We start from the raw sequence: 144,179 nt of genomic DNA on the forward strand, positions 1-144,179 counted from the left end.
TCTTCTGTTTTCCACAGGATCGGCTTCCTCATGATTTTTACCTTATACCCCCAACCCGGCCACCCAGATTACAGATTATCCCTCAGGGTATTCTAGATCTCATGCCCTCATTCCCCACAGTGTGTTGCCTTCTGTGGTTCTGTATGACTTGCAAGGCCATACCAGATCCTGGGAGTAAGAAGTGAGAATCAACTAAGTGGCTTATATGTTCAAGGTCTATGTCAAGCTCAGCGGTTCTCAGCTGAGGGTGACTTAGTCTCCGGGGAATGTTTACCTTTGCATGGGGACATTTTTGATTTTTGCACAGGAAGAGTTTGCTCTTGGCCTTGAGTGGGTGGTGGCCAGGAGCACTGCTGAACTTCCTCCGATGCTGGGTGACTGGGACCTCCTTCTCCCTCCCCACCCTTACACACCAGAAAGTTCTTTGTCCCAAAGGTGCAGAACTTTATATCTATCCACAACTCTGTGAACGTACCACGGTTGAGGAGCAGGACTGAAAAGCTGACAGTCAGAGACAACCATAGCATGGAGTAGGGAAAAGAAAAAGTCGCTGAAATATCAATCACAACACACAGGGAGAAGGTTGAAATACCACACGTCAAACTATTATGATTTGTAGGGGGAATAGCATTCAAGATTTTTGTGAACTCTGATTTTCTTATCTAGAACGAATAAGAAATGTTTATGAAATTTTAAAGAAAAAGAAAAGCAGAAAAAATCATCTTCATTAAACAGTGCTAATCTTTTTGAAAATTCCATGCCTTGGAATATTTCAGTTTCACAGTGCCTGCTGTTCCATGTTTTGTTGTTATGTATTAACTATTTTGTTTGCTTTTTCCTCCTTGGCATTCTTTTATGTATATTACTCCAGCAACGCAGATAGTCTTCATATTTGTCATTTTAATGGCTGCATAATGTTTCATCATATTACTGTCAAGATTTACTTTGCCATTTCCTGTCTGCTAATGGTTTTATATTCACATGTCATTATGAAAAACATAGCTGCAAACATTTGCATAGTGTTTGCTTTGCTATTGAGTTCTTTCCCTAAACAGACTTGCCTGTCATGTGATATAATGAGTGTCAGGGTCTGGTTTCTTTCCAAAATAATTATACCATTATGGTACAGAGCAGATTTCTTTCCAGAAGAAAATATCTCACTGTTTCTACAGACAAGGCATGAGTGTACCCGTGTCCTCAAGGCTTCTCACAATTTTGATTTCTAAAACAAAAAAATCTACTAATTTAATATGCATGAGGTAAAATGTTGGGCTAGTTTAATTTACAATTCTTTGTTATGAAAGTGAAGCATGAGGGAATCATGACTGGGTATGAACTGTGCTACTGCAACAATGTGGAGGAATCCAACATAGGGGGAGGGCTTGGGGAGGGCTTGGGGGAATCCCAGAGCCTATGAAACTGTGACACAAAATGAAATTAAAAAAAAAAAGAAAGTGAAGCATTTTTCATGTATTTGTTCACTATTTGTATTCTTCCTGTGCACACCATCTGCTCAAGTCCTTTAGCTACTTGTCTAGTCACACTTGAGTACTGCCATCTTCTGTTGCCCTCCCAAGCACATTAGCAGGGGCCTGGATGTGAAATGCCAAAACGGGAACCAAGCAGGTTATAGAGTATAGAATTCTAAGGTCCCAGGCAAAGGCTTAAGGGCTGTGTCACAGGCCAGCCCCCGTGGAGCATTACTTTACTTCATATGTACACGTACAGTGAAACTTTAAAAAATTCACCAAAAATGAAACTGAAAGAAATTTATTTTGGTGCAAAAAATTATAAAATCCATGGAAAATGCTTACTAAAGGTTATATGGATTCAAGAAGTTTTTGTAACACAATAAGCCTATTTTTAATTCCATGTTCTATATATTCTTTGAAACAAGTGTATGCACATACACATTTCATTTAATTCAGAAACTAATTATTTTGGTTAAAATAATTTGTTAATCTTACAGTCTATCTTAGATTCTAAGGCTATTTTCTTTATCTTGATACTTTTATCCCAAATAGATATTAAATAACTTTAAAATATGTATATGATCAATTAAATATTTATTAATTTAAGCAATCTATATTTTATCTATTTGACCTGTCTTTCAGTTATGCCAATCAACAGATCCGTTTGATAACCCCAATTGTTTGAGAAGGCAACTTAATATTTCATAAGGATGCTTTCCCATTATTGCCTTTATTATTAAAAGGTGCCTTTGTTCATATTTACTTTGTTGATTTCTATAAATGTAATCCACTGGAATTACAAATGATAGCACATAAACCTATGAATTAATCTATATTATTTTTAACATTCACTTTTGCTTTCTGGCCAATAGAAGAAGCTGTCTTTCCATTTCCTTGCAAAAGTTACATAATTTTGTGTTTGGATTTGGCAATTTTATTTTACTTATTTACTTTATGATAAAGTTACATAATTTGATACAATAGCATTTTGGTATGTTTTGAATTCTAATACTAGGTCCCCTTCTTTGCTTAGATTAAGCCAAGGTTCAGATATTGATTTATTAATGTGCTTTGGGAAATAGCTAAAAAATAGAAACTAGAGTTCTTTCCCTTGCTATGCATTTGCTATCAGCAACATATGTTCAAGTTTTCATTCATTGTCATTAAAGGTTCTACCTTGTTTTTGTTCATTTGATATATCTTAGTTGGCTAGTTTCTGGGAAATTTGCAGGTTGTGATAGAATAGTAATGAACATTGATGTTGAACTTTGAGCAGATGGTAGCAAATGAGGTTCCTTTGATGAGAATTTGTGCAAAGTTTCTTGCAAGACATTTTTCAAATGGTTTATCAGTAGAGGAGAGCACCTTAATGTTTCTACTGAAGCCTCATTTTTCTTTCTCATTAGGGATTTTTTTATAAATATTTTTTCTGATAATGTGCTTATCTTTTGCGGGAAGGTATGTTACATATGCAGTGACCCAACATTACTCAAAATTTCAGACATGTACTGTATCAACTGCATGAAACCACAGAAATATGCATCTATTTGTCTTTTTTGTAATGGGAAATTTAAAGGTAGGCAAGCCTGAGCCAGAGTATCATCTTCTACAGTATCATCTGAAATCCAGCCTTTAGCATCAGGTTCTAGCTTCATCTTCCTGTCTACCAGAAAATTGATAATGTTCCAGTCACACAACTACTTTCCAGACATGAAGAAAAGAAAGAACAAAATGCCAGTACTGAGTCAGCTCATCTGTAACTGTTGTTACCCAGAACCGTGACAGGTGACTACCGGTAGAGTTACTGAGCCACATCCAAATGGCTTTGATGTAGAGACTTTGTCAGATGCTGCATCTGTTCCACAACCTGCTGCTTCTTCCATCTTGACTGTGGTGCTTAGTTTTCCAAAGAGTAACTCAGTAGGGGGATGGTACCGGTTTGGTTTGACTTTGTAGGAATCTGAATGGTGGATCTCAGCATTTAGTTCTCACCCATAAAGACCACCCTGATACCAGGCTTGAGTTGTTTTTCAAGAACTTCAAGCCTTGCTCAAATACAGAACCAGTCTTGCCCTGAATCTCAGACCAGAACCTGCTTGCCAACACAGCATCCTTGACAGAACGTGCCAGCCTCTTGTCACTAGCCATTCAAAGGCAGGCACAAATTTTATGGGCCAATAAGAGATCCATACATAAGCTAATCATGCATTACTGAACTCCAGCTTTATACGTTTCATGCCTTTAATCCTTCAGGGTGTTCATGAATTGAGCACCTGGTCCTGTGCATTGCAAATAAAGTCCTGCTTTGTTCCAACATCCTGGTTCCCATTATTTGTCCCACTGCAAGCCAGGTAAATGGACCCAGTTTTTGAACTTTTAAACACTTCTCCCAACATGTCATAGGGAATTCCAAAGCACTAACTCCAGGAGGGCTGGCCAGTGTATCATTTTTATTAGACAGTAAAATCAAAGGCTTGTATGTAAAGAGAGAAGAGAGTGAATACTAGCAATGTCTACCCATCAGTGTATAGAATAAAAGGTGAAACGTAAAGTGCTGTTTTCTTCAGGCTGAGACCATGTAGCTCAGATGTGAAGTTAGTGCATGGTCTTGATTGTTAAGCAGGATTTAGATGAATGCAGGAGGCTAGAGGGGACATTTCAGCATCAGAGAGATGAAGCAAGAGTGGGACAGGGTCAAGGGAGAAGGGTGGTAGGGAAGAAGAGAATTCCTCTGTATTTAGAATATGTTTCTGGGAGCATGGGGATGTGCAAGGAAAAAAGTGTGATTGTATCAGTAGCTTTAGAAAACCATTTGGCAACAATCCAACATTCTCTCGTGGCAAAAAATTGCACCGACTAAAAATACATGGAAAATTTCCTCAATCCAATATACAATCTCTATAAAAAAAATTATGACTAATGTTACTTGAAAAATCACAATCTGGTTGAAAAACCAAAGAGGAAGTCAAGTAAACTAGTGAAACTGAGTATTTAAACTTGGAAGCTACCAATGAGTTGCCTGAGTTAAATGACCCACAAACCTGGGTTACAGGTTTTATGCTTTTCTTATGGAGGGATGCTTGTATTGAATCAGGTTTAGAACAATACAGATTTATGCGTTGTTATCAATGTATAAGAATGAAGGAGCACCTCACTGAAAATCCAAGTAATAGCTAACAGACTTTGATCCTCGATCCTCCACCTTCCATCTAGTTCCCTGATTGTGGTCTGGGAAAGCAGTAGAGGATGGCCCAAAGCCTTTGGACCCTGCACCTGCATGGCAGACACATAAGAAACTCCTGGCTCCTGGTTTGGATGGGGTCAGACCTGGCTGTTGTGGCCACTAGGGGAGTGAACCAGTGGATGGAAGACCTTTCTCTCTGTACCTCCTTTTCTATATATATATATATCTGCCTTTCCAACTTAAAAAAAAAAAAACCTTAAAAATCTTTTAAAAAAAAATAAATGAGAAAAGAAAGAGCCACCCTGTTATTACTGATCAAAAGAAAGGAAGAGTAGTTTGATGAATTACATCAAGGCAGGCTTCAGAGCAAGGACAGTATCAGGAATAAAGAGGTGCATTATGCAATGAATGATAAAAAGGGCCAATTACCCAAAAAGATGCAGCAATCCTTAATATGTATGCAAGCAACAATAGATCACTAGACCACATGAAGCAAAAACTGAAAGAATCACAAGGAGGTATAGGTCATAATTGGAGACTTCAACATGCTCTGTCAGAAATGGACAGATTCAACAAGCAGAAAATCAGTAATGACATAGCCAAAGTCAGCAGTATCATCAATCAAGTAGCTATAATTGACATCTATCTACTACTTCATGTAACAATAACAGACTGTACACTCTGCCCAGTTCACATGTAACATTCAATAAGACAGACCACATTCTGGGCCATAAACTGAGACCAGAATGAGGACTAGCAATAAGGAAAATAAGTGGCAAAGGAAGGGAACAAGATGAAAATGCCAGGGCTCACATCGAGTGGTTGGGGCAGTAAGGAGTAAATTAGAAGTGACCTGGATAAAAGAAGGGACTACAAAGAGGAATCTTGTGTAGCTAGGTGGAAGTTAATCATGGCCTGATCCAAGGTGGTAGCTGAGCAGATCCTGGAGTTATTTTGGAAATTGAGTCAACAGGAGAGAATGAAAGGGAACAGTCCTGAATGATGGCCTTGGTTTTATGGCTTGAAATATGGTTGATGAGCCAGAGAACTGAGAGGAGGAGCAGACTGGGGTTGGAGAGGAGAGATGTAAGCCTTTGCTTGTGTGGACATCCAAATGGAGATGCCCATAAGAACAGCAGCAAGAGGATAGAGGATAAGACTGATTTGGGAGCCTTCATCCGACAAGGATGGTACTTTAAGCTACTAAGTGAATGAAATCACCCAGGGAGCAGCTATGATGGAAGAAAGTCTAGGGCAGGTAGACTTCTCTGAAAAACAACTGGCTTTGAAGGCATGATTAGACAAAGGCGAGTAGAAAATGCATACGGAAAGTGAGTAGCTAGAAGAGGCCGGAGAATCTGATGTCATGGAAGACACACCACTAGATAATATGAAGGAGAATTTTAACTGTGTCACATACTGTCAAAGAAGGGACCATAGGTTTTCCTGAGAGTTGCTGACAAGCCTCTGAGCACAGATGCAAGGCAGTGGTGGGGTAGGAGCTGATGCTTTGGAGGAATGCTGAAAAGAGTCATGAAGTGTAAATAGCCTGCCAGGAATCCTCCTCTTGGAAGCTGGCCTTGTGACACAGTGAGTACTGTCACTGCTTGTGAGGCCAGCGTCCCATATCAGAGTGCCAGTTCAAGTCCTGGCTGCTCTGCATCTGCTTCAGCACCCTGCTCATGCATCTGAGAAAGAAGAGGAAAATAGCCCAGGTAATTGGGTCCCTGGCACCCATGGGGGTAACCTGGCTGGAGTTCCTGGCTCCTGGCTTCAGCCTGATCCAGCACTGACTTTGGTGACCAGTTAAGGGGTAAATGAGCAACTCTCTCTTGTTTACTCTCTCTATGTTACTCTACCTTTCAAATGAATAATGTAAATATTAGAGAAAGGGAGCATTGCGTGAAAGGCCCAAGGAAAAGAGAACAGTAACTGGAGGGAAACGGCTCTGTGTGGAAGGAGGGTTTGTGTTACTCCTCTGAGAGATTCAGTGTGTCTCCATGTAGATGGTAAAGAGTCACAGGGAGAGAGAACTTGATCCCCAAGGAGGAAGCCCTCCCGTAGATGCAAGTTCCCAACAAGGCAAAAAGAAATGAGGATGTGGAATGCAGGTGACAAAAACCACACAGACGAGAGGAGGCAGCCACTTGTGCCCTTGCAACAAGGTAGAAGAAGGAAGGGTATGGGCATGAGCAGATGTGATGGTTTGACGGCTGCCTAAGGAAATGTAATCATCACCTTGATTCTGTGGGACCCCGTGACCTCGTGAACTTTAATACTACAGTGATAGTCATGTCTCCAGGCAGGAGATTTTCTCCTGTAATGATTAATGATACAGGTGGAAGCATGGGGAAATAAATTTTTAAATAAGCTTTTAAAAAAAAATCTGGAATAATTTTAGGTCAACTGGTAGATTGTAAAGATAGGCAGAGTTCTCAACACAACCTAACGAGTTTCTCCCCTCATCAACTTCTTACCTTGATCAAAACTAAGGAACTGGCACTGGCAGATTATTATCAAGAGTGTCTTGGGCACTCCAGCTCACAGTTTTCCCATCAAAGTCCCTTTTCTATTCCCACCCTCATGCCTGGGTCGCACCTTGAATTCACTCTTCATGTCTCCTCATGCACCTCTGCTTCCTGACAACTGCTCCTCCGTCTTACCCTGCTGTTCATGACCCTGATGTGGCTGCAGAGAACTGGCCAGCTACTTTCTAAAGCATCCCTCAGGAGCCTGAGTTCATGTAACCGTTCTCTCCAGAATTGCTCTGGGGTTATGAGCTATCAGGAAGAGAGCCCCAAAGATGAAGTTCCCTCCTAGATTTCTACACTCTGTGCCCAGTCTCTCCTCCCATCCCCTCTCCATGCACATGTTTATGCACACTTGGTTGTATGCTTATCTTGCTGAACCATTTGAAAATTAATTGCACATGTCATGACACTGGGCTCCTATCACCCATATAGAACAGCCTAATGAAGTCCCTGGCTCCTAACTATAGCCTGGTGCATCTCAAGCTGCTGCAAGCATTTGAGGAATGAGCCAACAGATGGAAGGTCTCTGTCTCTGCCTCCCTCTCGGCCTTTCAAACAAATAATCATAATTTTTGGTAGGAAAATTTGCTGGTAATGTATCCTTCCCAGTGTGCCCTATGGGAGGCATATAATGCCACTTATTTCACCATTAGCAATGCTGACTTTCTTGCTGGACCAAGGTAGTAACTTTTAGATTTCTCTATTGTGAAACTACGTTTTCTTCTTTATAACTAATAACCTTTGGAGTTTTGAGACTATATACCTATCCACTTCCCCAGTGTTCTCTCACCTGGAGATTTTGGAGTTCCCTAATGATTTTTACCTAAATCAACTATTATTTGAAATTAAGTGAAAAATGGTAAGTTTAATTTTTTAAATTCCTTCTTTGTTCATTGTTTAGAAAACTAGTGAATAGTAACACTTGTCACATAAGGAAATTTTGTTTTGCTCCCAGTAAGCTGTATTTCCAAAAGATTGTGTTTACCAAAGTATAGTGTATTTTATAGGAAAATTTCAGATACCTATTTGAATAGTTAAAAAGAAATCCCTGCAATTTGACAAAAGTATATTTAAGAAGTTAACATCGTGAATCACTAAGCCCTTGCTTGGAAGGTCTGCATCCTGACTCAGAGTGCTTGGGTTCAAATCCTGGCTTCCTCCCTGATTCCAGTATCGTACTCATGTGCTTCCTGGAAGCAGTGGTGACAGCTCACATGGGGGCTCCCTGTCACCCACAGGAGAGTCCTTGGGCTGAGTTCCCGGCCTCTGGGTACAGGCTAAACAAGACCCAGCTGTTACTAGCATCTGGGGAGGGAACCAGCCAGTGGGAAATCTGCTTTCTTCCTGTCTTCTTGCCTTCCAAATAAGTATAAAGAAAACATCCGAATATACTCGAGTCATCCTTTACAAATGTAAATAATCATAAGCAATTACTGATACATAATACTGAAAATATGTGATACTGCTAAGTATAATTCTAATGATGAATTTTCTTCTAGTGTATTTTTAACCTAAACATTTTTTCAAAAACTTTTTTGGTAACCAAAAATGAATGTCAAGTATACATTAGTGACATGCTTGGTATAGGAATGCTAATATAGGATTTCAACATTCAACCTCAAAGCCCAGGTGTCAGGGTTGAGAGGATGGTGTAGGCAAAGGGCCGAGAGCCAGCAACTTTAGCCATTGCTGCAGAAAGCACAAGGGATCCATACATGACATCTCTGTGAGGCGATGGAGCATTCCCAGAACATTCTAAGCCAGGCCTCATTCTCTGGTTCACAGGTAAGGCTTGGCGTAGACACAGAGTCTGGGAATGAATGACAGATGTTTAAGAGAACAAATCTGGGGGCTTCTATAACAGATGTTGCCATACACTCTGTCTATGACCATTTTATAAAGTGAGTGTCATGTTCTAAATCCCTCTCAGTGACTCACTCCCTTTTACACTTAATTTTTTAGAATATGCCAGAATTGGAATCCTGAGCTTCATTAGGCCAAGGGAAGAGAAATTTTAAAAAGAAACCTATCTAATGATGCCAAACTCTGTTCTGTTAATTTGAGAGCTGCCTTTGGCCCAGACAGACTTTGAGATCCCAGGGGAATACCTTAAATGGCCTTCTTTGCCTGCCCCTCCCTGCACACCCAGCGGCTGCCCTTGGGCACTAGGTCAGAATGTGAGCAGTCCAGCATCATTTGATCTGGCATCTTGCTGTTCCAGCCTGCTCTTCATTCTCCACCTTCCCCTCTCTGTCACACAGGTCTTACCCAAGCAGTTCTGCCTGTTCTCCATTGGATTAACTCTTAGTCATCTTTAACTTGGTCATTTTTATTGATTAAGAATTTTTCATTTGAAAGAGGGAGAGGGAGAAAGATAGAGTTAAAGATTGAGACTATTTTTATCCACAGATTTCCTCCCAGATGGAAACAACAATCAGGGCTAATCAAAGCCTAAGCGAGGAGCCAGCTCTGCAACGTGGTGGCAGGAGCCCAAGCATTCGGCCGTCTTCTGCTGCTTTCCCCAGGCTGTTATCAGGGAGCTGAGTCACCAATATGGGATGCCAGTACTGTAAGTAGCAGCTTTACCTGATATTCCACAATAACTATCCTCAGCTTGGTGGGTCTTGGGGAAAAAAAAAATTACTTGAGAGACAGATAAGAGGAGAGAGAGTTCCCATCTGCTGATTGACTCTGCATATGCCCCAAAACTACGAGCAGGGCATTCCTTCGGGTCTCCCACGAGAGAACCTGAGTCCTTGAGCCATCATGTTTGCCCCACAGGGAGGGCCCACACTGGCAGGAAGCTGTAGTCAAGAGCCAGAGCAGAACCTGTGTCTTTGCTATCAGGTCAGGGGTCTACCCACCGCTGAGCATTTTGGGGTTTTTCTTTATTCACATTTTTTCTGTAATAAACATCAAGCAGTTTTGTAACTCAAAATAGCAAAGGCTAAAAACATAACAAACAAAAAAATACCTCCCACATCTGATGGCAGAGAAAATGTAGAACAAGAGGCCTTTATGGAAATGCCCCTTGCAGGGAAGGTGCTGTGTTCCCCAAGCTCCACAGTAATCCCTGTGTCTCAAGGTCAGCCCACACGTAACTCTCAGCCCACGTGTGAGCCTCTTGGCAGCTAGGGAGCAAGTTCCTCAGCACTGATTATTAAGTATATGCAACAATGGCCTAACAAGATCACAGCTGAGCTGGACCCTCAATGAAGGACAGGACTTGTATAAAGCAGGAAAGGGAGGAATACAGCAGGAAGCCAGGCAAGGAGGCAGCAAGTAGATGCCATTTCATAAAATACACCTGCTGTGATTTCCCTTCCATTGGATCACTGATTTTTCATTTTCTGTATTACTGTGGTAGCAGCTCCCTCTTTGTTTCTCCATCCAATTGCAGAGAATGAAATTATATTTTGGATCTTATCAGGCTGTCAGGCTCCTCTGAATAGGCTCCTGCAGCTCAGCCTTGGGACGGGCAGGCGTGTGTCAAGTCCAGGTGAGGTGAGTACAAGGCGCCATGACCCATTCCACTTAGTGCCTGCGTTGAGAGCAGGCCTTCCAAGGGATGGACCACAAAATGCGAGCTCACCACTGCTTGGGTTTCTGTAGCTATGTATAGGGTTTTGATGAGGGAAAGTGGCCAAGTGTGTCCAGATGGTAAGCTCAATGGGTTAATTTGAAATTGTATGTTATGCATCTTACTGGAAATGCACTGTTAATGTCACCACGAAGGAGAGGTAAGTTTGACAGGTGGATTTGGGAGTGGGAAAATCTGGAGAAGGCAGAAGAATACAGCTTACTTCCTAAGTCAGCCTTGTCACTTGGGGGACAAGGGAGAGAGAAGCTAGTCTGGGCATTGAATTCTCCAACCTAGAAAATGGGGCAGCATTTGCCACCAGTCACACAGTGCTATCAGACTTTCCTAGTTAGCACATTTTGGTAGGAGAAATTTGATTCGTTTCATGTACAAAAACCTCAGCAGGGCACATGTTGTGGCAATTTCCCAATTTTTGCCTCCTCCAAATCTGTATACCCCAGATTTGTCAGGCAGGACACCAGCAGGTCTCATCATAGGTGTCACTGGTCCTGGTGGCCTTCACCAGCTTTGCCAAAGTGCCTTTGTCTTCTGAGTTCACCTGTGTGAAGGTGACAGTGGCAGGTCTTTTTGCGGGCCAGAGGCCCCAGCCTGGCCTTATCCCTGGTAGTGGAGAAGGGGTCCTGTGTTTGAGGACACAGCAGACAGGCAGATGTAGAGCTTGAGCAGACTAGCGTCTGGCATCATCATCACAAACTAACCCCGCTCTCCGCTTCTCCACCTTGAGGGATGGATGACAATGTTGACCCTTGCTCGAAGGACAGATGGTCTTGCAGGCATTCTTTGAGAGCCAGCTGCCTTCTCCACCCAGCTGTTTCTCTTGCTCTTCTTTGGTCTGTCTGTGTGGGCCAGCTTCAGCAGCTGAGTGGCCACATGGTGACCCATGGACTGGGCAAACCAGTTAATCTAATGACACAGTCCATCTGCAGCTGCTCCCGGAGGACAACCCTTTGCTGCTGCAGCTGAATATAGCAAGGCTGTTAGACAGCGGTGATTCCCTTCGGGGCCAGATGTCCTGCCCAATGCCTACATTCCTAGGCCTTTTTTCACCCATAGAGAACTTACCACCTTCTTGGCTTCCTCATGACAACAGGCAAGGGACGTGTCCTCCTGATTTCCCATGGCTTGTGTCCTTTCTGCATTGTGAGCGGTTGGAGGACAGATATCAGAGTCAGCATTGCAAGTTGCTTTTAATTTTTTTTTTGATGGTGGAGATGACCAAAGGAAATGGGAGCATAAGTGGTCTTTAAAAAACTTTGTGATGCTATAGGCTAAGCTGCCACCTACAATGTGCACATCCCGTGTCAGAGCATGGGTTTGAGCCTCAGCTGCACTGCTTTGATCCAGCTCCCTGCTGATGGCACCTGTAAAGGCAGTGGAGGATGGCCCATGTGCTTGGGCCCCTGCCCACTCGCATGGCAAACCTGGCAAACTATGGCAAACTCCTGGCTTTGTCCTGGCCCAGTCCTGGCTGTTGTGGCTGCAAATCAGTAGCTGAAGGGTCTGTTTCTCTCTCTGACCCTCCCTCTCTTTGTCACTCTGTGTTTCAAATAAGTAAACTAAATCTTTGGGAAAATCAAATATGAGATTCAGTCTGCACAATAACACTTAATAACCATCTGCCTGCCTCACTCATTGCTTTATATCTTCTTCTTTGCCTCTTAGAATGCCTTCGAGAATATGTTAGCCCTCTAGCCAGCACAAATGCAATGATCTCATCTCAGGAGCAGCTTAGGGAGTTGAACTTATTGCGCATTTATTAAATATGCAGGCTATCGAAGGCATGAGCCCTGGTCTCACTGGACTGCGCTTTCTTCCTAGCATTTTGTCTTTCGTTGGAGACATCAGTGCATTGTAGGCAGTGGCCCAGAGTCCTGTTGTATTAGCCCCTTTGAAATGGAAACCTACATCCAGCACCATCACAGGGGACTTTTCTATGGATTTTGATGTTGTAGGTGGAAGGTGCCAGGGACACACCAAGTATCATGAATATCACAATTTGGGAAGATACCACGACAAAAGCAGGAGGGTGCCTGAGGCCACTTCACAGAATTTGCAACAGTTTCCCTCTAGTGGTAGTCTGCTGCTCCTTCAAGTTGACACAAGAACACTGGTTCTGAGGACTAAAGATGGACTGATATCTGCCATCGCATCTCCTGCTATGAAAAGAGAAACCTTATCAGGACGCTTCTCATTAACTTACAAGGTGCCATCAGTGTGACCCCTCTGAGGAGCGCAAGGGTGGGCTGCATCTCTGGGTGGACTCAGAAAGCTCTGGAAAGGTCAGGGGAGGAGAAGAACCAGGAGCTCTCAAAGCAGACGGGTCCAACCCACAACCATGTCTCGTTCAAGATCAGGACCCAGGATTACCTGTGTGGGGGTCACTTGGCTGTGTGGCTATAAGGAACTCTTCACCGTGGGTGCTTGCCCGTCTTGGCCTTGTGCTGGCACAAAGATCCAAGTTAACAAGGCTTCTTTTGGTGTTCTTTCTTGTAGCACTGAGATATGGCATGCTCAGAAAACCTGGGAAGTGCCTTGTGATAAAGCATTTAGAATTTTTTTTTAAGAGGGAACATGTTTAAAGAAATCTAACCACTAGTAGTGTTTGCTTGGCCACATGATTTAAAAAAAAAAAGAAATGGACTTATAATTCAATTTAAGAACTGTAGAGTTTTAGGCAGATTTCCCACAGTGGTTGATAGGGATGAGTATTGTGGCCCCTTCTACATAGCTCAAAGTACATTTAATTGTTCCTTGATTCAAAGCCTCTTTTAAGTCTGTCAGCATCTAAAAATCTCTCAACAAAGACCTTTTTTTGTTGTTGTTTTGTTTAAATATGCAGAGTGGAGTCCAAAAAAGTAGATCCTATGAAGAAGAAAGGAAAGCATCTTTGAAATCCCATTTTTCAGAACTTCAAAGATGTTTTCCCTTCTTTTGCAGTCACAGTAAATTGGTTCAGAATAAAAAATAGGAATCGGGCTGGTTCCTGAACCCTTCTGGTAGGCAGAGTTTCCATGAGTCCTTTGAGCACCCTGGCCACTGGCTGCTACTGCACGCTGCGTTAGGGAACCCAGGCTCTGCCTGCCAGACTAAAGAGTGACAAAGGCCGATCTTGCTTCGTGCACATGGCTCCATTCTAGGTGTCAGTAGCTGGTGAGGAGATTCTTAGAGAACAGTGAGCAAGGATGCCATGGGGAAAAGCAGAGGGAGGCTGATTTTACCCTGAGACATGTAAGGCTCATATGTCTGAGATACTAATTGGCCCTGGATGGTTGGTTCTGCTCAAGGGAAGTAGGACTTGAGATGGCCAACTGGCCTCCGTTGTGTACTAAATGTGAAAGACCAAGTGGCTCCTACCTAATCGCCAGGTCGATGTTGTGCACGTGCCTTGGATTGTGATAATGAAAGATGGGAGGCTACCGGCTGCTGGGAGCACCTAGGCCAGGTCGGACTCCATGCTTGGGGCCCTGGCTCCAGCCACTGCCACCATGCAGTGAGCTGGGCCCAGACCTGCCTGGGCTCAAGAGGCTTCTACCTTCTTGGTGAGTACACTGGGAGAGGATCTCTTGGGAACAAGGCAGGCCTGGGCTCCACCCGCCACCGACATTGTGGATGGGTAGGACCAGGGGAGTGCAACCTTGGGGTCTGCTTACACAGATCTCCCAGCAGCCACCAGCTGCTGGGAGCCCCCCAGGCTGGATCGGACTCCATGTTTGAGGCCCTGGCTCCAACGACCATGACCATGTGGTGAGCTGGGCCTGGATCTGCTGGCCACCCACTGGTGAGCTCTACGGTCTTAGATGTGTGAAAGTGCTGCCTAGGTATGTCTATGTTGAAGCCACTGTGCATGTGGGTGAGGAATCATTCCTGAGAGACTCCCAATAACAGGGTAACTTTTCCTTAGAGGTAAGCTAGAGTACTGAGACCTGGTGGTTTGGAGGAGAGAGACTGGACGATCTGTATGGGTCAGACTGATACAACAGCCCACTTGGAAGTCTTGTGTAGAATTTGTATCACTGAACAATGCTGACCACCACACAACAGTCCATGTGAAAGTTAAGGCTGGGGGCTTGTCTAGCAGGGCTAAATCCTACTACCTGACAGAATGTTGGATCAGGGGACTGGTCACATTAGGCAGGGCCATGACACTGACCAACACATGAGAGAACCATGTCTGGGTGTGAATTCTGTGGGGGATGTGTGGGCCAAATACTGTGGAAATACTAGTCATGCTGGGTAGCTCAAGAGTTGGGGTGGTGATGAGCTGAGCTAGGTGTGACCATGGAGTCTGCCATCAGTCACAAGTAAAGAGACCAACAGCAGTCTGGGCTGGTCAAGGCAGCAGCACCCGAATATGCATCCTAAAACAGGGTGGGGGTTGGGTCGGGCTGCAACATTTGCCAATTCATACAAGGCCAAAATGGAAGGGCAGACTATGCAGGGCACTGACCTAACACCCACTGGCATGTATGAGATCTGGGTCTGGGATTAGATCAAGTGGTTGAACTTGGGAAACTCCCCTGGTGGGTCACACTTTCACTGATGATCACATGGTCCAGGCCTGGGGGTCGGGCAAGCTGGGCAAAGTAGCTCCAGTTGCTGCCTAATGTGTGGGTTGGTTGTGGAAGGGGATGGACTGGGCAGAACCAAGCAAACCTTAGCTCACAAGCAAGAACAGAAATTAGGATGAAGCACAGGTCATGCCAAGGTAGGCTCTTATACGTACTGGTCTGCATGAGCCAGGGATGCTAGGTCACAGCATCAAAGGCAAAGGCCAAGACAGGTTAGGGGCTATGCCAAGATGGGTCAGAGCAACCACTGGGACATGTGCGATCTGTGGCTGGGAGCAGACCTGGTTGGGGACACCCTAGCTGGGTTGGGATTCCCACTGGTGAGTGTGGGGGCCAGAGTGGGTGCTGCATTCCGGTCTGGATATAGCTGCAGTTTCCCTTGGTGCCTAGCTTGTCATAGCCCCTAACTTGTGGGTCTCTCTGACTAGGCTGCAGCTCCCACCAATTTGTGTGAGGGCCAAGTGTGTGCTGGGCAGAATCAGGCTTGACTGCAACACCCCTTGGTTCGTGTGGAAGACAGGGCTGGAACTGACCTAGAAATTGCAACCACCAGCATATGCATAAGCAGATTTGGGCGATGGACTATGCCGGACCCTGTATTGGCATGCACATGCAAGAATCAGGTCTGGGATCACCTCAGACAAAGTTTCTTTGGGGATCCCTCCAAATGAACTGCTGATCTCAGAACCCTAACCATGAAGAGAAGTGCAGGTTCCATGGTCTGATCATGGAGTGCCTGTGTCAAAGCTGAACCTCCTCAGAGGCTCAGATGGAACAGTGACAACACATCCAGGTGCACATGGAGGATATGGCAGACCACAGGAATCTGCAGAGGATACCCAGTACCACAACAAAGGACGGAGAATAGAACAAATCGATCATCTACCCCAGCCATCTGTTGGCAGTGAAAATCTGGGCAAATGGAGACTCTAATGTGAACTATGTCAGCCAGTAGGGTCTGCAGAGATTTCATTGCACTAGGAATGGTGAGATTGACAGCAATTCAGAACAATTGTACTATCGAAACCACTTGAGCAGGACCCTCGGAGCATGCCCCACAGTGGGGACCTGGGATGGCTGGGAGGCTAGGTGGGGCTTTTCCCTTTATCTCTTCCCTTACCCCAGATACAGAAAAAATAATAATGTGGAAACAGTAGTTTTACCCACTTTCCTGTAGCCCTTGACCCTCTGTGCCTAAATCAACTATGTGTTAATTTAATCAGCTAGTTTGGATGGAGCTATCCATTTCATTTCTATCCTATTCCAGCACTTTGAAAAGTCATCTGTTCTGCTCTTCTGACTGTGGAGAGTGAAGAGAGGGACCGTGCGTGGGAGCCATGTGTGAACGTATCTTCTTGGATGGGAAAAAGGCTCATTTATACTCTCCGAGGCATTAGAATATGTTTTCCAGAGTTCCACAGGATCAGATAACATTCACGCAGGTAGTCCTAAGAAGGACTTGCCTTTAAGAAGAGGTCGTTGCTGACATGCGCTCAGTGTTTGGCACACGTCACAGAGTAGCTTCGGTGTTTTTACAAGCCACAATGTGCAATCCAGATCATCTTCCCACAACCTTATGAATTAGGTCCTATTAAAGTGTTTTACAACTGGAAACTGAAGGACAAGGGTTAGTCCCACACAGATGGAATCAAGTATTCCTTTACTGCTCTACTATACCGCCTCTCCTGTGAATGACGCCATATACAAGAAGAATCTGTTATGGAATATGCATGATTCTTATGAATATATTTTTATGTTTAGTCTTAGCTGCAGCAATGAACGAATGGAACAGAAACAAGTTCACAAGTCCTTAAAATTATCCATCTAAACTTAAATTTAGTCCAACTAAAATAATCAAAAACAAACAACTTTTGGGCCCAGTGTTATAGCCTAGTGGCTAAATCATTGCCTTGTACATGCCAGGATCCCGTATGGGTGCAGACTTGTATCCCAGCTGCTCTATTTCCCATCCAGCTCCCTGCTTGTGGCCTGAGAAAGCAGTCGAGGACAGCCTGAAGACTTGGGACCCTGCATCCATGTGGGAGACCCAGAAGAAGCCCCTGGCTCCTGGCTTCAGAATGGCTCGGTTCCAGCTACTGCAGCCATTTGGGGAGTGAACCAGTGGACAGGAGATCTCTCTTTGTAATTCTGTCTTTCAATAAAAATAAATGAATCTAAAGGAAAAAATTTTCACGTTGGTGAATGAGTAGGGCTGCGGAAGATTAGCGAATGCCTGTAGAAGCATGGCCTCCCATCTTTCTTTTCTTTTGGTAATTATTTTATTTTGATAATCCTTTCATAGTTGATTTAGGCACAGAGGGTCAAGGGCTACAGGAAAGTGGGTAAAACTATTGTTTCCACATTATTATTTTTTCTGTATCTGGGGTAAAGGAAGAGATAAAGGGAAAAGCCCCACCTAGCCTCCCAGCCATCCCAGGTCCCCACTGTGGGGCATGCTCCGAGGGTCCTGCTCAAGTGATTTCGATAGTGCAATTGTTCTGAATTGCTGTCAATCTCACCATTCCTAGTGCAATGAAATCTCTGCAAACCCCACTGGCTGACATAGTTCACTTTAGAGTCTCCATTTGCCCAGATTTTCACTGCCAACAGATGGCTGGGGTAGATGATCCACTAGTTCCTTTCCCAGATGCCTGCCACAGCAGAAGCAAGAGTGGACTGAAGCTGATGGTTAGGATTGCCAACCAGTCTCTCCGACACAGGTGGCAGGAACCCAGTCATTTCAGCATCACCCCTGCCTCCTGGGGGCCGCATTAGCAGGAAGCAGGAGTTGGAACCCAGAATTGAACCCAGGTACCCTGAAAAGAGACATAGGTAACCTGAGCAGGACTAAGTCTTCATTGGGGGGTTGGGGAATAGCAAGCCGGGGAAAGCCATGATCATTTCATCTGGCTCTGCCAAGGCAACCACAGGTGGGACTTGAAATGCCAATCAGTAGCTAATTCAGAAGCTGATCGTGTGATGAGTAATATGAATGGCATTGTAAATACTCAGTGGCCCCTAGTAAAATAAAAGGTTCCCCACTGCTGCAGGCCCAGGACCCACCCCCTCGCACCAGCTGAACACCTAGAGAGCAGGACTGGTGAGCAGGTCCCCTGGTTGCTCTGCTCCTCCACTGGCCAGCTCCTCAGCCTGCTGCAGTGGTCAGTCTCCCTGGTCCCTGGGAGACTCTCCTTGAGGGCCGAGTGCAGGAGCGGTCACCCACAGCACTTGCCACATGCCCAGCATGGTGCTAAGCTCAACACCATGCTCTGTAGGCTGCACCTGGAGCCTTCAGAACGCCTCTGTACAGTTGGCAGTACTTTTTGGATTTTACAGGTGAGAAGACTGAGGCCTTGAGAGGGTCAGTAACTTGCCTAACTTCCCACAGCCAGCAAGAGGAGGACACAGCTCTTCTTCCCCACCACCACCACCCTATTTTTTTTTAAGGATGTATTTATTTTTATTTGAAAGGCAGAGTGAGAGACACAGAGAGATCTCTCATCCACTGCTTCACTCCACCACATGGTTGCAACAGCCAAACCTGGGCCCATCTGAAGCCAGAAGCCAGGAGCTTCTTTTGGGTCTCCCATAAGGCTGTAAGGGCCCGAGCACTTGGGGCATCCTTTGCTGCTTACCCATATCATTAGCTGGAGCTGGATCACAAGTGGAGCAGCCAGGGTTCGAACCAGTGTGTTCTGGGATGCTGGCACTTGCAGGTAGACCCCTATCCCGTTATACTACAGTATCATGCCCAGGAAGTAGCTTTTGAATTCCCACAGACAGGCTTCTGAGTTTAGAGAACATGAAATTACCGTTGCTAAAAATGGCAATTTCATGAGATCTGAAGCTTCTCTTTTGTGCCAAGATCATGAAGATTTCCTTCAGCTACTGTTATTTCCTTTTGATTCTCACCTTTTTTTTTCTTCCTTTTTTAATCTGGGACATGGCTGGGACCTATGATTCCTCATAAGCAACACGACTCACAAAAGCTCTGGTGTTCCTAGGTCCTTGAGATCAGACACTGGGAAAGAAACCTCCAGCATCAAAGGAACAAGAAGTGCTTTCACTGCCGTGAGACCTCTGTGCTGGGAAGGTGCAGTGGGAACGCAGCCCTGGGAACCAACTGTCTGCACAGCTGAGCTGGGACCTGGCAGGGGAGGGCAGGAATGAGCGCTCACTAGAAAAGGCAGTTGGGCATAAAACGGGCTTGGTTGGTTGCAGCAGGGCCCCGGGCAGCTGCGGAGTCATGAATGTCCGCCAGTGTTCTGCCGCTGGCCCTGCAGGGCCTTCATTCTCTGAGGCTCACAGGATGCCTGGCTCTGATGGGAGCCTCCCTGAGATGGGAGCCAAGGCAGCGCCTGAAGGGAAGAGGTTGGGGTTGACCTCCTTCTGCCTCTCCCTCACCCCCCCCCCCGTTCTCTGTCACTTGTCACTGACAGGCAGAGCAGTAGTGCAGGCACTTGCACAGCTCAGTACTTGTGCATGAGCCTTGTAGGGGAGAGTGGCTGAAGTCCAGACTGTAAGTTGATTTTGAAGTTCAGATTTCCCATAATTGCTGAAGTGCCAGGGAGTTTGCTCCGTGATTCATATAGTTCAAGGATCCACCAGCCATGTGGGCAGGCTAAATTTGGGGACCCTCTTTCTGGCTTTTTCCCTTGTCAGATTCTCCCACTTTTTCCAGTATTCATAGTTCCCTGGCTTCTCTCTGGGGTTCTCTTTGTCACCAGGGCGCTCTGCTGCCCTTGTGTGCCCCACACAGCCATCCCTTAGCCTTGGGCAAACACCCGGACAGGTGAGAACCACCTTGTATCCCCCCACTGCTCTGCTGCAAGCCGGCTGTGCTCTGTTCTGTCTGTGCTGTAGGACTGCCAGGGAGTGGCAGTTTGTGCCACACCCAGGCTCTGCTGTTGTTTCCTGCAGGAGCACAGTCATCAGGAAATGTTTTCATCATTACTCCCGGAAACAGAAATGTAGGACCCTTGTTGGCCAGTACACATACTCACTCCCCAGATGCCCACTGTGTATGCGGAAAATATCATGAAGTCAAAACTGAACCTGCTCGCTGCCCTTGTCAAACCTCATCCTTAGCTGTAGACAGTGATGGGGAACCCTTCAGTATCAGGACAGACTGTGCCCTATCACACTGGCCTGGGAAAGCATCTAGATACAAGGAAAAGACCAACACTCAAAATTCAAAGGACAGTTTCTGCTGAACATGTATTGTTCTCACAGCATCGTAAAGCTGGACAATTGCGAAGTCAAGTCATTGTAAATCAGGCTACCTGTACTTTCTTTCAATGCCATATCTTTATTTTTGTGATCTAATTGATTTGAAATCACACTATGAATATTTTTAAGATTTATTTTATTTTTATTGGAAAGTCAGATATGCAGAGAGGAGAGACAGAGAGGAGGATCTTCTGTCTGCTGATTCAGTGGCTGCAACAACAGAGCTACACCAATTCTAAGCCAGGATCCTGGAGCCTCTTCCTGGTCTGCCACACGGGTGCAGGGTCCCAAGGCTTTGGGCCATCCTCAATTGCTTTCCCAGGTTACAAGCAGGAAGCTGAATGGGAAACAGGCCTTCCGGGATTAGGACTGGCATCCATATGGGTTCCTGGGGCACATGCAAAGTAAAGACTTGAGCTGCTAGGCTACTGTGCCAGGCCCCACATACTTTGAATTTTTTATAGCTTGTTTGTCTTGTGAAGCTCACCAGGAAGGTACAGGTTAACAAAATGTGAATGAAGTTTCCCAGATTTGTTACTGAGCAGTTTTTTGGAAGACGAAGTCCTAGGCCATTTTAAAAATAAATTCTTGGAGCTGGTGTAGTGATACAGTGGAGTAAGCCACCATTTGTAGCACCAGCGTTCATGCTGCAATACTGGTTCAAGTTCTGGCTGCTCAGCTTTTGATCCAGTTCCCTGCTAATGTGTCTTGGAAGGCAGCAGTTGCTTCAGGTTTGTAGGACCAACTGCCCTGCTGCTACACGGGAGACCTGGATGTAGGTCCTGAATCCTGGCCTTGGCCTGGCCCAGTCCTGGAGGTTTGGGGCATTTGAGAAAGGAAGCAATGAATTGGAAGAGCTCATTCTCTCTCCCTCTCTCTCTCTCTCTCTCTATATATATATGTATATATATATATGGTTTTCCATCATTTTGGTTTTCAAATAAATAAGCTTTTGTAAAAAATAGCTTTAAGCTGTATCAACCTGCCTTTCAAAATAAGTAAATAAATCCTTTTAAAAAAACACTTCTTTAAAAATAAATTATTTTTCGTGTTACAAATCTTGTGACTATGACCCTTGGCGTCATTTCCTGTTCTGAGATGCTTTAATGGAATCAAGAGAATTTAGGATCCCTCAGAATGGAAGGGAAAAAATGTATCACTTGTCTTTTAAGAAAGAGGTTTTATAACTGTTGTCAGATTTTCAAAGGGGTCCTTTGCCTAAAACTCATCAAAAACTCCAAAGGTTTGCAAGTGGGATTAGGGGCCTGGGGTCTAGGTGAGCAAGAATCTTATTCTCATTCTTCAAATCTTTAGTTGAATGGCGAGTGCCAAGCTTAGATGTTGTCTTGTTACCTTTTCCAGTGTGCGTCTCCCAGCCTTAACCAGGAGCATGCAAGGACGTGGCCAGCAGGCCCCTCCTGAGCTTCGGGAAGCCGCTGCAGCTCCATCCGTGCTTCCTAGTCTCAGTGTGTGCAGGACTTGTCTTGGTGAGAATGTTCTTACGTTTCAGTCCACAGCGGTGCCGACAGAAACCCGAGCAGCGCTGTAGGCTTCCTGCTTGGCCGTGGTCACGGAAGGGCACTGGTTTTTAACAATGACCATTCCCTTGATGCACACACAGAATCACCTTTCTTGTTGGTTTTTGTTGCTTTCTGAAAGGCCTGGGGAGCACAGCAGGTGCTTGTCCTTGTCCCCTTGGAGTTTGTTCTTTGGCTGAGTCACTGGGAGGTGGCAGCTGTGCCAGAGGCCTTCCTCCTGCGATGTCTGAGAGGTCAGGACACTTTGCTGGATGCTGGTAATGAATATCAGTCGTGTGCTGCATTCGGCCTTCCAAACGTTAGTGGGCTTTAAAGTCTGTTTGTGATATTCTGGCCGGTTCAGATCATGGCACACATTGTAGAAATCACCGTGAACCAGCCATTGTCATATTATATAAAAAAAACAAAGCAGTATTAGAGTCAAAAATTCAAATATTCCATTTGCTGCCTGTTTGGCAATCAATCAGTAAATCTCCTGGTGTGACTCTCAGCATACTCAGCTGAGTTCTAATATTTTATTTTAAGCTCTGTGGAATAGTTTAAAGAAATGTATTCTAGGGCCTAGCGGCTAAAGTCCTCACCTTGAACGCGCCGGGATCCCATAGGGGCACCGATTCTAATCCTGGCAGCTCCACTTCCCATCCAGCTCCATGCTGGTAGCCTGGGAAAGCGGTCAAGGACGGTCCAAAGCTTTGGGACCCTGCACCCGTGTGGGAGACCCAGAAGAGGCTTCTGGTTCCTGGCTTCGGATTGGCACAGTGCCGGTCGTTGCAATCACTTGGGGAGTGAATCATCGGAGGGAAGATCTTCCTCTCTGTCTCTCCTCCTCTCTGTATATCTGACTTTGTAATAAAAATAAATAAATCTTTAAAAAAAATGTATTCTAGAAAAGAAAAAGATCTTGAAAAGATAGTTTTTTATTTATGATTGTCCTTTTCCCTACATCTTATGTGTTCATAAGTCAGCCTGTCTGTTCTCTTTCCTTCATAAGAAATGGAAGTCTGACTCATTTCCACATATAACTCATCTTGTGGAGGCTCTTGGAGTGTCTTCAGTGCAATTCTGTTGGCCAAGATGGGGTAAGAGGAGGCCCGGCCAGAAAACGCTGACTAAACAAAATCTCCTTGGTCCCATTCAGTGCTTGCTTCTGTAGTACTTTTCCCCGGGGAAGGTCTGCTTGATTTCTGCAATGTTTGCCATGATGCCTATAAGTTTACATTCTGTTTTCTTTTTTAAATGCCCTTCCCTTTCCTAAGAAGAGATGCAGTTAGTGTTGTTCTTTTTTTTTTTTTTTAAGATTTATTTGTATTGGATAGTCAGATATACAGAAAGAAGGAGAGACAGAGAGGAGGCTCTTCTGTCTGATGATTCAGTTCCCATGTACCCTCAGTGGCCAGAGCTAAGGCAATCCAAAGTCAGGAGCCAAGAGCCTTTTCCACGTCTCCACACAGGTGCGGGGTCCCAAGGGCTTTGGGCTGTCCTTGACTGCTCTCCCAGGCCATAAGCATGTTGCTGGATGGGAAGCGGGGCTGCTGCGATTAGAACCAGTGCCCATATGGGATCCCAGTGCATGCAAGGTGAGGACTTTAGCCACTAGGCTATTACGCTGGGCCCCAGTGTTGTCCTTGTGTATGTTGGCCTCTGTACTTGGAGGAGGAATGGTAGCACTTTAATAGGATATTGCTGTCATCTCCTCCAGAGGCATTATTGTCTTGGACCACAATAGACTGTTAATCACCATTCATTAGAATAGCATCTTTATAGATTAGTTTCATATCTAAGAAATGTCACACCTACTCTCATTACCAAATTAGCATGCCACCATTGTATAATAACATGTCATCAAAAGAAGTTGAAACCAGTGACTTGACTTGAATAGCTCCAGAGAATTCTTGGCTACAGATTGGCTACAGAATCCTACGAGAGGATCACAGGATGGTGTGTTGGTTATACTTCTGCTCTTTGTTAACAACAAAAAATCAAAACTAAACAGCCTACAAGTTCCCTCTTAATGTGCACAGGGTGTATCGCATTGCTAAATGGGATGGTTCATTACATGGTACCAACTCGACTGGACTGAGGAACACCTGGAAACCTTGCAAGAGCACTATTTTGTGTGTGTGTGTTTGATGGGATTTCCAAAGATTAGCATGTGAGTCTGAGGAGACTAGATGGGAATCTTGGCCTTGCTCTGTGTGGGTACCATCAGTTGACTGGGGTCTAGAGACGACAGATGCAAAAGACCAATGATCTTCTCTGATTGCTGGGATATGCCTGACTCCTTGCACAGCAGGGGCTGTCCTTTGGACCTGATGACTTATATACCTGCAGCTCACTTGCCGTTACTCAGGTTTTCAGCCTTCAGCTGAGAATTGCACCCTTAGCTTCACCAGTTCTAAGACCCTCAATTCTGTACGAGGCTGTGCCACCACTGTCTTATGATCTGCAAAACACCTGGCATGAGACTTCTCAAGCTGCACAATCATGTGAGTCAAGTAGAGGGACCTGTCTGGTAACAATATCCTGGGCCTCAAGGCTGCCGCCCCCTGAGCAGGGCATTACCAGTGCCCATCATGATTTATCTGCTCAGCATAAACTCCAGCACAGTCCTGGGCAATTCTGAAAGCTCAGACATTCTAGGAACCCAAGACAAGAACAAACGTTTATTATATTTTTCTTTTAAATATACATATTTATATTTTATATATGTGTTTGAAAAAATGGAGCAAGAGGCAAAGATAAAGACATCTTGCATCCTCTGATTCATTCTTGCTACAGCCAGGACAAGGGCAGGCTGAAGGCATGAGCCTGGAACTCCATCCGGGTCACCCGTGTGGGTGGCAGGGACCCAGGTACTTGGCTCATCTGCTGCTTCCTTCCCAGGCACATTAGCAGGAGGCTGGATTGGAAGCAGAGCAGGTGGGATTCAAACTAGTGTTCCAGTATGGGATGCCGGCATCTCAGGTGATGGCTTAACCTGTTGTGCCACAGTCCTGGCTTCCCAAAATCTTAATTACTTTTAGAAAATAACTGTAGGGTACCATTAATATTAGATTCATTACTGTAAAAATTTTTCTTATTTATAAAAGAAAGTGATTAAGTACAATGACATGAGCCCAAGAATAAGGTAATCCTAAGGTGAGCAGAATTACGAAATGATATAGAGCTATTCACAAACTAACCATATGGCAAATTAAAACATCACAGAATTAAGTCTGAAAAACAATAAAACACATTTTAATCATTGTAAGCAGGAAGAAAAGAATACTTACCTGTACTAAAACTAGAAACAAAATGTGGAACATAAAAGCAGTATAATAAGTTTTAAAATTAACACAATCTGTAAAACCCAGTGGGAAAAAAATGTGAATGAGATGCATGAGTTCATTGCAGAAAATATTAATTATATCAAAGTTGCTGTAATATTTGAGCACAGTGATATGCATCAGAGAAAGATCCAGAAATTATTACAGCTGCCTCCCCAAAAGGATCCTCATATCCAAGATTTTCTGGGTGCATTCTCCCAAACCGGTAACAGTCCCTGTGCCCCACATATAGTTACTGCGGGGGGGAAATTCAACATTTGGAAAAATACCTTCCCAATAACCTGACATTAATAATAGCAACATTAACCCTGTCAGTTGGCAGACAGTAACACAAAAGGGGCTCTGCGAAACACTTTAATCCAAGCAATTGATATTAAAAATAACAAAATGATTTCAAAAGAATCCTAAAATAATAATCAGCTTTCCCTTTGATTGGCGTGATGAATCCAATCACTACAAGGATCCTCTGGTTCACAGCAAAGCAAAAATGGAGCCCACCTAAAACATCCAGGAGCACGCCAAAAACACGTGTGGGAAAATGGAATTTAAAATGGGCCCCGTGCGGTAGTCTAGTTGCTAAAGTCCTCACCTTGTATGGACCAGAATCCCAGATGGGCGCCAGAAGTCTGTCACAGACACTAGGGGAGTGAATCACTGGACAAAAGAACTTTCTCTGTCTCTCCTTTTGCCTTTCCAATAAAAATAATATATCATTTTTTTAAGGCACACTTATTTTGGTGGGAAAATAATTTGTAAACCATGTATATGAGAGATCTATTTTTCTTAAAAGATTTATTTATTTTTATTGCAAAGTCAGATATATAGAGAAGAGGAGAGACAGAGAGGAAGATCCTCCATCCACTGGTTTATTCCCCAAGTGGCCACAATGGCCAGAGCTGAGCCGATCTGAAGCCAGGAGTCAGGAGCTTCTTTGTGATCTCCCGTGCGGGTGCAGGGTCCCAAGGCTTTGGGACTGCTTTCCCAGTCCACAGACAGGGAGCTGGATGGGAAGCGGGGCTGCCAGGATCAGAACTGGTGCCCATATGGTATTCCGACGTGTTCAAGGCGAGGACTTTAGCCAGTAGGCCATGGCACTGGACCCGAGAGATCTTTAAGAAGTTCATTGAAAATGTGTATTATGAAAAAGCTATGCATGGAGTTCATATTTTGCATACCAAAATGAGTTTATCTTTTTAATTTTTCATGAACTGTTTGCAACACCCTTATGGTGATGGTTATTTTTTGTTTGTTTGTTTTTAAGCTTTATTTACTTTTATTGGAAAGGGAGATTATCAGAGAAGGCGAGACAGAGAAAAAGCTTCCATCCAGTGTCTGGGTACCGGTGGCCATGTGGGATCCCAGCACATACAAGGCGAGGATTTAGCCACTGGGCCACTACAGCAGGCCCGTTTGATTTTGTTTTGTTTTGTTTCTAATTCCTCGTTGGGCCTTCAGGAAATAAGGGACCTGTTGAAGCTAGGAAGGGTCACGGTGAACTTGGAAGTGACAACACTAGGCATTCACAAAAGGCTGAATGGCTGAGGGCATTGTGCAGCACACATCATCCAATCAGCAGGTATTAGCAGAGCACGTGTCAGCTGCTGTGGGAAGACTGGAGAACAACACAGCAGAAGCTGGGTTCCTGCTCTTACCTGGAGCTCACCTTCCAGGAGGAGAGATGGGGAGTAAAACATACCGATGTGGGATCTAGCACGGTAGCCTAGTGGCTAAGATCCTGGCCCATACGGGTGCCAGTTCGTATTCTGGCTGCTCCACTTCCCATCCGGCTCCCTGCTTGTGGCTTTGGAAAACAGTAGGACATCCCAAAGCTTGGGATCCTGCACCTATGCAAGGAGACCCAGAAGATGCTCCTGACTCCTGGCTTCGGATTGGCTCAGCTCTGACCATTGTGGCCACTTGGGGAGTGAACCAGTGGATGGAGGATCTTCCTCTCTGTCTCTCCTACTCTCTGTATATCTGACTTTTCAATTTAAATAAACAAATCTTTTTTTAAGAAAAGAGTTTGTATGACAAGATATCAATGATACTAAGTGCTATGGAGAAAAACTGAACACAGAAGGGGGGCTAACCTGTGTGGGGTGCGGCATAGGCTTAGATACGGCAACTGGGGGGCCGCGGGGAGGAGGGATGCTTCACTGAGCAGGTACCAGGAAGAGACTTGGAGATGTGGAACAGCTATGCAGGTAGGTGAGGGAAGAGCAGCCCAGCTGGTGGGAACCGCACACTGTAAAGTGTGTGCAGGGTAGTCGCGCAGTGTTGTGGGAGCTCTGAGAGTGTAAATGTGGTACACGATATGTGAGGGGAAGAATAATTGTTAGATCAGTGAGTTCTCTACTGCTCCAAAATGACAAGTTAACTGCAGACATGAAGGAACGAATCTTCAAGGAAGATGCTGATGACCCCTCCAGGACCACTTCCAAAGGGATCTTCAGGAATTCATTAGAGTAACTACACCGAGGAGAGAAAAAGCACGTTTTTATTTTTAGGGCTCAGCTTCTTGCTGACCTTGTTTTTCAAAACAAAGACCGCAACCATGTTGTTAGCACACTCTCCCGCTCCTTCTGCATCCCCGGGGACTTTCTGCTAGAACAGGTCGGCCGCCCCCAAGGCTTCAGCTTAGACTCCTGCTGCTGCCACTGCCCAGAACCACGGAAAACCAGCCAAAGGAGCCAGCTGCCTTGATGAGGGGCCCCGGTGTTACAGTCCGTGACAGTCGCCTGGCCATGGTGCAGGATGAGGGCAGAGCAGATGGCCCAGAGGGTCACGGTGTGACACTGGTCCCTGGGTGGGTGAGGGGCTCACTGCAGTGCTGCTCCGTCTCCCTTGGAGGTACTGAGCACCACGGGGGTGGGATGGCAGGCATACATTCATTTTCAACTCCAGGTTCTTGTCTTACTCAAGGATAAGCTTACAGAACACAGATGTACCTACAAGGCACAAAGTGACCGTGGGATTCCAAATGTGAGGAAGCAAGCACCGTGCCCACATGAGCATGGGTTGCCCCCACGGAGAATTACCCACCCTGAGTGGGTAGTGGGCCAGAGGACTGACTCAGTGGAGGAGAGGGGAGAAAAACACCTGTGTGGCACTCCTAGCCTTGACCTTGAAGTAAGGAGAGACGCTCTCCTCTGAGCTTGGTCCCTTGTATGTGGCAGAGGGTAGGTGTGGGGCATGGATACGTGGGGCCAACTGGCAATCTTACGATACTTAGGCTTTGGATATTTTCATGGTTTCCTCCTGTTCTTAAGGTTCTGATGGAGCAGGTGCATCCTGTGAGCGGAGTCATTTTAAGTAAATACTAGGAGGCAAGGGGCTGGCAAGAGGCAGTGCAGGGGGCTCTCGTAGAAGGTGGGCAGGGATAGAGCTGATTAGTCACTGTTTACAGACTGCTTTCTTTCTACTGGGCACCCCTTGAAATCATTCTCTTTTGTTAAGTGTTAAAAGCCATATAACAAACACAACAGCACCCATGATTAGTGTTCTTTGTGTTTCAATCAGCAGCTGAAGAAAGGGGGATTCCTTCCCGGTGCCAATGGAGAAGAACTTGTAGGCCACATTCGAAAATGTATATATCTTGGTGGGGGGTCTCTAGAACAATTAGCAATTACAACAATTGGTTTCTCACACTTGACTCTGTCAGCAGCGCTGCAGGGTGCATTGCACAGTGCCAGGGTGGGGCAGGGCATGTGCACGGTTCTGCTCTGGAGCTCCGTTGGTTGGGAATTCCACAATTCTCACACTCCCTGGGCACGTGGGAAGTGCTCTGGGGGCCACCTGAGGGCCTCCTTAGCGTGACAATGGAACTGGAGCTTTCTCTAGATAATGCGCGCCAGGACTCTGTTCCTAGTGGTGTCTTACCCAGAAGCTACAGAAGCCACCAGGTCAAGGTGAATGCCAGCAGGAGACCCGGTGTGCCCACCCCACAGGATTATTGTGTGGGCCTTCCCGCGACACTTTGGGGCGGCTACTAAGATGAACGTGGCCACTGTCGAGGTCTCCGGGCTGACAGACTACAGTCCGTTCTCCAAACACAAGGGTTTGTGTGTGAGGGCGGCGAATGAGCAATTCTGTAACGTCCCACCAGAGGGCGCCAGATTACTGCTTTAGAACCATGCCCGGTCCCTGTGCTTTTTCTGTTTGAGAAGCCCCTGGGCAAAATCAATGGAGCTGCACCAGTCCTGCAGAGGTAATCATAGCACATGCTGTACTTTCTTTTTTAAATATTATTTTATTTAAGTGAGAGAGAGAGAGAAAACAGCCAGGAGCCTGGAATGCCATGTGACTCTCCCATGTGGGTGCAGGGGCCCAAGCACTTGGTTCATCTTTCACTGCTTTCCCAGGCACGTTAGCAGGGAGCTGGATGGTAATTGGGACCAGTGGGACTTGGACAGCTCTCTGAAATGGAATGCCAGCATTGCAAGGAGGAGGGTGGGAGATGTACTTGTAGTTATAAACAACTTACTGCCTGAGCTGAACACGTTGCCTAAGTTTTCAATGAACAGTTAAGAAGACTTGATATGAATGTACCCACCCATGCTGCAGGCCAGCAGCTTGGCCTCAGGGCTGCCTGCTTCCCACTACTATACCACCTGCAGACAGCCACCCAATCACCCACCCAGTCACCCAGCCACCCACCCTGCCACCTAGTCACCCACCCAGTCACCCAGCCACCCACCCAGTCACCCAGCCACCCACCCTGCCACCCAGCCTTCCAGATCATAGCTGCCATGTTAGCACTGGCTGTGGTCAGATGTTCTGTCAGGAACCATGACTAGAATGGTGTCTGAATTTCAGCCATGTTCCTCGCATGTCACCCATTTCATGTCACACACCTAGAAAACCTCAGGCTCAGGGGTGTCCCTCTTCCAAGATGCCACGTACTCTGGCATGGGTTTTGACTCCAGTGCTATTGTATATTTCCAATGCGACTTCCTCATCAAACCATCAGCTTCTAGAGGAAGGAGTTCCAAACAAGAAAATAAGGCTGAAATTCCATTTCATTTGGAGGCCAATGTTGGGGTTTTGTGGGTTAAACCACCACCTTGACACTGGCATCCCATATGGATGCTGGTTCAATGCCCAGTTCCCCACTTCCCATGCAGCTCCCTGCTGATGCTCCTAGGAAAGCAGTGGGAGACGGCTGACATACCTGGGCCCCTGCACCCATGTGGGAGACCAGGTGATGCTCCTGGCTTCTGCTTGGCCCAGTCCTTGCCACTGTTTCCATTGGGGAGGGAGCCAGCAGATGGAAGATTGATCTCTCCACCTCAGTATGACTCTGTCTTTCTTTCTCCCCATAACTCTGCCTTTCATATAAATAAATAAGTCTTTTTTTTTTTTAAAAAGCAGCAGGATCTTCATTGAGAGCGAGCACACCTGAAGTAATTGGAAATGTGAAACCACAGATACAAATCCCAGCAGGGTAATGGCCCGGTGCCTTCACCGAGTTGGAGGGGAGACCTCAGTGAGGCACAGCCGTAGACAGAGGGGTTGGAACAAGGGTCTGAACACCCCATCTCCAGAGGGACTCAGAAAGAGGGGTGAGGATGAGGACTGTACCCCTACAGGCAGAGCTGTTCCTGGGCACACCTGGGACAGCCAATGCCCCACCCAAACAAAAGGGATTGAGAATAGGAAAGGGCTAAGTGCCTTGGCTGTCCCAGCCCGCTGTCCTTCTCATCCTCACTGGGACCAGGCGGCACCTCAGCCCCCGGAAGTGTTAAATGTACTCGGGGGGGGAAAGGGTGTGATGACGTCTAGCTTCCATTCACCAGGCTGTCACATAGCCAGATGTGCTCAGCGTGGCTTGACCGGAGCTGAGCAGGCACAGGTGAAGGAGAGCTCGCACCGAGCAGAAAGCATTGGCTGGGAAAGAGGGGGTGCTGGCTGTTGTTCCCAGCCTTCTGTGTTGGGTTACGAATGCAGGATGGCGACAGTGCGGGACACAGACTGTGCCTCTGTTTCCCACACATCACAGTAGCTAAGCAGGATCTGCTTTTGCAGAGAAAGGATGACGCAGATAAAGCACGTAGGCCGCAGACCAGGCATTTTCAAGTCCAGTGTCCGCTCATGACCCTCGTGATGTCTGGTGTCTCAATCCCAGCACCGGGTTGTCAGGTTCTGTCAGCCCCTCCTTTGCCTAGGGCAGCACCTGCACATCTTGCCTCCAGAGAGGTGGGAGGGAAAAATGCATTGTGAGGACACACTCCGGGCGTTGTCTCAGGAGTGAGTTAAGCAGGTGCCTGACAGTGCCTGGAAAGATGTCACCTCCAGCTACATCCTTCACAGGGGCTGTTGTTGTCCTTTGCATCCTGCCTCTCTATGAGAAAGCTGGGAGGGAGCAAGGAGGAAGAGACAGGCCTTTCATCCCCAGACATTCAGCCTTCCAGACCTCCCCACTTCCTCTTGGGGCCTCCCCCGGCCCCTGTCATCTCATGGCACAGCCCTCAGCCACTCTGTAGATGTCTGTATCCCAAACTTGCCCTCCCCAATGTCTGCAGCATGCGCAGCTGCTAGGCTCCATCGCCAAGGGAAATTGACGGTACAGATAAAATCTAGTTTGCTAACTAGCTGACTTAAATTCGGGAAGACGGTCCTGGGTGACCCCAGGGACTCTAAGAAGCCACAGGATTTCTAACAGTGGAAGAGGAAGTCACGTGGGGCTGTGGTTCATGACAACCTAGTCAGAGGGCGCAGAGTAGTTAGCTGTGGAGGAAGGGGACCTGTGGCTAGCCTGTTCCTGCTGCTGTAACTCAAATCCATACCTTAGGAATGCTGCTCAGGCCACAGTGAGTCTCCACGCATTTCACAAGTACGATGGATCAAACTCCGTATGTGTTGGGAGCGCACAGACGGGAGACCAGTTCACTTTTATCATACACTGGGAACCACAACATTTGCCGTGTTTCCTCATTGAACTGAATGTCAGAAAGGTTAAAGCCAAAGCTTTAGAACATCTTTAGCAAGTGGGCAGAACTGAAGTTCCATTACATCCTATTTTTTCTTTTAGCCTAAATATTCTCTTTTACTTATTTTTTTAAAGTATACATGTTTGCACAATCACTTGATATGTATTTTGAGGAAATGATCTAAAGGTAAATATTAACCACTGGCTATGATGTTGACATAGAAAAGAGAGCTTAAATATTGGTTCTTGGCCTTTGGCTTATGCATCAGCTCAAGGGAAATGTCCCCACCAATTGACACGCAGAACTCTTCATCACTGGGTTTCACCCAAGTTCTGAATTCCCGCAGAGATTAATTCATTCAGACCACACACACATATCCAAGATCACTGCGTTTCAGTACCCATTTCTCTCGAGACGGAACAACCCTGTAATAGCCCCAGAAAGAATGAAGAACCTTTAAGGGGGTGGAACAAACAACTCTTGCCTTCGATGGATTTGCTCTTTGTCCAGAGTACAACAGTGTTGAAGGCAAATGGTGAAAGGGAGGTTAGAAAGAATTCAGACCTCTTGAAGACATGGTGAGACTATTATTTGGTAAGCGGTTCCCATGTTGAGATTTAATAAATTAGTTCCAAGGGATTGAGACAAAACAGCCATTGCACCAACAAAAACTGGACACTGGAAGTGAGAGGCACATTTCCTTCCTGTGGCATTCCCCAGGTGCCTATACCTGCACCAGGAAACAAGCACCCACCTGGACCAGGAGGTCTTAAGGAGTGATCAGATTTCCTTGAAGAGATCCATAGCCCATGGGTTGGGACAGGCACAGCCTTACACAAACGCCTGCAGGTGCAAAACACACATGTTGTTGCGGCATGGGCAGTATGTTGGCTGGGTTCTCTGATCGCCCCGCAGTGGCCGGTCCCATCAAGGAGTGATTCCTTTGTAATGACAAAGGGGGATGGGGGAAGAAGGCATGGGAGAAACATGTCTCGGGACTCTGGTTGGCTGAACCCTGGCCTTCTAAAAGAACCTTGCATCCCTGAGACTTGAAGGCTAACAACTGTTCATCAAAAACACTGCGGTTCCCAACTAAAATCGCACAGATCTTATGAGGAAAGCAGAAGGGAGTTTGGTTCCTGTCTCACAGAGGAGAAGCTGATCCCAGGAAGTGAAGCTCCAGCTGCTCGGAGGGTCGCCAGTTGCAGAGCCTGGGTGCCGCGGTGCCCGCGGGTGCCACAAGCACGAGGCGCCCGCTCCTCCCCTCTGCATGTTCCCCATGCAGAACCTGCTAAGTCGGTCGCTAACAAAGGGGACACGAATATCCAGCACCGAGTCTTGCCAGAGTGGTTTCTGGACTCCCAGCGTAGGCTTTCAGGCTGGCTTATTTTAAGTGGGCGAATGCCCACTGGAGGTTATAAGCGCCCGCAGGTGGCTACGCAGCTAGCTGGCTTAGCCTGGCAACCTGCAGCGCACGTCTCACGACTCTTGTTGCCCACGGACTCTCACGGGCTCGGGGTGGGGCGGCGCTTCCTGGGGCTTGTTGGGTTTCCAGCAGGCCGCGCTCGCAGGTGTTGCCTTTTGAAAGCGCCGCCCTCAGCGCACAGGCGTTTTGTAGAAGAGGCGTCTGGGAGGAATGATTCCCGCGCCGCAGACTACACCCCAGTCTACCCAAGGGTTTGCTCGGCCAGAAGAGGCGTGTAACTAGCTGCGGAGCCTCGGAGAGCCAGCACGGCCAACAATACTTCACATCCTAGGTAACCCTGTCCCCGTGGTCCCGGGAGAGGCGCGCGTCGCGGGGGCGCTGGGTTTGGACTGCGCCCTCCGACTTTCACGCGGGTCCCTGCGCTGGTTGTGGATGGGTGTTGGCCGTGACCACCACCAACATCGGACCTCGGACGAGGCCAGCTCTTGGGCATTTCACCTCTTTCCTGCTTCTCGGTTCCCAAAGTTGGCCGGGCAGGGCCATAGAAGCTGGGTTGGCCAAGGTTGTGGCCATGGCTGTCGGGCGCGGGCTTGCGCTCGCAGCTCCCGGTTATCCTCTCCCGTTGGTTGGTGTTCCGTTTCACCGTGTCTGTGCTCGCGTTTTCTACACCGCCTTCTGGGAGTTCAGGGCGCCCAGCTGGTTCTGGGAAGGTGCACAAAGTCACTTCAACGCCGAACCGAAGAAGAACGCTCCCTACTCAACGGTAGCTTTGGGACAGGTTTCTTGGGGGTTAGCACCCGCAGGGGAGCCTCAGTGGATCCGTTTTACCTCCTTGATAGCTGCACTTACAGTCACTGGCCTCTCGCAAGCCTAAATGCATCTCAGCTTTGTGCTCAAGGGCGCTTTCAGGGCCGGACCCAGACGCCCACCTGTGTGTTCCGCGCACTCTGCTCTGTGACCAAGAGGCAGGGCAGGCCAGGTGTGGCCAGTCAGATGGCCACGCAGCTTCTCAGATGGCGCTCAGGTGTGGGGTTCGCAAGGGCGGCCTCCAGGGAGGCTGGAGGCATCTTAAAGGAGCCTTATGTGGTGCACTCCTAGCCGGGGTGCCAGTGTCAGCGTCTTTTGTCGGGGATCCCGGTGGCAGCCATTTCTAGAGGCGACTCCCAGCTTTTTCACCTTCTACCCCTTTCACTTCCCACCCCTGCAAAACTGTAATTAAAAAGACAGGGTACAAATTCAAAACCCCGCACACAGCCTAAATGCTGTGAGAAATAATTTTTAGCAACTCTTCATAAAGTTAATTTCAGAATTGCCATAACATCCAACAATTTACAATCTAGGCATACACTTCATATACGTGTGTGTGTGTGTGTGTGTGTGTGTGTGTGTATGTCCACCCATTGAGTACAGATGTTCCCATCAGCATTATTAAGAGCCCCAAAGTGGAAACAACCCAGGTGAGTGGTGGTCGCGCGATGAGGAGATAAACAGAATGTAGTGGATGCACACGGTGCAGTCCCTATCATTTGTTCAGTGCTGTGACCTGTTAAACTGTGCGTGAAGCTGGCTGAAGGAAGGCGGTGCAGGTCCTCAGGACAGGAAGGGTAGCAGTGGTGGCCTAAGGCAGGGTAGGTGTGCAGGGAGAGGCTGGTCGCTCCAACATGAGGAACTCGGCGTGCCACACATTGTTACAACTTGTACATTAGAATTTTAAAAGATGAAATGACTGCCAAGGTAACACGGCTCAGGGGATAAACAATGAAGGAAATACCTTGCTAAGGCACCTCTCTTTGATAAGCTTGGGCAGACATGCAAGCAGCTTTCTCAGGAAAAAAGAAAGAGAGATTTTGACATGGGCCACCACTGCTGCTGTGGGACCTGTAAGCAGCTTGCGTCCTTTGAGCTTTTGAGGTCTCAGATGAAAAGTTTCCTTGGATTGGTTGGTAACATGTTTCTAAGAGAATGAAGTCATGAATTTTCTGAGTTCTGCTTTTAGAAAAATCTTCTTACAGTCCTTCTAAATTCCATTTTCACCTCAGCTGCACTTTCTTCCGCATTGCGTATGCAAAGCGTCCTTGCTTGGTTTACATTCTGAAAGCTTCTGCCTTTTCCCGAGTTTGATGTTAGCGGTTGGTGTTATATGTGGGTTTTACTGTGCTGAGTTGTGTGCCTTCCATCTTTAATTTTTTCATACTTGTTATCAGAAAGCAGTATGGAATTTTAGCAAATGCCTTTTCCGGATCTATTGAAATGGTATTTTTTGCTCTTTATTCCATTGGTGTGGCTTGTCACAATTATTGCGTATGTTGAACCAACCTGGCACCTTTGGGATGAATCTTGCATGATTATAATGAATAATCTTTTAAATGTGCTGTTAGGTTTTGTTATATAGTGTTTTACTGAGGGTTTTTATGTTGATACTTACCTAGGATATTAGCCTGTAATATCTTTATTTTTTTTTTTTTGTTGCATCATTTTATTTTGGTGTCAAGATACTCCTAGCCTCAAAGAACGTATTTGAAAAAACTCACTCTAACTAGCATTTGACGTTACTTAAGAATGTTTGGGGTTAATTCCTTAAGTCCTTGATAGAATTCAGGATTGAAACACCTGGGTTTAGAGTGTTCTTTGGTGAGATGCATTTTAGTACTGATTTAATCCTCTGGTTTTTATTGGTCTGTTATTGGTCTATTTCTGAATGATTTAGTTTTCCTAAGGTGTTCATGCCCAAGAGTTTCTTCATTTTGTGGAGGTGATCAGATGTGTCACTAAACAGTTATTTGTAATAATCTCTAACAATCTTTTGTAGTTTCATTTTGTCAGACATATCGTTTCCATTGCCATCCCTGGTTCGGTGACTTTAACTCTTTTCCCCCCTGGGTTGGACTATCTAAGCATTTATCAATTAAGTCTTTCCAAAGAACCATTCTTTGTTTCATTGATATTTTGTACTTTTTAAAGTTTTTTACTTTATGCAAATTATGTTTACACTGAATTTTATTATTTTCTTCCTTCCACCAAATTTGTATTTATTTTTTTCTAGTTTCTTGGGGTGCAGTTGTTTATTTTAGATAATTCTAACATTTTTTTGCATGCAGGTATTTCATACTATACATTTCCCTCTTGGTACTGTTTTTGTTACATCCTATAGATTTGCTATGTTGTATATCCATTTGCATTCATTTTCAAAAAATATTTACATTTCTTGATTTCTTCTTGGTTACATTGGTTGTTCAGAGGTAAGTGTGTTTAATTTCCAAGCACTTGCCATATTTCCAATGTTTTTCTTGGGACTGATTTCTAGTTTTATATCATTGTGACCAGAGAAGATATTGATGATTTACAATCCTTTAAATTTGTTGAACTTGCTTTAGGACATGCTAGCCATCTGTCCTGGATGTCTATGTTTTGTTAAGAATGTGCATTCTGTACCTGCTAAGTGGAAAATTCCGTACATGTCTGCCAGGTTCAGTTCATTTAAGATACAAAAGGGTAAAATCCACAGGTAAAATACTTAGATTTGACATCATATTACTGTAAATTGAAAAAGGAATGCAGTTTAACTGTTGTTTCTTTGTTAATTTTTATCTAGATGATTTGTCCATTTGTGAAAGTGGAGTTCTAAAATCCCTTACTATTGTTGTGTTGGAATCTCTCTCTTTATGTCTGTCAATATTTTCTTTTACAATGTGGATGCATATGTAAGCATAATTTCTTCTTGCTTGCCTGAGTCTCTTATAATTATATGGTGATCTTCCTGCTTTCCTTTTAGTGCTTTTATTTTTTAAAGATTTTCCAATAAAAATTTTTAAAAATCAAATATACAGAGAAGAGGAGAGACAAAGAGGAAGATCTTCTATCTGATGATTCACTCCCCAAGCAGCCACAGTGGCTGGAGCTGAGCCAATCCGAAGCCAGGAGCCAGGAGCTTTTTCTGGGTCTCTACATGGATGTAGGGTCCCAAAGCTTCGGCCATCCTCCACTGCTTTCCCAGGCCACAAGCAGGGAGCTGGATGGGAAGTGGGGCCACTGGGATTAGAACCAGTGCCCATGTTGGATCCCAGCATGTGCAAGGAAAGGACTTTAGCCTCTAGGTTACTATGCCAGGCCCAGCTCTTTTACCTAAAATCTCTCTCATTTGATACAAGTATGGCTAGTTGTGCTTTCATTTGGGTTCTATTTGCATAGGATATCTTGTTCCATCCTTTCACTTCCAGTTGATGCATGCCCTTAGTAAAGTGGAGTAAGTTTCTTTTAAGCAAGATATAGTTTTTTTTTTTTATCTTTTGGTCACATTGGTTTTTTTTTTTTTTTTTAAATGTATGGGTTGACAACTGACATTGCGATGTAGTAGGTTAAGCTGATACTTTTTTTTTTAAAAGATTTTATTTATTTATTGCAAAGTCAGATATACAGAGAGGAGGAGAGACAGAGGAAGATCTTCCGTCTGATGATTCACTCTCCAAGTGAGCGCAACGGCCGATCCTATGCCGATCCAAAGTGCTGAGCCAGGAACTTCTTCCAGGTATCCCACACGGGTGCAGGGTCCCAAGACTTTGGGCCGTCCTCGACTGCTTTCCCAGGCCACAAGCAGGGAGCTGGATGGGAAGTGGAGCTGCCGGGATTAGAGCCGGCAGCCATATGGGATCCCGGAGTGTTCAAGGCGAGGACTTTAGCCAGTAGGCCACGCCGCCGGGCCCGGTCACATTGTTTTAGTTGGTGATTAGCCATTGACATTTAAAGTAATTATTCCTAGATATTATAACAACTTACTTCAATCATGAAGAAGAAAAGAGACAAACAAAAATTATAGTGATAAGAGGTCCAGAAAATAGGCTGGCATTGTGGTGCAGCAGAGTAAGCCACTGCCTGTCATACCAGCATCCCATACTGGAGTAGTGGTGTGTACCACATCTGGTCCAGTTCCCTGCTAATGTGCCTAGGAGTCGGTGAAAGATGCCCCAAGTACTTGGACTCTGCCATTCATGTGGGAGATCCAGCTGGAGTTCCAAGCTCCTGGCTTCAGCCCTGGCGGCTGCAGTGTTGTACAGTGAGTTAAACTAAACTTGAGATACCAGCATCCCTTACTGGAGTGCTGGTTCAAGTCCCAGTTACTCCACTTCTAATTCAGCCTCTTTTTTAATATACCTGGGAAGGCATCAGAAAATTATCCCAGTACTTGGACACCAGGATGGGGTTCCTGGCTTCTGCATTCAGCCTAGCCCAGGCCTGGTTGCTATGCCATCTGGGGAGTAAACAAGCCAATGGCAGTTACCTCTGTCTCCTGGGTGTCATGCTGCCATCCAAATTAATAAAACCACAAGAAATCACTACAGTGGTAGTTGCCTCTCTTCTAAAGTCCTTTTCATTCCCAAATGCTAGAAGTTCCATGATCTGTAGGTGGGATCCGGCATTGCCTCCTCTGTGACTCGCTGGGATAGCTGCACCGGAGTCGCTGGCAGGCAGTGTCCTGGTCAGACTCAGATCATCTGACTATAGGATTCCGCTTGCCCCCGTCTCCATCCTAACTCTAACCCTCTCCATGTTCTAACCCCGGTGCTCTCTGCTGTCTGTATGAAGTACTGTGACTTACAGGTGATTGGTATCTGAATCAGCACCAGCTTGTTGTGCTCCAGATCACGGCAGCAGCTGCTCCATAACACCAGTGCTTAGCAGGCACAGTGCGGCGTTGCCACTCCGCAGTGGAAATTATTCAAAGTCAAAACATGGGAAATCTCATCAGGAAGGTCTCCAGTGCCAAACTGCTCTACTCCTACAGGAAATTTCCAGTAACAGTGCTGAATCTGAACGTGTCCCATGTCATGAGTCAGACATTCATGCCCCTGCACCCACGAGGGACACTTGTGTTGAGGTTCTGGCTTTCTGGCTCCTGGCTCCCGGCTTTGGGTGATGTGGGTGGCCCAGTCATATCTTTATTTAATTTATATATATATATATAAATTATATACATACATATATTTTTATGTATATGTATGTATTTTTATGTATTTTTATATATATACATATATTTTTATGCCAAAAGTCTGACTCCTGAACATGTTTTTCCTAAAGATTTTATTGAAAAAAAGTAAAGTTTATTAAATTAAAAATTATATTGAGTAAAATCATGTATCATTTTCTCCCAAGACTCCACAGCAAGTGACAGGCCAGCATACTAACATGCTGTGACTTACAAGTTTCTGCTCCCACAGTGTAGCAGGTTTTAACCCCCTGGGTCTTTCCTGTCTCATTCCACAGATGACATCATACTTAAGTAACTAGAAGCTTGGCTACAATGGCAGGCAGTGCATTTTATTTTCAAAACAGTTACTAAGGATCAAAACACCACTGAGACAAACAAGTCTCACATATTGAATGCTCCCCATTCTTTTCCTTCTCTTGACATGTTCTTTGCAGATCTCATAGTACAAATTTAATAATGTTATCAGGACCCGTGTATTTTGTTGTCATGTCCCAGCTTGCCAAAGAGGAAAGTGAAACTGTTTCTAAGTCTCGTTGGCATTACTAGGCTTCCCTAGATGCTGTGGGGCCACACGTTAGCATAGGATCAACTAGAATAACTCCTTGTAAAAAGATGTATTTCTTTATTTGAAGGAAGAATTACAGAGAATGAGAGACAGAGGTGTTCCATCTGCTGGTTCACTCCCCTGATGGCCACCCTGGCTGGGGTTGGACCAGGCTGGAGCCAGGAATCGGGAGCCTCTTCCAGATCTCCCATGTGGCTGGCAGGTGCCCAAACGATGGGGTCATCTGCTGCTGCTTTTCCCAGGCCACTGGCTGGGAGCTGGAAGGGAAGGGGAGCAGCCGGAACTGGAGCGGGCACCCCTACAGGATGCCAGTGTCACAGGTGGTGGTTTTACCTGCTACAGTCACATCAACAGCCCTTAGAATAGCTTTACTTTCCGAACCCAACTGATTCCTTATTTCCTTGAGCCCTGTGTGTGTGTTTGTGTTAATATTACATCAGCTTCATTAAGGAAGCCATGCAGGTTTGTAGAACTGCACTAATATGACAACACAATGCTTTCTGTGCAGTGTATTGCTAACAAGGAACATGTAAGAGCCTGGCGCGATAGCCTAATGGCCACAGCCCTCACCTTAAACGAGACAGGATCCTATATGGATGCTTGTTCTAATCCCACCTGCCCTGCCTCCTATCCAGCTCCCTGCTTGTGGCCTGGGAAAGCAGTTGAGGATGGCCCAAAGCCTTGGGACACTGCATCCATGTGTGAGACCTGGAAGAAGCTTCTGGCTTCGGATTGGCTCAGCTCCAGCTGTTGCGGTCATTTGGGGAGTGAATCATCAGACGAAAGATCTTTCTCTCTCCCTCTCTCTCCTCTCTCTATATATCTGACTTTGCAATAAAAATAAGTCTTTAAAAAAAAGAAAATGTAAGTAAATAATTAGTAGGCTTACACAGAGGTGATAAAGAAAAGCCAGACCACCCCCTTCACAGGGATTCTTCCATGATGTGCAGCACATCTGCATTTAATACGAGCACGCCCAGGTCCCACCCCCGCTCCAGATGCTGGCAACCAGCTTCCTGGTAATGCAAATCCATGTGGGCCACAGCGGATGGCAGCACTTGTTTTTTTTGTTTTTTGTTTTTTGTTTTTTTTTTTTTAAGATTTATTTATTGGAAAGGCAGATCTACAGAGAGAAGGAGACACAGAGAAAAGGATCCTTCATCTGCTGGTTCATTCCCTAAAGTGGCTACAATGGCCAGAGCTGAGCTGATCTGAAGCCAGGAGTCAGAAGCCTCTTCTGGGGATCCCATATGGGTGAAGGGTCCCAAGGCTTTGGGCCGTCCTTGACTGCTTTCCCAGGCCACAAGCAGGGAGCTGGAAGGGAAGTGGAGCAGCCGGGAATATAACCTAGAGCCCATATGGGACCACAGAGCATGTAAGGTGAGGATTTGGTCACTGAACCATTGTGCTGGGCCAAGCACTTGTGTTTCTGTCTGCCTTGCATAATTGAGTCCTGGATTGCATGTCTGGCTTCTGGCTCCTTTCTTTGGTGTGGCCCTTTGGTGTGGTAATAGGCTCACTTAGGCAGCAATGGATCATGGGACCTCTGTGTAGTTATGCATCTATGTTTCTGCATATTGTATATCTTCTCTCTGTGCTGCCTTGCCTGTCAAATATTTTTTAAAAGAACAAGAAAGAAGTAGCTCTTCCTGTGTGTTTTAATATAGCTGAATGCTTATATGTAAAAATTATTGCAAGGCATAATATTTCAGAATCCCAGAATGAATTGAAAATTGCCTCACTGATCTTAAGGTAAACACCAAATCTATAAAATGTAGTGACAGTTCCACTAATGCGAACTGTGAATATAAAATATGTTTATGTATATGGATATCCCCATTATTAACATTTTAATAAAAACTAAAGCAACAGAAAAAATTCCAGAAGGTTGGAGAGGTCTCAGGAGAAGTTAGTAATATGAAGAGAGATAGCAAAAGAGAAATACCAAAAAGAAGTTGGCTTCATATTTGGATCTGCATGCTTAATAAGGATGCTAAATGCTCTTTTATATTTACCAAATACAAAGTGAAGGATTGGACATATTAAAATTCAGTGCCAAAAGTGACTTTATATGAACAGGAACTTTAATCCTGATAGAATATATCACACTGACAGAAATGATGTTACCAGCAGAATCAGTATTGGAGCTGGTGGTACCAGACATAAATAACATGATTATTTTTTCAGTTTTCTTTTTCTTTACATTAGCAGCAATTAGAAGAGAGTATACTTCTTTGCTTGTGACAGAGTTCAGCTTTTCTAGCCTTTCAGGCTGAAATCCTGTACTTCAGCAAAGCTAGGTCGTCTGTCGTCATTGCACCTTGCAGCACTGCAGAGCGCAGAAACAGACAAGGATTCTCGCACCTTCCAGCTGGCCGTGGAGAAGAGCTCAGGAGAGATGAGCGTAGAGACGCTTACCAGTCTGGGAAGACAGTTTGAGCTCTTTACCTTTCCAAGCAAGGGTCGATCGATCTACTGTTATAGCCTCCTTTAGAAAGAGAACTCTGTTAAAAGTATACAATACTGAACAAAACCCCATGCTGTGAGAAAGGCTGAGGAAGAAAAATCGAGGGAACGGTGAATTCTCACGTAGAACTATGTCTTCAGAATGTATACCAGTGTAGACCCACTCTGGGTCAGAGTGCTCGGGGTGAATCCATGTACTATTACACTTGTGATCCAGCTCTGGCTTTAGCCTGTCCTCAAGGAGCTGGATGTAGGTGGGGGCTCCAGCACTTGAGGGAGGTTTAGGTTGAGTTCCTACCCCCCTGGCTTTAGCCTGGCCCAGCCCTGGGTGTTGCAGGCTGTTGGGGCTGGTGGGATGACTCAACTAGCTAATCCTCTGACTACAAGAGCCAGCATCACGTATGGGTGCTGGTTTGTATCCTGGCTGCTCCACTTCCCATCCAGCTCCCTGCCTGTGGTCTAGGAAAGCAGCAGAGGATGGCACCAAGTCTTGGGACCCTGCATTCACATAGGATACCCGGAGGGGGCTCCTGGATCAGTTCACTCTTGCCATTGCAGCCATTTGGGGAGTAAATCAGCAGATGGAAGATCTTTCTTTGCATCTATCCTTTTCTGTAAAATCTGCCTTTACAATAAAAAAATTCTTTCCTGAAAGCTACACCCCCACCACTTTGTCAGTCTGTGACTCTGTGCTACGTTGTAGTTCTGAGACTAACATGGTTAAGTTCCATTGAGACTTGGGATCCTTACCTATAAAATGGGCATAACACCTCCCACGGTTAAGCAGAGGTAGCTCTATATTCTAGCAGACAAAAGTCTGAGAATTTGAACAAATCTGTTAACTGCCTTTCATTCCTAGTCTCAAAGGTTATAGGTTTAGTGGATGATTAAACACAATGGATCTCTGTCAAGGCTAACCCTATTACAAAGTACAGATGGTGTGGAGATTATGGGCTGGTGGTTTGCTTGCAAGGCTGGCTCACAGGTGTTTGTTCACTGAATCGGGGGAGAACAAAACTTCTTGGGAAGCAGAATGAAGGAGATGGGGTCGGGGGGAGTTTGTGCTCATAGGGAAAGCCAATGTGATGCTAAACAAGAATTAGATTCCTTAAAGATTTATTTTTATTTGAAAGACAGACTTACTTTGATAAGGAGAGACAGAAATATCTTCTGTCTGCTGGTTCACTCCCCAAATGGGCATAATGAGCTGATCTGAAGCCAGGAGCCAGGAGTTTATTCCAGGTCTCCCATGTGGGTGAGACCAAGCATTTGGGCCATCCTCCATTGCTTTTCCAGGCTATAATCAAGGAGCTGGAAGGGAAGTAGAGCAGCTAAGACACCAACTAGTGCCCACATGGGATGCCAGCATCATAGATGAAGGCTTAACTTACTATACCACAGACTAGCCATAATTGTATTCATCTTTTAAAAAATATAATTTGTATGTTTTTACTTACTTGGAAGACAGGTAAAGAGTCAGAGAGACCCTCCTCTATGGACATGGTTAGACAATGGATCTCTCCCAGGGCCCAGTATCAAACAGCATAGCCTTGTTCCAAATCCCGGGAATGTCGCCGTCCTATTCCCTCTGCAGCTTAGTCTCAATTTACAAAAAGGGAAAGAGTTCCTCTCCTATTCATTCACCCCTCAGATGCTTACAGTGACTAAAACGGGACCAGGACATTCAAAGATAGAGCTGGGAACTCCATCCAGGTCTTCCCCCATGGCTGGCAGGAACCCAGCCACGTGAGCCATCACCACTGCCTCCCGGGGTCCGCAGTAGCAAGAAGCTAGATTTTAAGAACTGAAGATGCACGTAGAACTCAGACACACTGGTATGGGTCACGGGGTGTTAACCAGCATCTTCACAGCTCACACACCTGCTTCCTCCCAGCCTAGCATCAGCTGCTTACTCCACCTTTTCCAGCACTGACACTCCGCATCTTGAGGCCATGGCCCAAGTAGGGGTCTGTGCCTCCAGTCTGTTCCAGGCCCCAATCCAAGTGGGGAATCTTCTTTGTTGCCTGTTACATGGACTGGGGAAACAATCAAACGTGTTGGCACCAGAACCCAACGAGGGCTCTTACATTTGATGAGGGACACAAGATGTTGCAGCTAATCTTTGGGTTTGGGGGCACATGCTGTGCCCCTACACATTGTATTTTTATGGGGTGAGCCCCTGAATCTTTCTCTGAACTCTCTGAAGTATGTGTCTCAGAGCAGTCTCCATTACCCTAGCCACTTGCTCATCCTGCTGAGGTGGGTACAGGATCTCCGCTGCCAATATGACTATTTTGTCAGGTATGTAAAGAACTCTTTTAAGTGATTATTAAAAGACATTGTTAGAGATTGACTTATGCACCCCCTTAAATTTATATGTTGAAGTCTTAAATCTGCGGTAACATATAATGTGACTGTATTTGGAGGTACAGCCTTTCACCAGGTAATTCATGTGTAACGAGGGTGTTCGGGAGGGTCCTAATCCAGTCTGACTGATTTCCTTATAGGAAGAGGAGATCAGGGCACAGGTGCATAGGAAGACCATGTGAGGACTCAGACAGCTGCCAGGCAAGGAGAGGCCTCAGAGGACACCTGCTGACACCTTGGTCTTGAACTTCCAGTCTCTAAAACTGCAGAAAATACCTTGCTGTTGTGTAAGCCACAAAGCTGTAGTATTTTGTCATAGAGCTTCACAGTTGAGTGCGATCATCAGGCACCAAACAAAACGTCTATTTCATGAGAAGCTTTGTCAATAGCTAAGAAGGCACAGTTACTGTTACTGCAATGGAGAAAATGACAAGCTGATCAGCACTTTGTTATCTTGGAGTTATAACCAGAGACTTTTATTGTAACCAACGAGGCATCTGCATTGCCTAAATGTCTCACTTTACAGGTGTGCCAACTGAAGCTCCGAGAAGTGATATAAATTTCCTGGGATGGCCGTTTATTGGATGTATGTAGTAGTTTAGGTATTGTATTTTCACAGCAACCTACTAAAGCAGTTTGTTATCATACAGATGAGGAAATACTGTTCACTCCAGTCGGGGAGCTCTGAGATACAGGTGGGTCTGTCTCCTGAGGTGTCTGTTAGCCAAAATACTATTCTTCCCACTGCACCCCCAGCCCTTTAGGAGGAGGTACGCTGTCTCTCATTAAGTGGATTCCTTAAGGCTTGAGAAGTTTCAGAAACTTGGAAAGGATGGCCACTTTGCTGTTGGTCCAATCAGCCCTACAGAATGGCAGAAAGTACGTAGTAAATTTCTTTAAGAAACCATGGTCTGAGGGGCTTCCTAGCGGTGCGGATGCTGGGTAAGACTGCCATGTCAGTGCCTGGGTCCTGTGCCACGTTCCCTGCTGACTCCAGCTTTCTGCCAAGGTAAACCCTGGGAGGCAGCAAATAACTGGGGGTCTGTGCCACCCAGCAGAGACACCAGGCTCTAGCTTGGGCCTCTGTGGACAATTGGGGAGTGGAGAGTAGCTAGGATTTCTGTTTCTCTTTAAAAACAAAGTACCCTTAAAACAGTTCCAACATGATTATGGAAAATATTTTGTCACATCACATCATCAAATCACATAATACATCACATAAGAGTTTAGTTTTAAACCAAGCGTTGAAATTTGCTATAAATCTTGATCTTAAGAGATGTTTTAGATAAAATGACTGTAAGAGAGGAGAACTTCACTTTTCCTGAGTAGTTTACATCAGTTTAAAATAAGGCATTGAGTTTTACAGAAATTTATTTTTTTAAAAAAAAAACATTTATTTGTATTGGAAAGTCAGATTTTACAGAATGGAGAGACAGAAAGATCTTCCATCTGCTGGTTCACTCCCCAAGCGGTTGCCACGGCCAGAACTGAGCTGATCTGAAATCGGGAGCCAGGAGCTTCTTCTGGGTCTCCCATGCAAGTGCAGGTTCCCAAGGCTTTGGGCTGTCCTCAACTGCGTTCTCAGGCCACAAGCTGGTAGCTGGAAGGGAAGTGGAGCAGCTGGGATATGAACTGGCACTCATATGGGATGCCGGCACATGCTAGGCAAGGACTTTAGCCACTAGGTTATCGTACTGGGCCCCAGAAATTTTTTGAATGGTTAGACACATTTATTAAGCAATAAAACCCAAACAATGTGCTGAGCAGGATTAGCAACTATGCCTTTGAGTACCTACTGTGTGCAAGGTCAGCTTCTGTATTACCTAAAAAATGGAAATAGTAGTTGAACAAGTTCAGATGCCTGAAATAGTCCCCTTCCATCAGGCAGGGCTTAGTTGGAGAAATGCCAAGTGCGGTGGCATGTGCGTACAGCACAGTTGAGCATCCTCCTCCCTGGATTTGCAGAACACTGTGTCTGCCCCGCCCAGGCTGATCACCAGCTGGGCCGCCGGGAGTTCATGTATTTGCTTTTCATTACTCAGCTAGGTCCCTGGCATCGCTGTTCACAGGCATCTGCTCCAACCACAGGAGGATCATGAGCAAACATTGCAGCTGTTCCACCTACACGCGTGGGTTTTGCTTCTGTGGTGTGACATTCCTGATGCCATCAGTGCATCTGCTAACTGAAAAATGGAGGTATCAGGTACATGCTCTGCCGCCTAACCTGTCAGTGCATCCCTGGACCTAGCCCAAAGCCTGACACCCAGCAGCCTGTTTTCCTCCACCTGCCGCTTCCTTCTGTCCACTCCCTCCCACTCTGAGCATCCTCAGAGCCTAAGAGTACCTTACCACAGCTGGGTTTAGGCTCAGCACTCAGCCTAACCTACCTGCCAGTCCTACTGCCACACCGTGGAATTCCAAAGAAAAGAAATGTCTGGCAGAAACGGGGAGAAACTGTCCTCCTTTAGAGGCTCACCTTCCCCCATCACCTTCATTCCTCACGAGGGAAGAGTGGGAGAGATGGGAGGAACAAAGGAGGAGCCGCTCTAAGGACTCCATCCTGGGAGCAGAAAGCCCCGGAGAAGTCTGGAAATGGGAAGGGGGAAGGAAGAGGAACCTCTGGCCTGCCTCCAGTCCAGTTCAGTGTTGCTCAGAGCTCAGTAGGGCAGGAGAGACCGGCAGGAAGGCGGCCGTGCTGCCCTGAAGGACGGAATCTCAGGTGTCCTTCTAATGGCCCTGTTTTGGACGGTGGCTGAGTTGGGCACACCGCGGAACAGAGGGCCGTTTCAGGGCTGCCCAGCTGCAGCCGGCAGCCTGTGTGCTTTGGCGCCTGCAGCTGGAGGGAAGCCCGCGGTAGCGCCTTTCTGTCTTCACATTGCTCACAGGGCGGTCATTCACAGGCTGCAGGAGCCCTCTGCCAGGGCAGAACACTGTGCGCGAGCTGTCTGCCTGCAGAGCCAAACCCCTGCCCCCCAACTCTGCTTCAGGCGAGGGACCCCATGTCAACCAAGTCTCAAGTCAGACCAAGCAAGGGACAGGACTTGGAAACCCTCAGTAAAGAGAGAAGCGACTTTGGGGAGGAAAAAAACAAGCTTGGAAACCGTTTGGGAAGTGGCTGGGGAAAAGAGGGGTGTAACAACAAAGGCAGCTCTCGCCGATGGGGAGCTGAACCTGGCTACGACAGATTCTTGGTAGGGCTGGATTTAGCCATCTTACTATTTTTGAAGGATTCAAAAGAGTTTACACTTAAAATGTTTCTCCTTGGGCCTGGCGCTGTGGCCTACTGGCTAAAGTCCTTGCTTGCTTGCACCAGGATCCCATATGGGCACCAGTCTAATCCAGGCAGCCCTGTTTCCCATCCAGCTCCCTGCTTGTGGCCTGGGAAAGTAGTCGAGGATGGCCCAAGGCCTTGAGACCCTGCACCTGCGTGGGAGACTTGGAAAAAGCTCCTGGCTTCGGATCCGCACAGCTCCAGCCGTTGCTGCCTCTTGGGGAGTGAACCAGTGGACAGAGGATCTTCCTCCCTCTCTTCCTCTCTATGTATCTGCCTTTCCAATAAAAATCAATCTTAAGAAAAAAAGGTTTATCCTTAAGGAGAAAGGCTTCTGTGCTTTAGACTTTTCTGATTCTCTGTCGGGCTTTTTTGTAACAGCCCTGAGCAGAGATGGCGACAGCGAAGCGGGTTCAGTGTGCAGCCCGTTACGGTGCTCGGTCCCTCCGCAGATCACGTCACTCTCCGCTCAGACAGCGCCTGGGTTAACTTGGCCTTTGTCATCCTTACCTAGGGCTTTATTTTGGGAAGTCAAAGGTTTTGCTGACACAAACTGGTGAGCAATCAGAATGACCTGAGTAGATTGAGCTTAAGAATGTGCAGCGAGGCACAGCCTACAGAGCACCGATGAACTCGAGAATATTGGCTTATGCAAGAAGCAGCGCAAAGAGACACCATTGGGAGCAGAAATCTCACTTAAAAATATCCATAGAACAGCCTCAAATCCCATTTTTGATGCTTAGTTAACATGTATTTGTAATCATCCTCTGGTAAATGTGGCCTTAAAATGAGTGTGAGAAAGCCCAAAGGAACCCAGGCTGCTCTCTAGTCCCAAGCTCGAGCAGCCACCAAGCACTGCGCACTTGTTTGCTCATGTACTCCGTAAGCATGTGGGGTACAAATGATGAACCAATGATATCACCTGGATACAGCATGTATTTTATTTTAAAAAATATTTATTTTTATTGCAAAGTCAGATATACAGAGAGGAAGATCTTCCATCTGATCACTTATTCCCCAAGTGGCCACAATAGCCAGAGCTGTGCCAATCTGAAACTAGGAGCCTGGAGCCGCCTCCAGGTCTCCCATACAGGTGCAGGGTCCCAAGGCTTTTGGTCATTCTTGACTGCTTCCCCAGGCCACAGACAGGGAGCAGGATGGGAAGCGGGGCTGCTGAGATTAGAATCAATGCCCATATGGGATCCTGGAGCATTCAAGGCAAAAACTTTAGCCACTAGGTTACCACCCTGGACCCCTTCATGTATTTAAAAGAAAAAAAAAAAACTTATTTGACAGGCAGAGTACCATTAGAGAGAGACTCTTCATTGGCTGATTCAGTCTCCAAATGGCTGTAATGACCAGGGCTGGACACTAGGCCAGAGCCAGGAGCCAGGGATTGCACCGGGCCCTTCCATGTGGGTAGCAGAAACATCAAAAGCGGGGCAGTGAGCTGGGGTATGGGGGGGAGAGCCTGTCCCATTCCCCATGTTGTGGCATAGCAAGTTGAGCTGCCCAGTATGACACTGGCATCCCGATCAGAGTGCCCATTTCAGCTCCTGTTCTGATGACTGTGCTCCTTATTCAGCCCCTTGCAGATGTGACTGGGAAAGCAGCAGTCTGTCCAAGCAGGCTGAGTGTTCGGGCCCTGCACTCACACAGGAGCCCCACGTGGGATTCTAGCTCCTGGCTTCGGCCTGCCCCAGCCAGCCCTGGCCTTCGCAGCCATTTGGGAGGTGAGCCAGCTGAAGGATCGCTTCTCCCTCTCTGTAATTCTGCCTTTCAAATAAATAAATACATTTTTAAAACCTCACCATCAACAACAGAAGAGTGAGGCAGCCTGGACTAGCTTGTGTTGTTGGAATTGTAGGGAGTGGTTTAACGTGCTGCACCACGATGCTAACCCCTGGCAGCAGTACTGCGACCTTTTTTTTTTGTTTGTTTTGATAAGTATTTTGGTGGTATCTAATGCACAAGCCATACAGTTTCCTCTTATAGAGTGCGTAACTCAATGGGGATTAAAAAGGTTTTGTTTTTAATTGCAAAGACAAGATATATATATAGAGAGAGAGAGAGAGGAGGAGAGACAGAAATATCTTCTGTCTGGTGATTCACTCCCTAAGTGATTGCAACAGTCAGTGCTGCACCAATCTGAAGCCAGGAGCCAGGAGCTCTTCTGGGTCTCCCATGTGGGTGAAGGGTCCCAAGGCTTTGGGCCGTCCTCGACTGCTTTCCCAGGCCACAAGCAGGGAGCTGGATGGGAAGTGGGGCAGCCGGGATTAGAACTGGCATCCATATGGTGAGGGCGTTAGCTGCTAGGTCATGGCGCTGGGCCCAATTAAAAAGGTTTTTTTGAATTTTTTTAACATGTAAGAATGTTCCTGTGTGCTGTTCCCCAAATGCCCGCCAAGGCCAGGCCTGGGCTGGGCTGGAGCTAGGAGCTGGGTTCAGTGCAGTTGCCCTCTGGCTGGCAGCAATGCAGCCGCTGGAGCTCTCATCTGCTGCCTCACACTGTCTGCTTTAGGAGAGCTGGAATCCGGAAGCAGAGCTAAGTGTGAATCGGTACTCCAGTGGAGATGACACGCCTCCAAGCTGCCAGCTTAACTGCCTTTTTAAACGTATCTACAGAATGGTGTCAAGATCACACAATTAGGTGTGATCTTACAATTTTATAGTTGTTTTCTCCAGGCAAACTTGTTGGCTTTCCCATATATTCGGTGAGAGATAATCCATAGTTTTCACTTAATATTTCTGATCATACAGAGGCATCACATGTCTATTAAAATTACCCCTCCTAAATGCTACTTTCATTATTTCCCCACCCTTGACCTGAATTTAAATTTTTAAATTAATTTTATTTATGATGATGTTTACATACTTAGAGTAGAAAGGGTCAAGGATTAGAGGGACCTGATTGAGACCACTGTTTCCAAATTTTCTTTTCTTCCTGTGTCTGGGGCAAGGGAGGAGACGGGGTTGGGGGTGGCTGCACCCAGCTTCCCAACCAACAGTACCTAGGGATGGGAAGCAGCCAGCTGACGTCATCGCAGTATCTGTGATGTGGCGCATGCTCTCAAGCTGTTTTGATGATTTTGAAATGCTGTTGAGCTAGCCCATGCAAGGATGAGGAAATCCTTCCAAGTTCCACTGGCTGACATAGTCCACCTTAGCGTCTCCATTCACCCAGATATTTGCTCTCAACACATGCCCGGGGTAGTTGATCAATTTGTTCTATCTTCTCTCCTCTGCAACGGAACCAGATGTGCTCTGCAGGTCTAGTGGACTGTCATATCTTCCCTGTGCATCCCTAAGCTTCCGAGGAGACCCAGTTCTGACACATTCACTGCACAGTCAGCTCCGCCCCCAGGCCACCTGCAGGCCCCCACCCTCCTTGGCCACCACAGGCAGCTGCTCTGCCCTCCTGGTGGGTGCAGCAGGCCCTGGACTTAATCTTCTTATTTGAGTTAAGAAAGCAAAGGGTTTTCATTGATAACAGCATACGTACACAATCCCTTTTAGAATTTTTATCAATGATATGTAAATAACACAAAGTTGCCAATTTAACCATGTTTCCTTTAAACATGTTTTTTGTTTGTTTTTCCACTTGACTTGCTAAGCTGAAACTCTCTCCCTCCTTAACACGCACTTGTCAGTTCCAACTGGATGCCTCATACAGTCACAGTAAAATAGTGCATCCAGAAGGGGGCCTGGCCTGCCGCTTAGACCGGGCAGGGACCCCCGCTGTGCAGAACATCTGGTACACAGGACAGCCAGGGCTGAGGGAGCACACGTGTCACAGCAGCCGTGCTCTCCGCTCACCCCAGGGAGGTCTGGGAGAAGACTGCACCAGCAGTCCCCACCTCCACCACCAGGACTGAGTTACTGTGAAGCAGGGAAACACCAACACGGAGAATCTTCATCTTCTACTTCATCTTCTTTAGGCCATTTGATCTTCCCAGCCTGGTAGGTATACCAAGGCCCACATTCCTACATGAGTCAACAGACAGAGAGAGGCCCCCACACATCTCACTGGAGCTGGAATTCACACTTCATCTGTCCGGGCTTCAGTGTTCCATATTCTGCAAATAAACAGCCAGAGCTGCTCCCTGCACCAGGCCAGCTAAGCAAGCCAAATAAAATATTCTTTCTTTCCCCCACAAAAGCCCAGCTTGCTTTCTTCCAGGCATACACATTTCATAAAAACTGAAGTCAGTGCCTGTCTAGCTACAGGGAATAAGTGTATTTCTCACTTTTCCTGGAAACCAGCTGGAGAGCAAAGGCTTCTGGGCTACGAGAACATGAAACGCAGGTTCCACGGGTCAGAATGTCTATGCGGTTACCTAAACAAAACAGCCAGCATCAGGTGCACTTTCCAGCAAATCTAGAACCCCCTGGAGGTCATGGTGGAGCATCTGTGAAACTGCTTCATTAAATGTGTTGCAGGTTATGCAAACCTCAGATACTCACCCTTGACTGAAAAAAGATGGACTCGGCAAAAGGAGATTGAGAGACACAGGGGAGGCCCTGGGGAACAGCAGGTTGACCCACTGTTTGGGATGCCCACCTTCCACATGTGGTGCCAGTCCAGCCCTGGCCCCTCTGCTTGCAGTTCAGCTCCCTAACACGTGTGGGAGGCAGATGATGGTTCAGTGCTTGAATCCCTGCTGCTCACGTGGGAGACCTGACCTGGGCAGAGTTCCTGGCTCCTGGTTTTGGCTGGCCCAGCCCTGGCTACTGTAGTCTTTTGGGGAGTTCACTCCCTTGCTTTCTCCCTCTCTGTCACTCTGCTTTGTAAGTAAGTAAACAAAGAAATATTTTAAAACATGCACCAATAACACTGGGTTTCACTTATGTTACAAAATCTAGAATAGCTTTAAATAAGAAAAAAAAAAACCCTAAGTGAAAAGAAGGTATTATTCATCCTTCCATCCACAAGGTTAAAGTTTTTATTTTTAGATTTGCTTATTAGGAAAGAAAGAATTACAGAAAGAGCTGGATGGAGAGACAGAGAGCACTTCCACCCTCTGGTTCACTCCCTACAATGGCTGCACTGTCTCCGACTGAGCAGGCCAGTGCAAAGCCAGGAACCTGGAGCTTCTAGTCTCTCTCATGGGTGCAGGGGCCCCAGAAAGTTGGGCCATCCTGAACTGTTTTCCCAGGCACATAGAGAGCTGGATCAGAAGTGGAGCAGCCTTGTCTGGAACCAGTGGTTTTACCTGCAACACCACAGCAACATTCCTAAATGATTTTTTTTTTCTTGGTGGTGGTGGTCGGGGGTGTGCAACACTATGGCTCAATAGGCTAATCCTCCACCTTCAAGCACTGGCATCCTATATGGGTGCTAGTTCATGTCCCAGCTGCTCCATTTCCAATCCAGCTCCCTGCTTGTGACCTGGTAAAGCAGCAGAGAATGGCCCCAAATCCTTGGGCTTTTGCACCCACTTGGGAGATCCAGAAGAAATTCCTGGCTCCTGGCTTCAGATCTGTTGAGCTCCAGCCTTTGTGACCATTTGGGAAGTGAACCAGTGAATGGATGATCTTTCTCTTATGTTACAAAAACTAACTTTGTGTCTCTCTGTAAATCTGCCTTTCAAAATGAAATGTTTTTTTAAAAAAAATTGTTTGAGGGGTGATGTTACGGCATAGCAGGTAAAGCTGCCACCCATCATGCCAGCATCCCATTTGGGCACCAGTTTATTTCCCAGCTGCTCCACTTCTATTCCAGCTCCCTGCTGATGGCCTACTATGGGCTCCTGCTGCCCACAGGGGAGACCTGGAAGAAGCTCTAGGTTCCTGTTTCAGCCATTTGGAGTGAACTAATAGGTGTAAGATCCCTCTTCCTGTCTCTCCCTCTCTCTACATAATTCTGACTTTCAAATAAATAAATCTTAATTTTTTTTAATGGAAGAAGAGGGACTGAGGGAGAGCAAAGATCTTCCATTTGCTAATTCACTATCCATTTGGCTGCAACAGTAGGGCTTGCCAGGCTGAAGCAAGGAGCTGGGAGCTCGATCTGGGTTGCCCACAAAATCTGGGTCTCCCACACAGGTGGTGGGGACCCAATAGCTTAGCCATCACCCACTGCTTCCCGCAATGTGCATGGGCAGGAGGCTGAATTAGAAGCAGAGCAAGATTTGAACCCTAGAGCTCCAGCATGGGACACAGGTATCTCCAGTGGCTTAATCATTGGCCAAACACCTGCCCCTTGAGCCACAGTGTCACATTAAAAAAAAAAAAAAGACATAAAATAATGGTGCATCTTCTAATCAAGAAATCTCAGGTTCAGTAAAGCACAGTGCATGCATACTCCTGGACACGGTGTAACATCCACACCGAGGTCGCTCCCTGCTCAAGAGGCTTGCCTTTAAACCAACAGAGAGCAGACTGCTTTCTTGCTTCACAACACCTTCAGTGACAAACGCTATTTGAGATGTCTTGGGTCCCATGCAGGTGTGCAGCCCAACACCACTCTCCACTTCCTCATTGCCCTTTAAAAACATTTTAACACAATGGAAGTTTTGGCTTTTGTTTTGTTTTGTACCAAGTAACTCAAGTGCACACCAGGATTGATTGCTACCATATAGGGAAAGAAACGGGCCGCCCTGGTGCCTGGAGTCCCTCTCAGCCAGGTGCCCTGGAGTCCCGCTCAGCCAGGTGCCCTGGAGTCCCGCTCAGCCAGGTGCCCTGGAGTCCCGCTCAGCCAGGTGCCCTGGCCTTTGACCCTGGAGTCCCGCTCAGCCAGGTGCCCTGGCCTTTCATTTGCAATGATTTGGTCATCTTTGTACAAGTCCTAAAAATAGACACAGTTGAGTTGTGTTTGACTTTTAACTCTATGCAAATGAAATAATTCTACAGGAATTGATTTGTCTTTTTTTTTTTTTCACTCAACAATGTAAGGTGCATGGACTATGCTTCTCTTCAATATTGCTATATGACACCACAGCATTTTCTCAAATTATTATACATTTACATTCTCACCAGCAGTATAAGAAAATTTCTCCTGCAGCCCTGGTATCCCCTTAAGGTACTGGTTCAAGTCCCAGCTGCTCCACTTCCCTTCCAGCTCCCTGCTGTGTCCTGGGAAAGCAGCAGAGGATGACTCAAGGCCTTGGTCCCTTGCTCCCCACCCCTCCTTTGGGAGATTTGGAAGTAGCTCCTGGCTCCTGGCTTTATACTGCCCAGGTCTGGCCATTGTGGAAGTTTGTAGCATCCACTAGCAGATGGAAGATCTCAATTGTTCCTTCTTTCTCTCTGTAACTTTGACTTTCAAGTAGAATAAATAAGGCTTTAAAAATTTATTTTGAAAGAAAGAGAGACATAGATCTTCTACTTCCAACGTAACTAAAATAGCTGAGGCTGGGCTAGGCAAAATTCAATCCTGGCTCTCAAATGTGGGTGCAGGGTCAACTACTGGATCCATCACCACTGCTTCCACTGCAAGAGGCTGGACAGGCTGCTGAGGTGGCATTCCAGGCACAGGTTTGGGCTTCCCCAGGGGCATCTTAATCACGGTGCCAAATGCCTGCCCCTGCTTCTCCTTCCTGAAGTCTACATTTTAGTGGGCTTCAAGGCATGGGTCTAATTCTTCATCTCATCACATTGATTTGCAAGGCTTCAAATTCCAACCACATGCCAGGGGCTCTTGTAAAAGGGCCTTAACTCTAGTGTTCAGTTTTCCCTATTACACAACAGTAATGTCACATGTGGCTACTGACCACAAGATGTTATTCAGTGACTATCTCTTGCAAGGACTGTCAGTGCTTGCAGGCCTAATCCAAACTGAAGTTTGAGTAGGTTTAGAGAAGTTCCCTTTCGAAGTACTCTTAAGGACTGGGAAGTAAGCTCATGTTCCCATCAGAAATGAACAAGGGACATGAGGTCTGGTTTGCTGTGGGTAGCCCCCTCCCCTGCAGGCCAGGAAACAAAGCCAGCCATGAAGGGAGGCAGATCTGTGTGAAGTAACAGAGGTGGGGCCTTAGGAAGATGCACTTAAAGCCCACCTGACCTGTGATTTCCACTAAATGTGTAAAACTTTTTACTTAAAAGTTTTTATTTTGAATTTGAAAGAAAAAAGACTTCTTTCCATTCACTGCTTTACTCTCCAAAGGCCTACAACAGCTGGGGCTGGGCCATATGGAAGTCAGGATCCCAGTTCTCCAAGGTAGGTTGGCAGGAACTATTCGAGCCATCCCTTTCTGCCTGGACATTAGCAGTTTGCTGCAATTTGAAGCAGACTTAGGACTCGAACCCAGGGACTCTGAAAAGCGATGTGGGCATCCCAAGTACAGACTCAACTGCTATGCCAAATCCCCAACTCAACATTACTTATTTTAAAAACCACAGGGGGTCAGTTTTCTGCCTTTCATGGGGAAAGCACTCCCGTGGATACAACCTTCAAATTAGTATAAGCCCAGAACTTTCTTGAGCATCAGCTATGTCCACCCAATGCCCATGTGGTATTGTCAACTGAGTTTATGATCCTTGTGCCCTGACCCTCTTCATTTAGAGTGTTCACCACAATGGCCACCCTGCCCTCCAGGTTGTTCAAGCCAGAAACATGCAGGCTACCCACCATTCCTCTTCGCTGCTGCCCCCATGTAATCCAATATGAAGTCCAGCCAAACTTCCTCTTAGGTGCTCATCAGACCCACTCTCTCCATTTCCACTGGGCTCTGCCCCCTCCGGTCCATGTCTTCTCTCTCATGGACAGTGATCTTAACTGACCTCCTGCCTCTCACCCTCACACAGTCAAATCTGTGCTCCTTACAGCTGCCAGTGACCTAAAAAGACAAAACTCCACAGTATTATTTTCTACAGCCTAGGCTTGAAGTAATGGGCTGTGGAGCAAGGCAGAGGAATAATTTTCTTACTGCTGTACAACAAATGATCCCAAGCCTTAGTGGCTTCAAACACTTACTGCTTCACAGCTCTGTGGCCCAGGAATGTAGCATGGCTTAGTCAGGTGCCTGTGCCTCAAGGTCCATGCTTTGTCCTTTCCTGAAGGCTCAAGCAGTGGCAGGATCCTCATGCAGGGTACTTGTGTGCTTAGGGGCAGGATTCTGGTCCTTGAGGGTTGGTGGAGACAACTTCCAGTTCATTGACCTATGGGTCCCTCACGGTGCAGCTGGCATCCATCTTCAGCTGTGCCCTGCAGTGCTTGGCATAGACTAGGCTCAGTTTCTGCTGTTGTGTCATTCCAATGTTGAAACGAAGCCCAAGACGTAAATATGCTGCCATGTCTGTCCTCTGGCAATGTTGGAGACTGGACCACATCCCAGCCCTGTTCAATATCCTTCAGTGGCTTTCTTCCCATTGAGCATGGAAGCCAAACTCCTGCTTGCGCCCAGGGCCTGCCAACCGTCCCACCTCACGCCATGGACTCTTGCTTCATCACACTGCCTCAGTCCATAAGACTGGCAATGTGAAAACCAACTTGAACATCTGCATGTTTTTGTAAAGGAAAGTCCACATCCACACACATGCAACACCGTCTCAAATCAGGCTAAGTCACTGATACTTGGACTTCTAGGACCTTTTCACTACAGTTTAGGGATTCCATTGTCTCCAGTAAAACACCACAGCAGCTAACTAAAGAGCTCGCTAACTGCACACTAGAATGCATTTGGGTTCTAGGTTTACCTGCACAACATGGGAAGGTGATGCTTTCAGGCTGTTACCAAAGGATGCTTTTTACAGGGTCTCAAATATATGGACTTTAGGAAACATTCTTGATTATCTTAAAAAACTCATTCTAGAGTGTTTCTGATAATTCTTGCCAGAAATTGTTTTGAAGAACATTTCATTATTTTAAGGTAAGTTTATATTTATTTGAAAGGCAGAATGACAGAGGTATCATCCATCCATTGGTTCATTCTTCAAAGGCACTCAAAAGCTATTGCCTGGCCCCACACCAGGGACCTGGGACACGAATGGGAGGTTGGGTGGGGTTCTCCCTTTATCTCCACCCTGTACCCCAGATACAGGAAAAAAAAAAGCAGTAATGTGGAAACAATAGTCTTACCCACTTTCCTGTAGTCCTTGACCCTTTGTGCCCTAATCAACTATGTAAAGATTATCAAACTAAAGCAATTAAAAAAAAAAACAAAAAACAAAAACGGCTTCACCAGGTTGAAGCCAGGAGCTAGGAACTTTATCTGGGTCTTCCATGAGGGTGGCAAGAACCCAATCAGAGGCCATCATCCATAGCCTCCCAGGTGCATTAGCAGGAAACTGGACTGAAGTGTGGAGCAGCAAGAACTTGAATCTGTGTGCAATATAGGATGTAGGAATTGCAAGCAATGGTTTAATCTTATGCCACAATGCCCACTTCCACTTGTTTCAAGAGTATTTCTTTGAGAGGCATTTAGAGAGAGAGGCAATCTGCCATTATTGGATCATGCTACAGATGGCTACAACAGTCGGGGCTACGCCAGCCCAAAGCCAGGAGCTTCTTCTAGGTCTCCCAACTGGGTCCGGGGGCCCAAGCACTTAGGCTGTCCTCTGCTGCTTTCCCAGGAAGATTAGCAGTGAGCTGGACTGGAAGTGGAGCAGCAGGTGCTTGAACAGGTGCCCATATGGGATACTGGCATTGCAGGCAGTGGTATAACCCATTACTCTATAATACCAGTCCCATCCAACTTCTTCAATAACTGTAAATAAAAACCTGTCCAGTTTTACTGCTGTGCTCTTTTCCAATCATGCCACAGGGTATAAAGAAATAAGTTTCCTACCAAGTCACTGCTATTTTAAAAGATGATAACTATAGCAAGCATGACCTCTGATTTTTGATAAAAGGCAATCTATTCTGTCAAGTATTAAGTTAGTGTCTTTTGCACACTAAATTAGCCCTTTATTTGGACTTAATAAATCATTTGAATTTATTAGACAACTCAGTTCTTAACATCCCTTTCAAGATTTCAGAGCTGGGTCTTTAAAAAGTTTGAACTAGGACGTCACCAAATAACTAGTCAGGTAAAGACCTGTCCTCCCCAGTCAGCACACTGCAACAGATCCAGAAGAAATGACTGAGAGGAAGCTGACACAAACAAGGACGGACAAAAACGTACCATCCCGGGTCAGTCTGGCCTCTGACACTACACCCTGAACGGCACCCAGGATGAGCATCCCCATGTGTCTTCAGAGTGTAAATGAAAGACCAACACCTTTTTTTTTTGAAACTAAATACATTTTAATAGAAAACAAAATACAAAATAACTCTTTTCAGAAAACAGAAATATTTAATCCTTTTTCCACAATTAGAACTTGCTTTTCTCCTCAGAGCATAGTTTGATATGCGTGCGTATGTACTTAGGATTCACAAAGTGTTCATTAAACTGATATTGCAGTGCAGGAGGTGGGAGCAGATCACAGAAAAAAAGACATCATAAGAGCCACAGCTCTGTAGACATGGTCATCCGGAAATCTGCCATATTTTAATTTAATCTTGTGTGTTTTGAATTATCATAATCTTTCTTTTTTAGGGGAGAAAATGATTAATTGAAGTGCAGCCATGGAAAGAATCTTTCCCACCATTACTGCAAGACCCCAAGTGTTCTGTGAGACCCACCCGCCTGCTCCCAGGAACACACCAACCCGAGTGCTCAATCTATCACCTGAAATTTCCCTTTTTCCCAATACACTGTGCTACCAAATTCTCTGAATTCCCTGAACCTCAAAATTCCAAGTATCACAGCCAGTGCCAGGAATCAAACCTGAAAGGTAAAAGCAGAGAAGGCTCCCTCTGCCAGTGCTAGGTTTCTTCTTCTCAATAATAATAATAATTATAATAACAATAAAAAAATTCCTGGCTCTCTGTACTTACGGAAAAGGAAAGACTTTTTATTTTTTTTTTGCCAGGACCATTCCCTCCCCTTTCCTACTTCCCGCCCCCACATCCCTCCACCTGTAAAGACCTCCCTTCCACCCAGGGATGGGCTCGTGTGACACCTGTCACACTGCTTCTCCTGAGAGTGCTCTGCACTGTCCCCCAGCAGACCCAGCCCGGGGAGGCGAGGAAAACCGGACAGCAACAGGCAGGTATCCGTGTGCAAGGTCACAGTGGGCTCTCGGCCACAGCCTGAGCGGCCCCTGGATCACCTCATTCTTAATCTAGTGACCAGCCATCAGCACCCTCCCCACCCTCCCTTCTCGCTCCCCACTCTCCGTTTCCCTGCAATCCTTCCACACGGTGGGGCTCAGCAGAGGGAGGCCTGCCTGGGCTGAGTGTCCAGGAGGGCAAGAGGATGCTCTTTCAGTCACTCAGTGATTCAATCTCAGCTTGCCGCAGGACTACCTTTGGAGGCCGACCACAACTGCCCTAGTCCACTCCAACAAAGAAAAAAAAAATTAATGTTCCTGATTTTCTTGTGTGATTCCAGTCACCAGAAGGAGGTTACAGGCCATGAACTGCACGCTCAGAACGTTGCTCATCTGCCCACTGTACACGCCCACGAGCTCACTGGAGGAGCCGTCGGCAGGCGTGCTGCAGTAAGCGTTCCTGATGTCCCAGACACGCACGGAGTTGTCCATGGAGGCAGAGGCAATCAAGCTGCTGTCTGGACTGAAGCTGAGGCTGGTGATGTTGTCTGTGTGGCCTCTCAGTTCTTTAAAAAGGGTCCCGGATGCCAAGTCCCATAGCTTCAACCGCTGGTCTTCACCAGCAGATGCCAAGTACTTACCGTTGGGGGAAAAGGCAAGAGAAAGCACAGGGCCGCGGTGGCCCGTGAACAGCCTCACTGTGTTCCCCTGCTGAGTGCTCCACAGTCGGACGGTCTTGTCGGTGGAGCCTGTAGCTATGTAGCTTGAATTGGGGTGGAATTTGACACAGTCCACATCTGCCAGGTGTCCTGCAAATATCCTCAGCGGGTACGTCCGATCAAACGACCACAGCCTGGCGGTGCGGTCATGGGAGCCGCTGGCGAAGTACAGGCTGTACGGGCTGATGTCCAGGTCCCACACGGGATAGGCGTGTCCTCGATACAGCACAGTGTTAGTGAAGCTCCCCAGGTCCCAGTATCTGATGGTCATGTCTTCAGAACAAGAGAGCAACCCTGAGCTGTCTGTGAGGAACCTTGTGCCGTACACTGGTCCACTGTGGCCCCGCAGGATCTTCATCTCTGTGCCTGCACTATCATCCTCATCCTCCTGGAACCATTGGAGTGGAGTTCAGAAAGGAAAGACATAAGGAGAAATGGATTAGTGATCTGACAAGGGAAACCAAGCCAGGAAAAAGGGACTGCTTGGGAAGCAGCAGCCACCTAGCCAATGACAACAGGCTCGCCCTGAAGGTCACTCAAGAAATGATTAGCACTGTACGACTCAAACAGTATCTTACAATTTCCAAATTTTTCTGTAAATTTATCTTTCAGCTGTCAGAGAAATGTAAGGTTTTACAGAGTGACTGTAAATCTTCTAGGGAAGGCAAATTTTGATCAAAACCAGCTTCAGGTAGCTTTCATAGTTAATTCTGATATGACACATCTGGAAACATTTTCGTTAGAATACATGTTAAATTCTTTTACTGTTTTATTCTTTAGGCCTCTTCTTCATATGGCTGATTTTGGATGCCTGATGAGCCATGTTGCTCTATTTTAAAGAAAATTCTGACATTTTCACAACTTGCATGATGGAAGTTAGCCAAAACCAAAACCTAGAAACATGCAGTTATCAGTAAATTAAATCCTCCCCCACCCTGTGCCTAACCTAAGCTTGCTGGAACTTTCTGGAGGGTCTCAAACATTTCCAAGGTACCAAACAGGACACAGATTCAGAACTATTTTAACCAAAACCAAGCAACTCACATGATTCTTAAAAATAATTTCCTGTGTGTAAATACAGAAAAGAGCTACAATGGCATTTGGGGAGCAAGTTCCCTTCCCCACAAGTGTGCTGTTTTCCAAATCCATCCCCACTTCATTCCCTCAAGAACTCTTACTACAGCTGTAACTCTCCTGGAGTGCCTCAATCAGTGGATTTTAACGAAATGTTGAGGAAAGGAGTAAGAGGTAGTTTCTTGGAGCAACTCTCTGCTTGCTTCACGGTACGCACCTTAGGTCCTGGTAAAGAACCTTATTTTTCTAGATGAAAAATAATACAGGGTACTTTAAAAAGCATGTGGGAAGTGGAATTAAAAGGTAAATCAATCTTTGGTACAAATTTTTCTTAAGAATATGGAACACATCATGAGTTTGTGTGTCACCCTGGTGCAGAGGTCATGCTAAACTTTGTATCATTTCAGTTTTAGGATATGTGCTTCCCCCAGTGTGGGCATGGTACAAACTTGAAATCCACGACTATTTGGAAATCCAATACACATTTTCCATGAAACTTCTGAAGACTCTCATATTTAACTCCAAACAAAATGAATGCTTCCAGTATGTCCATATTGGAGAAAAAGTCAAAACACCACTGCCATGAATATTCAAACCAGTTATTCCAGACACTCAACATTAAAAACACATGAGCATGTGGGAGTTTACACTTCTAATAAGCACTACCAGGAATATTAACAATCTTCCTTTTAAAAGAGGTTACAATATTTTAGTATTTCAAGAACGGCTCATTGGGCCCGGAACAATAATCTAGTGGCTAAATCCTTGCCTTACATCCACTAGGACGCCAGATGGGTGCCGCATCGTGTACTGGCTGTTCCACTTCCCATCCAGCTCCCTGCTTGTGGCCTGGGAAATCAGTCAAGGACGGCCCAAAGCCTTGGGACCCTGCACCTGCATGGGAGACCCAGAGGAGGTCCCTGGCTTCAGATTGGCTCAGCTCTGGCCTTTGCAACCACTTGGAAGTGAACCAGTAGATGGACAATCTTTCTCTCTCTCATCTCCTCGCTGTAAATCTGACTTTCCAATAAAAATAAATATTTTTTAAAAGAATGAGTCATTGGTGTACCCTCAGGAAGTTTATATGAAGTCTATGGAAGCAACTGAGCCTACATGGATTACAAAGGTCCTTGGCAATGTGAGCTGGGGCCTAGCCATGCTGCTCTCCGGGGATCTTGAGGACAATCTTGGGCTTGTGGAAAAGCCCTGGCTGACTACAGACCTAGAAATGGAGAAACTAGAATGTTCTTGCTAGTTATCACTATCCGCTCTCTGCTGTCTCACAGTTTAACATAGACTAACCTTTCTTGTGTGGCTCGCATAAAAGCTTAAGGAAAATGATCATGAATATACCTTCAAACATGTACTTCTGTGCTAGTTTGCTAGCCCCTGCTCTAAGCCATGGGAGGAGCTTTTAAAAATCTATACTAGAGTCTACTCCTGGACTGGGAAGCACCACAAGCCTCAACTCAAACTCGAGGGTATTTTAATTTTGGATTGTTCTCTGATTACATGTCAGTAGACTATATAAAAAAAAAAAGCAAATTTGGTTGGGCTATGAGTGGGAGCAAATAAGTTGCTACTACCTATGCAAGATGGCAGCAGCCAGAATGGCAGAAAAAAAAGGTGGCTACTGCAAACAGCCACATAACGCACATGGAATATACATCAATTTTCCTGCTCCATTTCTGACTCAAAGCAGGTCACCCTCCTTAGGCAAGCTGGTGGCTCTGGCTCCCAGGAGGTCATTAAAATGTAGAACTCAGTAGAGTTTATGCTGTAAGAATCAAAAACTTGTGGGTCAGCATTGTGATACAAAGACCTAACCTGCTACCTTGAAATACTGGCAACCCAAATGAGAAGGCCTGTTCAAGTTCGAACTATTCCAATGCTCATTCAGCTAATTGCTAATGTGCCTTGGAAGGCAAAAGAAGGCTGGCACGAACACTGTCCCCAGCATCTATAACGCGACACGCAGATGGAGCTCGACCCCTGCTTTGGCCCACGTCGGCCATGGCCACTGCATCAACCAGAAAATGAACCGGCAGATACAAGATCTGTCTCAGTTGCCTTTGAAATAAAAAAAAAAAAAATTTTTAAAAATAAAAAGACTTTAAAGGCTATACTAACTTGTGACTAACAAAAGAGGGGCTGTGGGGTAATCTTATCAGGAAGCTGAATTTAATCAGTGTTTTCTGACTCTGACTTTTCCAGCTTTGTGCAGAGTTTGCCATCCAAAGTAACCTGAAGCAGAGCTTCCTGCATTTTAGCAGTAACAGGACAAAAGTCTTGGTCCCATGTTTTGTAAAAGCAACTCTCAGGGATCTGGGTCTACCCTTTTCACAATGAATCTAGACACAAAAGCATCTGAAAACAGATCATTAGACCGAATGATGTGCAGCTGTACTTTGTGTTAATTTCCAAAATGGAGTACAGAAAACACCTTGAGGCACAGACAGCCAGACAACCTGTGCTGGCCTCAGGACTGGTACCATCCACATGGTAAGAGTGAAGGCCAGCCAGAGTCCTCACTGTGGCTGAGACTGAAATGGTATCACATCTGTGCAAAAATGGTTCTATCCATTAATTTAAAATGCAGATTTTGTGACATACCTATCCTATTTCTAATTAGGCTTGCACAAATACACATACATACACACCAATGAATATCTACTTTAAAGCTCAACTAAGGTCAATTAGCTGATGAAGGTCTTGAGTTAAGCTTAGTGAGGTCATTACATTTCTGGTAGTAATAAACACAGACCAGGCCCGGCACAATAGTGTAGCGGTTAAAATCCTCGCCTTGCACGCACCAGGATCCCATATGGTTGCCGGTTCTAATATCAGTGGCCTTGCTTCCCATCTAGCTCCCTGCTTGTGGCCAGGGAAAGCAGTTGAGGATGGCCCAAAGCCTTGGGACTCTGCACCTGTGCGGGAGACCCAGAAGAGCTTCTGGCTCCTGGCTTTGGATTGGCTCAGCACAAGCCATTGTGGTCACCTGGGGAGTGAACCATTGGACGGAAGATCTTCCTCTCTGTCTCTCCTCTCTGTATATCCGCCTTTCCAATAAAAAAAAAAATAAATCTTTAAAAATAAATAAATAAAATAAACACTGACCACTCATTAGTACTGTTAGTGTTGTTCAAAATATTTTCTGGGGATAGGATGGTGGCTCAAAAGGCTAATGCTGTCTGCAAGTGCCAGCATCCCATAAAGACATCCATTCTAGTTCTAGCTGCTCTATTTCCAATCCAGGTCCCTGCTTATGATCTGGGAAAGCAGTGGAGCATTGCTCAAGTTTTTGTGGGCCCCTGCACCCATGCGGGAGACCAAGAAGCTCCTGGCTCCTGGCTTTGGACCAGGTTAGCCTCAGACATCTAACTGGGAAGAGAACCAGCAGACAGAAGATCTCTGTTTCTCCTTCTCTCTATAAATCTGCTTTTCAAAAAAGTTTTTAAAAAAACTTTATTGGAAAGTCAGATATAAGAGAGGAGGAAAGACAGAGGAAGATCTTTCATCTGATGGTTCACTCACCATACAGCCACAATGGCTGGAGCTGTGCCAGTCTGAAGCCAAGAGCCTCCTCAAGGTCTCCTACACAGATGCAGGGTCCCAAGGCTTTACGCTGTCCTTGACTGATTTCCCAGACCACAAGCAGGGAGCTGGATGGGAAGTGGGGCCGCTGGGACTAGAACCGGCACCCTTATGGGATCCTGGCGTGTTTAAGGTGAGTACTGTAGCCTCTAGGCTATCACGCCAGGCCCCAAAACAAATATGTATATAAAACCATTGAAGTGAAGCATAACAGAAACTCCAAGGCATAGGTTAAGAGCATTAGTTTGGTTTTAGCTATATGAGGGAAATAAGTAAGTCACTTGTTGTATCCTCTCATGTTGGTAAGAATATTGTACTGAAATTAGGAAGGCAGGTACAGGGAAGAAAAACTGGTATTCATACCTCCTCTTCCAGGATATCACAAGCCAGGTGAATGCGAGACACGTCTACTTGATGGGGCTCTGATTTTAATTTCTTGGATCGTAAACTCCAAAGTTTTATACAGGAGTTGTCAAACCCAGCAGCAAGCAGCTTGCTATCGGGGGAAATTTCTGCAGTGTTCAACAGTTGCTCTGTGTTGTAGAAGGCATAGAAGCAGATGGTAGTGAGGGAAGGAGGCCCGTCCTTGACACGCTTAATGCTCTCCTGCAAGACCTCCAGGGCAGCCTCATTCTGCAGAATGGGACTGGGCATGTCGGGGGGCTCTAAGCCATTGCTCTCACTGCGGGGAGAGCTACCGCTGGCGTAGAGCTGGTAGTCTGTTCTCTTCGCAGGCTGTACATCAAGATGAATATGTAAGGTGAGGATTTTGCACAGGGCAGTATTGTTGTCACTTTGGAGGTAGCGGATAAGGTAGTTGTAGCTGTCTTCTTGGAGACGGACCACGTACTTGTTATCTAGGAATGTTCGGAGCTTTAAGTTAGAGTGGATGTCCTGGATGGTTTGAGTGGTCTGTAGCTGCTCAATGACATCCTTCTGACTAGCATTCTGCAGAAACATTCCATGGAAGCGGCTGTAAAAACTTTCCACTGTGCTCTTCGGACTGTTCTGGACCAGGTTGAGATGGAGGTAGACAAAAAGAGGATACAGGAGAGGCATCACTTCATGGCTATGCTGTGAATCAGAATCTAGAATAAGAAAAAATAGAAAAGGAAGGGCTTTATAATCAGCATAATTTTATACAGTGATGTGATCCCTTCTGGAGATCCCAGTAACACAATACTTTGTCAGGGCCTTATTGTTTTGAGACTAATAAATATATCCCCTTATCATGTAACGTAAGGTATACTGACTTAGTATTACAGAATTTAAACACTATTAACTTTATATCAAAGTATATAAGTTACAAAATATCCTAGTAAGTAAGAAAGGAGAGAACATTCCAGGACTTTGCATCCTTCTCTCTGGAAAGGGTTTTAGTGCCTCCAGTTGTACACAGGAGAGTAGTCCGAACAATAGGCAATAGTGTGACTTTGTTCTTCATGTTCTGGTACATAGGTATGCACTAAAATAAAGATGTATATGGGTGCAAAGTCAACAGGGGTAGATTTACGAGGGTTAGTTTTAGATGTCTCCTGGCTAGGCCATCCATGAAGCCCAGGCAATTCATTAGACGTTATCCTAAGGCATTATTGTGATGACATTTTTAGAGAAGATGAACATTTACAACTGAGTAAAGCAAAAGACTCTCATAATAGGGGTGGGTCACATCTGTTCAGCTGAAGGTCTTACCAGGAAAGCACTCATCTCCCTGTCAAGCAGCAGCAATTATGCTGGGTGAGGACCTCTGCATCTGGGCCGTGACAGGAGCATCCCTGAGCCATCAGCCTGCCGGCCTGCCCCTAACAGCCTCCACAACATTGTGAGCCAATTCCTTAAGACACACGAGCTCTTCCTCTGGACAATCCTGCCTGATACGAATGTTGGTGCTTCTTTAAGTACTTCAGTCCTTTAGGAGATAGCCATATTCTCCTTCCTTCTTTACTCTTGAGCCCTGAAGATTCTGCCTTGGTATTTTAACTATGAAATCAGGACCCTGCCTTCCATTTCTACAAAACTGTCAAGTTCCAGTCCTTTATTACATTTCTTAATTAGTGCAGTCGATTTTAATGGGCTACCTTGTCATTGCACTTAACAAACCATTTTATAAACTGCTTTCAGACTTGGTATGCTCCCTTCTGACTTATGCCTCTCCACTTACTAAGTCCTCCCACTTCTCTTCTTCCAGTCTGATGAAACCTACTCTATCGTTCAGAGCACCAACTTAACCCTACTTCCTGCTCAGAAAAGGCTTTTCTAAGTCACTTTGTCCTTTCATTCCAAACGCAATTCTGTCATAAAATTCACCAATTAATCTCACACTGGTCTGTGAAAACACTTTCTACCATGTTCAAATTTTGTTTGACAACCACTTCACTGAGAGCTCTTCACAGACATGTGGGCAGAGACATGCTTCACTAAAAGCAGTCTATAAGCAAATAACATATTAGCCCTCTCCAAATAATCTGTGATCTATGGACTACAAAAATAAAACTCTAGAGAAAGTAATATACAACCTTTTCCTTATCAAATAAGATAAGAAATCATAACAGAAATGGCTGACAAGGTTATATTCTACTGAAATAGAAAGTTCTGGGTAAAGAAAATCACAGACATAATAAAGAAGGTAACATAATGTAGGGAAAAAAATAGTACCAACAAATGTAAGGAGTCAGGAGCTACTAAGAACATCAGGAATCCCCACTGAGAGATCAAAGGAAAAGAGATGTGAACATAAACATCTGTACCATGATAACCACGTTAGTTACCAATTAACTGCACTAATGCTTCACTGCAAATGTTAAGTCACAGTTCTATAATAATAAAAATATTCCAGTTACTCTGCATCCTGAACTGAAGTGCCAAAAAGTCCTGGTTACTCTGCTTTCAATCCAGCTAATGTGCCTGGGAAAGTGGTAGAAGATGACCCAAATATTTAGGCTCCTGCCACTCATGTGGGAGACGAATGGTGTTCCAGACTCCCGGCTTTGACCTGGCCTAGCCCTGGCTGTTGCGGCCATTCGGGGAGCCAAACAGCAGATGGATGACACTCTCTGCCACTCTACCTTTCAAATAAACAATAAGCAAGCCTTTTTTTTTCCTCAAAGATTTTTATGTATCTTTCTGGGAAAGGCAGATCTACAGAGAGAAGAAAGATCCTCTGTCCACTGATTCTCTCCCCAAGTGGCTGCAATGGCCAGAGCTGAGCCGATCTGAAGCCAGGAGCCAGGAGCCTCCTCTGGGTCTCCCACAGGGATGCAGGGTGCCAAGGCCTTGTGCCATTCTCTACTACTTTCCCAGGTCACAAGCAGGGAGCCAGAAGGAAGTATAGTAGTACGGAAATGAACTGGCACACACATGGGATCCCGGTGTGTGCAAGGTGAGGACTTCAGGCATTGAGCCATTATGTTGGGCCCTGAATAAATCTTTAAAAATACCAACAGATAGGACTGGTGCTATGGCCCAACAGGCTAATCCTCCATTTGCATCCCATATGAATGCTGGTTCATGTCCTAGCTGCTCCACTTGCCATCCAGTTCCTGCTGCTGATCTGGGAAAAACAGCAGAGAATGGCTCAAGTCTTTGGCCCCAGAACCTGCATGGGAGATCCAGAAAAAAGCTCCTGTCTCCTGATGGGTTCATCTGTGGCTGTTATTTGGGGAATGAACCAGCAGATGAAGATTTCTCTCTTGGGCCTGGCCTGATAGCCTAGTGGCTAAAGTCTTTGTCTTGAACGCACTGTGATCCCATATGGGCGCTGGTTCTAATCCTGGCGGCCTCACTTCCCATCCAGCTCCCTGCCTGTGGTCTGGGAAAGCAGTCCAGGATGGCCCAAAGTCTTGGGACCCTGCACCTGTGTGGGAGACCCGGAAGAACCTCCTGGCTCCTTACTTTGGATCAGCTCAGCTCTGGCCTTGGCGACCACTTGAGGAATAAATCAACAGACAAAAGATCTTTCTCTGTCCTCCTCCTCTCTGTATATACCTTTCCAATAAAAACAAATAAATCTTAAAAAAAATATTTTCCCCTTCTATCTGTAAATCTGCATGTCAAATAAAAATAAATACATCTTTAAGAAAAATAAAAACAGAGCTTTTGTTGTGGAATACTGGGTTCAGTCATTGCCTTGGATACCAGCACCCCCCCATGAGAGCCAGTTCTAGATCCTGCTGCTGCACTTCCAATCCAGCTGTCTGCTAATGTACAGAGGAAAGCAGAAGATGGTCCAGGTCCTTGAGCCCCTGGCATCCTCATGGAAGAAGCTCCTTGCTCTGGCCTGGCTTCACCCTGGCCACTGAGGAATAATTCCACAGATGAAGATTTGTCTCTCTTTTAGTTAAATAAGTACATTTTTTAAAAAACAAACTAAAAATGCAAACAAAAATCTCTGTAATGCCACCTGGATCTCTTGATAATGGGAATAAGCCATGTGTATGAGAAACATTTCACTGCCATCACTACAGTCTCTTTCCCTATTACAATTATTCCTTTGATGTTCTCTTATATGTCTTTCCTAATTAAATAGTATGGTCCACGATGGGAGGGACCATATCAATACATCTGATAATAAGCATCTGTTAGCATAAACACAGGCTGAAGAGTTAAAGAGAGGCTCAGGAGATGAGGAAGCTATTTCTCCTGAACCAGCTTCTCCATCACTAGAACAGCAACAGAGGTCTAGCAGAAAGAGAGGAATATACTCATATTTTGAACACTGAGTAACTTTTTAAAAGCTCATTTCAAACTCTTAAGGAACTGCTTAAATACCAATAATTAAAAGTAACTCATCATCTCTAAATTCTTCCTTACATATGAAAAACATTCTTAGGAAATATTTTTTTCCCTCAGTTGATCACTGTTTTGAGCTATGTAATATTCATTGATTATTAAGACCTAATGGAGTTTCTTTTTCAGTATAAACAGCAAGTTTTTTTTAACTGAACTTTCATTATCAATAGCATTTTAATTCCCCTCACTATAGATTATAGTAAATGTACATTCTTTCTTTTAAGAAGGCACAAAGGAATGGCTGATCATTAAGTAGAATCCACATGATTTCTTGTACTACAACTTCTAATTTTTGGGTCTGTTAATTCATTGGAATAATTGTCTCTTACTTTTCAAATCAGGAGCAAAGACCATTTTGAGATGTAGTATGTTATTGACATACATTTCAAGCGTGCTGCATCCGAGGATGAATCCACATGGCTGATTTAGCTTTCAATTACTTAACACAATCACAAGTCATAAGGCCATGGATCAAACAGCAGAACCCTTGCCCTGCTTAACTTAATCTTAGGATTTCATATGAGGAATTCTAATAGATCCTGAAAGAACAATGCTGAAGTACTTTTGAATCTTTACTACCAAGTATCATTCCTGGAATGTAGCAGCCTCCTAGGGAAATTGACATCATTCTTTTCCTTGGTAAAATAGGTTTCCTAGAGCTGCGTACTTACCAGTGAGAAAATTCCTCAGTCGTCCAAACTGTACTTCATATTGTTGGAGTTCTCCCTGGCAAGGGGCTCCATTCACCATATTGGCAAAACCAGATTCTGATTGAACTAAAGAGCAGAACACATACAATGATGGAAAGACAATTATTAATCCATAAGTGTGGCAGGACAGGTGAAAGACGGTGCTGAGCATGCAGTAATAGTTGTTGTTCTGATGTTATTTCTCAAGTTTTCTTTTGTTTCTTTCTATAATTTCTTCTAGGTGTAATGGTCCATGGCTTCCTCATGGAACCAGTGCTGATGGGAGAGATTGTTCCATCTTAAGTTTAACTACTACCCAAAGCAAAAGACTGAAGGAAATTGGTTCTGGGATCTAGCATATCCAGTTCAGCCTGGTAGATGAGTCACATGAGGTACATACACTTAAGATATTGTTAAAGGCACCCATGTCCTACATTAGAGAGCCTGGATTCAACAGCCAGCTCTGGCTTCTGGCTCCAGCTTCCTGTTTATGGTTACCCTGGAAGGCAAGAGTGACGGCTCACATACTCAGGTCTCTGCCATTCATGTAGGAGATGTGGACTGAGTTATCCACTCCCAGCTTTGACCCTAAGCAACCCTGGCTGATGGCAGACTCTTGTGGAGTGAACTTTGGGAGTTCATTCATTCATTTTCTTTTTCTCTCTCAAAAACAAAGAAACAAAGAATACTATGGAGACTGTGAGGGCAGGTTCCTGATTGGGCTTTTGTGAATGTCTCTGAGGAGAAAAGGATCCAGTATGAGCACAGGAGAATCAGGATTGCTGGCTAACATCACTGCACACAGGGGCTACAGCAGTTCACACCCCAAAGCAGCAGTGACGTTTTTCCAGAATTCCCAGTACTGTATACGGAATAAAAAACCCTATCATAAAAAACTAAATTCACAAAATAAGTCACAATTACTTAACATTCAGCTAGTCAAGACAAATTATGAAGATATTCCAAAAAGTTTGTGGAAAAATGAAATTAATACATGAGTTTATTTTGGTGCCATGAAACTTGAAAGTCATACAAACTCTTCCATGAACGTTTTGAAGAATTCCTCATAGATTTTACTCACAAAACCAAGCAAATTTTAAAAGCCGCAGGCAAATGTCCGTGATATTTATTTCCAACGCCTGATCCCATTTATCCAACGAATGTGACTGTGTGTGTGATGCTCCAAGGCAGAGGTGGGAACTGCAAGAAGGGAAGCTACTCTGTTCCTAAGGATCTCACAGGACAGGGGTATACAGAAACAAAGAGTAGGACGTCCCATAAGTACGGATAATGTGATCTGCGTGTTCCAAAGAAGGAATCATGAGCTCGGCCGGGGAGCCCCCAAGGCCTCACCCAGGAGGCAATGAGTGTGGACTGGAGGATGGGCAAGGACTTTGAGGCCAGCACTGTCCACCTGATGTTGCTCACTGCACTCGCCTATCTAGTGCTATCCTGAGAAGTAATACTACTGGGTACAGATGTCTGTTCTCCTGCAGTGGGCCTGTTAAACAGGAAGAGCTCTTCTCCCCCACCCCGTACCTGAGAAACTGGCCGCCATCTCCTCGGTAGTCTGAGACAGCCGCAGTCCTTGCTTGAGGGGACCGTCTGAGTCCATGTACTGCCGGCGTTTGAGGTAGCAGGACACTGCCATCTGAATCTGCTCGGTGCGCACTCGTTTCATGACCTTGTGGGAGGGAACCACAAGATGCAGAGAATAAGGGGTCTATCACAGATGGGAAAGTCAGCAGAGGAAGACGAGCCATGTGGCTAGGTAACGACAAACCCAGTGTTCTCTCCATTTGATTTATGTTCTCAATGACAATAGTCATCTTCAATTATAACAAACAGGCAGAGCATGAGTAACAAACCCTACAGATCACCCCAGACTCTATTTAACACCATGGTTTCAATTAGCCCCATGGAACTTTCATTAGGGATGCCAACAAAGAATAAACAGGGCCAGTATGAATATCAGAGCCTTTTATCTCTCTTGTCTAACTGTGAGAGATGTGTTGATTAGCAGTGCACCAGCCAACAAAACAAGCAGGAGCTGGTACAAAATCAAAGACCAGAGAAGTTCAGAATCTGGGTAAGTAGATGTTGACAGAAGAAGTTAAGAATGAGGAAGAAGGATGTAATATTTTTTTTTTGCTGGGAAAAGGCTACCAGCTCTAAGAATCTGAACTATATGTTTTCATTTTTAATAACTTATTTACCTCTTTTACAATTTATTTGAACTACAGGAACAGAAAAGCATCAAAACAGTAAAAAGATACACATATGTGCTATAATATGTCTCAAAAATTCTTGAAAGTGGTAGGAAAAGATAAAATCCATTTTTAATAATTACAGCTAATCTGATACCATTAAAAAATAAGAAAAAAGGAATAATTTCTCTTAATTACCAGTTTCTAATTTTATTATCAAGAAGACAAAAACCCTAGTACTGTGGTCTCAAACACTACACTTTGCCCACCCCCGCAAAAAACAAAACAAAAACACTGCCATAGAAGATGATCAATGACAACTGAATTTTTTCCTTTTTCTTGGAGTTCAGAAAGCTGCGTTTATTTCTTTAAATATTTTTAATATTCATTTGGACACACAAATGATTTTTTTATTTTAAATTTTAATTTTTGACAATGTTTACATAATTGATAAGGGTGGGAAGGATCGAGGTTAGGGAAAAATGGTGTGATCACTGTTTCCAAATTTATGAATATTTTAGATTTGCTCTGTCATATAAAATGCATTTTTAAAAATATTTATTTATTGAAAAGTCAGATACACAGAGAGGAGGAGAGACAGAGAGGAAGATCTTCCATCCGATGATTCACTCCCCAAGTGAGCGCAATGGCCAGTGCTGTGCTGATCCGAAGCCAGGATCTAGGAACTTCTTCCAGGTCTCCCACCTGGGTGCAGGGTCCCAAGGCTTTGGGCCGTCCTTGACTGCTTTCCCAGGCCACAAGCAGGGAGCTGGACGGGAGGTGGAGCTGCTGGGATTAGAACCGGCGCCCATATGGGATCCTGGCGTGTTCAAGGCAAGGACTTTTGCTGCTAGGCCACGACGCCGGGCCCATAAAATGCACTTTCACCTCTGGGATCAAAGCATGGCATCCACAACTTGCAGCCACTCCCTCCAAAGCAACATCTCCAAACCAGGGTTCCCAGCTGTCTGGGGTTAGATGTGGATGTTTTAAGTTATCAGTTCTGCGACATATAGTGACTTCCCCTATGAGTGCTTTCACCTTTTTTTAAATTTTTTTTTTTTACATTTTATTATTATTGCTATCACTTTATGATACAGTTCCATATTCCCTTATCCCCTCCCCAATTACCTCTCCCCCACCCCACCTAGTTCCTCTATATCATTACTAACATATAGTTCTTCAGAGTCAGTCATATGTCCATCATTGCGGGCATGGACAATGGCAGAGCTCCAGAATCCTATTGTCAAAAACACAGTCAGCAGTTTCATTGTAAGTCCATATTTGTCTGGAAACAGAAATGCATACAACACTGCATCCTCACATCTGGATGTTAGTCTCCATTTCACAGCTGGTTTGAAGAGATGAAACCAACAGAAAATAATAAAACCCATGTGGTATAGTTTCCATTGATCTTTGTTGAAGTGTGTCTCCTACAGACAATAAACAGATGAGTTTTGAGTTCCAGTCTACTAATCTATGATGTTTGATTGAGCTTAAGCCATTTACATTCAGAGTTAAATATACATGGATGGCACTTTGGTCCTGTCATTTTAGGAATGGGTTGTTCATTGGTTTAGTCTTCTGTTGTCATTTTACTGGGATGTTCTTCCCATTTGCCTTTGGTTTTGGTAGGTGCTATTCCTCTTCTGTCAAGAGAACATCTTTCATCTCTTTTCTTTAAAAAAATAAAAGTTTTCTCTCTTTTAAAAATTATTTGGTTTTGTTTGTTTATATTTATTTGAAAAGAGAGAGAAGAGAAATCAATCTCCCATTTGCTAGCTCATTCGCCAACAATGGGGCAGGGGCCGCTGAAGCCAGAAGCCTGAAACTCTGTGGAGGTCTCCCTGGAGTGGCAGGGAACCAAAGCTGAGTCATCACCTGCTGCCCAGAGTGCACCTTGGCAGGAGGCTGCATCAGAACAGGTGGGAGTCACTCCAGGCACTCCAACACGGAATGCAGACGCCTCTAGCAGTGGTTTATCTGATTACAGCACAATACTAGCCCTCTAAACATTTTTAAGATTATTTGCATCTAATTGTTAGTCATCTATAATTATATTTAGTGAAAAATGTATGGTGAATAATCAAGCGTTTTACTCAGTTACTGTAGCTAACACACTGTCCCTGGATCATTTGTAAACAACCCTTTCCTTCTAAATTGACCCGTGGTAGATATTCTGAAATCTCATTTCATTTTCCTAAAAGTCACAAACAGAACAAATGCTGAAGGCAGCACCTATCCCCCCATAAACACACACACAGGAAAGTACATACATTTGCATCTTTATAAATGAATGGAAAATGTTAAGGCATATTTCTGTTCAACTAGGCACAGAGAAAGATCACATTATTTGCAGTTAATTTCAGGATTACCAAGAGTACAAAATATTTGTAAAAGGAGGGGTACTGTGCCTGACATGGTTGTAAATTCAGTGATATAAAGAAGTACACTAATATATTTCTCAATACTGAACTATTTTCCCACTGTAGAATTTGCCTTAGTAGAGTAGAAATGTTTGCACTGTATTTTTCTGCTCAAGATTCTTTGTATTTTTAATACAAGGAGTCTAATCCTTTGAGTAGAACCATTGCCAATGAAGACACAATTGCTTCTTTGTGGCTATTAAGCAGCATTACTGCATCAGTTGGACTGCATTAAACAGTTCTCTAACCTGACTACACATATGATTCCCCTGTGGGTGCATGTACCTATTCAAATAACTGCAGCCCTTAATATCTAGGATATACAAACAATTCCAGAAACACAACAAAACAAGCAAACCAGTTAAGAAATGGCCAAAGGAAATGAGCAGACATTTTTCAAAGGAACAACTCCAAATGGCTAACAAACAAATGAAAAAGTGATCAAGCTCCCTAATAATAAGGGAAATTCAAATAAAAACCACATTGAAGTTCCATTTAACTTGTATGGGAGGCGAGTGAGATCATTCCAGACATGTCTAAGGTTTATTAAGGTGTCTTTATTAACCAAGCTTGGTGATAACAGAGCATACTAGAAATAGCGAATCACAAGCTCATATGGCAATCCAACCAAACATAATCCAACCAAACATAATCCAAAGGGGAACAAATGGTCATTACCCTTATGTTCATTTGTTAAGCTGAAGTCCTATGTCCCAGTTTCCCCAACAATAAATATGTTATCCTAAGAGACATGCAACGAATAACTTGAACACACAAAGCTGTACATATTCACCTTTCCATGGCTTCTCTGCTTACATTCCACTACTGCCAGGCCTCACCTCTCCTGGAACTCCTGACAGCACAAAAACCAGAAACAACATTGCTATATCCATTGTCCCATCTAAGCAGTATACAGGGACTATGCTCAGGGGATTACCTGTCCTGGGTCAGCCAAGAGGTGCCAGAGCAACAGAAGCACCTGATCAGAGAGCGAGCCCCCGCTTCAGGGCCTTTTAACGGGCTTGTGAGGGGAGTGTTTACACAACAATGCAATACTGTCCCTTCTCAGATGATAGGTGAGTCACAGGTGATGGTGTTGGGGGAAATGAATGAGGATGAGGTCCATTGCTGTTAGGACCTACCATCAGAACAGAAGGTAGGGGACCCAGCCCACTGTCAATGGGTGCTGGCTATCACTGGCTGCACCCCGTAACAAACTCCAGTGAGAATGGCCCCATACAGAAAACCACCAACAACACCTGCAAGTGTTGATGTGGGGGAAAAAAGGTAACTTACTCTACAGCTGTAGAAGGACTTTGTGATTCTAGAAGGGCAGTGAGCATAGGATTACAATTCATAGCATAATATTTGTATGAGAACAGCTGATTGGATACCATTTGTATAACTGATTGGATATCATGTGAATGAGAACACTTGATGGGATATACAAAACAGTTCCAAACAGGGGTGTGGAAACAACTGATGGGTCCCATAAGTAAGCTCAATACCTCCTCCCTTATGTGACCCTCAGTCTATAAAAGTCTGATGCCACTAATAAACTTCAGCTAGCTCACCAAGATGGTAGTCCACACGTGTCATTATAGGCTCTGTGCACCAAGTCCATTGCTGCAGGACAGTGAACATACAGCCTGGGGACTGTTAGTTATTTAAAACAATTAAAGTTCTAGTTATTACGATACAACACGCAGCTAATTCCTGCAGCCTGGTTCTTTACCGTGAGCTGAAAACACCAGATGCAATGAGGCATCTTAGGAGGTTTCATTTCAGCGGGGCAGGAATGGGATGGGGGTGGTGGTACACCAGTGAGTGAAAAAAGGGAAGGGTGGGGAGGCCAGAAGGAGGAGAGTGTACCTGGGCCTTTATGTCATTCAGGTGAGCCCGCAAGGTAGGGGGAGGCGGGGAGTGGGAGGGATTGTGGGCAGGCCCCAGGGGATTGGTGCCTGAGACTGTCACAGGTGATTGCCTAAGAATGATTGGTAAATGAGGCAGAGTTGGGGAAGGGACTGGGAGATGGGGGTGGGATTCTCAGGTGAAATGCCTGATTGGTGGGCAGCTGGACTGGCAGGAATTTAGTGAGCTGTGAGGAACAGGAAACGGTGCTGGGTCCAGGGTAGGACATTGTCGACTGGTGCAGCCACTATAGAAGTCAGTATACAGAATACTCAGACAACTGAAAATTCACTACAAAATGACCCAGCAATCCCATTCTTGGGAATGTATCCAAATGAACTGATATATGCACATCAGAAAGCAACCTGCACCCCTATATTCATTGCAGGACAATAACTGAAAAACATGGAAACAACCTAGATGCCCAGTGAAGAAGGACTGGATTAAGAAACTGTGGCATACCTACTCTATGGAATACTACTCAGCGATGAAAAAGAATGAAACATTATCATTTGCAGCCAACTGGAGACCATTATGCTCAGTGAAATGAGCCAATCCCAAAAGGACAAATATTACATGTTCATTCTAACATAGGACAACCCCCATCAAAAATAGAAAACAAAAAATAAACGTGAAACACACATATGGGCCCAGCACGGTAGCCTAGTGGCTCAAGTCTTCGCCTTGAATGCTCCAGGATCCCATATGGGCATCAGTTCTAATCCTGGCAGCTCCACTTCCCATTCGGCTCCCTGCTTGTGGCCTGGGAAAGCAGTTGAGGACGGTCCAAAGCCTTGGGACCCTGCACCCGTGTGGGAGACCTGGAGGAGGTTCCTGGCTCCTGGCTTTGGATCAGTGTAGCACTGGCCATTGCAGTCACTTGGGGAATGAATCATTGGATGGAAGATCTTCCTCTCTATCTCTCCTCCTCTCTGTATATCAATAAAAAATAAATAAATTTTTAACAACAACAAAAAACCCACTCACATATAACACCACAAATAAAGGAGATAATCGAGACCACAGTACCAGGAATCAAAGAAAATCGACAGACTGCATCTCTACTATAGAATAAAAGTAGACTCTCAATGAAACGTCTTAATATACATAGACAAGAAAGACTTTATACCATTGTCTATACCAACACTATCGTGACCCACATAAAGAACAGAAAGTTGAAATTATTTATTTCAGTTTTGATGATGTTTACAAAGTTGATTAGGGTGGGAAAGATTGAGGATTAGGAAAAATTGGGTGAGACTATTGTTTCCAAACATTTTTTCTCCCTGTTTCCAGGGGAGAGAGGAAGTTAAGGAGAGAGCCACACCCAGCCTCCTAACCATCTCAGTAACCCTGAATGGGAAAGGACCACCTGATGTTATCACAGTATCCCTGATGTGGAGCATACTGAGGATTCTGATCAAGCAGTCCACTGGCTGACTTAGTTCACCTTAGGGACTCCATTCACCCAGATACTTGCTGTCAACACTTGGCTAGGGTAGCTGACCACTTTGCTCTGCCCTCTTTCCTCTGCTACGGTACCAGGTGTCCTCTGCAGGCTCCAATGGACTGCCACACCCTCCTGAGCATCTGGACATGCGTGCACTGCTCCGTGTAAGTCTCCTACTGATTTCTTCAATTCCACATGGGTCATGTGGTAGAAATGTTTTCTTCAAGAAGATTTTTCATCGTTTTTCATTGTTTTGGCAACACATTGGTCATTCATGTTGCTGTAAACATGAATGAACATTTTTTTTTAAAGAGTACAAGAAAAACAAAACAAAACCAAATAACTGCAGCCCTGGAGATCCTGACCTACTGATATTTTTGAAAGCAAGATAGAGCATTCAAACAGCCTCCCTCCTCCATCGCACCCCTGCCCCAACTGCTTGCTAAAGCTGCTTTTACTCTCACTTCACATGTTCCTTGTCTCCAGACTCTCAAAGCAGCTCGACTCTATTTGAGCTGAGACTAAAACCCTTGAAAATTTCTTCCAGTCTCTTTCTGCCCAGAGTGTCCATGACATCTGAGTTAGGAGGGAGTTAAACAGTGAAATAAGCCACTCCCAAAAGAAACATATCACATATTCTCTTTGATAAAAGGCATTGTTCATGCAAAACACAAGATCAACAGACCTACAGGAAAACATGTATATACATATATTCATCTAGAAGAACTGTATAATTGAGAGGATCATACTGAGAAATGAACACACTGCAGTACACATCTCTACCCCTAAATAAAAGATGGACTCCCAAAGAAACTGTTTAGTGCATCTTGACAATAGGATGCAGACTCCGTCATTCTCCATACCTACAATATCATGATACACTTAAATAGCAGAATGATGGATTTCTGACTGTTGCTGAAGGGCTATACTACCGTAATAATATGGGGAAAACACTTGGGAGGGGAGGGAAAGTGGAGAGGGTGAAAATCTTTGAGCCTAAGGAACTGTATCATAAAAAATAAGAGTTAAGAGATTTCCTCACTTGGTAGGCAAAGTCCTTGCATGTGAGAGAGACACATGACCAACAGGAAGAAAAGACCCAATGATAACCCAACGTGCTCAAAGGGGGGACAACATATAGACGTGATTAAGGACACACACATACATAGAGAGAGACCCACACACACAAAAGGAAGAAAATCTGGCCAGGGGCCCAGCGTGGTAACCTAGTGGCTAAATCCTAGCCTACGTTAGGTTTTTTTCCTGCTATATGAGTGTATCCTGACATCCATGAGAGTGAGTTTGCGTCCCAGCTGCTCCACTTTCCATCTACTTCCCTGCTTGTGGTCTGGGAAAGCAGTAGAGAAAGGCCCAAAGACTTGGCACCCCACACCGATATGGGAGATCTGGAAGAGGCTCTTGGCTTCGAATCAGCTTGGTTCCAGCTGTTGTGGCCACTTGGGCAGTGAACCAGCGGACAGAAGATCTCTCTCTCTCTTTCTCTCTGTAGATCTGCTTTTCCAATAAAACAAACACATCTAAAATAAAACAAAACAAAGAAACCTAACCATACTCAGGATTGCTACAGCCTGATTTGCAAATACTGATTCTAATGAATGTGCCCAAGTTTTTTGCCCTAAATGGCAGTTTCTTTGAATCCAAACCACCATTTATGGAATGGATTTCCTTATATTTTGCCTAAGGATGGGACAGGAACTGCCTGTAGGAACAAACATCCAAGCACAGGGATTCTGCAGTAACTTCTAGAACCACACCAACCTGGCTGGATTTTAGACCCAGGCACATATACTTCAAGTGAGAATCCACCAATCAAGAGTTCCATAGAGAAATCGCCCCCTTACTCCCTCCACCCCAACATCTTCAGGTGATTTTCAGGGTACGAACATCCACAAACGGACAGAAGAAGAAACAAACAAACAAAAAAACTTGAACTAGAGTTAAATCTCTTGGGACAATAAACATGAGATTAACACTGTGACTTTGGGCCTAGAGTGATAGCTCAATGCCTAAATCCTCCCCTGGCATGTGCCAGGGTACCACATAGGTGCTGGTTTGTGTTCCAGTTGCTCCCCTTCCCATCCAGCTCCCTGCTTGTGGCCTGGGAAAGCAGTGGAGAATGGTCCAAAGCCTCGGGACCCTGCACCTGCATAGGAGACCTGGAAGAAGCTCCTGGCTTTGGATCAGCTCAGCTCTGATCACTGCAGCCACTTAGAGAGCGAACCAGTGGACAGAAGATTTTTTTTGTATCTCTCCTTCTCTCTATAAATGTGCCTTTCCAGTGTGAATAATCACACTCCCATCAGCTCCCTAACCTAGCCTTCAGAGTTGGCTGCTGCTTTTTATCCTTAAAAGTAGATAAAAATTATTTTGCACCTTTATGAGATATCACGGAAAACACCTACTAGGTATTCTCTTTCCAACTTGCAATAGTATAAATGGTTAGGGCAGGGAGGAGGGAAAATTCCCAGAGCCTATGGAATTGTATAATAAAATAAGTAATAAATTACACAAAAAAAACCAGTATAAATGGTTGTAGATCACAATGAAAACTATATTCAACTAGCTTTCTATAAACAGAAACCACAGCTGAAAAATAAATGAGCCATATTCAGTTTCACTTCATGTAATTTTAAAATTATGAAAATCTTTCTCATGTAGTCTAATAGAAATACACTTGACCAGAAGTTCTGCTCTTTCCCATGATGTCTCAAGAAATGAAATGGCACATTGATGAACACAGTCCATGGCAGGGCTCAGGATGCAATGCAGAACCAGGGTTTTCGGTGGCAGGGACTGTGTGGAAATCAAGAACCTGGAGAAAGTGCTTTCCTCTAACAGCTGGGTGAGCTCACTGTGCTCTGATCTCTGGAGATGATGGCCAGAGACCTGTAATTCCAAGGGAGGTCCCTCACCAGCACCAGCCCTCCTGGGCGGTCAGCTGCACTGCACAGTGCAGAACACACTCCCTCTGATGAACTGTGCTCTCCCTCTGGGAGCCTGTCTTCTGGCTCTCCTCATTCCACTCTGTCTGCTCCTCATCCTTCAACTTTTCTACAACTGTCACACCTTGATGGCCTGTGGGCAGAATACTGTCCTGAAACTCAACAGATTAACAAGATACTGTCACTGAGACTTCCGTGTACTTCACAATAGAACTTAGCTTCCCTCTGAATGTCTCATTTTCCCAGTGAGGTAAATGCCATTTTCCATTGTTAAAGCAAAAAAACTCAGCCATCATATTTTCTCTCTTCTAAGGGCCCATCAACTTCTACTTGGAATGAGACTTCTCCCTTATGTGTTAGAGTAGCTAGCTAGTACACTTGAACCATCCCTGCTTCCTATTTTCACAGCTGCTCCTGAACTTCTCCACTGGGTTATTTCGATAAGCTTCCAGTCTAATCAGTCTTCAGAATGCAACCAGAGCAAATGGCAAATGTGGTGTTCCTCTCAGACCTAACACCATCACCACCTTGCCATCACTGTTCTCAGTTCCCTCAAGCAGACGGAGACTTCCTAAGGACAGGGCTTCTCTTACCTTTAAAAGCCACATTTTCATAAAGTGAGTGCTCTCTAGCTTCTGCTTGAAATTCCCAATAATTTACTGCAGGCTCATGGTCTTTCTGGATGTTTATGAACCCAAAAGCCAACAAATACTTGATTCCTACTGAAATGTTTGCACACCACGTAAAAGCTGCTTTTATAAAAAAAATTGCTCTTACAAGAACCTAGAAAATGTTAGAAAAAGGCATAATCTACAGACTGCACAGCTACATTATTATAGTGCTTGACCATAGAAAATGTGCGTATTACCTCTACTTGCCAACATCACTGTAGACAGAAACCACCTCCCTTGCTTACTCTCAGGGGAATGATGGAGAATGCTTCCTATTCTTAGCACTCCTAAAGCTAAATTCAAACGCAGCCACTGGGGACAGCCTTTGGCCAGGCAGCTCAGCAGCCAGGACACCCTATCCCGAAGGACTGGCTACTCTGCCCCTGCTTTAGCTGCCTGCGGATGCTCACCGTGGACAGGCAGGGGATGATGGCACAAGTGTCTGGGTACCTGCCCATCACCTGGCGACTCCGACTGAGTTCTGGCCTTAGGCTTCAGCCTGACTCAGCCCTGGCTGTTATGGCCACCTGGGAATGAACCAGTGGGTGGAAGATCTCTCTCCCTCTCACTTAGCCTTTTAACTAAAAATAAAACAAACTTTAAAAATTTTAGTGCAGAAAATAAGGTTTCAGAGATGTTTTAATGACAGCAAAATGTGTGTGTATAGGGGTACATGTGTCAGAGTGCTATGATCTATGTGCCACTCTACTGTGTTACTGTTTAAGGGACCTTCAGGCAATGAGGAAAGTGTTCTAAGCCTGCTTTAAACACGTAAGATTATTGAGCAATTACCATATGGACAGTGCAAATGAGGAACTGAATTGTTCAAACTTAAGCAGCTACATGTGGCCAAGTGGTCAATAGTTACTGTCATTGGACAACAGTTTTATAGAATGTTATAACTTTATGAAACTAAAGCATCAGCACCTTAGCTTAAAAACTTAATTTTATAACGGCCAGCACTGAGACAGTGGAAAAAGCCATTGTCTGTGGCACTGACATCCCCTATGGGCACAGGTCCAAGTCCTGACTGCTCCATTTCCAATCTTGCTCCCTGCTTATGTGCCTGGAAAAACAGTGCAAGAAGACCCAAATGCTTGGTTGGGTCCTGAACCCACGTGAGAGCAGGAAGAAGCTCCTGGCTTTAGAAGGGTCCAGCTCTGGTTATTATGGCCATTTTGGAGAACAAACCAGCAGTTAAGGAAGATCTCTCTCTTTCTCTCCTACTCTCTGTAACTCTTCCTTTCTCTTCTTTTAAAGATTTGTTTATTTTTATTGGAAAGGCAGAAAGATTTAAAAAGAGCAGGAGAGACAGAGACAAAGATCTGCCACCTACGTGGCAGACCTAGAAGAAGGTCCTGGTTTCGGATCAGCTCAGCATTGGGCCATCCTCTACTGCTTTCCCAGGCAATAAGCAGAGAGCTAGATGGCAAGCAGAGCAGCCAGGACATGAACTGGCATCCATGTGGGACCCAAGCATATGCAAGGTGAGGATTTAGCCATTGAGCCATCATGTCAGCAGTAACTCTGCCTTTTAAGTAAATAAATTTTTTAGAGAAATTTTCTAAATTTACCAAGTGCTGCAAAAACACTTTTACTATTACAAAATCTCCAAAAGTCTTTTTTTTGTTGTTGTAAAACACAAACTACCTTTTATCATTGACAACAGGGTAAAGCCAGTAAGATACACACAGGGGGCTGATACTGTGGTGCAGCAAGCTGGTCCTTCGCCTGCAGAGATGGTTCATATCTCACTTGCTCCACTCCTTATTCAGGTCCCTGACTACGAGCTTGGAAAGGCAGAGAAGGATGGCCCAAGTGCTTGGGCCTTGCACTCACAAGAGACCCAGAGGAATCTCCTGGCCCAGCTCCGGCTGTTATGACCATTTGGGGAGTAAACCAGCAGAGCAAAGATCTCTGCCTCACCTTCTCTCACTGCAACTCTGCCTTTTAGAAAAAAAAAAAAGTTTTTTAAAACAAGATTCACAGGTCAATGTATATTTTTGGAGAACAAATTATTATGGACTTTTAAAATATTTTCTAAACCATACTAGTATTACCGCCTTTTAAGTACTGATGCTAAAGAACCAAAGATTTTGCCTCAACAGAGAAACAAAGTGGTTAGTTTTTATCAGACACTCAATGAAGGCAGCCTTGCTTCTGAGACTGAAACCTTCCACTATAAAGAGAATTAAAAAAAAAAAAGGTCAACTTAAATTCTTTGAAATTTGACTGATGACAGTCAAGTTGCAACTTTTAACTTATTTTCGTATTACAAATATATATAAGGTGATATTTTGGTACATCAAACAATTCTGCGCCATTCTCCACACATATCATCAATACCAGGGACCACGGATTAATTAACTATGAATCATCAAATCGTGTTTTCCTCCTCATTTACCAAGTCAGTTACATCAGAGCCTCTCTCCACGCATGATGCTCTGGCCGGAGTCTCAGTCCTAATGAGCAACACCCACACAGGTGGGTAGAACTTCTTCTTCAATACTTGCTGTATTGATTCCCACCCTTATTCTGCAATGCTCCTGCTACCAGCATCTAACACTTGCAGTTTGTGAGGTAACACCCTGGGAATAACCACCATATCTGTTCTGTGTAACTGTTTTTGTAAGACGGATTGACCAAATATCCCAAATTGTTATCAGGCAAAGTAGTTTTGATTCTATCTGTCCTTCCTAAGCAGCACCTTGTTATTCAAAACACAGCAACTCAGTGTGTCCTATAGCAGGGGCGTCTCAATGCAGGCAGCCTCTTCTTTCCAAAGCGAGACTTCTGGGGAAGACTGCCTTACACTCAGACATGTGCAGTCCATACTGCCTGGAATCGTCTATCAGCTTCTTCTGGCCTTCTGAATGTGCTCCCTAAGCTCTCATTTGCCTTTTGCAGTCACAGCCTGCTGGAACATAGGGGCCTCCCCTGCTTTCAACGGACTACCGCACTACCACAGGCACTATCTTCCCCAAGAGCTAATCTGATGCCAACTGGCCTCAGCTAGAAAACTTCCTCCAGGGGCCGGCGTTGCAGCAGAGCAGTAAATCAGCCCACCTGTGACGCCAGCATCCCATGTGGACACTGGTTTGTGAACTGACAGCTCTACTTCCGATCTAGCTCTCTGCTGATGGCCTCAGAAAAACAGTGGCAGACGGCCAAGGCTTTTGGGCCCCTGCCACCCTGTGGGAGAGGCCAAAAAGAAGCTCCTGGCCTTGGCCTGACCCCTGGCCACTGCAGCCATGTGGGGAATGGACCAGCAGACGGAAGATCAATGTCTCTACGTAACTCTGACATTCAAATAAAATAAATAAATCTTCAAACAACAACAACAACAAAATACTGTCTACTATCTCCACTTGTATGCAGGATAAAAGAGCATCCCTACCACTCATGTCAAGGTTATTTTAGTTCTATTTTCTTTAAATGAAGGGTAATAATCCTGTTACTTTATTTAACTTATTTAAAAATATATTTTTATTGGAAAGTCAGATTTTACAGAGAGGAGAGAGAGAGAGGCAGATCTTTGTCTACTGGTTCACTACTCCCCAAGAGGCTGCCAGGGCCAGAGCTGAGCTGATCCAAAGCTAGGAGCCAGAAATTTCTTACAGGTCGCCCATGCAGGTGCAGGGTCCCAAGGCTTTGGGCTGTCCTCCACTGCTCTCCTAGGCCACAAGCAGGGAGCTGGATGGGAAGTGGAACTGCTAGGACACGAACTGGCACCCTTATGGGATCCTGATGCATGCAAGGCAAGGACTTTAGCCACTGGCTATTGCGTGGGTCCCATATCAAGGTTATTATGATCTGTCTTTACTCAGCTAACTAGACCAATCCTCAGTTCTCCAGCCTCAGCCCATAATCTCATCCCTGCAGCTTTGGACAAGGCCCAGCCATTTGGTGAAGGCACCGAAACACTGGCTGTCCAACCTGCACTGGGAAAACCTCTGGCTTCCCAGCCATCTTTTCCTTCCCCAGCTTCCTTACTCACAGGGGAAAGCTCACTCACCAAACCCAGGAACAAACCTCTACCACAGTGCATGCTACTCTGGCCTGTTTCCTAACTGCCACCAGACACCTAACACTTAACGCCAACAGAGAGTAAGACCCTGCTTTATGGCTTCACACGGATGAGCCCCTTGAATTCCCAACGACCCTGGGACAGGTAACAGTCTTCCAGCGGGAAAGCAGTCAGAAAAGCCACCCACAGCTACACAGCACCAAGGTGGAGATGCACGCCATCTGGTCCCAGGCTCTGCGTTCTGCCCCGTTACAGTACCCAGATGCTTCGGGGATTCTACAGTTCCCACGTGACTCCCCGGAGAATACTCATCACATGCTTGTTGGATGAAATGACAGGAACAATGACCACCTGAGGAGGTGACTTCACATGCCACAGTGGCTGGGAGCGTGACTTCCGGCGCTGTCCACTGGAGAATGCTGGCTCCCAAGATGATCCCTAAGGTCCCCTGTCCAGCTCAAGCACAATGGGCAAAACAAAACCCCCTGCCTTTCCCCATGGGTAGGAACACAATCTACAGAAAACAAAAGTTATTCAGCAGTTCATTAAAGTACGGCCTTCATCTAGTTTCAGTGATAGACACACACAGAAAACTCACATTTATGGGCAGAAAAAAATGAAACTATCCCCAAATATACTAATCTAAAGAATTACTGATGACAAGGTAAGTCCACCTTGCGGTATTTAGCTTTAACATTCCAGGTGTACAGAACACCTGTGCCGCCCAAACAGGAGACAAACTCCGCCCTCACTGCTCTCTCAACACAGCACCCAACCGCTCGAGCGCGGGAGTTACCGTTCCACTTGCAAGGTCAGAGTTGCACGCACTGGACTTACCTTTTGGTCCCAGAACCCTAGAGCTGGTGGACCCGGAGGGCTAACAGTAAGGACTTTCACAGTGCGAGATCTGCCTACAGCGTTCCTGGTAGTCCACTTGCACCGCGTCTAAAATGACACCCTGGTCTCGAACCATCTCCGGACTCTCCGGACTCCCCGCTAGCCCCCCCAATGCATTCCCAAAAGCTGGGGAGCTCTTCCAGGTGGCAAACCACTCAGCCTCCCTGACGCGCACCCAACCCTACCCCGCTGTCAGGAGGTGCGGAGTCCCCAAAGGCCGGCTAGCAGGCGGACATCCCCCGACCAGCAGCCGGACTGCCTCCAGCTCGGTCGCGTTTCTCGCGGAGGTCGCCTCCACACCCTCCCACGCACGGGTCACCACGTGCGAAGTTTTCCTCCGGAGTTGGCCCCAAAGGCGTTGCCCGTCCGTCCCCCCCCCCCCAACACCCTCTCTTCAGCGAGAAAAAGACCCGGCGCTTTCCCCACGCCCGGCTGTCGCGCGCCTCGTGGGCGCCACCCTCCACCTCCCCCGCTTCCTACTCCCACCTCGCTCCCCGACCCCGCAAGCCGAGCGGCACAACCCACCCAAGGGCAGGAACGCGCGGCCCCTTCCAGGTGCGCCTGCCCACCGCGGGCCACGCCGTGCCGGCCGCCGCCTGGGGGACTCGGGAGGCCGAGCGCGGAGAGGCGCGCCCGCCGCGCCCGCGCACAGCCGGCCCGCCGCCCCGCCCCCACCCGCGCCCCACCCCCACCGCCCGCCGGCGGGAGCCGCGCGCGCCCCCGCCTGCCGCCCGCCCGCGCGCCCCCGCCTCCCGCCCGCCCGCGCGCCCCCGGGCACTCACTGAACATCCCAGGCGGCCCCGGCTCCCGCCGCCGCCGCCAGTGGGGTCGCGTTGCTTCCGTCTCCGTCGTCTCTCCCACAGGGGGTCTCGCTCCGACGGCTGCCGGCTCAGCCGGGACCGCGCGCCCCGCGCCCGGCCACCCCCGCGGCGGCGACTCCAGGCAGCCGCTCCATGACTGACTGACACGGAGCGGGCCACGGGCTGGGCCGCTCGGGCCTCCCGACGCGCAACCGTCTCCGCCAATGGGCGAGGCGCCTCGGCGTTCGGCTGGCGATGCCTGGCGTGCGCGCCGCCCCGCCCCGTCGCGCCGGCGGCGTCGGGCGGAAGAAGCGGAGAGGCTGAGCCCACGTGGTGGGGGGTGTGGGCGCCCGTGCAGCCAGGGCCGGCTGCTGGCTGCTACCTGGACGGAGCGGGGCTGCAGGTGAGCTGCTGACCGTCCGTCAGCTCCCCGGGCCCGGGCTGCGAGCCTGGCCTCCTGCCTGGGCTGCGTCCCGGTCGTGCGCGGAGGACTGAGGCTCAAGGACCCTCCGCGGGGCGAGTCCTGCCGGGCCGGCCGGCCGCCCCGGAGAGCTCTCCGCCGGCCACCGGCTCTGGGCGTCCTGGCCGGCGGCTGCCCGTTGCCGGGAGAGCCCGTAGGACTGTGCTCTCGTCCCCGCGCCTAGTAGCGTAGCCGCAGGAGCGCGGGGAAAACGGAATGTTGGTGCGCCTCACGAGGGTTCCTTGGGGACTCGCTAACCCCCTCCGGCAAGCGCTTCCTAGGCACTTTGTAACCGCTGTGGTGACTGTCCGTTTTTAAAAGTTGTTTTTACTGGAACGACAGAGAGAGAGAGAGAATCTTCCATCCCCGGGTACGCTTTTGCCCCCCGAGTGCCTGCCAAGGTGCCTGGGTCCCTACCCGGGCTTAAGTTCTGAGAGTTTTGAGCATTCAGGAAAAGAGCAGGTGATCCAGCCTTCGGTATGGCACATTCCTTTGCTATTTTCTGCTTCTGCCGTGACTTAAGGAAACCCCAAACCGTGTTCACCGCAGTTTTATACTCATCACTAGCAACTTTCTTCTGTTACTCGCAATTTTAATCTTTGCGTAGTCTCTTCTGTATCCCCTCTTTGAAAGCAGTGAGTATCTTTGTAGATTCATACCTGTGTGAACGGATAAAAATTAAGTTAAAGCGGGAAGTTTCTGTGGGAGCTGACATGATGGTATTTTGGTGGGGGGGGGAGCGGTGCGTGGATACACTTCGTCCTGTTGCTTATTTTGTATGAATGCTTTAGAAGATAGGTGCGGAAGCTTACTGTGTGCGTTGCAGACCACGTCCCAGTGACGGCACAACGAATCCGATGTTTGACATTGCACGTCTTGTCACTCAGCTCTGAGAAGATGGTGTTTGATGAGAGCAGGAGTGGTTGTGTGGCATCTTTGGTGCGTGGCATCAGGCAGTGTATGTGTAGGCTTTTCTTGACGATTTTGTCAGTTTTAATTCCGTAAGACATATGTTGAAAGAAATGGAGACTGAAAGATAATAAAGTAATTACTAATAACAATGTAGTGCGCTTTTTTGCTGGCACTGTTCAGTTTGACCTTATATTTTTATACATTGTTTTTAATTGTAGATTAAGTGTTAACGATGGCTGCTATTTATTCTGGCATTTCCCTGAAGCTTAAGAGCAAGACAACTTCCTGGGAAGATAAACTAAAACTGGCTCACTTTGCTTGGGTTTCCCACCAGTGCTTTCTTCCAAATAAAGAACAAGTAAGTCAAATGTGGAATTTGCAATCTAACGTAGTTATCACTTGTATTGATTATTTGTTGGCAAAGGGAGAGGAGAAAGCCTGGAGAAAAGGTTGGGGAGGAAACGTTGTAAGGAATTAAAGCTAATACCTGTTGGTGGGGCGTGAGGGTGATCTTCAGTCAGTTACATCATTACTTAAATATTTGTGTTGTGAAACCTTTTTAGCATTTTTTTTCTATTGGGAAGTATATTGTATTATTTGGGGAGTTAAGTCTGTTGGCAGATGCATTTGTTTTCAAATCCGGAGTGAAGCCACATCAATGCTGCTTGGTGCTGCTTTGTTAGAAATCCTCGGCCTTTGACATACAAGCTTAGGAAGTGGAGCAGAGTGTTTGTGTAAAGGCATTCTGGAAATAGGCTAGGCACCAAGAAAGTGTGCTTTGTCGATGTTTCTGAAGCTCATCTGGTTAAAAAGGGAAGCTGATAACTGAACACTGATGATTAGCCTACATCCCCCGGCTGGTGTTTAAGAAGGTAGCACAGAACATGTCAGGTGGGGGAGCTGAGAGCCTTGGTGGTGTCTAAACTGACCTGGCAGCTTCCTGGTCTCCTGGCCAGGGCAAGACTGGGAAGGCCTGGCAGCCAGTTTGTTGCAGACAGTGGCTTTATTTGGACCAATGTCGATGGCACCCCATGCTTTGGATTTTTTAGTCTATGATGTAACTTAGTAGGATGGCGCCATAGCATAGTGCATAAGGCCACCTCTGCAGCGCTGGTGACCCGTGTAGGTCAAATCCTAGCTGCTCCACTTCTATTCAGCTCCCTACTGATGTGTCTGGGAAAACAGCAAAGGAATGGTCCCAGTGCTTGAGCTGCTGGAACCACTTGGGAGATTGGAAGAAGCTCCTGGCTTCTGGCTTTGGACCAACTCCAGCCATTGCTGCTATTTGGGGAGTGAACCAACAGATGGAAGATCTCTTTCTTCATCTCTTTCTTTGTAACTCTTTCAAATAAATAATAAATATGTTTTTAAAAAAAATATGAAGAGACTTCAGGAAAGGGAATAAAGCATGCTACTCTCCTGATTTTTTTTTTTTTTTGGTCTTAGTTGAAAACAGAATTAGTGCTTTTTTTTTTTTTAACCCCTTTTATTCCTTAATTCTAGGCATTTTAAGTTACCAAAATATTCAAGTAGTGTTACTGAAGGTAAAATCTACAGAACTTTTTCTTAGCAGTTACATTTGATTGTGGCTGAAATGTCCCAATTATGATCACCATTTTCTTATAAAAGAGGTTGGTTTGCAGACTGTGTTTCCTCCAAATTTAGGTATTACTTGATTGGGCGAGACAGTCATTGGTGGCATTTTATAAGAAGAAACTTGAGTTGAGGGAAGATATTGTTGAAAGGCTTTGGGTCTATGTGGACAACATTCTACATAGCAGAAAACTGCAAGATCTGCTGAAGAATGGCAAGACTATTAGCCTTCAGATTTCCCTGATCAAGGTAATCCGCTCTTTTTTGTGCTGTCTGCAGCTCTTCATTTGCTCTGAATGCTGGAGCAGGTTTGTTGTAGGGTCAGTTATCCGGAGTACTGGAGCTGTCAAGGCAGAGAAAGAAGGAAGTGATAATGTTAGAATGGTAAGAATAATTGTGTCTTGTATGTTCTAAACTGCTTAGCACTTGGTGATTTACTATTCAAGAAAAGCTCAATTTCTATAATATTTTCTATTACCTTTATAATTTTTTTTAGATTTGAGAGGTAGCATGTGTGTGTGTACACGCATGTACCCTGTCATCCACTGGTTTACTCCTTGAATTCCTGCAGGTTAGGGTTGGACTAGGTTCATGCTAGGAGCTGGAACTCAGTTCAGTTTTTCGGACCATCACAGCTGTCTCCTGGGGTCCATATTAGCAGGGAACAAAAACTGAGATGGAGGTAGGTTTTTGATCCCAGGCACTCTGATATGGCATGTTAGTGTCTGTCTTAACTACTGGGTCAAATGCCTGTCACCCAGTTACCTTTTTAGTTGGAAAAGTAGCCAACAAACTAGGCTGCTGTGATTTTGTTGTTGTTGTTGTTACTGTTTTTCCCCTTCCATTTTTGTGTTGGCCTGGAGGGAGATCAAAGTTCAGGGTCTAGATAGGAATGTCCTCAAATGTTTTTGAGTGAAAGTGGTTTGAAGTCTCAAGTCAGAACTATGAATTGATCGTTTTGAGGTTCTGTGACAGTGACTACTTAGGATGAAAGCCACCACTTATGAGCACTTAGTGGTGTCAGGCTCCAAGAGGCTTAGTGGCAAATGGCAGAGCTGGGGTTTGAACCCAGAACTGCTGATCACAGAGCCTGTGTAGCTGCCATACTGCCTTATCCACACAGGTGTACAGAAGGAACAAGCAGAAACCAGTGGGAGCTAGTAATGGAAGAAGGAAGAGGTTCCTAGGCTTTGCATGAGTCTTGAAATCAGGTTCTAAGCTATGACGTTTTTTGAAATAGGTGAATAGCCACCAAAATGAATCACTGAATGATCTCTTTTGGAATATGGGGCAGGGGGGATCTTAGGATGTCTCTATGAAATTTTATGCATAATTTATAATTTAAATTATAACATTTGCGATTTATATGTAATTTATAAGTAAATTGCACTTTCTGAAAAAGGATCTATGTAGCCAAAAATTTAGAGGTCAGTAGTCATGGTGTCAGTAGTCAGTAATCCTTAAGTCAACACTTAAGGACTTTGCTTTTTGTTTTTTTGTTTGTTCATTTATTTGTTTTTAAGATTTATTTATTTGAAAGGTAGAGTGACAGAGAGAAAGAGATTGTCTATTCCCTGCTTCACTTTCCACATGGACCAATTAAAGCCATAAGCCTGGAACTCTGCCCAGATCTCCCTCTTGCTTGAGTGGGAGGGCCCAGCCATCTTCTGCTGCCTTCCTGGGGGTCATTAACAACCAGAACTTGAACCAGTGCTCCAGTATAGGCTGCTGATCTCTCAAGTCGTGGCTTAATCCATGCTACAACATTGGCCACTGGAGTTCATACTTTTATTTCAGAGTGATTCTAAAAGGCTGTGGCCAGCTGTTACTTGAGTAGAGAGAACAAAACACTCAGGAGGCATGTTATAAGTGCAAGTCACTGGGCTGAGAGTGAATAGGACTCTGGCCCTCATGATGGCTGGTGTTTGCATTTGGTAGATGATGGGTTTGTTATATAGCAGGTGAAAACTGGCAATATTCACTTTCCTTTCCTTTGGCTTTTCTGAAAAGAAAAGTATAATTAGCTGTAAAAACGTATTTTTGACCCAGAATCACAGCACAAGTGACACAGTCTTCTTTTAGTGGGAATATTAAGCTAAATTGCAGGTTTAGGGTATATGAAGTGATCCGTGACATATTTTAGTCTTGCATAACCAGGCTTTACAAAAAGTGGACAGTAACTTTATGAAAGCACTGATCATTTTTTGAATTTATATTGGGAGGAGATGGATGTGTGAAGGAATTAAAATAGCCAGTTTTCCTTTTGGTGCGCTAAACCAATATCAGGTTCATTATGATGTGATAAACATGGTATTTCTTTTTCAAAGATGAATTTGTTGGTTTTTGTTGTTATTGTTCTATAGGCAGTTTTACTATCAGTGATTAAGTTTTCTTTCTCAATGTTCAGGTCATCCATGAGAGAATAGCTGAGTTCTCTCATTCAGGATCCCAGAGAAACATCTGTGCCATCCTGAGCTGCTGCCAGGGCATCCTGTCTACACCTGCCCTTGCTATCATCTACACAGCCCGACAGGAGCTGATGGTGGCCTTGCTGAACCAGCTTTGCCAGTCTGCCTGTAGGCAACTAGAGGGAGCCGTTGTAGCCCAGTTGTTTGAGGTCATTCACCTGGCCCTCAGCCATTACCTCTTAATCCAGCAACAGCAGGTCAACCCAAGACGTGCCTTTGGGGATGTGACGGGGCACCTGCTCCAGCCCTGCCTGGTCCTGAGGCACTTACTCTCCGAGGGCACGTGGACACAGGCTGGCCAGGGCCAGCTGCGACAGGCCTTAAGCCGGGACATCAGATGTCAGATTGAGACCATGCTTCGAGGTGGAATCTTTCAACCTGAGCTGCTCTCATCCTATAAAGGGGAGCTCTTGGACCACCAGGAAGGTGACACGAAGATGGGAGCCCTCAAGAGTCTGCTTGCTCCCCTGGACACTGTAATTACCAGGCTGGTAGAAGCTGGCGATTGTGAACCAAACCTACATGCCACGGTTGTGGCCAACTCGGTGGCCTTGCTGTATAAGCTCTTCCTTGATTCTTACTTCAAGGAGGGAAACCAGCTTCTCTGCTTCCAGGTTCTCCCCAGGCTTTTTGGCTGCTTGAGAATTTCACACCTGCAGGAGGAGCGGGTAACAGCCCTGTCTGCATCAGATTGGACCACTGAACTTCTCATTGTAGAACAGCTGCTAAACTCAGTGGCCAACAATAATATCTATAACATTGCTGCTGACAAGATCCGACACGGAGATGTTCAGTTCAACTTTTATCGCCGGTTAGCCGAGCTGCTGATAAACCATTCACAAGCACCTGTGCCGGCCTGGTTCCGTTGTCTCAAGATTCTGCTATCTCTGAATCATTTGATTTTGGAGCCAGATCTGGATGACCTGTTGGCATCAGCTTGGATTGATGCGGAAGTAACAGAGCTTCGAACCAAAAAAGCTCAAGAGGCACTTATTCACACACTCTTCCAGACCTATGCCAAACTGCGACAGGTGCCGCGGTTGTTTGAGGAAGTCTTGGGGGTGATCTGCCGTCCAGCTGCTGAGGCCCTGCGGCAGCCTGCGCTAACCTCAGGCCCTTCAGCAGTGCTCCGTGAATGCCTCCTGGAGCTGTCACCAGGCCAGATCCTGGACACGTGGGCCCTTGTGCTGGAGAAGTTCCAGTCTTTGGTCCTGCCCTGCTTGCACAGTGATGTTGACATGGCTCTGAAGTCACTGTCACTGAGCTCACTGTTGCACTGCATCATGTTCAACATGAAGAGCCTGGACAGCAGCACGCCCCTGCCTGTCATCAGACGAACACAGTGCACCATGGAAAGAATGCTGCAAGAACTGGTGAAGCCCCTGCTGGCCCTTCTGGAGCCCTCAGACCCAGAACCTGAGCTGTGGCTGCAGAAGGTCAGTGACTCTGCCCTCCTGCTCTCCTACACCTGGGTTCAGGTGGACACCTTGCTCAGTTTGAACTGTAGCCACTATCGCTCTGTGTTAGGAGCCCTGACGGGGGCTGCTTTGAAAACCTCAAACCTGCCTCCGTTGCTCCCAGGCATAGAAACCCAATGTTGGAAAGAGATAGAGAAACTGACAGCTCAGTTCAACTCCCTTGGGAGGTACTGCTTGGAACAACTCTACCTTCAGAGAATGAGAAGGACTCTGATGCAAACCAGCTTCCGGTCTCAGGAAGCCCTCCAGGCTTTGCAATCTGATGCTGCTTATATTGTTGGTTCTGGGAGAGAAAGCTTAGATCAAATGACAGAGGCTTCCTGGGATGGCCAGGTAGGGACAGTGAGCGCAGTCACGTACCCTGTAGCACACTGGCACTTGATAGTATCAAATCTCACCATTGTACTGCCTTACCTTTGCCCAGACGATGTGCACCACCTGGCCGCTGTCCTGTTACAGACGTTGCCTGTGAACAAAGGCCAGGAGGTCTCAGCAGATGAAGAGCCATATATCACAGTTGGAAAAATATCCAAGGGCGTCCTTCACAGCCCTCTCTTTCCGGAAATGCAGTTCCTTCATTCTGCCTTCTTACTCTGCCTGAGTGAGAGATGTTCTAGCGTTCTGCGCTCAGGTATCCAGGGAGACCCAGCGCTTCTCAGTCAGAAGCTGCCTTGGCTTTTCAAAAAAGACCGCATGGTTGTGGCGCATTGGGAAAAGAGACTTGCCAAAGTGGAAGCTGAAGGTGTAGAATCCAGAGGAGAAATTGCTCAGAACTTACTTTCGCTGATCAGAAGGGACTTCCCCATCAGGCTGGAGGAGAAGCAGTTAGAAAGCCTCCTGGGGTCTTTGGAAGTGATTTCCGCTCTGCAGCTGGACAGCCTCGGGCCTCCCTACCACGTGCATTACTTTCTCCTGTTATTGCTGATGGCCGTCACCAATGCTGAGTGCACTTGCTCCTCCTCTCTGGTCCTCAGGTTCTTGATGACCTGCTTCCAGCTTCTTGACTGTCTGCAAAGGGGAAGAAGCGCCCGCTCGGTACTCAAGGTCATGTACGTTAGTGATATTTTTGAGATCACTCTGACCTCGCTATTCAAAGTCAGCAGTAGGCTCCTGATTGAGATGGATGACCCCTTGTGGCTGGAATTCCTCCAAGTGACAGGGATGTTCTTGGAGCAGCTGCTGCAAATGCTAATCCAGATAAAGTTGAGCTTGGTGCTCAATTTTGGAAAAATTGCTGCATTCCTCTCAGGGTGCAAACCCTACACAGAGACGGCTTCCCGCAAAGAGTTGGAAAAACAGAATGCTCTGGGTAGGCAACTCCTTCTGGTGTCTTTAACCAAGGTGTGCCAAGTTCTGGGGCCTTTCATCCAAGAGCGCAAGCAGACCCAAGAGGCCTCCACTGCACTGCCCGAGCTGCTGCAGCAGGCCTTGCTGCACATGGGCGCCGTGCTGCAGCTCTGCTCAGCACCAGGGCCAGGGGGCCAGCACCTACCCTCCGCCCTCCTTCCAGCTGTCAGCACGCTCTTGGAAGTGGACCTGAGCCAACAGTGCAGCGACGGAGGGACCGAGCCAGGTGGAGCACAGTTTGCCCGCACTGCGCTCTACCAGGATGTTTATTCTCAGATACTGATGGAGCTGCCAGACCTTGCAGGAGATGCTCCGTCTTTCAAGGCGGCCTTGCAGTTTCTAACTCTGTTCTTTTCAGCCCCAGAACTCCATCCTCAAAAGGATTCCGTTTTTATCTCTCTGTTTCATTCTGTGAGCAAAGTTCTTACAGGTAAGTTGTTTTCTCTTGAGTTGCTTCTGTGCTAAAGAGGTTTAGGTAAAAAGAAGCTCAGGCTGGTAGACCCAAGTGGCTGTCCAGCCCTCTTTAAGATGTTCAGGAGTGAGCATGTGTATGTTCACAAGGCACCAGGAGCCTAGGAGATCTCCCTCCCTTCCCAGTGCCCAGGGCTTCGCTGCTATACTGCTGTACTCCGGGCACCCTTCCAGTGTAAACAGTTACCCTGAAAACATTCCCTGTTTTATGTAAATGGCAGCCTTTGAGGCTTGTTGCTCAGCACCTTGGGCACTCATGAATTTGAGCATTTGCTACATATCACTTAAAGTCTCTTTTTTCTTTTTTGAATGTTTTTATTTATTTGATACAGAGAACACCACCATTCCTTCTCTAAATGTCTGCAGTGGCTAGGACCAGAGCCAGGAGCAGCAACTCAGCCCTGTGCTTGCCGCTGCCTCCTGGAGTCTGGAGTCTGGAGCTGCATTCTAGTATTGAGCCCAGAGACTCCAGCATCCTAGTCATTGTGCTGAATGCCCAGTTCTCCAAGCCTATTGTTTTGAAACTGACTCCATTTCATGTTTTGTTTAGCTTGTTTTGATCTCAGAATTTACATTATTTCATCCTTATTTATAGGCTTTTTATCACTGTTTTTAGTGACATTAACTTCAAAAAGGTATGAAGTCTGCCATCTTTTAAAAAAATGTGAATGACTTCTAGGGAAACAAAACTAATTACCAGGATGCAGAACTGTGCCTTGGTTGGCCCTGCTGTGCCGTGTGTGTCACACACGGCTGTGGCCAGTGCAGTGGCTGCTCACAGGCAGAGGCTAACTAACCCACGCTGTCACCTCAGCATTTTATTCAAATGTGCCTCTTCCAGGCTAGCTAACCAGGACATCAGACGCAGCCTGGGGTGAGAGATGTGAAGTGTTCATATCCAAAATGTTGACCTTATAGCCATGAAGATAACCACTTTGAAACTATTTTTATAATGCCTGGAAAAATATGAGATGTTAAGCAGAACAATTCACAATATAAAATATTAAATGTGCCATGATTACAGTTGTATAGGATGTACCTTCTTGTAGATGAGGGCTAGAAACACACACAAAATAAAATAGGTGTTAAAGTGTTGACACCCATAGGCCACTGCCTACTCCCTGCTTTCCACATGACAGACCTTGTGGACATTTAAACAGTGGAACTTCAGATGGCAGTTTTCTCTCTCTGTCTCAAGTAAATGATTTTTTTTTAAATGATATGTCAAAAATATGTTTCTGTGCCTGGAACAGTCTTCCTGTCTGAGGTGAGTAAGGCATTGAAATTTTAAAATGTAATCAAGTAACAGACATCCACACAGTTCCCTGGGTGAAGGATGGAAGGTACTATGAAGCTGACCAGCACTATAGGCCTGTGGATTAACAGAGTATGTTCAGGCCAAGCGTGCATGACCCAAGAAGGGAAGCTAACGCTGATGGCGATGAGGGGGACCTTCACATAACAGTTCTCTTATCGTGAATTCCATGGCCTTCATTTGCCAATCACAGGAGCTGATGCTGTCATATCCATTTCATTGGTGAGCGAACTAAGGCTCAGAGAAGTCAGGAAAGTAGGGCCTTTTCGCTTGGTGTTGACTCAGACATAGGTCTTTATCCCCAAGCCTTTGGGTTCTTTGCCCCTCTCATGCCTTAAGTAAGACCAGCAATGTGGGCTGGTTTGATGGGGCTAACACACTGGATGGCAAGACACACTGGGTCAGAATTAGAAGGGCTTTGAATGCCCTGATGCTGGGCTTTGTTACGAACCTATGGGCCACAAGATTTGGAAACAGTAAATCATTGTCTTTTGTGGTCCAATTATTGGTTACTGCCTATGGTTGTCCTCGTGTGGATGGGCACATGTGTGGAGTGGGTATGCCCCACTCCACACAAGTGTGGCGAGAGAGAGAGAGAATGAGAGAGTGTGGGTGTATGTGTGTAGCAGCATCATGCCATACATGTGTATCCCATTTTGCTCGCTAGTCTTTATGAATGCTCCCAGGCCCCTAGAACCCTGATTTTGGGTGGCTGTGTGACTGCACCATTTCATCACATGCTCTTCTGTCCTTTGTCACTTAACTTCTGGTTTCCTATGCAGATCCTGTTCAGGTAACTGAGGAAATTGAGCCTCATTTGGGAGCCTTGTTCGCCAAGATGTTGGAGATGGGGACTACAGACGACTTTCGACTGGTGATACGCTCCATTCTGCAAGGATTAGACGTCAAGAACATGTGGAAAGCAGAGCTGCAGGTCGGTGGCAGGCCCAGGAATGCTGTTGACTTGAATAGGAAGACTTGCTGGACATGCAATATCACCCTTGAAAGGAAGAAAGCAGAAATGCAAACTGAGGGTGGCTAGGCAAGGACAGAACCTGGGAGGGCACTCTGCCCTGGGGGAACAGCCTGGTTCTCTGGGTGGGGAGCCCTTGTTTGTCAGAGAGGATTTTCTTATGTTCCAAACATGCACTCTCACTGCATGTGAAGTACTGATGAGTAGTGTTTGTAATGCTGACAAATTGGCTACATTTTGCTTTTCTGACTTGTTTGTTGAGAGAGTGAAGTGTTTTGCTCACATCTGTTGTTCCTTTCCCTGAAGGCCCACAGCGGGTGGGACTGGATCAGGCCAAAGCCATAAGTTGGGAGCTCAGTCCAGGTCTCTGGTGGGGATGACAGGCACCCAACTGCTTGAGCAGGAAGCTGGAACTGAGAGCAGAGCCAGGCCTCAAGCCCAAGCACTGTCATGCAGGACAGACATTCCTCCCACCCACTTGGCCAAATGTCTGTCCTGGAAGATTTTGACTTGATTTGGTCACATATCCTGGATCTGGTACTTGAGAAGTGGTTGGGCTAGCAACTGTGACTGTGTACACTGCAGTGCTGTGGCACAGAGCTCACCTGCTGAGAGTCACCCTTCCAAGCAGCCTGGGCACGATCCTGCCAGGCATTCCCACTCTCGCACAAAGGAGAAGGCCACAGAGCTAACAGCTGGCAGGGCCAAACTTTTTGTGCCTCCCAAGTGGCTTCCTGAGCCTTGGTCACAAGCAGCACCCTGGGATTGGATTTTTGAATTCTATGAAGGATGACTAGAGCAGGTCATTTGGGAGCTTCCAGAAGTGGATATGGTAGGTCAGAGGGCACATTAAGAAGTGAGTCTCTTGAGTGGTGCCATGAGAGCCAGGGCTCACTGAGCACCAGCTGCTCTGCACTGGCGCTTCCACTGTCTACAGCACCTGCCCCTCCCTCTCAGGAGCTATTCCCGGTGTGCTGCTGCAGCATGATGGAGCTACAGCTCTGGAAGCACTCTGGGCTCTGGTTTCTCTTCAGCAGACTAAGGGAAAGCAGGTTTCTGTTGAGGACAGTCCAGGGCAACTTCACAGAGGAGGGAATGCTTGAGTAGAGTGTTGGAGTGGAGAGTGCTTGGCTGGGTAAAGGAGCATAGAGTATGTAAGTAGAGAATAGGAATGAGCATGGTAGTTTAGGTCATTGGTGGCTGGCAGCACCCTGCAAGTGGGCAGAGTGGGAGCAAGGTTGGTCAGAGGAAAGAGTCAGGGTTGTGTGGCCACACAACAGGAGAGGAGGAAGAGGCTGACTGGGGCAGGCAAGTGTTTACATAACCTTCTAGCACTGCTGGTCTAAACCTTCACCAAGGCCACAATGTCCCAGTCAGGTGTTGATTTCATTCTATTTTGGTTTTTGTTTGTTGCAATTTTTAAAAAAATATTTGTCTATTTTATTTGAAAGATAGATTCTAGAGAGAAGGAGAAACAGAAAGTTTCTCCATCTGCTGATTCACTCCAAAAATGACTGCAGTGACCGGAGCTAAGCTGATCAGACACCAAGAGTCAGAAGCTTCCTCCAGGTCCCCCATGTGGATAAAAGGTCTCAAGGCCTTGGGCCATCCTCTGTTGCTCCCAAATCATATGCAGGGAGCAGGATTGGAAGTGGAGCAGCCAGAACATGATCTGATGCACATTTGGGATGTTGTCGCTTGCAGGTGGAAGAGTAGCCAATTGGGCCACCATGCTGGACACTCCCTCCATGTTTCTTGTAGCTGAGAGTGTGTGTGGTTCCTGCACAATCAAGATATAGCCTGTGTCCTCAGCACGATGTTATCTTGACAAGATTGGCTCTGTGTAATTAGTGTGTAGTTTGTGTCAGTCTTTGATTTCCCTGTTGTAGCCCATTTGCCTGCTGGTTCACTGTTACATTTCTGCCACAGCTGAGTTCGTCTTCATTCTCAGAGGCACAATTGGTCACTTGAGCACGCCAGGGATGTCCTCCCCAGTCACGCTCTCCTTAGCGTTGCTCCTTTTTGCTGCAGGCTGTGTTTTCCTCTCTCACGTTGCTCAAGCTGCTACTGAGCTGCCCACTCAGTGGAGAGAAGGCGCGATTGTTGTGGCGGGCGTGTCCCCAGATGGTCACAGCTCTGGCGGTGAGTACCCTTCATTGCTGGCTACCTCTTCCTGTACAGATGAGGCCCTGCTGCACTCTGGATGGGATGCGGGCACAGCAGGGCTGTGCCCTCCCTGAAGGCAGGCACCAGCAGCATGCTCTGCGTGCACTGCAGAATGGGGATGAGGCAAGGGCATGCTCTGCTGAGAGCACTGTGATGAGGTGAGGCAGCCTGAAGGTCTTCTGAATCCCATGAGCTGAAGTGAATTCCAGAACTTTTCTTGTCTTCACTGACCCTTGTGGTCAGTTCAGTGTCCTATTTATATGTGGGGTGTGTGTGTGTGTGGATATTTAAGGCCCCATGAGGGCAAATGTGTTCTAGAATATAATAGTGTTATAGCAGGGAGGATATTGTTATAACCCTACTGGAATGTTAACTTTCACTTGTCAGTACTCATGCAACTTTGCTCCTGACAGGAGCAAAAACCTGGTTCAAACTGAGACCGTTTTGACATTCCTGCCTTCCCCCAAGGCCAGCCTGAGGGTTTGCACACACACACGCAGTGCTGCAGAACCACAGGCTGCTTTGCTGTCCACGTCAGCCCTCTACCCTGCGTTTGCTGTCACACTGAGTGATCCTGGCATAGCATCCTTCCAGAATCAAAGGGAATGATGAATAGACTTACTGTCTTCACGTGTCTACACTTTGGTGGCTTTGTCATAGCCCTGAGAGCGGGCATTTGTGGCTCAAACAAGACACTGCCACCTGGTTTGTGGGGTGAGTGCTGGAAGAGCCCTTGGGCTGGGGAGTCGGGGAGAACGTGCCCATGCGTGGTCACAGCATTGATTGTGTGTGAGGTGAGCTTGCAGAATCCTCTCAGCTCCTTCACATGGTTGCGACCCAGTCTGCACAGCCCCGTGACCCCAGCGTTGTGAGGGATGGGCCCCAGGAGGGCTGCTCTGAGTCTAGGAGCAGTCAGGGGATAGCTCTGCATTACATAGGCAAGACAGTGAGCTGTACGGCATCTTGAGTTGGTTCCCTTGTTTCTAGGCCAATAACTGCAACACATGTAGACATGATTGGTAAGGAAGTTAATAAACATTGCCTAATTAGACATATAGAACTGATCTTTCTTGGAAAAATAGTATTTGTGTGTAATGTGCTTTTTTTCCCTTGTGAAAAATTGGATGAATCAATTTCTTTATCAGAAATTACTTCTCTTCACAGTAGATCACTCTGTCAAACAAGGCAGGCTAAAATGTCGAAGGCCATCTTAGGTCGCCTCACCCATGGGGCTCAAATGTTCGTCTCCTTGCCTCTTCAGACTGTCCACTGAACACATCAGCTCATCGTGAAGCCTGGGTGTTCTTCCCTCTGCCACTTGGGGCTTCATGTTTGTTTGATCCCTTTGGAGAATCACCTTCATTTTTTCCCATTGTCCTGTCTTGCCCTGTAGCTGCAAAACCGAGAGGCCTGCCAGGAGCAGCCCACGTCCCTGCCAGTGGTGGGCCCTCTTTTGGACGTCCTGGCTGCCTTGCTGCGGCAAGGGGAGGAGGCCATCAGCAACCCCCATCACGTCAGCCTGGCCTTCAGCATTCTGCTGACCGTGCCTGTGGACCACCTGAAGCCCCCCGAGTACAGAAGTGTCTTCCTGAGGGTGCACAATGTGCTCTTCGCCATCCTGCAGTGTCATCCAAAGGTGAGGAGGAGTGACTTCCGCCTGTAGAAAAACAGCAGGAGAATTCGCTAAGGAGAATGGACATGATGATTTGCTGAGCATATTTGGTGGTTCTAATAATTTCAAGAGCTGAAGTGGTGTCTCCAGCACAAAACTGCTTCAACTTCACGTTGGGCTGATTATCTTTGTTGGCTCTAACACTTTGCATGGTGTTTGCTTACCGTTCCATAAGGGGGTTGTTAGTGATGGCTCTGTTTTTGCAGACCACATGTTTGAGCAAGTCACTTGCTCAGATCCCTGGTTAGGTTTGTAACTCAGATGGGCATGTGGAATGGAGCCCCTGGGCTCCAGTTGTGTAGGATGCTGCCTCTAGTTCATCCAAGTGGGAAATGAATGGCCCTGGGAGAAGCTTGGGTTAGAATTCAGCTAGTATTTTAAAATTTCAACCCTTTACAAGACTGTGAAGAAGATAGTAATGCCATTTTTATTGTTGAGATTCAGGGTTACTACATGTTTGACCAGTGTCACCTGAACTGAGTAAATCTTAGACTGCAAACGGTTGGCTTCTCTGATCAGTGGTCTTCTCATGGTGCTACCACCAAGTATGTATCTGAAAAGAAGGGACACACAAACATTTCTGTGTGTGTACACATATGCAGGCATTTTTAAACATTGTAATGTTTTTTGATAGATTCTTGCCAGCAAAACAGTTTTTAAGAAAAATAGTCCCTGGCAAAGCAAGCACTCATGAATGTGAACCTATTCCACATTTCCAGATCCATTCCTAGCAGTCGCCTGTGACCCTGCCTACTGAGTCAGCTTGGTTTTTTTCTTTTTGCTGATAGATTTTTTTTATGTGATTGAGTAGTATAGATGCAATACTAATCAGTTAAAAGCTGAAATTTCAGGGGTAGCAATAGATGTAGGATTGTATAAAGTTGATGAAAGTAAAATGTGAAAAGCTGCTTGAATCTCCTGCCAAACCATTTGCCAAAGGACTGTTTAATGATTTAGGCTGTTTAATGAATGGAGAAAATCAAGAAGAATAATGGTTTGGACTTAGAATAGAGACTAACATAACTAATGGTGTTGCTGTGAGGCATCTAATTGCATATACAGCGCAGTGAGGGGAGCTGGTGTGTGATCACTGTGTTGACAGTATGCATAGTAAGTCTCTTGATATGCTCAGCTAGCATCCTCTTAAGAACCTCTGAGGGGTATAGCAAGAGGTTAGCATGGTCACAGCCCCCAGCAGAAAGATCAACAGCTGCTGCTGTCCTGAGCATTTATTAAATTATTTAGACCTCATGTTGTCTTCCACATTTTATAGATGATGAGGTTGAGGTGCATGCACGCACGCATGCGCATGTGCACACACGTACACAGGTCCAAGACCTCGTAAGGAGCCAAGGTGTGAACCTGTGTCATCCGGCCCCAGGTTTGTGTGCTTTCAGTACAGTAGCGAGGGGCTGAGAGAGGTCCATGGGCAGGATAGGCGCTAGAATACTTGTGCAAAAATCTCTTTTCTGATCATGCTACAGAAAGCTATAATTTGACATGAAGGATATGACATTATTGTCCTCAAAGTTTTCTTGAATAAATTTTACCAAAAAGAATTACAGTGATGGTTTGGAGCATCCCTGTCTAGGAGGGTACTCATGGTGATGGCTTGGATGTTTTGCATTGTCCCTCACAGTGGTCATTGGCTGCCGCTGCCAGTGTCTGAACTTTCTTTCTTTTTTTTTTTTTTTTTTCCTTTTTAAAGATTTATTTATTTTATAGGAAAGTCAGATTTACAGAGAATAGGAGAGACAGAAAACTATTCCATCTGGTGTACTCCCCAACTGGCCACAACAGCCAGAGCTGAGCCAATCTGAAGCCAGGAATCAGGAGCTTCTTCCAGGTCTCCTACATGGGAACAGGCTTTGAGCCAGCCTCTGCTCCTTTCCCAGGCCACAAGCAGGGAGCTAGAAAAGAAGAACAGCCAGGGTATAAAAGCAGCACCCATATGGGATCCTGGGAGATGCAAGGCAAGGACTTTACCACTAGGCTACTGTGCTGGGCCTCTCTGGACCATTTGAATGTGGCTGGAGTGACTAGGTACTGGACATAGAAACAGGTGGTCCCGTGGAACTTGAGGCTGCTCTGTTGGGCAGTGTGTACCTGTGATCCTTATCTAATACAATTGAGTGTGAAACAAGTGTGTTTTGTCTTGTTAGTCTTATTTTTCAAGGAAAAGTAATAGACAAACCTTTTGATTACTAATTGAGAAATTTTGGTCCCTGTTTTAAAGTCCTTTAGCTAGAAATATAGCATCTACTTTGAGCACACTTTGAGCAAAGCTAAGAAGGAAATGAGTATGAGCTCCTTTGCAGTAGAAAACTTAATCACTTACATGCTTTTGTATTCTTTTATTTATCATTATAGGTGATGCTGAAAGCCTTCCCTTCTTTCATGAATTCTTTTAATAGATTGGTGTTTTCAGTGATGCACGAAGGGAAACAGAAAGACAAAGGTAATTCAGAATAACAATATCAGGTGCACAATTTCAAATATGCTTGCCATGGGATGTCTGTGGCCATGTATGTTACTGAAAATGAAACTGCACTCAAAAAAATTATCACATGATGACCGAAATTAATCTTTTCAAAATTTTTTAAAAATATATTTGAATGTCAGCATTACAAAGAGAGAGATCCTCTATTTGCTGGTTCACTCCTCAAATGGCTGCAATTGCCAGGACTGGGCCAGACCAAAGCTCTGAGATTCATCCTGATTGCCTGTGCATTGGCCCCAGCTATCAAGCCAATTTCTCATGCTTTCTGAGGTGTGTTAGCAGGAGGCTAGATTAGAAGTGGAGCAGCCAGAAATTGAATTGGTGTCTGTATGGCATGCTAGAGTCTTAGGCTGTGGCTTAACCCGCTGCACCAGAACACCAGTCCTTCAAAGTCATTTAAAAAAATTTTTCAAGCTGTCACATTTTCTAATATCCAAAGCATTGAATGCATCTGGCATCTCTGAATTGAAATAGATCTCTTTCTGGGAATAAAGTATCTATATTTAGGAAATACTTACTAAACAAATATGTCACAAAAATGGCTACAACAGCATTTCTGCTTTTAAGGAATTTATACTTTAAGGGAGATGAAAGGAAACAGGTGGGTATAGAGTTTCCTCAGTTTATAAAAAGGAGGAGTCTTGCAACTCACCATTCCAGCCAGATCTTGGCAAGGCTGTGTTTGTGTATCATGGAACACCAACTACCATATGGCAGTAGCATACATCATACATATAATTCACTTTTTGGTTTTTCAAGTCTGTTTATTCTTGCTGAATTTCAAATTTTTGAAAGGGTCTCATTATTTTCAAACAGTAAAGCCAAGTATTTTGTAATACATTGCACTATTTTGAAATGGCAGCACTTCTTCCAGTCCCATACCATGCAGCGTGCTAATGCTTACCACCAAGGTAGGTGTCTGATGGAGGTGCTCTGGAGCCCTAGAGGAGAGGTTTATGACCCCTGAGGACGTCAAGGAAGCCCTTGTGATGGTGATGGTCATTCTGGGCTGATGGGAACTGTATATGTGATGCTGAACTGTCCCCTACAGGTATAACTCTGAGTAAAGAGAAAAGCTTTAGTTATGAAATTATTCTGCCTGGATATGTGATCAGGTGGCAGCACAATTTAATTGTTCCTTTTCTCCCAGGCTTGACACAGGACATGTCAGCTCAGCATTGTGAATCTAGCAACTTGATTGGGGAACAAATTCCCACATCTCCCACATCAGCCTTGGTTTATGGTGATTGTGTTTGGCTTTGTCAAGGCTTCTGAGGTCATGTCAGAGTCTAGCAAGGAAGATTCCCTGTCTGATAGTGGTCTCTGCATGGGAGATGGAGGGCACAGCTCAGCGTGGCCCTTGCCGAGCAGTGGTGGAGTACAGCCTGGTGGCATGCTGCCACAGCTGTGTCCTTTGTCAGGTATCCAGAGAAGCACACGAGCACGTACCCCCTTTGCAGCTCTGTGCTGAATATTAGTAAAGTATATTGCCTGTGAAAGTCCCTCATGAATATTAACAGTTTACATAAGTTCATGAAAATACATGGATTTATAAAAATTGCACCTATGACAGATATTTCTATGCTTATCCTGGTTCCTAAAAAAGGGGTACTGGTATTCTCAAAACCAACTTCATTAAGTTATAATATATGTGTAACAAATTGCATCTGTTTGAAGTGTATGGTTTAGTGAAGTGCATGTATGAAACCATGACCAAATTCAAAATAGAAAACATTGCCATCATCCCTTGAAAGATTATACTGTGTTACCCCAGTGCATTACCCTCTGCTCCCCAACGTGTAGCCAGTCTGCTGATAGGCTGGAAGAAGCAGGGAGGCACTCTGGCCTGTGCTGGAAACCTACCCCCACCCGCTCAATCCTAACCTGGATCATGGGGACACATTAGGCCATTAGAGGTCTGGGGAGCAGTTTAGCAAGAAGGTGTGTGTAGTCTCATTACTTTTCTGGAAGAAAAGGTAAGTATCTGAATGAAAACAGAGAAGCAGGAAGGCAGCTATTGCTTGTATCTGCTCATAAGGGAAAATCCTACACAGAGACTTCCTGAAGCTTTACTAAGGTAGAGAAGACATCTGACATCTTACCTTTTGAATCATGTGTTGTCAGTAAACCATTGTTTTTCCTTAAGATAGTTCTACATTTTAAGTCTTCTTTTAGAAATCCATTTTTTTAAAATACAACAACTATCCTAGATTTCATCCTAAACACATTGATCCTTGTAGTTAGGGCCTCTTGGGTACTTCCCCTTGTTATGTAGGTAAACATTTGAATAGGTCTTTTCTCCCTTATACTGTCTGCAAAGTAACCAGTTAGAGAAAAATGCAAATCTTAGATCATTTCTGTTTGTGTGAAAAATACAAAGCTACAAGAGTGAGTATGTACTGTTTCTGTCTAACTCACTGGGAAACTCCTTGCTGTCTGCAGGAGGCACAGACCACCTGCCTGTGGTCCTGGAGTGTGCACGCCTGGTGGAAAGGATGTATAGTCACATCGCTGCTCAAGCTGAGGAGGTCGCTGTGTTCTCTCCCTTCATGGTGGCCCAGTATGTGACAGAGGTGCAGAAGGTAAAGTCTGAAACGTCTCTCACTAAAGGTTTTTATCTACAGTCCTTAAGTGGAGCTTCCTGTCCAAGTGACACTGTGGGCTGCCTGTTGCCAGTTGAGGTGGGCTGCCGGAAGAACTGGATGAAATGATATATGAGGACTTAGCTGTGCCAGGGATGTGGAAGGCACTCAGTTATTGTCAGGGCTTGCTCTAGCTCAGGTTTTGGCATTTATGGTGGGGAGTCTCCTGTCACAGAGAGGGCAGGTGTCACCAGATCCAAGACCAGGGGCTCTCCTAGGAGCAGTCACAGCAGACTGTGAAGAGGATTCTAGGCAGCAGTGTGCTGGGCGCCCTCCAGTAGCAGGAGGCCTGGGATCTGCACTCCTAGGGTAGGAGGCTTAGTGGAAATGTAAGTATATTTATTTAGATAAAGGAAGAGCATTTTAGTCCAAATTAAGTATTTTAACTCTATGTTCAAGATAATGAATTATTCTATTGTTATCTCACTTTGGAATGTCAGTGTGCTATTTTCAAAATTCTGTAAGATCTTGGTGTGACCCATAGTAAGTTCACTACTGAACTTGTAAATCTAGGGTGTATAGACCTTATTTTTTTCTAAGCAAGTGTCATAAACCTAAGGAAAACGTGCTGTACTCATGTGTTATCTGCTTGTGTATGTATAAATTACACATTAGTATTACTTTCTCCATACTTGTGTGAAAACATGAGGAAGATCACCGGTCAGCTTGTTAAGGTGGAAATGTCAGGTTTCTCAAGGGAGATTCGGCTGGTGGGGTTTTGTCAGGACACCTGGAACTGCATCAGTTTTCATATCTACTCCAGTTCTGGAGAATCGGTAACTATTAGGTGGCTTTCTGACCGACTGCCCTGCTGATGTGAGGCAGCAGCCACCCGGATCACCTGTCCCAGAAGCGCTTGGCTGCATGTAGGAGGGTGTATACAAGGGCCAGATCGTCCCTCAGTGAGATGTGGGCTTATGGCTTGATTTTCTTGCAATTGTAGAGCATTTTTATGGGATCTTGCTATTTCCAAAGCACTCACATCGTGTATATGTAAGTTTTGATGAAAGCTGGCATTATTTTCTGTAAAGTAAAATGAACAATGTGGCATTACTTCACCGTGGGTCAAGAAGGGAAGTGAACAGTGAGGGGCTGTGGGAAGAATGGTGTGTGGCCTTGGGGAAATCACAGAGCTTATTTTTTCACCTTTTTTTTTTTTTTTAAAGATTTATTTTTATTATTTTTTCATTGGAAAGGCGGATATACAGAGAGGAGAGACAGAGAGGAAGATCTTCCGTCCGATGATTCACTCCCCAAGTGAGCGCAACGGGCCGATACTATGCCGATCCGAAGCCAGGAGCCTCTTCCGGGTCTCCCACGCGGGTGCAGGGTCCCAAAGCTTTGGGCTGTCCTCGACTGCTTTCCCAGGCCACAGGCAGGGAGCTGGAAGGGAAGCGGGGCTGCCGGGATTAGAACCGGCGCCCATATGGGATCCCGGGCGTGCAAGGCGAGGACCTTTAACCACTTGCGCCACCGCGCCGGGCCCCTATTTTTTCACCTTTGAAAGTAGAATTTATTTGCTTAGGCAGAGGTGATTAAATAAATGTCTGAGCCATCCACTTACCAAGCCCTCCATCTGCCAGTAGACTCCAGGACTTCCGTGTTTTTGTTTGTTCATTTCATTTTGCCTGTCTCCCATTGTCTTGCTGTGAAATCACAGACAAGCCAGTCTGTCTTCGGTCCTTGATGGCTTCCGGTATTTATAAAATCATAAAATTTGAGATGATCACCTGTCAAAATTATTTGAGGTATGACATGTAAAGGACTATGCGTTTGAAGACTAGTGTCACTTTAGTGACAGAAATGAATTGCCTCTTTAGGAACATCCATTGCAAACAGTTGCCTTTGTGAATCTGAGTCCTCCTAGTTAATACATGTCCTCACAGAGGCCTTGTATTTGCCGAGGCAATGATGCTTGTATCTGGATTCACAGGAGTCTGTCGTGTTCCAGGCATGTCAGGGATGACTTTGCCACTACTTGCTTTTTTTCTGTTTCTTTATTGTTCTGACAAAATATGTGTAATGTTTTACGATAGTATTCATTTTTTCATTGTGCAGCCAGTGATATTAAATACACTTGAACTGTTGTACAGCCATCACTGCCACCCATCCCATAAGTACTAATGTCTGTTCTTGGCCTTTTTGGCTAGAGGATATGGAGTGTCTACTCTGGCTGGGTGAAACATCAAGTATAGCATAGTTGGAGATGGCCTACCACACCTGCTGTTGAGCCCCGATTTTTAGTTACCCCAGAACTGCAGGGAAAATGGCCTTTGGCAAGAGGACCAAGTCATCCATTCTGGGACAGTTAGGGACTTAGGACATTTTGAGCTCTTGTTGACAGGATAGAATCCATTAAGTGACTCTCGTAAATCACTACTGCTGTCTGTAACTGGCATGTGATCTGAAGACCTAGTGATGCTCTGTTCTGGTAGCGTCAGAACCTGCCTGCCCACCAGACCCTGGGGAAGGGAAGTGTCAGTCTTCTTGCGATTGCTGATTGACAGTGTGGAAAAATTTGACACAATGTGCAAGTAGTGTGATCACAAGACTTTTAAATTTGAATACTGCAATAGTTTTTTTAAATGCCCTGGTAATCATGGAGTCATAATGTACTAACAGAGCTACCCCTGGAGTTTTGGGATGTTTTCGTCCAGGTATTTTCTGCTTGAATTAGCTTCTGTGTCCCCAAAAGGAAAACTTTAAAAGGTGTTTGAGTTTTGTGCAGAACTGTACTCCAAAAGCCTGGCCTGGTCTTTTCCACACTAGGAGGCACAGCTTACTGTGAGTTCCTCTGAAGACACAGTTGGCAGGTGGTGCTCTTCCTCCCTCTCCAGCTGTCCTCATGCAGAGCTGCTCCCTTTTCAGGTGACCTTATACCCGGCTGTGAAGGGCCTGCTGCAAGAGGGTATCTACCTCATCCTAGACCTTTGCAGTGAGTCGGACATCCAGTTCCTGCGGGCCTCACTGCAGCCTGGCGTCCGGGACATCTTCAAGGAGCTGCACAATGACTACGTCAAGTACCACAAGGCTAAACACGAGGGAGAGAAAAGATACACCGTCTGAGGCCTTGTTACAGACTGCGACATGACCACTGTCATTCCGCTGGGGCCTGCCTCGTGCTCTGAAGACATGGAGACTATACATAATCTAATTTGCAGTGTTGATGTACATGGAGACTCCTGTAGGGCTTATGCCATACATTTTTATGCCTTTCTTTGGACAGAGAGCCCCATCATCTGCTGGGAGGAGGCTGAGGCTGGAAACTGGAAACTTGACTCCGAACTCTCACATGTATGGAAGGAACCCAAGTAATTGAGCCATTACCATTGCCCTCCCAGGCTGTGCAGTACAGGAAGCTGGAGTCTTCACTGCTAGGCCAAGTGCCTGCCACTGACTTTAAAAATATTGTCTTTTTATGCAGAGAATCCTGAAACAAGACACATTCAGCAGAGGGATGGCCACCTCCCATGACCACTCTGTGTGGTTCCTTTGGTGGCTTGCTGTCATATGTTCCCCACTGGGAACTTGGCATAGTTTTTTTTTTTCCTTTTCCTTTAGGTACATGGATATCTAATTATATCTAATTATATCCTGTTTGAATAGCTTTGCCCTTTAATCAGACAACAAGGAACATTTTGTGGAAATGCCACTTTGTTCCTTCCTTCTGAGCCCTCCCCATTGGGTAGAACTGAGGAGCCTGAGAGATCCAGGCCTGTATACCACCGAGGTACCTGCTGCTGGACCGGACTGCGGGCATCTTAAAGGTGCGAGGGCTCCTAGCCCACAATTCCTGCTTCTATTCTCTGAAGCTCATAGTAGATTTTTTTCCCTCTATTCAGTGTAAGAAATAATCTTGTTTTTACTAACTAAATATGTTTTCATTATGGCAACTTCAGAAAATAAAAATTAAAGGAAAACCATGTATTTGTGTATTTGGTTGAGTAACAGTGCTTCTACTTTCTGGTTCCCTCCCCTAGCGCGCAGCACAGCCACAGCAGAGCTAGAGCCAAAGGCAGGAGTTGGGGAGAGGGGCACAGAATCCCAGCCAGTGCTGGGCCAAAGCCAGGAGCTAAGAACTTTGTCCTGGTCTCCCACGTGAATGACAGGGGCCAGTTGCTTGAGCCGTCTTCCTGTGCCTTCCCAGGCATGAACAGGGAACTGGATCAGAAGCAGAAGGAGGAGCAAAACCAGCACTTTGATGGGAGCTTGTGGTGGTACAAGTGGTGCTTAACCATCGTATGGCATGACGCGGACCCAGGCTTTTTTTTTTTCATACTCCCTTTTTTTAAGCATGTGTAATTGGAAAAGGAAAATAGATTTTTTCTTTTTATATCTAAGGGAAGTATCAGTTTCGTGCCCCATGTTTGATTTCTGTTCATGTGTATCTGAGAGAGGAGGGAGAGAACCCTGCTTTGATATCGAGGTGCTTCGTCTTTGTTCCCATGCATCCATCTAGACAGAGTGCACTCCCAGGGCTTTGGCAGCTCTGGCCCGCAGGTGTGGATTCAGGTGGCTCTCCCCTGTCAGCTTAGAGTTGTGCAGGAGTGGAATTTTGTTTCTGCACTGAGTCATCCACAGAAGCCTCTCAGAGAGGCTAGGCTGTTCCTCTTTCACACCTGGAGTATTGAACTAAGCAGGTGACCTTTCAAGGACATGTGCGGTAAAGAATGTGAGACCTTGTAACAGGAACCAAAAGCATGTTCTTGAATTTGCCCTTTGGGGTCTGGTGCTGAGACAGGAGAGTGTGTGGGAGCCCCTGATAAAGTTTTACCCAGCGTTTTCTCTGCTGGAAGTTTACAAAGACCAGATGTCTCCGGTAATCCATTCTCGCCTTGCTGTGGAAGTGCAAGGTGCTCACGGCAGTGGAGCAGTTCCTTAGGTTTCCTGACGGTGGCACTGCAGGGTCTTTGAAGGGCACTCAACTTGGGAATTGATGGACTCAGCGTGAAGGAAGGGGTAGAGAAAGAGGCAGAACAATGTTCCCTGCAGTGTTTCCATTCCCAGGGAGGTGCTCACCAATTCTTCACAGCTTTATTTGGACTTCACACTTTCTCCAGAAAGCATTGTCTTTAACTCCATTTTGCTGTTAGGAAAAAATATTTTTCTTGGTAGTAACAAAGGCTGTGTTGTGTTCGTTTTTATCCTGTTAGGATAGACATCCTGGGCTAAGGGGGTTAGCCTGGGCCAACCTGCCACGTGACAGAGTTGGGGTGATGGGGAGCACAATGGAAGCCTGGGCTTTAGAGAACCATCCCCAGCAGGCCAGCTGTGGCTCCTCCTCCTCCTCTTAGCTTCTCTGCATGGTCACCTCTCAGTCCTGTGCCAGTTGGGGGGGGGGGCATAGTCCTGCACCTTAGGGAGCTACCCTTCCACTAAGGCATGTTGGCAACAAGGGAGTAAATAGTAGACAAGATCATGCAGAGGGTGGTTGCTGGGAGCGGGGCAGAGCAACAGATGCGGGAGATGGTGCTTGGACTGGGCTCTGCCTGGGTGATGAGGAGCTAGATGTACACTGGGTGGCCACTGCTGCTGCTAATGCCTAGCGCCTACACTCAGTGCACTTGCCAGCCTGCTCAGGGCCAGCAGTAGACACTTCAAATGAGGGTTGGAAAGCTCAGGGATGGAGTCCCTGCGTGGTATGTTCCTTTGCTGAGGGCAGTCTCGGACAAACTGCCATCTGTGTCCTACCATTCCCTTGGCCTCATCCACAGTGGAAGGTCCCACACACAGCCCGTTCTCTGCATCTCTCAGCCTTAGCCTGCTTCCAGGATCTCACTTCTCACTATACCTTGCCTGCTCAGCTGGATGCTCCCCAGGGCTAAGGAGCGATGTTTGGAAGGGATGTGAGTGGAGTCGGCTTTTTTGTTTTTTATTTTTTTTTCTTCTCATTTTGATCTTTTTTTTTTTTAAGATTTATTTTATCTTTATTGGAAAGGCAGATGTACAGAGAGGAGGAGAGCCAAAAAGGAAGATTTCCCCTCCAATGGTTCACTCCCCAAGTGGCCGCAACAGCTGGAGCTGAGCCAATTCGAAGCCAGGAGCCTCTTCTGGGTCTTCAACGCGGGTGCAGGGTCCCAAAGCTTTGGGCTGTCCTCCACTGCCTTCCCAGGCCACACGCAGGGAGCTGGATGGGAAGCTGGGCCACCAGGATTAAAACCAGTGTCCATATGGGATCCCAGCACGTTCAAGGCAAGGAGTTTAAAGATTTATTTTTTATTATTTTTTTATTGGAAAGGCGGATATACAGAGAGGAGAGACAGAGAGGAAGATCTTCCGTCCGGTGATTCACTCCCATATGGGATCCTGGGCGTGCAAGGTGAGGACCCTAACCACTTGTGCCACCGCGCCGGGCCCCAAGGCAAGTCCTGTGTTTCTGCTTTGCATCAAGGCGGTAACTTTTTTTTTTTTTTTTGCTTAATTTCCTAGCGCATGTTTGAGGCACTCTTCCTTTCTCTTCATCTTCATTCCACATTCTGTCATTTCCCTCTTTCCAGCTCTTCCTTTTCTCCTCAGCCTGCGTCTCTAATGCACAGGCCCTTCTTTAGCACTGAGCCATCTTATCCCCGTGCTGTTCTGCAGCTGACTTTATTCACCATTTGCCTCTTGCCTTGCTGTGTCTGTGCTCCAGCTCCTAGCCACTCCTGCTTGCTGGGGTCGTTAACTCCTGACATGGTCTCCAGTCTTCTCTGCAGCTGGCATTCTCTGTAGCCTGTGAGAGGGCTGAAGACCCTGCTGACACTTGCCCAGGGTCACTGTCTCTGCCCTGCCATGAGCCCTTGTGCTGGAGCCTCCTTGTTTGGCTTCGCAGCTTTCTGCTACAAGGATCCTGTTCTTGATGCCCCATCTCTGGTCTGCCTGCTGTCCCTGCATTCAGCTTGTTCACTGTTGGCTGTCATGCCCTCACTAGCATCACATTGCCTCCCTGTCTGTGCTGCTCACTTTGTCAAGATCTAAATTTCCCTTATAAGCACATCTGGTGCAAGCAGGAGGCAAAGATTTTCATTACCAAGGAAGACCAAAGGGACATAACTCAGTAGGGAATGTCATGGCTTATGCTGTCGGCAGCAGGACCAGGCTTATTGGATGTGAACGTGTGCTGGCATTTGCTGTGAGAAAACACCTTTGGAACAAGGAGGCCCTGGTTGGGAAGAGTCTGGCAGTGAAAACCTAGCCTGATGCCACAGTGATGTGAAAGCGGCAGCCAGAAAAAGCATGGACAGGCACCGCTGTGCCACACATGTCATCTCTGAGGGTGAGGCAGAGGGGTTGTAGCCACTGTGACCCTCTTCAGTGAACAAGGGCTGATCATTCTTGTGGACAGACAGGGGCGCTCATGACATCCAACGTGAGGTAGTCTGACCTGGCCAGCAGCCTGCACTGGCTTGTTCTCTGAAGCCCTTTCTGAGCTTTTATCACAGATGAAATCACGCAAACAAGCTCTTTTCCAGTATAACCGTATTCTCTTGTCTCTTTGTTATCACTCCTCCTGGTGTCTGCAGACACACAGAGTACCCTCCTTGTAAAAAGTATGTTAATCCTGCCATTCCTCACACGTTTCCACCAGCCCCCTTTCCTGACTGCCAATCAGAGCCAGGACAGTCTCTGATGCCGCCACCCACTAGCTGAAGTGTAGACCTCACAGTTTCTGGCCATTGAGTAGTCTGTGGATGTCTTGAACTCTCTGAGCTGTTTGGAACTGCCACAGGATTTGCCCTCTCCCCTTTCTGAGTCCTAATGTCTCCATTCCTCTTTCTCACCTTGACCGGCACCTTTCTCACATACCCCTAGAACCAGCCTCTTCTCAATCTCCAAAGCTCTGCCTTCCCTGGGAAAAGGGGCTCTGGCATCCAGCTGCACCTGTCTACCAGCTTTGCAGCTGTACTGCCCACTGCATCTACTAAGGGGAGACCCTCCCCCAGCCCAAACTTCCTCCCCTTTGGGCCACAGACCCTATGCTGCCTTTCACCATGCTGCTGTGTGTGCCTGGCTAACCTGGCATCCTGCTTTGTGAGTCCCTAAAAGGCAGGTGCCATATCTATGCTTCGCTCACACACCGCAACAGGACAGGGGCAGTGAGAGGGTCTAAACTTTGTACCCGGTGCTCTTCCTCAAGTCTTCCCCAAGTGGAGCCCCCAAAGAATATGGGGGAGCCTTCGGTGACCAGGCCACAGCTGACCCACTTGGGAGTTAAACCCAACGCTGTCTTCCTCCAAAGGCTTGGCTCTTAACACCACCTGGGTTATTTTTAGACTTTGCTTTTCTGCCATGACTTATTTGTGTAAAACAAGATCTGACCAAGGAAAGGAGTCTCAGTATTTTCAGTCGATCAAGCCAAGGTTATCCTAGCTGAAGCAGACAGAAGCCTGGAGCCTTGCCACGTGGCAGCCTGCCCTGTGTGCAGCAGCTTCCTCCCAGGTCTCCTGGCTTCCCCACTATGTGCTCACCTCCTCCCCTATTCTACTCGGTGGGCCCAGGGCCTCCTTTTGTTCGGGGTCTTGGAGCTCTCATTGTCCTTGCCAGTTGCCTTCCCCTGTGTTGCTCTTCCCTGGGTATTTAGTTCTCTCCCACTGACTGTGCATTTGTCTTAGTCTGTTCTGTTTTGCCATCACAGAACAACAACACAGTCTGGGTAATTTATAAAGAAAAGACATTTGTTTCTCATGGGTCTGGAGGCTAGGAAGCCCGGTACAAAGCACTGGCATCCTGCTTGTCCCGTTCGTTGGTGGAAGGTGGAAGTGAGAGCCACGAGGGAGGAGAGGAACTCCCCTGCCGTGATTGTGGCAGAGCCCTCTTGGCTGATCCCCCTAGAAGGTCCCACCGTAATCACTGCTGTTTTGAGGCTTCTGTGGATTCACAGTACATCCGAAGTGTAGCAGTGCATTATATTTGCACCTTGCCTGGTGTCCTTTTTCCCAGAAGGAAGTTCAGCCCCGCACATGCATGCAATGATGCACCAGGGCTGCCCGCAGCTCTTTCTCAAGCATCCAGAATACTGTCTGCACTCTGTAGGTGCTCCGTGAATGCTCGTTAAGGGAAGGTCCCCCTGGGAACACTGGCCTCCAGCAGAGCAGTTTGAGAACATTGAGAGCTGAGCTCTGCCCTTTTGCTTCGGTAATGGTAGTGGTAATGGTAATGGGTTTAGGAGTGAGGCTTTCCCTTCACAGGGTACAGTCCTGTGGCTTGTCTGGAGAGTCAACCAGTCCAGTAAAATGCTGCTGATGCTTGGGATGGAAACGCGTCCTTGTTCCTCAGAGCACACACAGCCTCTGTGTTCATAAAATCTCAAATGTGACACTAGTATTGTATTTGTGAAGCCTACTGATTGGCAGAACTTCTGGGCCCATCCTCCAGAATCCAGCGGATGGCAGTAACACCTAGTTCTGGTCATTACCGGGACTGAGAAACTGGGTACAAGACATTCTGATAAGGGTCTGTGATGCATGGTTCATGGGGAGGAAATGCAGGGACCCTCAGCAGTGGAGGCCCTGAGCCAGAGGAGGGGACTTCAGAGAGGCTGGGCCAATGACAAGCTGCCAGCCAGTCCATCAATGTACAGAGCAGGGGCCTGGGCAGGCTTCAACACCTGTCAGGTTTTGGTTAACATTTGGATGCCATTGTAGTTTCTCAATTGATAGCTCATCAGAAGGATAGTGTGGGTGTCCATGGCTGCTGCTTTAGCTGTGTACTCAGCAGTTTCTGATGACTTCTTCAGCTCCTGGGATGCATATTCATCACAGATGACAATGTCATCCAGGAACTCCCAATCCCTTTCCCTCTTCAGTGTCTCCAGAAGGGCAGCTGTTCCTTTGGAGCATATGTTCTTGAGTTCCTTAAAGAAACCTGCCCAGGCCTTCATTGGTGGGAGCAGATGCGGTGTCTCAGATGCCTGCAGCAAGGCCAGTAGGAGTGTGGGGTGGAGAACTAGCTGTGCTTGCCTTTGGGCTTCTGCAGTATGGGAGGTTTTCTAATTAACCTTTTGCTTATCTTCTGAGCAGTTTTGAAGCTTCTTGCTAAGATGCAAAGGACTTACTGGGAAAAGACTGTATAAGCAGAGATTGGGAAATGGTTGATCAAGAGCCAGAGCAATGGAGAGAAGTACTGCTCCCATCTTGAAATGTACCTGAAGCCCTCATTGGCCTCTTGGTCATCCTTGATAGTGGCCTCACCCCAATTTTAGCTTCCAGCAAATGTTTTCAGGGTTCTCAGTGCTGTATCGAGTGCCTCTCTCTCTTTGTTTTAGAATTACTATGGAATCTAATATTTCTTTTATTAGCATTTTATCATAATTTCTTTCATTTTGGTTTTTGTTTTCCAGAATAAGCAAAATAATTGATGTTGATTATATTTTTCTTTAAAATGTTCAATTTTGGATCAAAATTGCATAAAAAGTATTTTTTTCTTTTTTTTCTTTTATTAATTACATTGCATTATGTGACACAGTTTCATAGGCTTTGGTATTCCCCCAATGCTTCCCCCTTCCCCTCCCCCCATGGTGGATTCCTCCACCTTGTTGCAGTATTACAGATCAAATTCAGTTGAGATTCTTTCATTGCAAGCATATACCAAGCAAAGAGTCCAGCATCTAATTGTCCAGATACATTCAACGGTTTCTTGGGGAGATCATCTCTGGTCTGAGGGTAGAGCTGGCAGAATATCATCCTGATCAATTAAAAGCCCCAAGATAACATCAACAACAATTTACAACATTATGGAATTAATTGTCATGGTATTGAGTGACCAATATGTTACAAGATACAAGTTGTTAACCACATCCTGTAACTACTTCATTGACATTTTGATTTTAGTTTATATACAACCAGCTTCTATACACCTTAAAATGGCTATAGGGTACTATTTAGCTGTCTTGTGTCTATCCTCATTTTAATATTTAGCGGTCTGTAGCGTTGAAGCATAATTCTACTGAACTTGGCAGATTTTAGGATAGTCTAAACTGGCTTATAACTCTAGCAAGGCATATGTCAACAGTCAATATATAGAACTGTTTTAGGAGGGGTGTGCAGAGAAGTCATCTTCCATTCCTCAGTGAGGAGTATCTAATCTCTGTGTCCTACCTAGTATGGTGTATGTGAATCCACGCTGACCATTTTCTGCCTGGTTGTAAGCTTTCCTTATTGTTCTCTGTCTATCTATTCTAATTTTGTTTGTTTGTTTGTTTGTTTGGGGGGGCTCTGGAGTGAACCTGATGGCTGTTGTAAGAGAGGATGGGGATCCAAAGTTGGAACTAAGTAAGGACCAGAGAAAGCTCCTCTCCCCAGTCCTGAAGGAAGTTTACTGTTCTTGTGTATCTACAGACTGCTCAGGGCTCCTGGCTGTTTTTCTGATGACCTTGGATCCTGCAAGGAAGGATTTGGGCTTCTTCCATTCCATGTGGTAGATCCCAATGGGGATGGGTGACCTCAGAGTTCTCGGCCTCCGAAGGCACTCCAATTCCCAGTGGTCTCCTTGTTGAGTGCCTCTCTTAATGCCTAATTCTTGAACAGCCCCACATCAGAAGTCCTGTGACATATCCAAGAATAAGGAAAAGAAAGTGTGCTTGTGATTGGGAACCATAATTTCTACCTTTCTCCTTAAGGCTGAAGGTTTTATTTATTGTGTATCTTTTTAAAAAGTGAATTCTCAATATTTTATTGCCTTTTTAAAAATTATTTATTTGAAATGGAGAGTGGCAGAGAGAGGGGGGAAATGGCAAAAGCTCTCCCATCTACTGGTTCACACTAAACGGCTGCGACATCTGGGGCTGAGCTCGGTTGAAGCCATGAGCCAGGAACTCCATCTAGGTCTCCTATGTGGGTGGCAGGAACTTGGATCATTATCCAGTGCTTCTCGGGAGCATTAGCAGGAAAGTGTAGAGGAAGTTTAGACTAGCAGAACATATGTCACATGTGCTGGCCTAACCCTCTGCACCACAACACCTACCATGGGCTGAGATGTGTTTTGTTTCCTTAGTTTTTGTTTGTTTGTTTTTTTCACATACATATTTTATTTCAAAGGCAGAGTTATAGAGAGAAGGACACAGAGAGACCAGTTCAGGAACAAGGGCCAGGCAAATCCAGAGCTGTGCATGCAGTGGGGCAAAGCAAAGGTTCTCCAGCTACCTTTTCAGCTTCGGACCAGCTGTGTATAGCTGTGCACAGCTGTGCAGGCAGCTGGCATGTGATCTGATCTGTGTGCAGGGTCTTAGATGTAAGGAGCCGACATGAGCAGATGCCTTTCCCTAATCAGCTCATATCAGCTCTGTTGGCCCTGGACGGTGGCTTAGCAGCTAAAGTCTTCACCTTGAATGCGCCGGGATCCGATATTGGTGCTGGTTCTAGTCCCGGCAGCTTCACTTCCCATCCAGCTCCCTGCTTGTGGCCTGGGAAAGCAGTCTAGGACGGCCCAAAGCTTTGGGACCCTGCACCCATGTGGGAGACCTGGAGGAAGTTCCTGGATCCTGGCTTCGGATTGGCACAGCACTGGCCGTGGCGGCCACTTGGGGGATGAATCATTGGACAGAAGATCTTCCTCTCTGTCTTTCCTCCTCTGTGTGTATCTAACTATGAAATAAAATAAATCTTAAAAAAAAAAAAAATCAAATCAGCTCTGTTCACAGGCTTTTCCGAAGTGACCATGCCAGGTTGCCCCCTTCAGCTTCCTTTTCCTTAGCCTCCTTCACCTGCTGGGCTCTACCCATCCCCCATGGCCTGTGGCCCAGCTCAGGCACTTTGAACTGTAGCCCACAAACCTTCTCAAGGGCAGAATGCCTGCTCGAGGGGCTCCACTAGTCCCCCACCTACCTCTGCTTTGTTCCAGACTCATTCCTGGAGTCAGGTGGTGGTGCTTTGGGTTTCTTGTATCTGTCACATGTGAGGACTTTGCCCCAGGTTCCTTCTATTCCTAATAACTACCTTGTTCCCTTCCTCTTTGTACCAGGTACCCCCAACACACTCAGCCTCCAGGTTACATCTGTTGACGCAGAATCCCTGGGCACTGGGGCATGGTTCTCCTTTCAACAACAACAACAACAAAAAGGAAATCTAGCTTATAGAATGTTTGAGAGTTTCTGTAGCTTCTATATCTTTATTTTTTTAACCTGTGAACATATTTATATTCATGCTCACGTTTAACCAATGTATTTTAATTTTGCTGCTCCTTATTAATTGTGAGACGCTGGATGAGTTATTTGATTTCCTGCATTTTATGTTCCCAAAAGCATACATCCTAGTGTTGACTTTAAACTTTTGTCTCAAGCTGGCAAGGTGGGAATTCAGGCTATTCCTCTACCTGAGGCGATGGCATCCCATATGGGTTCTGGTTTGTGTCCTGGTTGTTCCACTTCTGATTTAGCTCCCTGCTTATGTTTGGGAAGACAGGGAAGGATGGCTCAAGTCTTTGGGCCCCCACAAAGCCCAGAAGAAGCTCCTTGCTCATAGCTTTGGATTGGCTCAGCTCTGAACATTGCAGCCATTTCAGGGGTAAACCAGCAGATAGAAAACTTTTTGTGTCTTTATAAAAATGAAAGTCTTAGAAAAATGGGTTTTGTCTTCAGGTTTTTGTTTGTTCTTGATAGAAACAAATGCTGAAGCAGTTCTGGCTGGGAGAGGCCAGAAGAGGGCAGGGCCGGGCACTTAGTTAGTCCATGTTTCCCACATGGGTGGAAGGGACTCAACTGTGTGAGCCATCATCTCTTGCTTTCCTTAGTGTGCAGAGGCTAGGTCTTGAGCAGTGCCAGGTGAGTGAGGCCCACATCACAGACAGTGGATGTTTTGGCATGTGCATATGCACACACTCACACACGGGCCACATTTTTTGGATTTTGAAGGTGGACACAACCCTTCTGGAATCACAGTACCCACCATGTGCCTGAAAACTGGAGGCTGACGCTGCCTCTCGCATCTCTGCAGGGTGTGTAGGATTTGGCTGTATTTGCTACCTCTTCGAAACAGCTCGCTTTCGTGGAGATTTGCTCTATTTTCATCTTAAAAACATCTGAAAATCAGCTGATGGAGATGAGTTTTATGCCAGCTCTGGGCTTTTCTCCATCCAAATTACACATTTATTGAGAACAGCTAGGTCTATAATTTCCACAAAACATGAAAGGATCATTTAGGAAAATTGATAGGTAGAGTGCTCTGCACCTTTGATTCTATTTGCAATGTATTTTCTGATTTGGGGTTTTTGTAGTTTCATTATTTTATTTTCACTGCACTGTGCTTGGAAAAGATATTTCCCTTCCTGGCTCCTCCTTGCCCTCAGCAAAGAGCATCGCAAATCAGAGATGTTAAATCAGCAATTTTCTCCATGCTAGAGAAAAGGCATTTGGAGAGTCCTGTGCTTATTTGCCCTATGAGGCTCTGTGATTCTTGGTGACTTTAGTAGTACTTTCTACTACAAAGGGATAGCTGATGGAATATATTCTGCCATCACCGTGCACCTTCTGGCTGGGAATCCCTCTGGGAGAAGCAGGTGTTTTCAGGCTCTGAGATTGGGCAGTGTGAGAATGTGCCTCGAGTGCTGCAAGACACACACACAGTAGAAACTGCTGAGAGAGGGGGCTCACAAGCTGGTCACCTGCACAGGTAGGCCTCATAGTGTGGCAGGCACCAACACAAGAGACCCTATATTCTGGGCACTTGATTCAGCTAAGCATTTTCAGAAACTTCATAGTATCAGAAACCCCAGGATGGACTAGGTTCTTTCAGCTGACATATAATCGCTTAAAAAACAAAAACAGGGCTTGGCTAAAGTCCTCGCCCTGAACTTGCCAGAATTCCATATGTGTGCCGGTTCTAATCCCAGCAGGTACACTTCCTATCCAGCTCCCTGCTTGTGGCCCGGCAAAGCAGCTGAGGATGGCCCAGGGCCTTGGGACTCTGCAACCACGTTGGAGACCAGGAGGAGGTTCCTGGCTCCTGGTTTCAGATTGGCGCAGCTCCAGCCGTTGCACTCACTTGGGGAGTGAATCATTGAACGGAAGATCTTCCTCTGTCTCTCCTCTCTGTATATCTACCTTTCCAATTAAAAAAAAAAATAAATCTTTAGAAAAACAAAAACAAAAGAACCTTATTTGTTTATTTGCAAGGTAGACACATACACACAGAGTGAAAGTGAAGGGGAGAGAGAGATTGAAATCCCATTCACGGTTCACTCCTCAAAAGCCTGCAATGAACCCCTGCCATGGACTGAAGCCTAGGGCCAGGAAGTTGATTCTGGTCTCTCATGTGGGTGTCAGGAACCCAATTACGTGAACCTGCTGGAGTCTGTATTAGTAGAAACTCTGAGTTAGAAACCAGAACCAGGAATGAGACGCAGGTACTCTGATGTCCGATGCAGGGGTCCTTACAGATGTCTAACCTCCAGGCTGTACACCCATCTGACCGAATTGGTTTAATTCTAATTGAAATGAAAATGGAGGGATTGGAATAAACTCAGCATCATAATTGAAATATCAACATGTAACTTATGTATTATATGTCATGACAGTAAAAATGGTGCTTAAAACATTGATATCAGGCCACATTTTTCTTCAGTAAAGTGATTCCTGCAATTAGTCTTGTAAGACAACAGCCCCTTTTCACCAGTCAACCCATGTTTCTCATTGGGATTTTTGGTGAACACATTCTACTTTTGCAGAGCCCTTGGACCACAGCCATCATTGACTTATGAAAACCATTTCGTGAAGCAAAAAATGATTGTAGGTGATTTTCAAATGGATTTAACAGTTTCACTTTTATATTGAAACCCAGGAACACTTTTTGATGAGTCAAACAGTGAAGTTTTCACTTTATGGCAGGAGGCATTTTCATTTTTCATTTTATTTTTGATTCAAATAGAAGCATCTGACCATTTAGTTCTGTGTTTTAACCTACGTGATGACTAATACCTGACATTCCAAGTAGTATTTTATTTGATATCTTCATATATTTTGATGTACACACTAGTAATACTTTTTCCTCATCAATCTCATCTCATTCCACATTCTTTTTATTCAATGCTTTCTTTCAATGCCTGATAGGAAATCTTCACTTAGGAGGCATTTTATTTCCAGTATAAAGAAGTGAAGAAGCACTGTGTGATCAAAGCTATGCTTTAAAAGAGCTGCCTCATTTACTTCTGTCTGTAATCTGATCGTAAGCCCTGCTTATTAATAGTTTAAAATATTTTCCCATTTATGATTAAACATGAAGATTCACTGTTTTCATTTTAGTGGCTTTGACAACTGAAATGCAGAGAGTAAAAGCCTCCCCCCGATTCCAGTCTGCTACTTCACCAGATCTCTAACTGTGGGACAGATATGGGGAGCCAGTAGTGTAAGCTAGCTCTCTGACACGGGTTGGAGGAACCATCAACTTTGACCACTACTTCTCAGGTCAGAGCAGGACACCCAACCCAAGTATTCCAATAGGGGTTGCCAGCGAATCAACCAGCATCATAACTACCATGCCCTGGTAGTTAACTACCTGCCCCTGGTTTATATATAAAACATCAGAAGGAACATAAAATAACAATGGCCTATAAATTTTATTTTACAAGTGATTGTTAAAATAAGGTAAGCTAGAATTCTCTTATTGACATCTACAATATTATTTATGAGATAATATTAATTCATTTTGGTCAAAACCAAACCATTCCATTTCAGAACGGTGATTGCCTATGCAAATAATTCTTTGGAATTCCTTAAGTTTAATCTCTGCCTCTGTTTCTGGGGTCGTTTTTATTTTATCAGCAGCACAGACTATATATCTCAGGTTCAAGTCAAAAACTGCAATTTGGATTGTACATAATTCTCAGTAAAATATATATTGTGAATTTCTTGAAAAAAAGTCATTACACACACACACACACACACACACAAACACACGCATCTTGGTTAAAATCAGTGCACATGGACCTGCAAATTGGTCTCCGTTGGCTTGGCCTCACACAGAGCTTCCTAAACTTAGGTTGGTACTTGATTTTATGCTGACTGCAATTAAGTGTGTAAATTGAAAGTATCAGAGTATGAAAGTCATGGTATTTGTTGGAAAGGTGTTAGCAAGCCCATTATTCAGGGCATCACAGTGTTCTCTATACAGACTCATGGGAAGTATTAGGAAAATTGGGGCTATCCTATTTTTGCCTTAAGCACATTATAATCCTTCTAATGATTTTATTTCTTTTTTGCCTTGGACATTAGGAATCTTTAATTAGTTGCTGTAGTTCATTTATGGCTTCCAAACAGGACATTCTGAAATATGTTAGTGGGTAATCAGGCTGTAATTTCTTAAACATACCTTTACCTTGACTTCTATTAGCCTAACCATTAAAAGCTTAAAGCTCTGGAGGCAGACCTGATGTCTAACATGGCCACCTACCGTCTGTTTCACATTGTGCAAGGTTCTTAAATCCTCTCTAAATCCTAATTTTTGTCATCTGGAAAATAGAGATAAAATAATGTTGCCTACTTAGAGGTTTGTGGATGATTACGTAAATTTGATATAAGTAAAAAGCATTAGCAAATATTAACCCTATGGTAAATGCTTAATAAATAATGTTTGAAAAGTATGATTTGTATAGACTCAGAAACCTCAAACAAACAAGGTATTTGTTGTATCTGCCAACAAACAAATAACTCTGGAATTTTCTTTTGAAACACTTACGCAGACTGGCCAAATAGTTTTCTACTTTAAGAGCTGCTTGGATGAGAGGAAAGAGCCTGGGCTTTGGGATGGACGGCTTTGGTGACAACACTCTGTGCGAGTTTCCAGCTGTTTGAATTGGGACCCTTACTGGCTCCCTCTGACTGACCCTAGGTCTTGTACCACTCAGATTTATCTTGCTAGCATTATCTTAATTTCGACTTTGGCTTTAAAAGTAGCAAAAAAAAAAAAAAAAAAGAAAGAAAGAAAGAAATCAAGACAACAAAAACATAGCTAGATCTTATGTCTAGCTGCTCTAGCTGCTCTACTCTGTATGTTTTTCTCAGATGACCCCATCTCCCACTCACAGTTAGACAAGCAGAAGACAGCTAATATTAATAACTCAGGCTCTAGTTTAGGAATTTAAAAGTAGAGAGTTGGCTTAAAATATCCTTTCTTAGAAATTTTGAATTCAGAAAAGAGAGACATTGATGTCTAGACTAGGAATATGCATATATCACTGGCTATCTTTTCGACCACACAGGTGGGAATAGTAGTGGGGGTGAATCTGTTGAGAAAGGAAAGAGAGAAGCAGATATTTTCCACAACAGCCACACCATCTTCATCCTCACCTTGGATGCATGAAGATCCTAACGTTTCCACATCCTCACTCAAGTTGTGACTTTCTACTTGTAGTGTGCGTACTTGTAGTGTGATGGCCAGCCTAACCGAAGTAAGGTGGCAGTTCATTGTGGCCTTGGTTCTCATTTCCCTTTTGATCACTGACAATGATCCTATTTTCACAGGTTTTTGGCCATTTGTATACGTTCTTTGGAGAAATATCTATTGCATTCCCTTGCATGTGTCTAATTGGGTTGTTTTATATTGTTAAGTTGTTAGAGTCCTTCATATATTTTAAGTACTGAACTATTAGCAGATACATGATTTGAAAATATTTTCAATCATTACATGTATTCTTCACTCACTGGTTTTTCATTGCAACTGATTTTTGATAATATCTCAGATTCCTTTCTTAGCCTTCACAGGTTATCTTTGGGCGTTGAATATTTAGGGTTTCATGCATGTAAGATCATGGTGTGTGTATGTGTGCAGAGATAATTTTACTTTTCCTCTCTAGTTAGTTTTTTTTTTAACCTCTTCTGTTTTTGGCTTAATTTCTCCATTTAAAATTTCTGCTAACTAACCCTGCATTCCAGGAGAATATTCCACTTGGCCATGATATGTGGCCCTTTTAATATGCTGCTGTATTTGATTAAGTTTCACTGCATTATGGTGCAAAACAATGTTTTGTATGATTTCAGTATTTTGAGTTTTTTAATACATTTTTGTTACCTACTATCCTGGAGAATTTTTCATGGACTCCTAAGAGGATTGTACTCTGCTGATGTTGAGTGGAGTGTTCTTTTTGGTCTAGTTAGTTTATTGTGTTCAAGTACTCTCTTCCCACTCTTTCCTTACTGATCTTCTGTCATTGAAAGTGGAGTACTGAAGTCTCCAGCCATCATAAAAATGGCTACTTCTCCCTTCAATCACATAATTGTTTGCCTCATATATTTTGGATTCCTATGTTATATTTTTAGTTATTATATCAACCCTTTTTAAATCAACCCTTTATCTGTATATATTTTCCTTTGAATCATGTACTCATTTGTTTAATGTCTATATTTCTATTTTATGTGAAAAGGAGAAATAAAAAGAGGAAAAGAGAGAGTAAAAATCTCCCCCTTATGGTTTGTGCCCTAAATGGCACCGGCAGCCAGGGCTGGGCCACTGGAAGCCAGGCACTTAGGAAACAGTCCGCCTTTCCCATGTATGTGGCAGACATTCAAGTGCTTGAGCCATGACCTGCTGTCTCCCAGAGTGTTCTTAAGGAAGCTGAAACTGGAAGTTGAGTCAGGACCTAAATCCAGACACTCTTGTATTTGGGATGTGGGCCTCCCAAGTGATGTCTTGTGTTTGTGTGATTTTTAAAACAATGTCTCTTTGTCACTCTAGTTTTAATATTAAATAAACTGATTTTTAAAAGAATTTTTTTTTCTTTTTGGGATAGTGGAGAAACAAATTGTTGTTCTTTACTGAATCATCTGTTGAATAGATCATGGTCGGTGCTCAGAACAACCAGTACCTGTTGTGATGTTATTCACCACCCTCTCCCATGTTCATTACACATCGACATCTGCTTCTAGAGTGGTTTCCACAAGTGAAGCCTGGCCTTCCTCTGTGAGGTACATTGACTACTCGTCTTTACCTTAGTCCCCTTAGAAGGAATTGATTCAGGCAGCATCCCCTGTGAGCAGCCTGCCCTGGAGTCAGACACGTGGAGCCAGGAGTAGGCTCCAGCAGCTTAACTGAGCAGTTGGATTTTCTCCCTCTGAATCTGGAAGGTAAATGCTTCCAATTGCAGGAACCGATGTGATAAATTGTGGGTTCCAAGTACAGTTATATGGAATCAAGTTTTCCAGTAAAGCTTAGTGAGACAACAATAAGCTAAACTGAAGCAATGGGGGAGCAGAAATTCCAAGCAGTTAGCACCTAGGGGGATATGGGAACAGGTACATAAAGAGCACCCCAGACAGGAGACTGCGGCTTGAGAAATGATTGCCATTTATTTTCCTGTTCCCCCAAGGCCCAGCTGTAGTTGCATTCTGTTGGATTGCTTTGTATTTGACACACTAAACCTATTGGTCAAGTTACTTTGTGTGGATTTCTGATCCCCCAACAAAGGCTGTCCTTGATTTTAGTAGTGTTGGAGTGATTTCTCACCAGGCCCTCTGACTGATGTTATTTCTTCCCCTTTTGTTAGCTAGTCCGTGAGAGGGAAAGCGATTTTGCCAACATGGTGATTTCCTTTATCCAGCTGTCACAAAGGCAGTTTATGTTGGCCAGGGCTTGGAGGTTTGGGTCCTACAGCTGTGAAGGAGTTTCTGTGGTGGAGCTGATGATGTCCACTCACAGGCAACTGCACATAAGTGGTGGATTAGCTACTGCACTGCAATGCAGAAATGAACTCCCTGGAAGCATAACCAGGCCAGTGCATCTACATCTGGTGGTACAGTGGGTCCAGAAAGGTGCCAAACCAGGAGTCAGGTAGACGAGATGCCTGCTTCCAACTCTGCCTCTGATTGCCTGTGTCACTCAAGGCATTAGCGGCCGTAAGCACAGTATAGGGCTTCAAGGACCTCCTTCTCCTGCATATAGAAAAGATGCATGGAACCCTTTTGAACAAGTGAGGAGTGCCTTGTCCTGAGACATGTGGGAAAGCCTGATTTAGGAGCCAACTTCTTTCTCATGTATCTGATAGAGCCTCATAGGCAGGACAGCGGGAGGAAGCTGACGAGACTGGCCAAGGAGTAGAAGGCAGCCTTAGCTGAGCCTCTGAGTCATGGTCGTGTTTGATAGACCCAGGGGGTTGGCTCCCCACCACCCAGTTTCTCTGACTCAGAATCTCTGGGAGCACTGCTACTCGGAGGCCTGGGCCAAGAACCCAGTCTAGGCAGAGCTCAGGGAGGCAGGTGTGTGTGAGCTCCATGTACAGTAACATCCCCTGCTCCATCCGCTCATAAGGCCAAAGCTGAATGAAGAGGCAGCAGAAGCCAGAGTGCTAGCTGAATGCAGACAGATGCTCCTCCTGCCCCTTGCTGGTTACATTAGTGGGAGCTGGTGGGAGAGACTGACATCGGGCTAACAGGCTGCAGCTGTTGTGGCTGTGGCAGCCAGGTGGTAAGTTGGCACAGTGATGCCTGGGTGAATCTGCAGTGGCAAGGAAACCTGGAGGCTGTCTTACTTCTCTGCTTCTCTTTATTCTGGACAGAGTCCTGCTTCCCGGTGAGTAGCACAGCTGGGAAAGTCAACTCAACTTGATAAACATCTAGTCCTGCAGAGATAAAGTGCTCTGGATTTTTTCCACTTAAAACCTAAGGCAGGCAAATACAATTTTTAAAATTACTATTCACTTCAATTTTTTAAAAAAAGATTTTTTTTTATTGGAAAGTCAGATTTATAGAGAGAAGGAGAGGCAGAAAAATCTTCCATCCAATGGTTCACTACCCAAGTGGCTGCAATGGCTGGTGCTGCGCTAATCCAAAGCCAGGGGCCTCTTCAGGGCCTCCCTCATGGGTGCAGGGTCCCAAGGCTTTGGGCCATCCTCTACTGCTTTCCAGGCCACAGGAAGGGAGCTGGATGGGAAGTGGAGTGGCTGGGATATGAGTTGGCGCCTATAGGAGATCCTGGCACATGCAAGGTGAGAATTTTAGCCACTAGGCTATCATGTATGGTCTAATTCACTTAATTTTTTTAAAGATTTATTTTTATTATGTTTTTATTGGAAAGGCGGATATACAGAGAGGAGAGACAGAGAGGAAGATCTTCCGTCCGATGATTCACTCCCCAAGTGAACGCAACGGCATCAGTTCTGACCCTGGCAGCCCTACTTCCCTTCCAGCTCCCTGTCTGTGGCCTGGGAAAGCAGTCAAGGATGGCCCAAAGCCTTGGAACCCTGCACCTGCGTGGGAGACCCAGGAGAGGCTCAAGATCGGCACAGCTCTGGCCATTGCAGCTGCTTGGGGGGTGAATCAATGGAAAGAAGATCTTCCTCTTTGACTTTACTCTTCTCTGTACATCTGACTTTCCAATTAAAAAATAAAATAAATGTTTAAAAAAAAAAGGATTTGTTTAGGGGGCCAGTGTTGTTGTGTAGCAGGTAAAGCTACCACCTATGATGCTGCCATCCCATATGGTCACTGGTTGGTCACTTCTCGCTCAGTTCCCTTCTAATTCCCTGGGAGGGCAGTGGAAGATGATCCAAGTCCTTGGACTCCTGCATGCAAGTGAGAGACTCAGATGAAGCTCTGCCTCTTGACTTTGGCCTTGCCCTGCCATGGGCAGCCTTCTGGGGAGTTTCTTTCTCTCTCTTGTAACTTTTTCAAATAAGTAACTTTTAAATTAAATCTAGTTATTTGAAAATTAAAGTTACAGAGAAAGAGAGAGAGATAAATCTTCTGCTTCCATCAGCCCCAAATGTCTATAATGGCTGGGGTTGGACCATGTTGATGTCAGGAGCTTCTAATTCCATCTGAGTTTCTCACATGGATTCAGGGATCTGAGTACTTGGATTATCTTCTGCTTTCCAGGCATATCAGCAGGAAGCTGACACAGAAGTAAAAAAGCTAGGATTCCAGTTGCTGCTCTGATAAGAGGTAAGCAGTAGCTTAACCCACTGTACCATTGCTGTAGCCTTGAGGTCAGGTGGTTTCAAGATTTGAATCCTGGCAACTGAAAAGACAAGTGATAGGAAATTCTTTTGAGTTTGTGTTTGAATTTTGGCTGTTTCAAATGACCAGGATGTATCAAATGACAGAATTTGATACCTGAGAATAAATTCTGGAATGTTCCAGGATCTTCTAGAAAATGGCGTAGCCCCTCCCATATCTCCAACCTCATTGCTTATACTTTCCAGGCACAATGGAGTCTTCTAGGAAAGTCCACACCTGACACATCCCAGTCTGTCTTTTTAAATTGGTGTAGATTGCCTTTACCCAAATCCCTTGCCTGGTTGACACTCAAAACTTAGCTCAGGAGTCACGTGTCCTGGGAGTCTCGCAGGAGCTCTTCCTGCATTGCTGTGAGCATTTCCATGGTGGAAGGCCCTGAGCACAGTGTCCTGAAAGCACCTGCTCCTGCACAGCTGTGGGTGGGAGCAGGTATCAAGTTTCTCCCAAGCTGCATTTTCTTGTGTGTAAAATGGGACTGAGGATATCCATCCTATAATCAAGTGGTGAGGGTTCGCTTGGCTCATTTGTGCCAAGTGTATACTGTGCCACCTGATAGTGGGCAGTGTTTAATGAATGATTGCTGCTGTTTCTCTATCGAGAAAACAGGTTAGGAGCCAGTCGCTGGGATTGGCTCAGGTCAGGGCACTTAGTGTTGGCTCAGTGGAGGCTTGACAGTGAATGAAGCAGAAGAAGGAAAAACTAGGAACCTGAAATACCTGTGTAAAATTAATAGTAATTGTACTTGTTTCTTGCACTGATCTCTTCTAATTAGTAGGAAATTCAGTTATATACAAAAGGCAGTCACAGGGTGAGGAGGGGGCAAGGAAGGAGAGGGAGAGAGAGAAACCTGTCTCTATTCAATGGTTCACTCTTCAAATGGCCACAGTGACTGGGGCTGGGCCAATCTTAAGCTAAGAGCCGCGAACTTACTTCAGGTCCCCTGTGTAAGTGCAGGGGCCAAGGAATTAGATTATCTTCCATTACTTTTTCACACATTATTGAGGAGTTGTATTGGAAGTAGAGCAGCCAGGATTTGAACTGGTATCCTTATAGGATGCCTATGTCACAGTCAGCTGCTTTAGCTGCTATGCCACAGTGCCAGCCCAGATTAGCACAGCTAATATTCATTGTAACTCTATGAGTAGAATTTAATTATACTATCTACATTTTACAAAGGAGGCAGCTGAGGCATGAAATTCATCTGAGGTCATGTAGCAGAATCTAGAATAGGGATGCCAGCTCCAGCTCCAGAGTTGGTGGTCCCAAGCCCTGTGCACACTTGCTAAATTGGACTAGGAGTAAGGCATGCTTCCAGATCTCATCTCTGTGAGAGAAGACCAGCCCACAGCTCAGAGCAGTATCCTCAACCAACATTCATAGATGAAAGTCAAGCAGGAAACATAGAGATCTCAGTGGTAGGTATGTATCAGTGTGCATGTGCGTGTGTGTGCAGGACTGGAGGCTATGGTAAGGTAGCCATGGACAACAAAGCTCTAGTCCACTCTGTGGTAAAGTACAGGGATTGCTCTTAGCCACAGTTACAACCATTTGCCAAGCTGAGCCTAATCTCTTAAAACTGCAGCCTTGCCTGTTCTCCTCTACCCGTTTGGGATGCTGAGAAGTCAAGCGTACCCTCTCAGAATGTAAGAACATGTGATCTTGTATGCGTAGTTGTTATTGCACACGTTTTTATTGGCATACACCACATACTCTGAAAGTACATGGTTCTATGATCCCTGACTGTTTTCTGTATTTTCACAATGATTCTGCTCTTAGAGGGACTGCCTCTCCATCGCCTTTTCCAGGGCCTGTTGGCCTCATCTCACCTAATTAATACTATACTCTACATTTTCAAATGTATGCATGTTGCCTTAGGGGTATAACCAGGGCTCTGGTTAAGAAACAACACTTTTTCTGGAACATTTTGTTCTTTGATAATCCAGAAAACATTGAATATGTGCCTTTTCTCCCCCCGACATTCGCATATTCACCATGTGTTCCAGGTCACCTGGTGGGAGTCACTGAGGTCACAGAAGGGAGTCCAACACAGCCCTGGGGTACACCATGGCCACCATGCATGTCTGATGGTGGCACACACAATTACTAGTCAAATAATTACTCATCAAATAATCAGATGAATATGCAATAGCAAGCAACTCTGCATGCAGAGAAGGAAAACCAAAGCCCCTCTATGTCTGGAGCACCGCTCTGGGCGGGCCATCAGCATCCATATCTACCTCAGCCTCCAAAGGAGCCCGCTGGGTGACTGTCATGGGTTGAGATTCAATTGAGACATTGGCCAAAGGCACCCAGCCACAGATAGGCAGAACAGGTTTGACTGACACTGAGTGGCTAATGAATGTCCCTGCCTGTCTTTCACGCTGTTGCCAACCTCCTGGCCCTGGCTGAGCCAGCAGCCCTGAGAATGCAACACACATCCTGGGACCACTGGGTGGTACACAGCACAGACACCTCAAGCTGCTTGCTGCTTTTCCAGTGCCTGACATTGAGGACCCACTGGACTGGATTTGGTGCCTGAGGAAACCAGTGAAGAATGTGTACTAGGAATCACAGGCAGCCAAGGTGTGTAAGGCAAGACCCTCTATCAGAAAGTAATGCACATGGACCAGTCATAGCTTCAGACAAGAGGGTCATTCCTTCTTAGTCAGATACAGACACCTGACTCCTGGCAGAACCTGCCCACAGTGTGGAATGCCCTGGTTATGTTGTCCAGGGAAAAGGCAGCCTTGGGAAACTTGGGATGCGCAGGCCACAGCACAGGTGCTCTCACTCAAAACAGAGTGACTGTGAACACATTGCTGGGACTTTCAACATAGGAGTTACTCACCAAGAGTTTGGGCAGAAGTCACATTTTACATTTCCAGAAGATGTATCACTACCTGATGTGTGGCCTTTAGTAAGACAAACTGAATCAGCGGAGTCGGAGCCATGGGAAGGCAGCCACAGCAAAGCGTGGCCTGCCCAGTGAGGCTGAGAGTGAACTCACTCTGCTTTCTATAGGTAAACGTTTGCTGGGGCAAGAAGGGAGAGAGAGGCGTATGGTTCTCTAGAAGAGGGCAGGAATTTATGGGGCTGAAGCCTTGCTCTGTGCATCTTTGGACAACTTAACCTCTTGAAGCTGGTTTTGGTATAGGTCTGAGGGGGACTGCAGTGGGATCTTGCTGGGTTTTGTTACACTGAGAGTTTACGTATATCTAGCCCTGGGCAGAAAGCAGGCAACCCATAATCCTCTTATTCATCCATTTGGGGTGAATCCTTCCCACTGGCTCTAGACCGCATATTCTGTTAGAGGAAGTTAGGTGGAAAAACCAACGTAGCCTGGGTGGCAACTAATATACCCACAACAATGTCACATGGAAGCAATGATTTCGTTTGTGCGTGACTGTTTTTCTTCTTCCTCAGGGACTCTCGTGCAAGGCCAGACTTTAAACAGGCACAACAAAGAAACAAGGTGCACTTCCTCCAGATAACTGCTGTGCACGGACCCAAGTGCCCTTGAACGGTTTCATCCTTGGTTGGCCTCACTTCTTTCAACTAACACTAAACAAAGCCCGTATCCTCAGGACATTTGTGAGAGCCATTCTAGACGTTTTCTCCAGACATACAAATGCTGAGGAACAAGACAATTCCACACAAGTGAACTGCTGGGTTCAGGCCTGCCGATGTGCCCTGATTGTAGAATAGGACTGTGATTAACAAAGACTAAGCTTCCTCCTTAAAATTTTAAAAGGAGATTGGCTTATTTACCCTAACGGTAGAGTGACAGAGAGAGAAACAGACTGTCTGCAACAGTTGGGGCGTGGGTGGGGCAGAGCAATGCAAGGAGCCAGGATTCCATCCAGATGTCCCACATAGGTGGCAGGTATCCATCCACCTGTGGCATCCACAGCTGCTTTTCCAAGTGCAGTAGCAGAGAGCTGAATTGATAGCAGAGCAGCTGGGAGTTGAACTGACATTGCCATATGGGAGGATGCCAGAAGCTTAGGCAGGAGTTTAAAGAGCTGTGCCACAATGCTGTTGTTTCTTTGGATTTCTTACAGAGATATAGATATGACTTGAGATTGTGTTATGACTGAATACATGCTTTATGTAGGTTTTAGTAATCTCTATGAACTGTGTGGAAAATAGCAGAAAAAGTTGATATATGAATGAATGCATGATTCTGACAGATTCAGCCCAGTCTCAAAGAAGTAGCAAATTTACCATTAATCTAGAAATAGAGGGTGTTATTCCTAGTCTCGCTAGACAGTGCATGCACGGTGTCACACTGAGTTTGGCTGGCTGAGTAGCCGCATCTGGGGTTCCTTCCAAGTTTCGCTCTGTGACAGAGACAAGCCCCCACCTTTAAAAATCTCCGTCTAGCAACTTATAATTTAGGAGCCAACTCCTTTTGGGGGCAAGAATCAGAATCCCAGAAAGCTATCTTCTCCTCATGAAGACTCTATGACAGATGCTGTTTGCTCCCGACATACATCACTGCAAATACTGGTGTCACCTTGTCCCCAGCCTGGGAGAAGTATGTATAGGGTGTCAATCTAGCATCACATTGTGCTCATGACTGGAAATGAAGGTCAGTTGTGCCATGAGTGCCCGCGAGAGTCAGTTGATCTAGTTTACCAGATGGGATCCAAAGTGCCATTCCTGTGAGGACATAGGGATGCTTGAACCAGGAATCCCGTTTTTGAATATTTGCTTGTTTCACTTTTTAATTAAAAAGCAAAGAAAAACCAAGTGTACCGTAGGCCTCATCTTTTTCCCTATACATTTGTATTTTTTGTATTTTTCTGACATTTGTTTTTCTTTAAAGATTTGTTTATTTTGGAAGTCAGAGTAACAGAAAGAGAGAGAGAAACAGAGAGTGCAGCTCTGGCTCACCCCCTTATGGCCACAATGGCCAGCTCTGGACCAGGTGGAATCCAGGAGCCAAGAACTTTTTCAAGGGCTCGAACACCTGGGTGATCTTCGGTTATCTTTCCCAGGCGCATTAACAGGGAGAAGATCTGAAGGAGAGCAACCAGCACTCGAATCAGCACCCATATGGGAGGCCGGTGTCTCAGGCAGCAGTAGCTTTTTTTTTTTTTTTTTTAAGATTTTATTTATTTTTATTGGAAAGTCAGATATACAGAGAGAAGGAGAGACAGAGAGAAAGATCTTTCATCCACTGGTTTACTCCCTAAGTGGCTGCAATGGCCTGAGCTGAGCTAATCTAAAGCCAGAAGCCCGGAGCTACTTCCAGGTCTCCCACACAGGTCTCCCAAGGCTTTGGGTCATCCTCAACTGCTTTCCCAGGCCACAAGCAGGGAGCTGGATGGGAAGCAGGGCTGCTGGGATTAGAACTGCACCCATATGGGATTTGGTGCTTTCATGGTGAGGACTTTGGAATCTAGGCCACCGCGCCAGGCCCAACAATAGCTTTTACATGCTATACCATAGCACAGACCCCTGCTGGCTTTCACTGAAATTTTACTGGCTCATTCCTCAAGTGCCCGTAACAGCTGGGGCTGAGCCAGGGATGGGTAGGGCTGTGGTCAGGAGCCAGGAGCTAAGAATCCAAGTCATTTTTGTGGTTATCAAGAACCTTGTTCCTTGGACCACTGCTGGCTACCTCCCAGGGTTTGTAATTGCAGGAAGCTAGAGAACCAGGAGCTGAAGCTGGAGTAAAACTCAGCACTCTGATACAGGACATGAGCATGTTAACCAGCAGGCTAACCACCTGCCTCATCTTATGCATTGGATGTTTGGGGACCAGCTTCTCAGTTATGTGCCTCGCAATTACTGCAGCTCACCTTTCTTTTTACCTTGTTCCTTTCAAAATGCTTTTATTAAATATTAAAGTGTCCATTGTTGCTTAGGATGTACAAAGCTGTAAGCACATGTTCTTCCTACCTTAACAGCAAGAAAATTGCATCTAATATGTGAAATTACAGCTCTTTTGAGGCCTTCAAAGAGCTGAGTTTGTGAGACAGCCAGGGAATGAGGTTCCAAAAGCATTAAGCTTCAGGGTCTGGCTAAGCAATCTTTTGTTAATACCACAGAAGGTGGCAAGGTTGGAGCATTCCGACCTGCACAAAAGCTCTCAAGGCAATGAAGGCCCTTAAGGTTAAGTGCCTTGAGCTGGAAAAAATCATCCTGGGTTCCTCAGGAATGCTCAGTATAATCACAGGTATCCTTCCGGGTGAGGGTCATGGCCCAGCTGCACAGAACTGGAGAGATGGCAACACAAAACACCACTCACTGAAGATCTGGCGATAGAGGAGATGAGCCACAAGCCAGGCAATGTGGGCGCCCCTACTTCAAATTAAGGACAGATGTAGGTTAAAGCAGATATGGCTGTATTAATATCAATTTCCCAACCAGAATTACACCAAGGACAAGGAGGGATGTTCTATAATGACAAGGAAGTCAATTGCTTAAGCAGATATAACAGTGTTAACAGTGAATGTGTCTAAAGACACAGTTCTTATTTATTTATTTATTTTTTAAAGATTTGTTTTTATTATTTTTTTCTTATTGGAAAGGCGGATATACAGAGAGGAGAGACAGAGAGGAAGATCCTCCGTCCGATGATTCGCTCCCCAAGTGAATGCAACGGCCAGTGCTATGCCGATCCGAAGCCAGGAGCCTCTTCTGGGTCTCCCACGCGGGTGCAGGGTCCCAAAGCTTTGGGCTGTCCTTGACTGCTTTCCCGGGCCACAGGCAGGGAGCTGGAAGGGAAGCGGGGCTGCCGGGATTAGAACCGGCGCCCATATGGGATCCCGGGCGTGCAAGGCGAGGACCTTAACCACTGCGCCACCGCGCCGGGCCCCTAAAGACACAGTTCTTAAGTACAAACAGAGGGAGCAAAAGAGAACTACAAGGAGAAATATCTATAGTTAGAGCTGTAGATCTCAATATTTGTCTCTCAGTAATTGGCAGAACAAGTAAACAAAAGGAACCAATGCATATGTATGACACTTCAGCATCACAGCTGTGTGAGCTGCCCTTCTGGATAAGCCTCAATGTGCCCCCCACATTCTGATATTAATACCTGTGCATAATATCCTACAAACATATTAGAAATTTATAAATTTTCTCTTATCCTTTATGCCACATTCTATATAACTTATTGAGATTTGCTTTTCATTTCATCTGTCTCATTTGCTCTTGAATCTTACATTAATAATTTCAATAGTTATTTTATTTAGTTGAAAGAGTTGCAGAGAAAAAGGAAAAGATGAGATAGACAAAGAGAGAGAATGATCTTCTGTCTGGTCCCTCACTCCCCAGATGACTGGCAGTAGCTGAGGCTGGGTCAGGCTGAGATTGGGAGCCTAGAACTCCATCCTGGCTGCCCATCTGAGTGGCAGAAGCCCAGGTTCTTGGGCTGTCTTCTGCTGATTTTCCCAGGCACATTCACAGGGAGCTGGAGCAGAAGTGGAGCAGCCAGAACTTAAATAGGTGCTTACATGAGATGCAGGCATCACAGGAGGGTGGCTTAACCCATGGTGCCACGATGCCAGGATCTCCTACATTAAGTTTTTAAAACTGCTTTTCATCTTATAAACCTTGATGACATACAATTCTTATTTTGTAAGCATATTTTATATATACTTTTATATTACATATTTAATTTATTATTATTATTTTTTAAAGATTTACTTATTTATTGGAAAGTCAGAGATACAGAGAGGAGGAGAGACAGAGAGAAGGATCTTCTGTCCGATGATTCACTCCCCAAGTGAGCGCAACGGCCAATGCTATGACGATCCGAAGCCAGGATCCAGGAACTTCTTCTGGGTATCCCACATGGGTGCAGGGTCCCGAGGCTTTTGGCCGTCCTAGACTGCTTTCCCAGGCCACAAGCAGGGAGCTGGATGGGAAGTTGAGCTGCTGGGATTAGAACCAGCACCCATATGGGATCCCGCTGGAGCACTATTTTAAAAAAGGATTTATTTATTTTCATTATAAAAGCAGATTGTACAGAGAGAAAGGAGAGACAGACAGAAACATCTTCCATCTGCCAGTTCACTCCCCAGAGGTCTGCAATGGCCAAAACTGAACCAATTCAGAGCCAGGAGCCAAGAGCCAGGAATTTTTCCATGTCTCCCACACAGGTGCAGGGTCCCAAGGCTTTGGGCCATCCTCTGCTGCCTTCCCAGGGCACAAACAGGAAGGTGGATGGGAAATGGAGCAGCTGGGACATGAACCAGAATCCATATAGGCTGCCTGCACTTGGAGGTGAAGGGTTAGCCAACTGAGCCAACACACCAGCATCTTCCTGGAGCACTATTAACTCAGCACTTTGTTTTAAAGAGTCAGTTCAAGGTTTTCTAATCATTAATGTATGAATTCCAGCTATAAACCTATGTGAGAATTACCACAAGGTTGAGGTCAGTGCTTGGGTATGACCCCTTGTTCAGATCAGTGCTTGGGTATGAGACATTTTTCTCAGTCTGCTAAAGTGAGAGCCAGTTGACTTCTGGTTTAGCTGTGCCTTGAGAGTGCCATCTTTTGGGACCCTGCTCAGTTCCTCACTGCAAACACGCCTGATCTCCGGCTTCTGCGTCTTACAGCCCCTGAAGATGAAAGTGTGGAGACTCACATTCAGCAGTCTAGCAAATGCTTCCCAGATAAAAGCTGCCTGCATCAACCCATCTACCTCTTCAGTTTCTTTCTCTCTTTCTCTCTTCCTCTCTCTCTTTCTCTCTTCCTCTCTCTTTCTTTCTTTCTTTCTTTCTTTCTTTCTTTCTTTCTTTCTTTCTTTCTTTCTTTCTTTCTTTCTTTCTTTCTTTCTTTCTTTCTTTCTTTCTTTCACTATTCTGTCTCCCTAGATAACACGTTAAACTGGTAAAATTTTCTTCAGTGTAGGACCTATTTTACAATGTCATATGAAAATAATTTTGAAGGGTCAGCATCAAAGATGCCTTACAGGTATGTGGCTCTTCCCTGTCTGCAGCCGGGTCTCTAGGACTCCTTGTTTAAGTACAGGGTTGTAAGACTCAGACTCCTGGCATCCAGGTTTTCTGGGGATGGATCACAATTCTCTTCATTTTTAACAAAAAACTTTGAGGATTTTAATGCAAACCTATGTACCAAATCAGTAAGGCTTCTATAAAGGTGGATTAGTTCTCATCCAAACTTACTGTAATAGTGTAGAAGTTGACTAGATTATAAAGTTGTTGAAAGAACTCCAACTAGGACTGTGTTAAAGCAATGCCATCAAAATGTCATCAAACAACACCGGAATCTGTTTACAGCCTTAAAAAGACTTGTTTGAAGAAATTAGTCAATACTCATCAATTACCTGGTAGTAGAAACTCAGCTTTAATGTGTGCTGCAATGCATTTCCCAATGAAATGTTGACTTTAAATCAATCTATCGTTGTTTTCCCAGTGACAGCCAAAGGCAGGCAATCTTTGAGGGGAGAAAAAGCAACAGACTTTTTAGGTAATTATGCATGGAAGAAAATGCAGATGACTATAAATGCAACAAAAATGTTTAATGTTTTTCTACTTGTATCTGAATAAATTTTCCTATCTTATCCACCAAATAGATCATACAAGAGTTCTGAACTGAAGGCAGCCTGCCTTCCCAGGATCATGACTGATCCTGCCATGACATTTTCAGGAACGTTGAAATAAAAACCTTCACCTAACCTTACTCAATCCTGCTAGCACTCTTATCTGCGCCCCTCCCACTGCCCCAGCCCTAGAAAAAAAATACGCAGTGGATCTCACTAAGAAACAATAGGACAAGTATGCATTATACTGTCTTTTTTAAAAATGTATTTATTATTTAAAAATGTATTTATTTAAAAATCTATTTAAAAATGTATTTTTATTTTGAAGGCAGGTTTACAGAGAGAACAAGTGACAGAGAGAGAGATCTTCCATCTGCTGGTTCACTCCCTACATGCGTGCAATGGCTGGAGCTGAGCCAATATGAAGCCAGAAGCTTCTTCTGGGTCTCCCACATGGGTGCAGGGTCCAAAGATCTTGAGCCATCCTCCACTGCCTTCCCAGGCCGTGAGCAGGGAACTGTATCAGATGTGGAGCAGCCAGGACACAAACTGGTGCCTATCTGGGATGCCAGTGCTAGCAAGTGAAGGATTAGCCTGTTGAGCCACAGTGCCAGCCCTGAAATTTCATTTTGTCTTAAGTCACTTCATTTTTTTTTTCCATAGCATGCAGCATGTGTAAATTTGGAGCTACGTTTCAACACTTATGCATAGTATAAACCAATCAAGCCAGGCAACTGGACTTTGCAGTTCCTTTTCTTAGTGTTTGAAATCCTCCAGCTCCTTTCTTTGGGTTGTCTAGAAGTGTATAATGCATTCTTGTGTGCTGTAGTCCCCCCATGAGAACTTGTTACTTATGACAGACGTTCTTTTGGCACCCTTCTCCCTCTCCCTCCCCAGCTTCTAGCAATCATTATTCTAAGTTCATATCAGGTTATTTATTTTTAAAACGTCCACACATAAAGAGAATGTATGTTTTTTGTACGTTTTTGTCTTTTGTGTGTCTGGCTTATTTCAGGTCACATGATGATCGCCCTCTAGTTCTACCTATTTTCTGTGATATCAGAATTTTGTTCTTTTCTTTGACTTAATAATGTTTCCTCATGTATATACAATATCCTTATTCACTCATAAATTGAATTCTAGGCCAATTACACATCTTGGAGATTATAAATAATTCTGCAATGAACCTGGAAGTACAGATATTTCTATAATATGCCAATTTCATTTCTTTTGGTTATGCTCCTAGAAGCAGGATAGCTCAAGGTTGATCTATTTTGCTTTTCTTTGTTTCTTTTTTCCTTTTTTCCCCTGCAGAATCTCATACTCTTACCCATAAAACTAGTTAGCATTCCCACCAATGGTGAGCTATCATTCCCTTTCACCATAGCCTTGCAAACATTTGTTACTTTTTATAACTGGAGTGAGATGATACCTCATTGTGGTTTCTATTTGCATTTTCTTGATGGCTAGTGCTGTAGTATTTTTACATATGTATTGGCTATTTGTATTTCTTCCATTTAAAATATGTATTTTTAGAGACTTACTTGTTTGGAAGGTAGAATGATAGAGCAGGAGAGAGGGGGTTCAGGGAGGCAGAGAGAAAGATCTTCAATTAGCTGGTTCACTTCCTAATGACCGCAATAGCCAAGACCAGGCCAGGCCAAAGTTGGGATTCAGAAATTTCATCCAGGTCTCCCATGTACTTGAGGCATTCTTTGCTACATTCCCAGGCATATGAGCAGAGAGCTGGATTGGAAGGGAAGCAGCTGGGCCTGGAACCAGAGCTCATGTGAAATGTTGGCATCTGTGTCACAGGGGGCAGCACTGCATCACAACAGTGTCTCCTGAATGGAGCTTTTCAATGTACAGACAGCTCAGATAGTGATAGTTCTCAGGCCATGAGCCTTATGGGGAGATCCAAGCTCATTTTGCTCCCTCCAGAGGTGGTTAGGCTGCTACTGCAGTTGTGAGGCTGTTGGCTTTTTCTTCTTCCTTTTCAGTACAAGGACTCAAATTTCATTTTTTAAAAGGTTAAAATTCTTTTTAAAAAAACATTTTTGTTAATATAAAGAGAAAAATTTCATACATTGCATAGGTAAAATTCTAACAGGATAACCATAATTGCTGCCCCCCCCCCAAGCCCTCCTTCCTTCTTTCAACTGTTGCAAATATATAATTTCAGTCCACTCTATGATTTCAGGCTAGGCACCATTAATCCATAATATTTAACAAGAGTAGAAAAACCACTTTCACAGGAGTGGAAACAAGGGCTAAAAACAATAATCAAACCATAAGGTATCTTTTTTTTTTCCTATATTTTATTTTTGTATTCTGTATTAACTACTACATAACAGAATTAGTGTGGTATTTGCCTTTTTGAATCTGGTTTATTTCGTTAAACATAACTGTTTCCAATCACACCTATTTTATTGCAAAAGATAGGATTCTGTCATTTTTGGTGGCCGAGTAGTAGTCCATAGTATGTATGTGTGTGTGTATATATGAATATGTATATGTAAAAGCATGTATTGTATAAAATATAAACATTATATATAAATATAAGCAACATATAAAACATATATATATAAATATAAACACATTTTCATTATCGAATCATCAGTTGGTGGGCATCTTGGTTGATTTTGTATCTTAGCTATCATGAATTGAACTGAGCCTGATGTTTTTCAAGGCTTTTGTGGAGCTGGAGGGGGCGAGGAGGTAGAATTACAGCAAGGTAAAATGCTACAAATCTCACGTACTCACTGAAATTGAGTTGTTTTTCTTGAATAAATATTCCTTAGATTGTTGCAAGCTTTTACCTTCCTGTGTTCTGAAACATTAATTCTGGCGAGTTTTTCCAATGTTCAAGTTACTTTTATGGAGTAGAATTTTACTGTTCCTTCTTTTGTCACTTCAGGAATGTTTCCCCTCGTCTCATTATCTTGGGAAAGCCATGTGCAAAGAGGGAAAGGAAGCATGAAATCAGATTTAGTTCATAATCCAGAGGAACTGAAGGAGTTTTCGCAGTTCAATTCTTTAGGAGGG

The 144,179-nt window shown here is 45.5% G+C and overlaps 2 protein-coding genes and 1 non-coding gene across 3 annotated transcripts; 1 reads left to right on the forward strand and 2 right to left on the reverse strand.

The window, feature by feature from the left end:
- Positions 1-59,626: 59,626 nt before the first annotated feature.
- TAF5L (TATA-box binding protein associated factor 5 like) lies at positions 59,627-88,931 on the reverse strand. The gene is made up of 5 exons (XM_040967825.1): positions 88,688-88,931; positions 72,893-73,037; positions 71,336-71,440; positions 66,240-66,964; positions 59,627-61,596 (listed from the first exon to the last, which is right to left on the reverse strand). Exons 2-5 carry the CDS (start codon positions 73,032-73,034, stop codon positions 60,799-60,801), a joined length of 1,770 nt encoding a protein of 589 aa, XP_040823759.1. The 5' UTR covers positions 73,035-73,037; positions 88,688-88,931; the 3' UTR covers positions 59,627-60,798.
- LOC121148275 lies at positions 62,616-62,722 on the reverse strand. The gene has a single exon (XR_005882544.1). It is a non-coding gene; the product is annotated as a U6 spliceosomal RNA (small nuclear RNA).
- Positions 88,852-112,626, forward strand: URB2 (URB2 ribosome biogenesis homolog). Its single transcript, XM_040967824.1, has 10 exons — positions 88,852-89,108; positions 90,296-90,435; positions 91,743-91,919; positions 94,078-97,393; positions 99,532-99,683; positions 101,754-101,864; positions 103,282-103,524; positions 105,931-106,018; positions 108,503-108,642; positions 111,571-112,626. The coding sequence occupies exons 2-10, from the start codon at positions 90,310-90,312 to the stop codon at positions 111,766-111,768; spliced, it is 4,551 nt and encodes a 1,516-aa protein (XP_040823758.1). The 5' UTR covers positions 88,852-89,108; positions 90,296-90,309; the 3' UTR covers positions 111,769-112,626.
- Positions 112,627-144,179: the final 31,553 nt, after the last annotated feature.

This window comes from Ochotona curzoniae, unplaced genomic scaffold, assembly GCF_017591425.1.
Source record: "Ochotona curzoniae isolate NIBS_2020 unplaced genomic scaffold, NIBS_Ocur_1.0 scaffold_4683, whole genome shotgun sequence".
NCBI classification, from domain to species: Eukaryota; Metazoa; Chordata; class Mammalia; order Lagomorpha; family Ochotonidae; genus Ochotona; species Ochotona curzoniae.

Bases quoted from the DNA above. Each gene is read 5' to 3' on its own strand.
- TAF5L (XM_040967825.1), bottom strand. From the start codon at position 73,034: ATGAAACGAGTGCGCACCGAGCAGATTCAGATGGCAGTGTCCTGCTAC. The intron at 71,441-72,892 runs GTACGGGGTGGG...TCTGCTCTTTAG, and splicing joins GATGGCGGCCAGTTTCTCAG to TTCAATCAGAATCTGGTTTT. The intron at 66,965-71,335 runs GTAAGTACGCAG...TTCTTATTCTAG, and splicing joins ACTGAGGAATTTTCTCACTG to ATTCTGATTCACAGCATAGC.
- URB2 (XM_040967824.1), top strand. From the start codon at position 90,310: ATGGCTGCTATTTATTCTGGCATTTCCCTGAAGCTTAAGAGCAAGACA. The intron at 91,920-94,077 runs GTAATCCGCTCT...CTCAATGTTCAG, and splicing joins TTCAGATTTCCCTGATCAAG to GTCATCCATGAGAGAATAGC. The intron at 101,865-103,281 runs GTGAGTACCCTT...CTTGCCCTGTAG, and splicing joins AGATGGTCACAGCTCTGGCG to CTGCAAAACCGAGAGGCCTG.